The sequence below is a fragment of the Schistocerca piceifrons genome, chromosome X, assembly GCF_021461385.2.
Source record: "Schistocerca piceifrons isolate TAMUIC-IGC-003096 chromosome X, iqSchPice1.1, whole genome shotgun sequence".
Classification (NCBI taxonomy): Eukaryota; Metazoa; Arthropoda; class Insecta; order Orthoptera; family Acrididae; genus Schistocerca; species Schistocerca piceifrons.
The window spans coordinates 293,148,077-293,292,255 of NC_060149.1; the positions used below are offsets into that span (position 1 = coordinate 293,148,077).

Here is a 144,179-nt window from a genome sequence, read left to right on the forward strand (position 1 = left end):
CGCCACCACCCCTCTGCCAGTACCAGCTTCCCCAAATGTTTAATATCGCCAGTATACTCTGTGTTTGTGAAAAACACATTCACCACATTATTGGCAGATATTTCATTTGATATTCCTGCACGTATGTGACTCCAGCATCATGGAACCTCAGTTCGCTTTGCTCTTCTTACTCGTGAACATCGCGTCAGACATTACTTGACAGGTGGATAGGATTGAGGAAGTCGTATTTCATAACTGGCTCGTTCACTTGATCTGACATCAAAAAATGGTTCAAATGGCTCTGAGCACTATGGGACTTAACTACTGTGGTCATCAGTCCCCTAGAACTTAGAACTACTTAAACCTAACTAACCTAAGGACATCACAAACATCCATGCCCGAGGCAGGATTCGAACCTGCGACCGTAGCGGTCTTGCGGTTCCAGACTGCAGCGCCTTTAACCGCACGGCCACTTCGGCCGGCGATCTGACATCATCTGGTTTCTTCTTGTGAAGTCATGTGACAAGTCTTGTGTGTGATGCACCTGTAGATGCTACAGAGCAGCTGCTAGCAAGAATTGTTGTTACTTGCGACATTGTTCGACCTTCATCGAGGTTGTTTGACCGGATACGACAGAACTATACGCGACGTCATACCGCCAAAGTCATTGGGAACACCACTTTGAGCAATTATTGTGAATGTAACACGTTGTGTAGATAAACAAACTTATCATACAGTGATGTGTACATGGACTTTTATCGCCGTCAGAATATCGACGATAAATTTGAATTTTGACATTTTCGTTTATAATTTTTTACTTAATCGTTTCTAGCCCTGGTTTCCGATCTCAGAATGATCCTTTCCCATCATCCATGGAAGTTTGTTTCATCATATCTGAAAAACTCATATTTTTTCGTTTCTGATTTTTAAATAATTTCGAAAAAAAAACACGATTTCAATGTAAGTATTAGGCCGGTGCGTAAGTTCGTGGAGTTTTTGTTTTGTATGTTGGTATTCCGGTTGTCACTGGTTCGTCTGTCGGTTGTTTGTAGTTCCCTATTGCTATCTGAGTTTACATATTGTCATTTGGAGATAGTGAATAAAGCTGTGGACTAAAGAAAATAGGGTGCCAAGTATAGAAATCGGATCATTTCCGATATATTCTTACGTTAGATTTCAGTACAGGGGTTGAAGTCACGGAGGCAGCCAGAAACATTCGTCCCGTTTATGAGGATAATGCCATTGGACAGAGCGCGGCAAGAAAAAGGTTTTCTCGTTTTAAGGAGGGTCGTTTTGATATTAGTGACTCTCCAAGTTCGAGAAGACCTTCACGTAACTGTAGTCGACAACTGGCGATGTGATGAAATGCGATCATTCCACCTACGTGCGACATTTGCGCGCAGTGAGGGGGGGGGAGGGGGGTGGCCGAGCGGTTCTAGGCGCTTCAGTCTGCTGGAACCGCGCGACCGCTACGGTCGCAGGTTCGAATCCTGCCTCGAGCATGGCTATGTGTGTGATGTCCTTAGGTTAGTTACGTTTACGTAATTCTAAGTGTAGGGGACTGATGACCTCAGGTGGCCGGCCGCGGTGGCCGAGCGGTTCTAGGAGCTTCAGTCTGGAACCGCGAGACTGCTACGGTCGCGGGTTCGAATCCTGCCTCGGGCACGGATGTGTGTGATGTCCTTAGGTTAGTTATGTTTAAGTAGTTCTAAGTTCTAGGGGACTGAGGGCCTCGTGCTCAGAGCCATTTGAACCAATTGGGGGGGGGGGGGGGGTGGCGGCTTCAAGACTCGGGTGTATGTGTACCGCAAGATGTAAGCCAAAAGGACAAAAATCAGCGCGTGGCGTATGTGCATCTCTGCTTGCTCGTCATCTACTGGCTCTTGAACAACACCGAGCATTCCCGTCCTGTATCGTTGCAGGTGACGACGAGAAATGGTGTCTTTATGCTAACATAAGGAAAAGAAAGGTATGGTTGAGCACAAACAAAGCAGCAATTCCCCTTACAAGGACTTGCGTGCGTCCACAAAAGAAGTCATGCATCTGGTGGAACAGCTACGGTGTGATGTACTACGAATTGCTTCCCCAGGGTGAAACTACCACTGCTCAATTTACTGTTAACACCTGAGACGTCTTGCAGACGCAATCCAAGAACGACGACCAGGAAGACTGAGTGAAGTGATGCTGTTCCACGATAACACCCGCATGCATTCTGCTAGACTGACAAAAACCACTATACGGGAATTGGGTTTGGAAGTAATTCCGCACACGCCTTACACATTTGATCTTGTGCGCTCAGATTTTCACCTCTTCCGCTCTCTCTCAAACAGCCTTCAAAGAACTTCCTTTCCGGATGAAAATGCACTCCAAACATGGCTTGACGAGTTCTTCACCACAAAACGAAGTGATTTCTACAGTCATGGAATCGAAAAGTTATCCCAGCGTTTGCATACTATTTTAAATAGTGAATCAGAATATATTATTGATGACTAAAGTCTCTGTTATGTGTATCTGTCGTGTTTACTACACTTTTGGGAAAACGCTACGAACTTAGGCACCAACCCAATACTAAGTCACACCTTTATTCATCTACATCTACATACATACTCCGCAATCCACCATACGGTGCGTGGCGGAAGGTACCTCGTACCACAACTAGCATCTTCTCTCCCCTGTTTCACTCCCAAACAGAACGAGGGAAAAATGACTGCCTATATGCCTCTGTACGAGCCCTAATCTCTCTTATCTTATCTTTGTGGTCTTTCCGCGAAATATAAGTTGGCGGCAGTAAAATTGTACTGCAGTCAGCCTCAAATGCTGGTTTTCTAAATTTCCTCAGTAGCGATTCACGAAAAGAACGCCTCCTTTCCTCCAGAGACTCCCACCCGAGTTCCTGAAGCATTTCCGTAACACTCGCGTGATGATTAAACCTACCAGTAACAAATCTAGCAGCCCGCCTCTGAATTGCTTCTATGTCCTCCCTCAATCCGACCTGACAGGGATCCCAAACGCTCGAGCAGTACTCAAGAATAGGTCGTATTAGTGTTTTATAAGCGGTCTCCTTTACAGATGAACCACATCTTCCCAAATTTCTACCAATGAACCGAAGACGACTATCCACCTTCCCCAGAACTGCCATTACATGCTTGTCCCACTTCATATCGCTCTGCAATGTTACGCCCAAATATTTAATTCGTCGTGACTGTGTCAAGCGCTACACTACTAATGGAGTATTTAAACATTACGGGATTCTTTTTCCTATTCATCTGCATTAATTTACATTTATCTATATTTAGAGTTAGCTGCCATTCTTTACACCAATCACAAATCCTGTCCAAGTCATCTTGTATTATTATTCCTGGATATTCCTGGGTATTTACCTTGTGAATAACAATGAGCTTCAGTTTCCTTATTAGCTTTTATTAAAATTTTTTCTTCATATGGGGAACACAAATACAGAAACAAAAAACAGACAAGTGCGAGTAGGACTCGCACATTGAAGCTTCCGTACAAAGCTAATTATGTATATAAATAGTTCATATATAAGTTCTCATGAGTGAGGTTGCGGGTATCAAAATATGTGACGTAAATGGCCGTATTGCATCTACATCTACATCTACATAGATACTCTGCAAATCACATTCAAGTGCCTGGCAGAGGGTTCATCGAACCACCTTCACAATTCTCTATTATTCCAATCTCGTATAGTGCGCGGAAAGAATCTTCCGTACGAGCTGTGATTTCCCTTATTTTGTCATGGTGATCGTTCCTTTCCAAGTAGGTCGGTGTGAACAAAATATTTTCGCATTCGGGTGAGAAAGTTGGTGATTGGAATTTCGTGAGAAGATTCCGCCGCAACGAAAAACGCCTTTGTTTTAATTATGTCCACCCCAAATCTTGTATCACCTCAGTGACACTCTCTCCCCTATTTCTCGATAATACAAAACGTGCTGCCGTTCTTTGAACTTTTTCGATGCAGCAGTATTTCGATGCAGCTGTATTCCAAAAGAGGACGGACAAGCGTAGCGTAGGCAGTCTCCTTAGTAGGTCTGTTACATTTTCTAAGTGTCCGCCCAATAAAACGCAGTCTTTGGTTAGCCTTCCCCACAACATTTTCTATGTGATCCTTCCAATTTAAGTTGTTTGTAATTGTAATACCTAGGTATTTAGTTGAATTTACGGCTTTTAGATTAGACTGATTTATCGTGTAACCGAAGTTTAACGAGCTCCTTTTAGCACTCATGTGGATGACCTCACACTTTTTGTTATGTAGGGTCAACTGCAACTTTACGCACCATTTAGATATATTTTCGAAATCGTGTTGCAGTTTGTTTTGATTTTCTGATGACTTTATTAGTCAATTACTTTTGAATACATAACGGGAAAGGCAGTGATCAATGTCTTACAAATATTTACTATTAAAAACAGTCTTGATCACGATTTATTTATCAAGGTGACCGGTTTAGACCACTTCTGTAGTCATCTTCAGACCATTGAGTAGGAACCTCTTTCTGTTGGAGAATCACTACTCTGATTCTTCAACAGAAAGGGGTTTCTACTCAATGGTCTGAAGATGACTACAGTAGTGGTCGAAACCGGTCACCTTGATAAATAAATCGTGATCAAGACTATTTTAATAGTAAAAAAAACTTTATTAGTCGATAAACGACAGCGTCATCTGCGAACAATCTAAGACAGCTGCTCAGATTGTCTCCAAAATCGTTTATATTGATAAGGAACAGCAAAGGTCCTATAACACTACCTTGGGGAACGCCAGAAATCACTTCTGTTTTACTCGATGACTTTCCGTCACTTACTATGAACTGTGACCTCTCTGACAGGAAATCACAAATCCAGTCACATAACTGAGACGATATTCCATAAGCACGCAATTTCACTACGAACCGCTTGTGTGGTACATTGTCAAAAGTCTTCCAGAAATCCAGAAATACGGAATGGGTCTGAAATCCCTTGTCATTAGCACTCAACACTTCATGTGAATAAAGAGCTAGTTGTGTTTCACAGGAACGATGTTTTATAAACCCATGTTACTGTGTGTCAATAGACCGTTTCCTTCGAGGTAATTCATAATGTTCGAACACAATATATGTTCTAAAATCCTGCTGCATATCGACGTTAACGATATGGGCCTGTAATTTAGTGGATTACTCCTACTACCTTCCTTGAATATAGGTGTGACCAGTGCAACTTTCCAGTCTTTGAGTACGGATCTTTCGTCGAGCGAACAGTTATATATGATTGTTAAGTATGGAGCTAATGCATCAGCATACTCCGAAAGGAACCTAACTGGTACACAGTCTGGACCAGAAGACTTGCTTTTATTGAGTGATTTGAATTGCTTCACTACTCCGAGGATATTTACTTCTAAGTTACTCATGTTGGCAGCTGTTCTCGATTCGAATTCTGGAATATTTACTTCGTCTTCTTTTGTGAAGGCATTTCGGAAGGCCGTGTTTAGAAACTCTGCTTTGGCAGCACTGTCTTCGATAGTATCTCCATTGCTATCGAGCAGAGAAGATATTGATTGTTCCTTGCCGCTAACGTACTTCACATACGACCAGAATCTCTTTAGATTTTCTGCCACGTTTCGAGACAAAGTTTCGTTATGGAAACTGTTATAGGCATCTCGCATTGAAGTCCGCGCTAAATTTCGAGCTTCTGTAAAAGATCGCCAATCTTGGTGATTTTGCGTCTGTTTAAATTTGGCATGTTTGTTTCGTTGTTTCTGCAACAGTGTTCTAACCCGTTTTGTGTACCAAGGAGGATCAGCTCCGTCGTTTGTTAATTTATTTGGTATAAGTCTCTCAATTGCTGCCGATACTATTTCTTTGAATTTAAGCCACATCTGTTCTACACTTATATTATTAATTTGGAATGAGCGGAGATTGTCTCTTAGGAAGGCGTCAAGTGAATTTTGACTTAGAAGCTTAAGTTTTTTATACCGCCAGGGGATCGCAGACCTTAGTATCCGACATACATTTCAACGTCATACCTCTACCCGTTCGTGAGGAAAGGGGGTCTTAACAGACGGACAGGCGGACGGACAAAAATGTGATTCTATAAAGGTTCCGTTTTTACCGGTCTCCCTAGAAATGGACAGAAAAACTGTCACTGATAGCTTCTATAGCTTGCAAGTGTCATGGCCGCTTCTGTACATAAACAGTTACAGTTAAGGACCATTAACTGCAATGAATATTAAAATAATTAAAAAATGTATTAATTTTGTGGTTTGTAGCTGTTTCTCAAACACCTTCACGTAATAACAACCACTATCGCACTCAATAATCGATTGATTGAGGTCAGTCAAGTTGAGCTTCTTTGAATAACACTAGGAAATCCAGTTTTAAAAATACCACATGCATCTGAAAAGTGTTATATGTTTACCTCTGTTCAGAGAATATTTCGTTAGATACTTCCAGCAACTACCACAAGACTTCAGCTTGCTTCAGCTACAACTGAGCTTCATTCAATTTGGGAGCCTTTCCATAGTTGCGTTTAGTAAAGTACTCTATTAGGTTTTCTACACCTCATTCAAACGAGGTCAAATCATCATGTAAGTCGTATAGGAACTGAGGAGCCGGACCTGTGAGTTTACGTCTTTCTGGCGACACATTTTTCCCGGAAGAGACGCATTGTGTTGGTCTGCTTCGGTCTGTTTGTTATTCGACGCAGTAAAAGCAAAAACTGAAGTGTTAGCTATTTTTTCTGGCGATGGTGACACAATAGGTGAATGAAGAGACAGGCAGTACGGCAGGGGGCAGGAGAAGGGCGGCGGTAACCGCTTTCTTGCACTTTCACTGGACCCCGAGTCACGTCTTCACGGCCGCCGCTTCCGCTCCCAGCCGCGAACAAAAGAATCGCACACAATTAACGCAGAAGTCGGCGGCCGCGCACTCCATATTCTGCATTTGTAGAATACACGTACGTTCTCATGTTTTCTCTCATACTCGTAGACAACGCCTGGAAAGTCCAAACTCAAAGAGATGCGCTGCATACGGGGACTTCCGGGAGGCGAATGATTGACTGGGAAATCAAGGGTCAGTTTTAGTGTTTAGACGTCTGTAAACACATCCCATACACTCAGTATTGCGCGTATTTGATGGTTACTTCGCCAGCGTAATCATAAATATCACAAGGGAAAGATTAGTTGATATTTCTGAATTTTTTCTTTCTTTTTTGGTCCAGATTATACCTGAAGAATGCATGACACTGGCTTTATGGAATACGATGAATAAACATTTTGAGAACGAACGACTAAGAACACCAGCGATCTAAAGTTACCTACAGCTTACAATAGTGCTCAGAGAGCTCATGCCTTGATATTTTCACGGAATGAAACACAGTGAAATAATTTTGTTGATTATTGATAAGCCTTCTAGAGTCGATAAGGTGTGCTGAGGACAGCTCACTGAATTCAAGGTAATTTCCTACATTAAAACTCAATTCAGTTAGGAGCATTTCTGGTGCACACTTACTAAGTCACAAGAAATGTTCCAGGTTATGGTGATACGCTGTCTGACTCGCTGTAACCATGTCGATATGTTCAGGTGATGCCTAAGAATGAACGCTGTCGTATCGATATTTATAAATGGTCCGTTTCTACACGTCACAACGGGAGGAAGGTGTAGTCCTCATTTTCAGTATAACTGTTGTTCACTTGTTCGTAAGTTTATATCCATTATTGTAATCAGACTCTCATCGAAATGTATAAAAGTTAGTCCTAAAATCAGATTATCAACGACTCATGGTGATTTTTCGTGTTGCTACCGATATCAGCGATCAGTTTGTAATCACTGTGACACAGTCATACCCCATGAACAATACGTTTACCAAAACATGTTTATGTACACTACTGGCCATTAAAATTGCTACACCACGAAGATGACGTGCTATAGACGCGAAATTTAACCGACGGGAAGAAGATGCTGTGATATGCAAATGATTAGCTTTTCAGAGCATTCACACAAGGTTGACGCCGGTGGCGACACCTACAACGTGATGACATGAGGAAAGTTTCCAACCGATTTCTCATACACATACTGCAGTTGATCAGCGTTGCCTTGTGAAACGTTGTTGTGATGCCTCGTGTAAGGAGGAGAAATGTGCACCATGACGTTTCCGACTTTGATAAAAGGTCTGATTATAGCCTTTCGCAATTGTGGTTTATCGTATCGCGACATTGCTGCTCGCGTTGGTCGAGATCCAATGACTGTTAGCAGAATATGGAATCAGTGGGTTCAGGAGCGTAATACGGAACGCCGTGCTGGATCCCAACGGCCTCGTATCACTAGCAGTCGAGATGACAGGCAGCTTATCCGCATGGCTGTAACGTCTCAATCCCTGAGTCAACAGATGGGGACGTTGCAAGACAACAACCATCTGCACGAACAGTTCGACGACGTTTGCAGCAGCATGGACTGTCAGCTCGGACATCATGGCTGCGATTACCCTTGACGCTGCATCACTGACAGGAGCGCCTGCGATGGTGTACTCAACAACAAACCTGGGTGCACGAGTGGCAAAACGTCGCTTTTTCAGATGAATGCAGGTTCTGTTTACAGCATCATGATGGTCGCATCCGTGTTTGGCGACATCGCGGTGAACGCACATTGGAAGCGTGTATTCGTCATCGCCATATTGGTGTATCACCCGACGTGATGGTATGGGGTGCCATTGGTTACACGTCTCGGTCACCTATTGTTCCCATTGACGGCACTTTGAACAGTGGACGTTACATTTCAGATGTGTTACGACCCGTGGCTCTACCCTTCATTCGATCCCTGCGAAACCCTACATTTCAGCAGGATAATGCACGACCGCATGTTGCAGGTCCTGTACGGGTGTTTCCGGATACAGAAAATGTTCGACTGCTGCCCTGGCCAGCACATTCTCCAGATCTCTCACCAATTGAAAACATCTGGTCAATGGTGGCCGAGCAACTGGCTCGTCGCAATACGCCAGTCACTACTCTTGATGAACTGTGGTATCGTGTTGAAGCTGCATGGGCAGCTGTACCTGTACACGCCATCAAAACTCTGTTTGACTCAATGCTCAGGCGTATCAAGGCCGTTATTACGGCCAGAGGTGGTGACGAACATCTGCATCCACGATGGTCTGGAACCACACTAGAGATTCAATTTCACAATGAAGCATGGACTAGGATTTATTCCTTCTTTTTATGATAAAGCAGCACTGCACAAGTGATGCCGTTTTTAGGCCACGTACTATTAATATTCACCGGTTTGCTTTAGTACATCATGACCCGTTCTTTCACATTCTAATACCTGATTTTACTATGTAACGCCATTCAGCCTCATATTAAAAAATTGAGCTCGCATAATGAAAGACGGTAGTTCAAATCCTTATCCAGTCACCCAGATTTAGGTTTTGCGTTGTTTGCCTGTATTCTTAAGGTAAGTGTGTAGATGATTCCTCTGAAATGGACACGGCCGATTTACAGGGTGGTTATAGTTAAACTTTCGCTACTTGAGAGGGCCCCCACGAAAAATGACTGATCATAGGACAGCTAAACTATGTGGAAACATTTACAAGGACATGCGGAAGAGAAATAGCGAATAAATCATGGAAATGAACACATTTTAATTTTCATACGAGAGGCTAATATTTTGTAATTGTTTACCATGTTTATTTTCAAGGCTACAAACGTTGCTCAATGTGACGACCATCTGCATCCACGATGATCTGGAACCACACTAGAGATTCCATTTCACAATTGTCCGCATCGCTTTTCAAACGGTAAAATGTGTTAATCCCTGCTCGTCTTGTCCAGATCCATGTTGATGTTTGTAACTGTTACGCACACTCATTCTTGTGTTTCAACCCTACGTCCCGAACCACTACCGGTGCCTAACAGCAAGTCGTGCCACTAACACTACTAACAACGCAAATCCTGCAGCGCAATTCTGAACATCATTCTTTAATGTTGGACACCAATATGGTAAATAGTTTGCTGTCTACACTGACTCAAGTAGCGAAAGTGTAATTATAACCACCCTTTACTTCCTCATCTGAGTTTGTGCTCTGTCTCTAGAGTATCGTCGTCGACGGGACGTTTCTTCCTTCTTTGTTCCAACTTCAAGATGAATGATATGGCTATAATTAGGTAACAACAGCAAATGGAATCTTCTTTCCTCGAGTTTACTCTTTGAGTTATACTTAGGGTCTATGGAGTAATAAGAATATTTGTGTTGGGAAAGACGTCAGCTTTGGATAAGGAACAGTAACAGTTCGTTTGGTGCTTAACTAGCAAGCTAAGTGCAAAGAGGAAACGTTAAAGCTCATCTGAACAATGATTCTCTTTGTTCCACAGGAAACATCTTTGCTTCTTAATGTCACGTGTAGATAAAAATGTCTATAGTTGGATGATGTAGGGTAAGAATACATCCGACAATTACATAATATTTTAAATAAAGAATTACGAGGACGACATAAAACTAATATGTAGGCAAAAAGTAGAAGAATATAGAAAAATATACTATTTTGCCTTCAGATAGGTTACCTGCACTCGAATTCTCTCTATTTATTTTGCTCTTTGTGATTCCTGTTCTAAAGGGAGGATTCTAGTGGCGTAGCTAAATGTAAATTCTCAAAATGTAATAATACAGAAGACAGATACTTGCGCCGTTCGTTTCAGTTCCTTAACATTTATTTTTCAAAAAGCTCGGAAACATTCTTCTATTTTGTCATAAATACAGTAGAGTTACATTGAAGCGAATGTTTTCGATGAATTTGGGAGAGCATTCAGAATTTGAGATCTATTACTTTATTTAACGTTTCTAGGACCTCGTGCTCATTAGAGTCTAACCATGTATTATGTATATAGGACTGTGCTGAAGGAACTGTCCCGGCAATTGTTTGGGATGATTTGGGCAATGATTTATCTTGGTGACCAAAAGGAGACGTAAACTCCATCGTCTACACTAATGATGTCGGTGTCACTATTCGCATACGATACACTGAAGAGAAACACCAAACTAATAACTATATGCCGGCCGATGTGGCCGAGCGGTTCTAGGCGCTTCAGTTCGGAACCGCGCTGTTGCTACGGTCGCAGGTTCAAATCCTGCCTCGGGAATGGATGTGTGTGGTTTCCTTAGGTTAGTTAGGTTTAAGTAGTTCTACGTTCTAGGGGACTGATGACCTCAGATGTTAACTCCCATAGTGCTTAGAGCCATCTGAACCATCTGAATAACTATACCTGCATTTTGGGAAATCAATGTTAAGTGCGAGTCAGAGCACTTTTATTGTATCCTATGTTATCGTTGGTGGACTCATACTTGACTCTGCTCAAGCTGTTGTTAGCCACTCTTTTCATCTTCACAGTCAAACTTTATGCAGGAAGTATAAGAAATTCCAAAGATACTATAATGAAAATCGATTTTTCGAATTTTCTAGTCATGTTTTAGCAGCATGCTCGACTTTCTTCATGTGTCTTTCAGTACTGATTTTCAGGCTCTTCAACTATGTTCATTGACGTCACGCTTCTGTGTATACACTAGACGTTCCCTGTTCGGCAAACTCGTTAGCAATGTCCATTTTCCCAGAATTTTCGTGTAAGGTTATTGTAAGCAGCTTTTTTTCATACGCCATCTGCAGTGTCTCTATGTCCTACAAATGAATCGAAACGTTTCTCATTGCTGTACTCTCAACAGACTCTAAGTATTTGTTTCATTTTATATACTTAAGGCTGTTACTTCCACATGTGTGTTTTACATATCTGACTATAGTTGTGACTCATTAATCTTGTGCCGAAGTTCACTAGACTAGTATGTTTTGTGAAGTGAACCACTTCATATTTTTCTACATTAAGAGCAACTTACCAATCTTAGCCACAAGTAAGAAATGATCAGACATTATTATACTTTTTATCAGACACATTACTGCTTCATACGCGAAATTCTGACTTTACAACTGACATTATTAGCGCATTTATTGAAATACTCCATTACCTGAGAAAAAAGTGAAGCACCTAGAAGATACAGTTGGTTGTATATGTAACTTTGTTCATGTACACACCATCATCCACTGTGTAAGTGATGACAGTTCCATTTCCCTGTGACAGGTAGAACGGCTACCAGAGAGCATTAATGTTGTTTGTGTTTAACGTTGTATCAGGCTTGTATTGTGTATTGAATCGGGGACCTAGAAAAGACGGAGAGGCTTCGTCCCGCCGTAGCCCTTAGTGGTTCACAACCCCACAACAGGCTACAGCAGTCCACTCACCCCACCCCACCACCACCCCACGCGAAACCCAGGGTTATTGTGCGGTTCGGCTCCCAGTGGACCCCCACCCCCCACCCCCTCCCCAGGAACGTCTCATACCATACGAGTGTAACCCCAAATGGTTGCGTGATAGAGTAATTATGGTGCATCTGTACATGGAGACAGTGTTTGCGCAGCAATCGCCTACATAGTGTAACTGAGGCGGAATAAGAGGAACCAGCCCGCATTCGCCGATGGAAAACCGCCTTAAAAACCATCCACAGGCTGGCTGGCACACCGGACAACACTAATACGCCGGGCGGATTCGTGCCAGGGACCAGCATGCCTTCCTGTTCGGGAAGCAGCGCGTTAGACCGCGCGGCTAGCTCGGCGGGCTTTGTATCAGCCTTGGTAGGATATATTAGTCAACCATAATATTATTGCATCTGGGAGTGAGGGCGCTTCAGTCGGCTTATCGTGAGTCAATGCTTAATCAGGATTGATAGTATATGGGCAAATGACCTGAAAGCATTGACAGTGCGATGTATTTTGCTTAGTCATCACTATACTAGTTGTGTAATGTCACCGCGCGTTTCTCATAGCACTAAGTGCAATAATATCGTGATTGCGTAGTATAAGGGGCGTCAAGAGCGTCAAATATTGAGTCTTCATTGATACAGGGATGTCGTGCACTCGTGCGAGACTGTGTTATCAGCACCTGACAATTTGTGAGCACCACATTGTGGGTCGCCATTGGGCTAGCTGGACGAATCGTGCAATATCTGGATTTGTAGGGCGTTTGGATGTGACAGTGGTCCGACGCTGGAATTCGTGGGAACGTTAGGGCGGGTACACTCGTCGTCAAGGTTCCAGTCGACCACGTCTGTCGACCACAAGGAGGGATCGCCATATTGTGCACTAAGCACCCTGTAACCCCTCCACATCTGTACCTGGCATCCGAGAGTCACTAATGAACTCCCTGCAAGGTTCTGTGTCATCCCACACTATTGGTCGGAGACTAGCAGCAGCTGGACTAGGAAATTAACCTCCTATGCGTAGGTTGTGGTTAACACCACAACACAAACAGTTGCGACTGAAGTGATGCCGTGACCGGGAAGCATGGACTGCTTATGTATGAGGTCACATTGTGTTCAGTGATGGATCACAGTTCTGAACTAGCTGGATGACCTTCATCAGGCGAATATGGTGACGACCTCGTGAGAAGTCACATTCTTCCAGTGTTTTGGAGAGACAGACGTGTCACGTCGTGGCGAGCCACGGCTAATGGTGATCGATGTAGCTCACGGGGATCCTGCGTCTTCATGCGCTGACTCTCGTGCGACAGTATCATGGTGCCATTTTTCAGCAGGACAAGGATCGTCCATATATGGCAAATGTCTCTATGAACTATCTGTGTGATGTTGAGGTGTTCATGTACCCAGCAAGACCTCCTGATCTGTCCCTGATAGGACATTTTTGGGACCAGCTCAGACGACAGCTGCGTCCCTTGCTAGTATCCAGGATATCAAAGATCATTTGCAACAATTGTGAGCCAGCTCGCCCCAAGAGAGGATGCAACTGCTTCATGGCGCTCTTCCCAACCGCATCAGTGCAAGCATCCAGGCTAAAGGGAGTGCAACGTCATACTGGTAAGTGGTACCATACTGACAAATTCTTTTTAAATTTGACTAAATTGTAATCAGTGGAGTAACATCACATATCTTCTCAACCCCTTCTGCGTGCTACACTTTTTTGTCAGCCAGTGTATAACACAGGCAGCAACTATCCTGTAGTACTTCAGTGGGGGCGCATTCAAAATTATGTCTGGATCTTAGGATGACACTCAAACCAGGATAGAAAACTTGCTAGATATCACATATAAAGGCGTCAGTAATCGGAAGCTCTTCGAAAATCCAGAAAATATCGTTGTTCTTCACGAGTGTTTTGATATTACGTGTGAACAGGTGGAGCATCAGTTATTTCATTTACGGTTACTCTGGAACCAAAGTGGCTGTCATGGACGATGCGGTGTTTTCTTCAAGTAGATATTTCTTTTTAGAGTTCCAAACATCGTCTAGAATCATGGGTAAAGGTATTACTACTTCATCAAACACAAAGAGTAAGTGCTGCGAAGATTAAAAATATATTTTAGCATTTTAGCTTTAATAAATAAACCATACAGCACTGCTAAGTATTTTACAGGAAGCAATTCTGCAGTCAATCGCTGTCACGATTGTAAAGGGAGTAGGGGGAATTCAATGGGTATATCATTACAAAACATAATGAGAAGGTTAAGGAAGAAGAGAGAGCGCGGCGGAAGTGGTGAGCCAATACTGGGGCGGCGGCGGCGGCAGGCGTCACTGCGCGTAGTCCAGCTCCGGCTCGCCGGCCAATATCCAGTCCAGGCGGCGCGGGGGCGCCATGCGAGCACTCGGCCGCTCGCTCTCCACCAGCTGCAACACAAAGAAATGGCCGCTGCTCTTACACATCCTGGACTAGGGTCAATCAGCGAGCTTTGGCGAAAACTCAGAATGTAACGCACCCTAAACAACTGAATCGATATCTGAGGAGCAACAACCAAAGCATATCTCAATAAGCTACTGTTTCGTAAAAAAAAAAAAAAAAGTCATCTTACAAATATTGTGTCTTGACAGTTGTTTTATGATAAATACATGGTGAGGTAGCTAAGACAGGCCACTCCATATGAGTACACTATTGGCCATTAAAACTGCTACACCACGAAGATGGCGTGCTACAGACGCGAAATTTAACCGACAGGAAGAAGATGTTGTGATATGCAAATGATTAGCATTTCAGAGTATTCACACAAGGTTGGCGCCGGTGGCGACACCTACAACGTGATGACATGAGGAAAGTTTCCAACAGATTTCTTATACACAAACAGCAGTTGACCGGTGTTGCCTGGTGAAAATTTTGGTGTTGCCTCGTGTAAGGAGGAGAAATGCATACCATCACATTTCCGACTTTGATAAAGGTCGGATTGTAGCCTATCGCGATTGCAGTTTATCGTATCGCGACATTGCTGCTCGCGTTGGTCGAGATCCAATGACTGTTAGCAGAATATGGAATCGGTGGGTTCAGGAGGGTAATACGGAACGCCGTGCTGGATCCCAAAGGCCTCGTATCACTAGCAGTCGAGATAACAGGCAGCTTATCCGCATGGCTGTAACGGATCGTGCAGCCACGTCTCGATCCCTGAGACAACAGATGGGGACGTTTGCAAGACAACAACCATCTGCACGAACAGTTCGGCGACGTTTGCAGCAGCATGGACTATCAGCTCGGATACCATGGCTGCGGTTACCCTTGATGCTGCATCACAAACAGGAGCGCCTGCGATGGTGTACTCAACGACGAACCTGGGTGCACGAATGTCAAAACGTCATTTTTTCGGATGAACCCAGGTTCTGTTTATAGCATCATGATGGTCGCATCCGTGTTTGGCGACATCGCGGTGAACACACATTGGAAGCGTGTATTCGTCATCGCCATACTGGCGTATCACCTGGCGTGATGGTATGGGGTGCCATTGATTACAAGCCTCGGTTACCTCTTGTTCGCATTGACAGCACTTTGAACAGTGGACGCTCCATTTCAGATGTGTTACAACCCGTGGCTGTACCCTTCATTGCTGGCCGAAGTGGCCGTGCGGTTCTAGGCGCTGCAGTCTGGAACCGCGAGACCGCTACGGTCGCAGGTTCGAATCCTGCCTCGGGCATGGATGTGTATGATGTCCTTAGGTTAGTTAGGCTTAACTAGTTCTAGGTTCTAGGGGACTAATGACCTCAGAAGTTGAGTCCCATAGTGCTCAGAGCCATTTGAACCATTTTCTACCCTTCATTCGATCCCTGCGAAACCCTACATTTCAGCAGGATAATGCACGATCGCATGTTGCAGGTCCTGTACGGGCCTTTCTGGATACAGGAAATGTTCGACTGCTACCCTGGCCAGCACATTCTCCAGATCTCTCACCAATTGATAACGTCTGGTCAATGGTGGCCGAGCAACTGGCTCGTCACAATACGCCAGTCACTACTCTTGATGAACTGTGGTATCGTGTTGAAGCTGCATGGGCAGCTGTACCTGTACACGCCATCCAAGCTCTGTTTGACTCAATGCCGAGGCGTATCAAGGCCGTTATTACGGCCAGAGAAGGTTGTTCTGGGTACTGATTACTCAGGATCTATGCACCCAAATCGTGTGAAAGTGTAATCACATGTCAGTTCTAGTATAATATATTTGTCCAATGAATACCCATTTATCATCTGCATTTCTTCTTGGTGTAGCAATTTTAATGGCCAGTAGTGTATATCCAGAATGAGTAAATGCATCGAGATGCTGCTTTCGCAAGTCATGGTGGACAACATGACGAATTTCCCAATGTTCGCAAATAATTTTTATCGTTTACAGCAGCTGAATTATGGCACCGGCTTCTTTTTCTAATTGAACCATACAGGGTGTTCAGTTCCCCCTAGCGGTTTTATGCAACCCGCAACGTCTTCAAAAACTACACACGAGATTTTCATATTCTCTTGCCTGCTACACGCAAACTATTATTCCAACAGGAAAAATGAACAGGACCTTTCTGCAGGATCTTTAATGTCGTTAAATTTTATACTGAAATACGTTTTCACTGAAAGCCATGGTTTTCGAGTAATCAAGAAAAACGCGTTTGAAGGTCTCATCTCTAAGTTTTTCTCGAATAATTCGAAAAATACGGCCTCTAGTGGAACTTATCGCAGTATAAAATTTGAGTACATTAAATTTGCTATAAACAGTTCCTGTTCATTTTTATAGTGGGAACAATGGTTTCCACAGAGCGAGTGAGAGAATATGCAAATCTTGCATGTGGTATTTAAAGGCGTTGCGGGTTGAATAAAATCCATCAGTACGAGCAGTTGAATCACCCTTCAGTGGAATTTGAAAGAAACTTCTAGGAGAAATTCTACGACATAATATATATCAGACTTGATCAAACAGTATCAAGATAACAGTGCCGAAAGCCATTGTCCCGCCATCATGAGAAGAGGTTCCACTAACATACTAAATGTAAGCAAACACCTAACTCAGGTATGGTTCTCGTGTCTACCAGTGCGCTAGAAGCCCACCAGTCTGTGTTCTGCTGTTGTAGCAATCAGGTAACTTTAGACATTCACAATGTATGTGATAGTCGTAAAAGTGGATATAGTTTAACGCAAATGTCGCCAAACTATTAGAGCAGCTGTAATTCTGAAGATATGTCGCTGCCACAGTTGTTGGAAGACAACCCACTTGACATAAAACAATCAGTGCGGTATCACACGGATGTCCCTCCCATTCCACACATGTAATGGCAGACCCTCCCAAGAGAACATTTAGAGAGCATCGGAACGGTCGTTCAGAAAATCCAAAATGGTCTGGACACTCAGAAAATTTAGCACTTCTATACTTTTATCTATGGCGAAAAATAAAACAAGAGGTCCATTAGAAAGCACCTACGAAATCCGAAGGAATGAAATGCCTTGTAACACCGGCTTGTGCTGCCGTTAACTCCAGGTGAAATTCAACGTGCGGTATTGTTTCTCCAGAATCACCTTATCGCGCGTAGCAATGCTCAAGATCAACATTTTGAGCACTTAAATGACTACCGTGATAATACACACGAACCGTACCTTAGTTGTCGGTCGAAGTGGCCGAGCGGTTCTAGGTGCTTCAGTCTGGAACCGCGCGACCGCTACGTCGCAGGTTCGAATCCTGCCTCGGGCATGGATATGTGTGATGTCCTTAGGTTAGTTAGGTTTAAGTAGTTCTACGTTCTGGGGGACTGAGGAGGTCAGACGTTATGTCCCATAGTGCTCAGGGCCATTTGGACCTTAGTTACATGTTTGTTTACATTTAGTATAATAGGGCAGACATCTGTAGAACCTCTTCTCCTGATGGTGGACAGTCGTTTGCGGCGTTATCATCTTAATACTATTTGATCAATTCCGATATATGCTATGTTGCTGAAATTCTCTAAGTAGCTTGTTTCAACTGCCACAGAAAAAAGTATATGGTTTCATTAGAAAATAAAGTCAGTGTCGTAATTTGGCGACTATAGATGTTAAAAACTACTTGCGAAAGTTTCGCCATATTGTCCGCTATAACTTGGTGAAAACCACACCTCGAAATATTTACTGATTCTGGATATATTTGGGGGGGTGTCCTGTCTGACTTGGATCACTCTGTATATGTAACACCTGTTATTAAAAAAAAATTTGCTGGAAGGTGTACTCTGACAGAAATCACTTGCGCAGTTAAAAAAAAATATACAGCAGCTTCACGTGTCACAATATGTCATTTCTAAAGAAAAGTCATTATTAGTATCATCGTTGTTATTAACACTACATGCGCGTTTATATAGTGGTTGGACAAAAATATAGAAACACCGCGAGAAATGCATGTTTGCACATAAACGAAGACACTAGCCAAGCCTGCAGGGGGGGCTGTTGTATTTCACCACGAACGACACCTACGCAGTGCCCTCAATATGCTACAACCGTCAGTCGTGTTCAGAACAGTGTTCTGTGTAGTTGTAAGTGCATTATGTCGGAACTAAGTGAATTCGAATGTGGACAAATTGTTGGTGCTCGTATGGTGCGTGCTTCCGTAACCAAAGGATCCAAAGTGTTTGGTGTTTCAAGAGGCAACGCATCGAACACCTATACTGCATACAGGAAAACGGAGAAACATCATCTGCTAAGTCAAAACGTGGACGAAAGTGAGTATTGAGTGAGTGTGACAGACGGGCACTGAAGAGAGTTGTGATGAAAAATAAAGGGGACGACAGCTGCAAAAGCCACTGCAGAACTGACTGTCGCACTCGCGAGCCCTGTCCAGCACTAATACAGCACGAAGGGAGTTTCATAGGGTGGGAATTTCAGGGCGAGCTGGAATTCTAAAACCACACATCCGCGATATAAATGCCAGTAAAAGGAAAACGTGGTGCCGAAGCAATAAAACCTGGTCTATGGAACAGTAGAAAAAAGTAATTTGGTTGGATGAGTTTTATGTCACACTATTTCCAAGTTCTGTCCGAGTTTACGTCTGGTTACTTGAAATTGCCACTATTTTGGAACACGTATTATGTTCGAGTATAATGACTTTTCTGGAGACTAGAAATCTACTCTGTAGAAATCAGCATGGGTTTCGAAAAAGACGATCTTGTAAAACCCAGCTCGCGCTATTCGTCCACGAGACTCAGAGGGCCATAGACACGGGTTCCCATGTAGATGCCGTGTTTCTTGACTTCCGCAAGGCGTTCGATACAGTTCCCCACAGTCGTTTAATGAACAAAGTAAGAGCATATGGACTATCAGACCAATTGTGTGAATGGATTGAAGAGTTCCTAGATAACAGAACGCCGCATGACATTCTCAATGGAGAGAATTCTTCCAAAGTAAGAGTGATTTCTGGTGTGCCGCAGGGGAGTGTCGTAGGACCATTGTTGCTATTCACAATATAAACATAAATGACCTTGTGGATAACATCAGAAGTTCACTGAGGCTTTTTGCGGATGATGCTGTGGTATATCGAGAGGTTGTAACAATGGAAAATTGTACTGAAATGGAGGAGAATCTGCAACGAATTGACGCATGGTGCAGGGAATGGCAATTGAATCTCAATGTAGACAAGTGTAATGTGCTGCGAATACATAGAAAGAAAGATCCTTTATCATTTAGCTACAATATAGCAGGTCAGCAATTGGAAGCAGTTAATTCCATAAATTATCTGGGAGTAGGCATTATTAGTTATTTAAAATGGAATGATCATATAAAGTTGATCGTCGGTAAAGCAGATGCTAGACAGATTCATTGGAAGAATCCTAAGGAAATGCAATCCGAAAACAAAGGAAGTAGGTTACAGTACACTTGTTCGCCCATTGCTTGAATATTGCTCACCAGTGTGGGATCCGTACCAGATAGGTTTGATGAAAGAGATAGAGAAGATCCAACGGAGAGCAGCGCGCTTCGTTACAGGATCATTTAGTAATCGCGAAAGCGTTACGGAGATGATAGATAAACTCCAGTGGAAGACTCTGCAGGAGAGACGCTCAGTAGCTCGGTACGGGCTTTTGTTAAAGTTTCGAGAACATACCTTCACCGAGGTGTCAAGCAGTATATTGCTCCCCCCTACGTATATCTCGCGAAGGGAGATCATTAGGATAAAATCATAGAGATTAGAGCCCACACAGAGGCATACCGACAATCTTTCTTTCCACGAACAATACGAGACTGGAATAGAAGGGAGAACTAATAGAGGTACTCAAAATACCCTCCGCCACACACCGTCAGGTGGCTTGCGGAGTATGGATGTAGATGTAGATCTTAGAGGAAGAATGACATGAAATTCCGTTGAAAACCATATAAGACCTGTATCATAGATTCCCATACAACTGGAAGTTGTTTTGAATGCCAGCGGTCTTCCTACACCGTATTAGGCATGGTAATGTGTTTTGTTTTTTGTATTTCCATATTTCTGCTCATCCCCTGTATCGGCCATACCTATTATTATTAACTACATACCATGTAAATTTTTTGATTATCGGGTTGTATTCTACATATTACACATTTCATAACTTGTATTAATTACGTTTGAATTTATTAGTTTTATACCGAAAGAGAAATGCTGTGAAAGTTGGATAAATGTTTATCAATATTCTTGCCACATCAGATTCGATTATAAAGTCAATCTTCCAAGGAGTTCCTCCGTCAAGAGTTAAATGTTCCACTAATAGACCATACGGTACTGATCTTTATGTTAGTGCACATATTTTCATCATCCATTCCGAAAGAGAGCGGTTTTAAACACGCTGACAAACTGCCTGTTCGCTTTTGCCTCTATTTCTTCGACCGACGGTTGTTTGATGACTTTGTGATTTTTCGAGAGCACAAGTGGCTGGCATTGTCAAAGTTTCACCCTCCACTGCTGAACACCAGAAAAATCATCAACAAACGTCGGCCGAAGAACCCAAGACAGAAGCAACAGATAATTTATCTGTAAGTGGCCACGAAAGCCTCAACGATTTTAAACACGCTGTTATTACATAGTTTCTTGAATGCTTCAGTAGAAGGAATGCTCCTATTTGTTACCACTTCACGAAGGATCTTGATAGGAACACATAGCTATGAGTTTCTTTCTTCAGACCTTTGTAGAATGTTCTTTCAATGAAAACTGAAAAACGAATGATTTTCAGACGTATATTTGTCTAGACTTTTCTCGTTTTTTCGCTTTAAACTTCGAAAGTTCCCAAAAGTGTATTTCAGATACTATATTTTCTTCTAGCAAATAATGGAATACAGAATGGCAAGCCATTGACATCCTCAGACAACTACGAACGATGGGACCACTACGTTAAGGAAAATGGCCTCTTATGACAATCGGCCTTCCAAGCTCAGATGATGTAATCAAATATATAGGGTGATTCTGCCAAATGGCGATCAGCTGCAGAAACCCATCCCTGAGAGGATAAGGACTGTGGGCAGACGGGAAACTCTAGTGGATGGCACATATCCACAACTTCCCGTAAAATCTGAATGCGACCACTTTTACAATTGGAATGTCGTTCACAGTAAGTATTAGTTATACGATGAAAATGGTTTATTTCGCATACTTTTATACTTTGATGTCATTTGATATATACGATATAACAACGAGGACTAAATGAGGTGTCCATTCCAGAATCTCATTAAAAACTATGCAACGAGCTGCAGATTCTTATACTCGCATCGCAGTATATCTGCTTGCTTATGAAACTTATGCCCTGTACCTTGGTGGGCTCGTTATCCAAGTTTGACGCTTTAGATTTTTTTCTGCGGGGAAATCTGAAAGACGCTGTGTACAACGACATACCAACTGCACCCGACGATATGCAACGACACACTACTGCAGCCTGCTCGGATATCTCTGCTGAAACGCTAGCGCGTGTGCAGCAGTCGTTCCATACCAGACTGGAAGCGTTTATTGCCGCTGACGGTGGTCATTTTGAACACAACCTGTGATGGTCAGGTGTCTCGTTACTGGTCAGAATCCACATAACTTGTGTTGTTCTTTAGCGTGTGATATCACAGATACTGAATAAGTGTCGGTGTGAGGGCTTTTCAAAATAAGATATCTCGCAAACGACTGACACCAAAAGACTACAATAAACACCATTGACATTCTAATTTACCCTACTTTTAGTTTGTTAATGTCAGTAAGCATTCTTCTGTTTAAAAACGTGTATGTTTGCACAAAAATACACTTTAGAAGTATTATTACAATCTTGCGATTGACTAACAATACGAGCTCGTGACTACCACTCTATTCTGTGAAAACCGCACATAAGTAGCAGTTTCTATTTCCGCAGTATTTGCGGTGTAAGTTTTAGGTGATCCACCTTGTATAACAGTTCAACGTTTTAATGTTTCCATTTCTTAAAAGTAAGGTTTAGATGTGGTTCATGACCTCGTCTCGTTGGTGCCGTGGTCTAATTGAACAAACAATAAAATAAATAAATGAAAATAACTTACTGCGAGTTTTGTAATTCGTAATTACGGTAGGAGTAGACTTTCCTTTCAAACCTACAAAAAGGAGCGGCTGTTACTTTCCTGATATCTGGGTTTATCGCAGACACATGTCACTAATAACAATGCTGTATAGTTCCTTAATTATATATGTGTCTCATTCTTTCTCGGACGTAGACAATTGACCTCTTGAAGCAATACGTTCAGGTTTTTATTCCTAAGACTTAAAAAAGAAGCACGAATCTTTTAGAAATCTGTCGTTTTAGGAGCCAGACAATTTTTAATCCTGCTCAACGAATTGTCCTTCACAGAAACACAGAAACAAATTTCAGAGACTTGAGCCACATAGTGTTTCTGACACTCCGACCTTTCGCTGTAAATACAGCTGCTATTGTAGCTTGCAATCACGTGGCAGAAAGGCATCCTCTCGACTACGTAATTCCCACATACGGCTGAATAGTGATTCGTATATAACTTTAGTAGGCAACCACATGTTATCAGTGAACTATGCTTTGGCGAATGTCGGCCAGCTGAAAGCGGCTCACGGTTGTAATCGCTATGTGAAAATGACTTTGCATATGCTCTTCTGTAGACAGTAAGTGTTATCACAGTTACGTTGTCATTCAACAGGTACAGGGGGCACGCTATTTCTTAACAGCAGCACAGCCTTCACTCCCCCCACTCTTCAGCAAATAATTGGCACGTGTCTGCAATACTGAGTTTAGTTTTCAGCGTCTCTGTGAGTGAACGAAATGACTCGTGTCGAATATCACACACCTTTGTAGTCAAGGTCGCTAATGCACTGTACTTCAGTAACCGTCAACTCTGAGGTAGGAAGTAGACTTCTATTTGGTCATAACGGGTTTAAGATTTCATCCCTTAGTTCTTGATCTCTAAACTCTGTGCCAAATTTCTGGATTGGTTCAAATGGCTCTGAGCACTATGGGACTTAACATCAGAGGTCATCAGTCTCCTAGAACTTAGAACTACTTAAAGCTAACTAACCTAAAGGCATCCCACACATCCATGCCCGAGGCAGGATTCGAACCTGCGACCGTAGCGGTCGCGCAGTTCCAGACTGAAGCGTCTAGAACCGCTCGGCCACACCGGCCGTCCAATTTCTGGATTAAATCGTAAATAGCTCTGCAGTGTCTTATATAGAGAGTATGTGAGTGTGTGGTGTCTGTTCTTCCGGTCATGTCCAAAATAACAGACAACACGCATTCATATAACTGATTCGCCTAGATGAGCAATAGATCTGCCTTCTTCACTGCGGATGCGCAAGTACGGCCAACCTCCTACGGGAATCTCAGAGTCGTAAGCATGGACGAAGTGGACAGGGGCTGCGGATAGGTTGCGCTCGGTGGGAGTGTAGGTTGGCCGTGAAGCGTGGCGAGATAGTCCGCGGAGTGGGCACCGTACATAACGCACCTGCTTGATAAGCAAGAGATCCTGGGTTCGACTCCCAGTCCACTACATGTTTTCGCTGTTGCCGCTGATTCCACCTAATGTCCTGGTGCAGCTGACACCAGTAATTCCTTTCCTTTCTTTTAATCCCCCTTCTACCCTCAATTTACATTATATAGAGAGGGTCTATGTCATTGTCGATGGCGAACCCTCCATCGGACGGAGACTCTTGGTGCTTTCAAGCGAATGAGAACGAAGGAATGATAAGTGTAGTTTAACGTCCCATCGACAGCGTGGTCGTTAGAGACGGAACATAAGCTCTGATCACGAAAGGAAGGTGTAAGAAATCGACCATGACCTTTTCGAAGGAAACATCCATGCATTTGCATGGAGCGATTTGGTGGAACCACGGAAAACCTAAATGTGTAGGACTGGACGGGGATTTGAGCCGACTTCATTCCGAATGCGAGCCCAGTGTGCTCTCCACCCCATTCGGTTTGGAACAAATGGGCTACGAGCTAGCGACGAGTAGCACCCTTACTCCGCATCATTAAAATAACAAGACAAAGAATACAATATATTTCGCAAGCGAGGGGCACTGAAAGAGCACCTACATGTTATCGGACGTTCCCTGTGCAAAATCCAGACCAACACTAACTATAAGGGCCAGTCAAATGAAAAACGAACACCCGCCATAACTGGATCCTGGAATGGTTCCGTTTAAGGGTAATTACCATATGCATTTTTCCCTCTGGGAGACGATACGATCAATTACTGTCTCATAGAAGGCGGTCGGCCGATGAGGCTCCACAATCGCACTCACTCTTGCACTTCCTCATCCGACTGACACCGACATCTACGCATATCTTTCTTCAGGTTATCAAAGATATAAAAATTACACAATGAAAGATCAGGGCTATAGGTTGGATGTTGCAGTGTTTCCAACCAATCATGTAAGTGCAGTGGTATCGTCCTCTGCACACAGGATATGTCTAAACCATCGCAGACGGCTTTCTGGCATTTTCTTCTGGCTCGGTGCGACCGCGAAACGTTTCCCTGCAAATTTCTGAGCTGATATAATTAATTAAACTTCAGAGATGCAGTACACTGCTGTCCAAAATTAAAACAACAAACCACTGTTTCCCCGTCCTGTGTCTAATTCACGATATAATCATATAAAGTGTCGACAAATGTCCATACTATCGTGTTCTGTACGGAAGATGGCATTCTGCCCAACGGAGAACCACGCCAACGATGACGTCGGGGCGTCTGTCAAACGGGGTAGTGTTTGCCTGGTAGTCTCACATCCACAATCGCTGTGCACACAGTCACAGATGGTGCAGTATGGCACATTTAAGACTCCTACCAGGCTGTCTGCGGTGGAGGGCCATGGGAAGAATGGAAGCAAGACAGTCGGAAACTAATGTGGTCCTGTGGCTTGTTTTTCGGATGTGGCGACAGTTTATAGAGATCGGAACTGTATCCCGAAGACCAGTGCGGGCCGACCACGTGTAACATGAGAAAGAGAACCGTTATTGGGCTGTAAGGGAACGACGTTACCGTCTTAGTACTGCACGACAACTGGCATCTGGCCTCGCAGCATCCAATGTACGTGTTGTAGCGAGGCAAACGGTATACAGAAGGCTTCGGCAGAGTGGACTTTACTGTCGGAGACCTGCTGTATGTGTAGTTCTGACGCGTCTTCACAGTAGGGAACGTCTAGATTGGAGCCGTCAAAATGACACCTGGATGGTAGAACAGTGGGTCAGTGTTTTTTTCACAGATGAGTCCCGATTTGGTGTGGAGACTGATTCTCTAGGTATTCACATCTGGAGGGAACATGGAACACAATGTCGGGACCGAAACAGTGTGGAAAGAGACTGATATCGAGGATGATCCCTAATGGTGTGCGCAGGGATTATATTGACCACTCTAACACCTCTTCATGAAACTGTACGGTTAAATCGGCAAGGTTTAAGTGATCTCTGGTGTCGTAACGAGGTCCTGGTATCTCATGTGCGGTTTTTTGCAAGGTGCTGATGGACGATAGCCGGCCGCTGTGACCGAGCGGTTCTGGGCGCTTCAGTCCGGAACTGCGTGCCTGCTGCGGTCGCAGGTTCAAATCCTGCCTCGGGCATGGATGTGTGTGATGTCCTTAGGTTAGTTAGGTTTTAATAGTACTAAGTCTAGGGGACTGATGGCCTCAGATGTTAAGTCCCATAGTGCTTACAACCATTTGAACCACTGTTTTTTTTATGGACGATAATGCTCGACCTCATAGTTGATGTTTTCTTGGAAACGGAAGATGTTGCACGCATGGCATGTCCTGCTCGCTTTCCAGATTTGAATCCCATGGAGCACGCCGGATCCACTAGGGAGACGGGTTGCATGACGTCAACAGCGACCAACCACTCTCCAAGACTTGCAAGCAGCACTGCAGGCAAAATTGGCGTTATTGCCTCACAATGAGATTGCATCATTCACAGCATGCCCCGTTGTTTGTCAGGCCCGTATTGCTGCCAGAAATGGTCACACCCCATACTGAACGCATTAACCAGTTGTCATAATATGTGTGTGAATCCGTTAAGTTGGAAAAAAACGAAGAACGTTTTTGTCTACCGCTATGCATACTACAGTTGTTTCGTTCTGTGTTGTTTATATTGTTTCTACTTTACTATCATCTATTTATACTGTTTTGTGGTAAAATAAACGCAATCTTGCAAAATTTCCGTTTGTTGCCTTAATTTTGGACACCAGTGTAATACTGAGGTTTTAAATGTTAATTGTATTACTGCTGCGAACAGCTTTTCCTTAATGTAATTCTTGATGTTTTTTATGTACAGGGTGTTTAAATACAAATTTATCCGGTTTCACAAAACTATATCGTTACATGAATAAAGATAGAGACTTAGAATGGGTTTTAACTTACGAGTCGAAACTAAAAGTTTACCTTGGGGCCAGTTGTAAACTGATAGTTTAGGCGGCTGCCGGTAGGGGTCTTCGGCTGCAGCTTGCTCGCTCGCTCATTTACTGCCCAATGTGCGAGAACATGTTGAAAACTTCATGTTTCAACAGGACATAGAAGCTATGCACTGGCACCTGCACGTAACACGGAGCTGCCATAACTATGGATCGGCCGACCGGGGCATGCGGATCTCGCTTTGCACCATTGTCTTCCAAGCTTACATGACCCCACAATATGTGATTTTTATTGTTTCCCCTTCCAACAACTTTGTGTAAACCCTGACACCGCTTAGTTGCACCAGTGAATGCAGTGACTCCAGAAATGCTCGCATAAGAATGGGACGGGTTTGATTGTCGTCAGGACGTTTGTCGCGCGTCTGGTGACGAAAGTCTGGACATTTGGGAAAGGTTAACTTTGATACTGAACGCAATTGTAAAACGTTTCCAGCGATTTATCTACAGATATTTCCTTCTGAAACTGAATGGTTATTTTAAAAATAAGAACTTCGTAGTCGGATGCTTAATTTAAAATTGATCCCAAATTTCGATGGTCATTCATGCAGAAGAAATAGTTTTGTTCAATCAGGTGAAACAGTCCGTACTCTTGTAAATCTATAATTTATAATTGCAGTTTTCCTTTTTTCTGTCATTATATAAGTGCAATCTGTGTGGATACTGCAAGCAGCGCTTTTTACACGAATTAAATAAATAAAACTGCGCAAGAACTTATTAAAGTCATCCACACGACTTTGATTCACCACTTCACATGCTATGCTGAGGGGAAAAACGGTTGCTACTTGATTAATTATGAAAAGCGTACATAATATCATGCAAGTGAGACATCAAGTTCGAACAAGAACTTATTATTAGCCATGGTATAGATTATTGGTCTTAATTTTAACCGTTGCTTAAAAATGTAAGTCTAAGTCATCTGTTCGACGTAACTCCTACGATAAGCAAATAATAAGGAGGAAACTTCCTGATATAACTGAAATGTAACAACGGCACGCCGTTTAGCCGCCAGAAAGCTTGGAACTTACAGTTTCCACATATCCTCTCCACAAAATGCTACTCACAGTCTGAAGGTAGTCCGAACAATGGGATCTACGTTTATATAGTTAGTGAGGTAACCAGTACCATATGGTATGTACTAATATATTCATCCTTCTGTACTATATCAGTTTAAGGACGACACATATGCAATCTTTTACCATGATAATCTATTTGCTGCCTATTCCCTGTCCTATGCGCTTTCAGAAAGAAAGGAAGGATAAGGTTTAAAGTGTTGACTGCGAGAAGATCACTAAAGACGGAGCACGACCTCGGATTGTATTAATATTTGGAAAGATGTCAGCCGTGTTCTTTTCTAAGGAACGATCGCGGCATTCGTTTTATTCAGTTTAAGGAAAGTATAGAAAACATAAACCTGAATGCCTGGAAGTTTGAACTCTGTCCCCTGCGAATGCGGTAGAGCATGCTAATCACTACACCAGCACACACGGAATGTGCAGTTTTATACACTCCTGGAAATTGAAATAAGAACACCGTGAATTCATTGTCCCAGGAAGGGGAAACTTTATTGACACATTCCTGGGGTCAGATACATCACATGATCACACTGACAGAACCACAGGCACATAGACACAGGCAACAGAGCATGCAGAATGTCGGCACTAGTACAGTGTATATCCACCTTTCGCAGCAATGCAAGCTGCTATTCTCCCATGGAGACGATCGTAGAGATGCTGGATGTAGTCCTGTGGAACGGCTTGCCATGCCATTTCCACCTGGCGCCTCAGTTGGACCAGCATTCGTGCTGGACGTGCAGACCGTGTGAGACGACGCTTCATCCAGTCCCAAACATGCTCAATGGGGGACAGATCCGGAGATCTTGCTGGCCAGGGTAGTTGACTTACACCTTCTAGAGCGCGTTGGGTGGCACAGGATACATGCGGACGTGCATTGTCCTGTTGGAACAGCAAGTTCCCTGCCGGTCTAGGAATGGTAGAACGATGGGTTTGATGACGGTTTGGATGTACCGTGCACTATTCAGTGTCCCCTCGACGATCACCAGTGGTGTACGGCCAGTGTAGGAGATCGCTCCCCACACCATGATGCCGGGTGTTGGCCCTGTGTGCCTCGGTCGTATGCAGTCCTGATTGTGGCGCTCACCTGCACGGTGCCAAACACGCATACGACCATCATTGGCACCAAGGCAGAAGCGACTCTCATCGCTGAAGACGACACGTCTCCATTCGTCCCTCCATTCACGCCTGTCGCGACACCACTGGAGGCGGGCTGCACGATGTTGGGGCGTGAGCGGAAGACGGCCTAACGGTGTGCGGGACCGTAGCCCAGCTTCATGGAGACGGTTGCGAATGGTCCTCGCCGATACCCCAGGAGCAACAGTGTCCCTAATTTGCTGGGAAGTGGCGGTGCGGTCCCCTACGGCACTGCGTAGGATCCTACGGTCTTGGCGTGCATCCGTGCGTTGCTGCGGTCCGGTCCCAGGTCGACGGGCACATGCACCTTCCGCCGACCACTGGCGACAACATCGATGTACTGTGGAGACCTCACGCCCCACGTGTTGAGCAATTCGGCGGTACGTCCACCCGGCCTCCCGCATGCCCACTATACGCCCTCGCTCAAAGTCCGTCAACTGCACATACGGTTCACGTCCACGCTGTCGCGGCATGCTACCAGTGTTAAAGACTGCGATGGAGCTCCATATGCCACGGCAAACTGGCTGACACTGACGGCGGCGGTGCACAAATGCTGCGCAGCTAGCGCCATTCGACGGCCAACACCACGGTTCCTGGTGTGTCCGCTGTGCCGTGCGTGTGATCATTGCTTGTACAGCCCTCTCGCAGTGTCCGGAGCAAGTATGGTGGGTCTGACACACCGGTGTCAATGTGTTCTTTTTTCCATTTCCAGGAGTGTATTTCAGAGTTTTCTCATTAGGTATGTAAGAAAATGTAGAAGTTTTATGTGTAACGAAAATATTTAAAAAATGAGAGGTGTATCTTAAAAACCGAAGAGGTAGAATCAATTTGTAAACTGCAAAACAAACCCACTGAGCCGGCCGTTGTGGCCGAGCTGTTCTAGGCGCTTCAGTCCGGAACCGCGTTGCTGCTACGGTCGCAGGTTCGAATTCTGCCTCTGGCATGGATGTGTGTGATGTTCTTAGGTTAGTTAGGTTTAAATGGTGCTAAGTCTAGGAGACTGATGACCTCAGATGTTCAGTTCCATAGTGTTCAGAGCCATTTGAACTATTTTGAAACGCACTGAAAGAGAAAGTGGTTCAACGTCATGTAAGCCGACGGTAAGACATCTCGACCAGGACGGTGCGTGGGAAGGAGGAGGGGAGGGGGACGAGGGCGATGGGCCTTCGCAGTGTGAATGTGAATATGAGAGCAGCTCTTCCACTTGATGTCGTTGTTGCTCACATCATAACGAGAATTTATCTCAGGAAGTATGTACTATGCAGCTTTCACTGTCTCAGTAGTAATTTGTAATTCATATTTCCCAGGAGATGTCTACCAAAGCGTGAGTTGCTGCTCCGTGAGTTTCCCTTTGTTCACAGGGTGACATCAAGTTCATTGTGACACTAAAGCGTTCACATACATCTGTAGGTGAAATGTGTGGTGTCGAAAATGCAGACAGAATAAGCGGAATGCTACCGCAGGACAAAAAATATTATTTTTGTTTAGTTCTTACTCATTACTGATAGAGAAATGTAATTTAATGATACTTTGCAGTGACTGGGGCTGTTTCTTTGATCAGTCTCTAACATTGCCCATTTATCCACCACGTATTACCTCAGTTATTCTTTCTTTTTTTTTTTTCTTCTGCCTACGACTCACTTGTAACCGAGTGATATGAAACATTGGTTAACACACTGGACTGGCATTGGAAAGGATCGGGGATTTAATCCCAGTCTGGTCGTCCTGAGTTAGATTTTCTGCAGTCCAGACCTGTTCTTGCCCGATGAGTGCTTGTGGCCCTTCGGTAATGTCTTCGTCGCCCGCGGGACGTTAAAAACTGATCTTTGAACTTTCCTTCCTTCCGTAGGTAATACAGGTACTTATCTCATTGCTCTTCTCCGAATTTTCTCTATTTTTTTCCAATAAATACAATTCATAGACAACTTCAAAATGAGGGACAGCATTCAGAAGTGTTAAGCGATGTGTTTCTTAGCCACTTCCTTCATGGATGAGTTACATTTCCTCAGTATTCTCACAACGAAGCTCAGTCTAGTATGTCGCTTCTCCTCGGAAAGAAATATGTGGTCATTCCCTCTGAATTCCTTCCTGATTGGTAACCCATAATGTTTGACTGGTGTGTATGTTTTAATTAATTTACCGGTGACGATGTAGTTACACAAGAGCTTCAATGGATTGGAAATAACAGCCAACTAGTTGCAAGATACAAGATTATTAAACCTTGACCATGGTTTCCACAGTTTCAAAAACTGTCTTCTTCAAAGGGTATTGCAGTTAGAATCACATTAACTATATCCAATGTGGGAGTCGTTGACTCTATCTAGTACATGTGCGTGTCATGCGCTTAATCACACAAGGTGGGGCCTTTTCATCCGTTTACGAGAATTGCATTCCGTTTGATGACAATGCCAATTAGATTACTTTTGGTTACATATAGCGACAAACTATAACCCTTAGACCATATGTTCATCATCTACAAATATTCCTTCATTTTTTATATATTATTATTATTTATTAAAGTGCCGTCGGCCTTGCAGCAGTGGTAACACCTGTTCCCGTCAGATTACCGAAGTTAAGCGTTGTCAGGTTTAGCTAGCAGCCGGCCGAAGTGGCCGAGGGGTTCTAGGCGCTACAGTCTGGAACCGCGCGACTGCTACGCTCGCAGGTTCGAATCCTGCCTTGGGCATGGATGTGCGTGATGTCCTTAGGTTAGTTAGGTTTAAGTAGTTCTAAGTTCTAGGGGACTGATGACCACAGCAGTTAAGTCCCATAGTGCTCAGAGCCTTTTTTTTTTTTTTTTTTTTTGGCTAGCACTTGGATGGGTGATCGTCCGGGCTGCCGAGCGCTACTGGCAAGCGGGATGCACTTTGTTCTTGTCAAGCCAATTGAGGAGCTATTTGATTGACAAGTAGCGGTTCCGATCAGAAAAACTGACAACAGCTGGGAGAGCAGTGTGCTGACCACATGTACCTCCATATCCTCACCCAGTGACGTCTATAATCTGAGGATGACACGGCGTTCGGTCGGTATCGTTGGCCCTTCCAAGACCTGTTCGGATGAAGTTCAGCTGATGTGTTAATACAATCCTCCTGCATACTTGGTCATCTCTGAAATGCCTAAGACCCTTACTGATATTGTTTAAGTGGACGTTCATATATTTTGAAGACCAAATTAAGTACACAACAAATTCATGAGAATTATTTACAATATGTCAAATAAAGTGTGCACTGTAGGATACAATGGTAACAATGAACTTACAATAAAATTGTTGAGCTATTTGCTCTTACATGGCATAGACCAGAGAGTTGGGCAACAGGGAACACCAAAGCTTACTTGCATTGGAAATACACTCCTGGAGGCAGCGCTGCAGTATATCTAGCATGGATCATATGCGAAATGACCCTGTACGTAGGTATGTGGATGTTGAGATGACAATGAAATAGGTAATTAAAGCGAAACGTCTATTTCGGCAGGGACACCTACAAATGACGAACAGAAGTAGACGACTGAAAACCATATATGAGTGAGTACTTCCTGACAGGGGGAGTCGATGGCGTCCACCTAGAAGTATGAAGGCTTTTGTGATGTGAAGGCTGAAACAGCAATACGAGAATAAGAATGTAAGATAAGAGGATATACAAATTGTAAACGCTAACTGATACCTAGACATCTGGGCAGCAGAACTACGCTCTCAGTGTCTAAGAAATTTGCTGCTTTATAACTTTATCTTAAAATTTCGGATTCACTCAGTGAGCATAATATCATAAGACAAACCGTCTAATTTTATAGCGTCGACGCCTTTTTGCATTAACTCCTTTCTCGCGACCATTTTATTAACACAGAGAGATGCAGCTTTCTTCTTTTTCCGCTGTGCGCCAAGCACGTACACAACTTTCAGTAGGAATCTCTCCAGTTTTGCGGCGCACTTGGCATGCAAATTGCGATTAGTCACAAAAATGTTCAAACAGATCTTAAGACCTTTCTCTCGGGAGTAAGTGTCTAAAGCGTGCCGGCTGATTTTGCGTACGGTCTAATTCTATACTGATAAGAAATGGGAAGGCAGTACTTTCGCAGGAGAAATTTCTTGCGCTGACTGCAGAGAAAAATGCTCAGGCAAGAAACGAGAGCGGGAGGTTAATAGGTTTTCCACATTAACTTCAAGGACACTGTGCCGGAAAGGAAAGGTGCGCTTAAGGAAAACGAAAATAAACCATCCCGTCTAATCAAAGGACAAGCGCATCGAGGTTATGGAATTGCTGTATGTTACGATGAAACTGACTGATTTTTCAGAAAATCTCATTTACAGGTTGTACTTCAAATGCACCTCTAACAAATAAAATTACACATACAAATATCTCTGCAAGATTTTACTTATAGACTACAGGTTATACTAAAATATGAAAGTCTTGCATATTAAGAGCATACGCTAGCTTGAGCGTATTACTAAATGGCACAGCGACTGTTTTCATTTGTAGATCAAACTCAAGCACACGCAAGAAGAAGACTGTGGTTTGTCTGGGGTGTTTTCCTTACTATCGAGGAGAAGTCGTGAGCATAGCAATGATATTCGTATCGGAGCGTTGAGTATGATGTGAACATGTATCAAGCCTTCTGAGTGTGAAGATCGATGTTGGAGATACAAGACACAGACTTAAGATAATCTCGGGGGAACGTTTTGTAGCACGAAGTTTTTTACATGTATCACGGGCACAGGTGTACCACCAAAGAATTTACGTAGGTAGGAGGACTAGAGCGAGGCCACCTTGCCTTGTGAGGACTTATGGTTACAAAGGCCGATAGTAGCAGCCAGTAAAACAGCATGCTTACTACATTGACCTCCAATATCTAACCTTTGAATGAAGTAGTGGTTCTTTCAAAGCATGACTCGCATAAGAAAGGAAAACTCTACCCCAAAATGTTGCAAACATGCTTTTAGTGCATCAAAATTCATTAATATTATTTTAGTGTTCTGCACTTGCACCGCCTGAACGTTACCTTTAGGCGCTAATTTGAAGAATATAGTTAATATCGAAGCACGTTAATATACTGTGGACTACTAACTTCAGAGATCCGCTGAGTTCCTACGACTGAATTTCATAAATGTGATGACACACTCCCGTATGATAAAGAAAGACTCAGTATTATATTGTAATGTTCAGTCAATACACAGGCTTTCTTTATTTTGACACTGAAACTACAGATGACTGCACACGTAAAGAAATTGTATAAAATTCAGAGAATACTTTAGACAGGCGATAAATTATCATATAAGTTAGAGTTAAATCAGATGACATCAAGCTCCATCTCGTCACGAAACTCTTGGCTCTAATATATTAAAAGAGTCATGCCCTTTACTAACAAAATTTTAGAGTTCTTAGAAGAAAAGTGGTAATCATCCGGCAATGTTATTTTTAAACGACAAAGATGAAGTGTGATATAGTCTCTAATGGGACGCTGATTCCAGAAGGATAGGAAAGAATCGACCGTGTCCTTGAAGAAACCTTCCTAGCATGCGTCAGAAACGGTTTTTAAGTAAACTACGAAAACTCGAATCAGCATGACCACTCTTGCTTAACACTTCGTAAACATTGGGTCACATTGCTCAGTTCCAGTTTTGGTTACGCATCCATGTATCAGCTAATATAACGGATAATGACGCTCTCGCCACAGCAGCGACAATGTAACTTCGTACCTGTTGGAGACAGTCTAGAGGTTTGCTGGAGACAATAGGGTATTGATTTTACGAGGCTGGTATGATGTTGCTAATACGTCTTCACCGTTAATGAAGCTGCAGTAATGAGCGACGCACATAGCTCAGGTTTCGGTTTTGCAAGAGGCAGAGATGTCTACAGCTAGCGAGAAAACCAGTGATAACCACTTCTCCTTCTTTTACATTCGTCCCGTTTCTACAGAGGCCCCAAATTCTCAACTGTTGCCTTTTTTAAATAAAATGTCCGCACCTTTTGAACTGCAAGCTTGCCAGCCTGTCTTTATCTCTAAATCAGAGATTAACTCTAACATAATCTATAGACAGGGACTACCACGTCTTGAATTTGTGTCTGCTACGTGGTTCTCTGTTGTCATACACCTAGATGGTTATAGATTTGGCACAGAAGTGGACTGGCATTTGTTTAATGTGCTAGAGAAAATCTCCAAGCTACGTTTGTTCCACATTAACTTAGATAACGCGAAAAGAGATACTTCCAAAAAACATGTAATTACCAAGCAAACATCCAACTGGCAAGATATAGGTGAAGTAAAACAGAATATTCTCTACCTTACAACGAAGGAAATTATTTGGAGACCAATTAATAATGCATGGAAAGCAAGCGGATCCAAGGTGAAGAATACATAAACGATTCGTCGCAAGACACCATCAATGAACAGTAGTCGGGGACAGAAACTAGACCACAGTGAAGGGGAGTGACGAACAGTGACAAGGATTGTGACAAAGAACGGTAGAAATAATGCGAGACATGTGATTTCAGAACTCAGTGAGCATCTCGAACAATGTGTTATTATAGTGGCAATCCTACGAAAGATATCTGAAGGAAGACAGGTGGTTGGCAGAAGCAAAGACAAGAACGTGATAATATGAAGAAAATAGCACCAAGAACATACAACATGGATTATGGTGACATGGTCTGATGAGGTCATTCTTCACGTAGGGCTTCATATCTGTTCTCGGCTTACGGAAATAAATTGAACACTACATCCACGAATTACGCAACATTCTCTAGTCGTGTTCGTTAGTTCCACACAGTTGCCCTCAAACCTGAGGGATATTTCTTTGCCATACTAATCAAACATAAGTGATTCAATTACTTTTAATGTCTGTGCGTTATCTGTATAGACGGGTCACACAAAAAAGATATACGCTCATTAAAATTGTCTAGTACCCTATTCGGCATTCACAATAGTCTTAACCTCTCTGGAGAGCGATTCGTATAACTATTAAGTTGGTGCCAGTGGAATTTCATGCCATTCCTCACAAGAAGTTGTTCGAAGTCTGCGTGAGATGCTGGATGGGGAAAGCAGACTCTTAACTGATCTGCCAACACAGACAACAACGGTTAAATAATATAATAGAAAGATGTTATTTGAAGCCTGTTTAATACGTTGAATGCCACGAGGTCGACGGCGTCCACAGCAGAGCCTCATGCCTGACGTCTGGCGGTGAAACATCATCAAAAAGCGAGCGCCAGTCAGCATGTTAATGCCACGTGTCTCCACCAGTAAGTTCAAGTTTTATTCCACTGTTATGTTTGGCAGGCAATATTTTCATATGAAGCTTATATCCTATCATGGCAGCAAACACAGTAGCTCTAGATATCCCAAGTAGAATTTGATGTTCATATCAGGAGTGCAGCAATTAAGGCGACACAAACAATATGCCCTTTCGCGAAGATTATAAGTTGTGATGCGACGGTACATCAATAAAATATTACCAAGATCACAGATGTTCTGGCAGCTTAGAAAACTTTTAGTGATGTGGTGTTTAGGGATGTTTTAGTGATGTTGGCTTGTAGAAAATAAAGTAACGCTAAATCCCAGTAAGACAATGTTTACAGTTTCTGAAACACAATTCAACAAAACCTGGCGTTCTAATTACATAGAATGGGCATATGAGTAGTGAGAACGAACAGTTCCAATTTCTAGGTGTTCAGATAGATAGCAAACTGTCGTGGAAAGCCCATGTTCAAGAATTTCGTCAAAGTCTTAATGCTGCCGTTTTTGCTATTAGAACAGCATCTGAAGTAAGTGATAATTCGACACGGAAAGCAGTCTGCTTATTCTCATTCTCTCAAGATGTATGATATTTTATTTTGGGGTAAGTCTTCCTATTCTCAAATGGTATTTTTGGCTCAGGAACGGGCGGTTCAGGCAATAAGTGGTGTAATTTCGAGAATCTCTTGTCAAGCCCTATTCATTAATATGGATATTCTAGCATTGGCCAATCAGTATATATATTCTTTAATATCACTTTTGGTGAACAATATGAGCTTATTTCCAAGAATTATCAGCTTGCACTCAGTTAATACTACGCAGAAATCCAATCTGCATATGGATCGCACTTCCCTGGCTTTTGTGCAGAAAAGCGTGCAGTATTCTGCTGCATTCATTTTCAATAAGCTACACAAGAATTCAAAAATCTTAGCAGTAATCCACGCGCTTTCAAATCCAAACTGAAGAGTTCCCTCATGGCTCACTCCCTCTATTCTGTCGAGGAGTTCCTTGAAAAATTAAGCTAATTCCTATGTTACGTTGTTGATTATGGTTATATAAACTTATAGCTTGTCGCCTTTTTAGGAATCATCAACATTTTATTTTATCTATTATTACTTTTCTGTTGTAATTTCATGTACTGCCACGTTCCATGACCATGAAGATTTGCTCCTATGGACGTAGACGTGCATAATAAAAAATAAAAATACGAAGGGAAAATCAAGTACAAACTACAACGTCAATGCGTTACCCGTTAGTAAGTAAATAGGCTACGAAAATTACTTGTTTGCTACATTTTTTTGTTCTGATTTGTTAGGTAAAAGTATGAAGATGGTCTTAAGTTGTTAGAAAATTCAGACTGCAACTTACATCGTTGATGAGGTCGCGTAGCCGATCGAGACGGTCTTCCAGGGAGGCGGAGCTCCTCCTAGTGGGCAGGTATCTGGCCTGCGCCACGCTCATCACCAGCATCACGACGACAATCAGCACCAAAGCCTTGCGCTGCGAAAACATCTGCAAACAACAAATACCGTCTAAGCTGTGGTACGCAACCTGAATGAGATTTTTCTATGAATGCTATAACAGACATTAACTACCGTCAAAGAAAGTACAAGAATTGCACAACACTGAGCATCTGAGTCAGAGACAGCTCGCTAGTATCCCATGAGGTTTCAGTCTTGCAGTCGGATGACGTCAGCATCTTGCCTCGATATTTCGGCTGATAACTATTCAGCCATCTTCAGGTGAGTTTTACTCTTTAACTCATTGTAAATCTTACATGAGGACTGCTGAATGGTTGTCAGCCGAAATACGGTAACAAGATTACGACGTTATCCGGCTGAAAGCCCGAAACGTCGTGGAATACTCATTATAACGGGAAAATGTTAAGAATCACAGCTTCCTAGTAGTGCGTAGTCTTCATTCATTCTAACATGGTGGCTGCTCGTAACGGAATCGATTCACAAGAGGATGAAAGTGCTGTACTGATACACGAGTGCTGAGCAGCCGTCAGCTACTCAAGGAAACTGGTAAAAGCAGGGTGCGAGGTGCGCGTACACCTCACAACAGTATATCAGTTGTGGTCATAATGATTGCGTTTACATGACCTACGAGTTTTAATCGAAATACTCTGATACAAACCGGGAGCTTGTGACGGTATATTGTTCCTTTTGCGCTTGAGGGTACAAGCGAACAAACAGATGCACTTTACGTCTCAGAAGATGACGATAACGGTAGTCTGCGACGAAAGTTGCAGGATGTATCATGAGTCCCAAATACGAGTAAGCTTCCTCCATGTGGTGATAACACGACACTGCTCACCCGCTGCCACTAGAGATGTACAGGGTGGTCAGAATTAGTATGGAAAGCCTGTATGATGTTGCAGTGGAGGTTGTGCTGAGAAATAATTGTTAAGCAGAAAATTCGATACAGTGCGCTGTTATTTAGCATTGAAGTTAGCCAATCAGGTCGTCGCGCGCAAATTCAAGCACCTTGCCAGAGACAGTGTCACCAAACTTGTTCTTCGTATGGTTTCCTCAAGCCGAACAAACGTTGCTCTGGCTCACGTAGCGTACATTTATCACTTTCAAAAAGGCACATTTGCACAGGTAATGAGCATCTGACAAGTGGTAACTCACAGACCCACAGATGTCTTTGCATTACCGCATTTTAGTGCATGAAAATGATTGAATTTGTCGCGCACAACGACCTGATTGGCTAACTTCAATGCTAAAAACTTCGGAAACAGTACAACGAATCAATTTTTTCTTAACAATTATTTATCATCACAGCCTCCCATGCAATATTCTTACAAGCTTTTCAGACTGTTTCTCACCTCCCTGTATAGCCGCATGTGCGTTTCTGTCCACCCTGGCATCGTCGTGTACAAGTACGGTTACTATGACTCGTGACTCTAGGTGACCTCTACCCATGCATTTAGGATGGAATTGCTGTTAATTATCACAGTAGCTGTACTTCTTCCAGCACGCATGACGGGAACAGGCTACTACCCGTTCACGCATATTTGGACGCAATACCGCTTGAACACAGCAATCTCTTTTTCCAGCAACACAAAATCTCAGCTCGTTTCAGTGTTGCTATGTGAACACACAAAATTGTCGGTTTTGGTGAACATTGGGTAGGTCGTGCAGGACTTTTGGTTTAGAGAGTGTGTTTGCCTGTATCGGGCACGAATAATGAGTCTCATAGCAAAGTATTTATCGTTCATTCGAATGTATCATAATGGTGATGAGCTAGCAATTTAACGACGTAGAACCATAATCATCAACACCACTTAAGATGCCTTTAATAATCTATAACTTGAGTATGATTTATATTATGTACTCCCAGGACATTACTGAAGTCTCATATGTGACACGTGAAAAATAATGTGGCCATGAAGAAAAAATATCTGATGTAACTGACCTGTCAGTCTTCAAGGTATGTAAGCGAGGTCCTCAAACAACAAGTTTCTTAATAGCGTTGAGGTAGTCAACCAACAGGTAACAGAATTAATTCAGTTTAAATACGATAGTATGGTGATCATTTATGGATGAGTACAGATAAGAGGAAAAATTATGTTTAATAATAATGATAATTTTCAACTATGTAAACTACAAGTTTCAAAATAAATTTGTTCGAAAAAGAAAATGAGAAGCTGTCCAGAAGAAATTTTTGTCAATTTTCTTTCAAACTTAGCTTTTAAATGTGATACATGTTTTATACATGGTCCAGTCACATTAATACGACCAGCGCTTGTGTTCGACGTCAACGTGAAATAACCACGCACAAACAGTAGGTCGCAGTAATAGCAATGGAGGGCATATAAAGCGTGTCTGGGGACGCGGAATACACTGCAGTGGTTGTCGTAATGCAGAAACGGAACGATTTATCCGACGTCCAAAATGGCATGATCATTGACCGTCGAAACAACGGTGGAAGCATTTCCAAAACGACTAAGTTCGTAAGCCACTAGCGTGCCGCCTTGGTTAAAATATATCATGCAAGGCAAAATCGCGCTCCCCAACCAGCGTCGAGTGAACTGCGGTGCTCCACTGCCCACAGATGACAGGGGCAAACGATAGCTGTGGAGATGTGCACGGGCGAATACACCCACAACTGTTGAGAAATTGACCGTCCAGTCGAACCAAGGGGGTACCGACAATGTCTCCTCAACGACCGTTCAGTGCGTATAGGCCTCCTTCAGCAGGCGCCTGGTTTATGCACCCATGGTGACTGCTGTTCATCGCTGACAAAGGCTAGAATTTCTAGAATCTGTGGGACTACCTCGATCGAGTTGTTCGTGCCATGAACTCTCACCCGGGAAACCTAGTGCAGCTGGCCACTGCACTGGGATTGGCGTGGCTTCACTTCCCCGTCGGTACCTTGCAGAACCTCACTGGATCTCTTCCTGTACATCTCGCAGCGGTCTGCGCAGCAAAATGCATTCGACAGGTGGTCACATTAATGTGACCGTATGGCGTATATTGGGTTTGTGATCAAATAGTGTGATAGTAGAATGATTCCCCCTTTTATGAGCTAATGGCCGTTCCAGTGGAGATCAATGGGCATCAATTTTCCGCGATTATTGTAATTATGGAATTCCTTCTCAGCAGTAATGGATTATTGCCAAGCAATTTCATTAATAGATGTAGATATTGTAATGCGGTGGTTAAAAAGCTTAACTTCTTAAATGTTCGCCTAAATACGGTAGTCGGTGAGCATCTCCAGTTATTCCTATCACAATGAAAAATATTTTAGTCTTAAAGAAAAGTAATAAAAGCAGAAATCATCACTAAAATATTGACCTATCTTTGATTTTATACTCAACTTTCTGCTGAAAAGTAATTGCAATATTTAGCTTGCTTTTCGTAATACCTCTATCTGGTGCCAACTACAGGAAGCCAGCTGCCGTTGATTGTTGGTGAATATACCCTTACCACCCATCATCCAGCACTCTTCCTCTGCGGTGTGGCTGAAGGTCGATTGACAATTAAGGTTCTAAACTATGATTTTTTCACACGTATACAGCTGGGCCGGAAACGGTGCCTGTATGTAGCCATTGACGCTTACACGTTGAAGTTGCGATGAAAGAAAGATCGTGGATTTTTTGTGTTTACAAACAGTGTAGGTGAGGTGGAACCTGAAACCATATAACATTTCCATGGCGACTTTTGAGAAAAAAAGGGGGAGACGCAAGCTGTATGCGGCTAAACATTATCTCACATTGGCTACTAAGTTTATATCATGAGCAGCCCAGGAGAGCTGGAAGTATTGTAGTTACTTTAGCGTTTCTTCTCGGTCTGAAGATAGAGCTGGTTAGCGCATTGGACGATTCAAGCACCTGTACTTTCTAAATTCACCATCACTGCATCATACACAGCCAATATTGTGCAGCTGAACGTATCGTGTTAGCATATATTACAGATATCTGTTATACTTTCAAAGAAGGAAGGAGGGAAGGATGATTAGAGGTTAACGTCCCGTCAACTACGCGGTCACCGGAGATAGAACACAAGCTTAGACTACAAAATGATCGAGAAGGAAATCAGTCGTGTCCTTTTGAAAAGAACCATCTCGGCATTTTACTGCAAGTACACTGTTGTCCAAAGCAACAAACCGCTATTTTCCCGTCCTGTATTTAAGTCACAATATAATCTACAAACTGTCAACACATGTCCGTACGATCGTGCTCTGCAAGGAAGATGGCATTTCGGTCAACGGACAACCACCACAACAATGACATCAGAGCACCTGTCAAAAGGGGTAGCGTTTGCCACGTATTCCCACATCCACATTCGCTGTGTACATAGTCACAGACGGTGCAGTATGGCACAGGGAAGACGCCTACCAGACTCTCTGCGCTGGAGAGTCACAGGAAGAATTGAAGCAGGAAAGTCACAAACTGGTGTAGCCTGTTTCGAGGAGGATCCCTAATGGTGTGGGTAGGGATTATGTTGACCACTCGGACACTTCTTCATGTAATTGCACGGGTGAATTGGCAAGGTTCAGCACTGTCAGGTATCGTTATGAGATCTTGGGGCCTCCTGTGTGGTTGTTGCGAGGTGCTGTGGGCTCAATCTTCGTACTGATGAACCATAATACTAGACCTCATACAGCAGAGGTGGTTGCTGTTTTCTTGGAAACGGAAGATATTGCAGGCATGGCGTGGCTTGCTCGCTCTCCCGATTTGAATCCCATGGAGCATGTCTGAGATGCATTATGGAGATGGGTCGCATCACGTCAGCATCCACCAACCACTCTCCAAGACTTGCGATCAGTTATGCAGGAAGAATGGGCGTTTTTGCATCAACATGAGATTGATGCCATGATTTACAGCATGCTCCGTCGTTGTCAGGCGTGTACTGCTGTCAGAGGTGGTCACACCCCATATTGAGCACATTAACCAGTTGTCGGAATGTGTGCGCAAATACGTTAACTTGGAAAAAACTAAGAACATTTTTATCTAACGTTATGCACGTTGCAGTTGTTTACGTTCTGTATCCTTTATCATGTTTCTACTTTACTATCACCTGTTTGCACTGTTTCGTGGCAAAATAAACGCAACCTTGCAAAATTCCAGTTTGTTGCTTTGATTTTGGACTCACAGTATTTAGGTAAATCACGGAAAACCTAAATCTGGATGGCCAGACGGGGATTTGAAGAGTCGTCCTCCCGAACGTGCGTCTATTGTGGAGTTACTGATTCAAAATGGTTCAAATGGCTCTGAGCACTATGGGACTTAACATCTACGGTCATCAGTCCCCTAGAACTTAGAACTACTTAAACCTAACTAACCTAAGGACATCACACAACACACAGTCATCACGAGGCAGAGAAAATCCCTGACCCCGCCGGGAATCGAACCCGGGAACCCGGGCGCGGGAAGCGAGAACGCTACCGCACGACCACGAGCTGCGGACTACTGATTCAAGTTATGCCACACCTGTCTGAGACGTAATCTGATAATGACTCATATGTGTTATGATGTTGGAAGACTATAACATTTTTTGAATACATCTGTCATCTTTTGTTGCCGAAATTATCCTTTTCTCTGCTAACAGTTACATACCTTCTTGCTCCCGGAAATATGTTACCCACATAATTCTTCCTGTGACTTTTTGACTATTTCCGTTCCATTCTTAAATGCTAGAGATTTACGTAATTTAGCCGGCCAATGTGGCCGAACGGTTCTAGGCGCTACAGTCTGCAACCGCGCGACCGCTACGGTCGCAGGTTCGAATCCTGCCTCGGGCATGGACGTGTTTGATGTCCTTAGGTTAGTTAGGTTTAAGTAGTAATAAGTTCTAGGGGACTGATAACCCCAGATGTTAAGTCGCATAGTGCTCAGAGCCATTTGAACCATTTTGTCTTATAGAGCGCACTTTTACCCATTCTTGTTCGATGACGACTACATTATTTGTTAAATCAATGTTCCTCTGCCTAAGTACTGATATAGTCCTGGCAGTTTCATTTTTCAAGTTGACTTATTCTCAATTTTCTATCATATATGTTCTTCGCTATTACATATTATTGTTATATACTTTAAAACACTACAAACATTTTAGCATATATTGCTTCAAACTTTATAATAAAATTATGCTGATCAAAATTTAATTATTTACTCAGAAAACAGAGAAAAAAAAACTCTCAGGATTGTTTTTAGTTTAGGTGGATACTCGTTAAATAAGCTATAGACGTCTAAAAACCTGTGGTATAAAACAGTTTTTGGTTTGATATTCAGCGTAATCTCTGCAATCACTTTGGGAAGTTTTAGCAATCAGAGAAACTGTAAATGAAGCTAAATAGACCGGGACACGGATTGCAGTCCTCTCTAACAGGATTAAATTAGATTCCTTTATAGTTATGAACAGTATTCGAGAGGAACAGATTGCAGTCACCATCCTACCAACCTGCTTTACATTTTTGTAGTTTTCCATGGGACTGCGGGTCTAGTTTCCTCAACAAGTCCAGGGAAGAGTCCTTCATATCCCTGAGCCAGTGCTTCATTTCTAATGAACTCAAAGTATAACAGTAACCCTCATTTCTTTTCCCGAAAGGAGACTACTACTTATTACCACGAAGCTCCTTTCGTGATGAAAATCCGCTTTGTGCGAAAAAGAAATCATTTCTGCACCATAGATACCGTGAAGAAATAAAAGCGAATAGATAGTAATGAAAGAAATAGTTACTCTTCCTCAGATGAAATTTTCTGTAGGAAAGGTGATTAGAAAGCTTGGGAGACAGTAATCACGAGCACATTCGCTTCGCGAGTTTCTGGTAGCTGGAGTCTGGAGAAGGCAGTGAGAGCGTCCGCAAGAAAATACGCCTGCCTCGAGCAGAGAATTTAGGTCTGCACTTAGCAACCTCCGGAAGATCCATTTCCTCTGCAAGCCGAGATTTTCCATAAAGTACTCCCGTTAAGTACGCAGCGCGCCTGGCACGTGTTTGTGAATGGACTACTGCTGTTATCCGCTTCACTTAAGGGTTTTGACGAGTGTAATTAAGAGATGTAAGTGAATTAGGCAGCGCGCATGAGGAAGAGCAAATAACGTATAATGACGGATCTGTAGCACTGCTAGAAATTTAAACTGTCCTCGAGCGAAGTGGCACGAAGCTGAAAAAGGGAACCACTAATGACAGTGAATTCACTAGCTTCAGCCTCGTAGTTTGCTTTACTACTGCATCCGGCATCTCTCTAGGCTGACTAGATGTTTTAAGATAAGCTTGTTGCCATGAGTCCATGAAAACCTCTTTGATGATTATGACCAACAACAATGGAATGTATGTTGTCATAATCCCAAATGTGCTTATTGCAACTGCTCATAACCGACAGAATTGAAGTGAGTCTTATGTTTGAATAAGATATGCACGTAGAAGGCAGCATCATTAACATTCTGATGATGATTTTCATATTTCGTGTAGGGCTCAGCATCACACACGTAAACAACGAGGAATAATAAATGCTTGGAAGTAGAACAACAACTGACTACATTTTGAGTACAGTGCATCACGTACTATTACCGATGTGCGTCACACATGACACAAACTCATTACTTACGGATTAAGAAGGTATGTTCCTTAATAAAAAATGGGCCCTGAGTACGATCAATCGGGATTCAAAATTTGTTGATGAAGTTACGAAAGACGTTGCAGATCGTGCAAATGACCCAGCGATAACTAAATAAATAACATTTTTCAGATGCATACGCCTGGGTCAAGACGTAGATCTTTCTGTATTGTAGGGAACAGCCTGTAGCTGGCAGTCATTCACTACGTTTCATGACGAGGGTGGGAAGGAAATAGTGCGTGTGAGACCGGAACAACTGGTGCTTCATTACTACCGGAATGATAACGGTACCCTTATCACAAACGATAGATCTGAATAGATCTCCAGGACACTAATTCTAAATGCAAGAATCTATGTTTGAATGTAATTATCAAATTACTTGAAAAAAGGAAAGAAATTATTGGTAGTAGAATCAAAACAATTCTGACAGCATTGTTTCCATTAGAAAACATTTCCTGGAAATATCACAATTGTTCAAAGAGTTCAAGGTATTTGAAGGGTTATATCCAAACAACCCACTTGAACAACTATCGCATAATGTTAAGTCTGGAGAAACAGAGAGTTAACAAGTTATATTCTTAAATTGCTCCGAAGACTATATAATAAAATCTGGGAAAAACTTCCTTCAGGCGCTCACGTGCGCCTGAAGGATTATTCACTTCGATGAGTATTGTAAAGCTACGCACAAGCAGAAAAACTACCACAAAATGCTAGAAGAAAGTAATATTCTTCTATCTTTACGACCATAGACAACGGCCTTGCCGCAGTGGCTACACCGGTTCCCGTCAGATCACCGAAGTTAAGCGCTGTCGGGCGTGGCCGGCACTTGGGTGGGTGACCATCCAGCCGCCATGCGCTGTTGCCATTTTTCGGGGTGCACTCAGCATCGTGATGCCAACTTCGGAGCTACTCGACCGAATACTAGCGACTCCGGTCAAAGAAAACCATCATGACGACTGGGAGAGCGGTGTGCTGACCCCACGCCCCTCCTATCCGCATCCTCAACTGAGGCTGACACGGCGATCGGATGGTCCCGATGGGCCACTTGTGGCCTGAAGACGGAGTGATTTTTTTACGACCATAGAGAAAAATGAAATATATATTTAACAATGAAAACACAAAACTACTGATATTATAAAATATTGATTTCTTTTGTGAAACTATAATCGGCATACAAGGCCATCATGAGGCAAATGTTAAGAAGCTTTTGAACTACTCTGTGAAAGGTATTACGCACGTACTAGGAGTTGGGATTGTCACAGAGCAAAAATCATCTTTGACAGTCAAATCATGACATAGTGAAAAACGCTGAAGTGTGAAGGGATGTGGGTGAAAAGATTGCTTGCGCTGGTGAGCCAAATTGGGTAACGGGTCCAAATTCTGTAAGAACTAAATAGAAACTTGCCGTTGATTCATATTATTAGAACATAAGACGTCGCCTTGTGAAATATAATGTCTGCGAATCATATTGTGTTATCTATATCTTGACAGAACTTAGAATTTAGTTCTATACGAACAGTAAATCGTACAAAGCCTTTTACTACAACCTCTTAGACAGTGCAACACCCTTAAAACTGTGAGTTACAAGAAGTAGTCTGAAAGAAACAAAAAGAATAAATCACGAAAATGCTTGAAATAGAAATACCGATTCATCAGTATTATGTGAACGCACTGACTACACGTTCTCATCTTTCAAAAACTTGCAGTATTACATCTCTCCCTTTAAGTGTGATTTTAAGTAGTAGCCTTTACGATGTTGCCAGTTCACATTCGACCGAGCGAGGTGGCGCAGTGGTTAGCACACTGGACTCGCATCTGGGAGAACGACGGTTCAATTCCGCGTCCGGCCATCCTGACTTAAGTTTTCCGTGATTTTCCTAAATCGCTCCAGGCAATTGCCGGGATGGTTCCTTTGCAAGGGCCCAACTTCCTTCCCCGTCCGTCCCTAATCCGATGAGACCGATGACCTCGCTGTTTGGTCTCTTCCCCCAAACAGCCCCAACCCCCAGTTCACATTTAGCTCTGATACACATTTATTAAATATTTTGCAACATACACACACTCCTTCAAATGCCTCAGAAAATCGTGTGATTTACTCTCAGTTTGTAACTCCCCAAGCAACGAAGCTCGAGTTTAATGTTTCTTCAAACACGAGGTCATCAGAAACGGATTGCCAGCTCAGTCGGGGAGGAGGAAAATGGCTCTGAGCACTATGGGACTTAACTTCTGAGGTCATCAGTCCCCTAGAACTTAGAACTACTTAAACCTAACTAACCTAAGGACATCACACACATCCATGCCCGAGGCAGGATTCGGGGAGGAGGAATCGGCTTTGTACGTATGTATGGAACCTTGAAAATCAAATACTTGGACCAGGTCCTGCCAAATACGAATGCAGTGTCTTGACCACTAAGCGATTTTGCCAAGCCTAATGCGAGGCAGCGGCTAAACATTATCATAAATATCCGGACATTAATATAGAGTGTGTCCATCCTCTGCCTTAGTGGCGGCTTGAACTCTGCAGGGGACACTTCCAATGTTGTGTCCAAATGTGGAGAAATGGCAGCCCAACCCTCCACCAGAGGCGAAACCAGAGACGATAGTGATGTTGAGCGCTGGATTTTTGAGCGAAGTCAACGTTCTAACTCATCTCAAAGGTGTTCCACTGGTTTCATCTCGGGACTCTTGGCAGATCAGTCCATTTGAAGAAGGTTTTTGTCCAAGAACCATAGCCTCAGAGTTGCTGCTTTGTGACAGGATGCATTGTCATATCGATACAAACCATCATCGTCTCCAAAGTGTTCCTCTACTGTAAACAGTACATAATACTGTAAAAGTGTTTATACCCTTCCGAATTTAGCGTTTTCTTGAGCGCAATAAGGGGACCACATCCTAAACATGAAAAACACCCTCACACCTTACTACCACCTTCTTTATACTCCACTATTAGGACTACATCTGAAGACGGGTAACGTTGTCGAGAAATTCGCCAAACCGAGACGCTTCCATCGGATTGTCAGAGGGTGTAACGCGAGTCATAACTCCAAACCACTCATTTTTCAATGATCCACTGTCCAGTGGCGTTGCTCTCTATACCACCCAAAGAGTTACTTGGCTCTGATTACAGAAACGCGCTGCTTATGAAGAGGAGGAGGAGGAGCTTAGTGTTTAACGTCCCGTCGACAACGAGGTCATTAGAGACGGAGCGCAAGCTCGGGTGAGGGAAGGATGGGGAAGGAAATCGGCCGTGCCCTTTCAAAGGAACCATCCCGGCATTTGCCTGAAGCGATTTAGGGAAATCACGGTAAACCTAAATCAGGATTGCCGGAGACGGAATTGAACCGTCGTCCTCCCGAATGCGAGTCCAGTGTGCTAACCACTGCGCCACCACGCTTATGAAGAGGATCTCAATCATTGCACCCCATTCTTTTTAACTCCCTACGCACAGTCTTTGCGCTAGCTGCACTGCTGGTAACACTTTGGAACTCGCGAGTGATTCCTTCCGCTGATTCCATGCGATTTTTTATAAACACAATCCTCGACGATACCTATCCGTCAGTACATGAGGTCTGGCTGATTTTTGGTTAGCTGTGGTTGTTCCTTTATGTTTCCATTTCACAGCACATCACCAACATTAGGCTTAGGCAGTTTTTGAAGATTTGAAATGTCCCTGATGAATTTGTTAGGCAGCTGAAATTCAGTGACGAGTCCACGTTCGGAATCACTGATCTCTCTTGACCTACCAATTCTGCTGTTACTGCTTCTCTAGTGACAAAAAAAGAGAAAAAACCTCCCTGCCTCCTTTATGTTGGCTGGACCGTCTCTCGTGACATCTGGTGGGCAATTCGGCATATAGAGTCCTGACAATCTTGATGAGGTTCAAAAAATGGTTCAAATGGTTCTGAGCACTATGGGACTTAACAGCTGTGGTCATCAGTCTCCTAGAACTTAGAACTACTTAAACCTAACTAACCTAAGGACATCACACACATCCATGCCCGAGGCAGGATTCGAAACTGCGACCGTAGCAGTCGCACGGTTCCGGACTGCGCGCCTAGAACCGCGAGACCACCGCGGCCGGCCTCTTGATGAGGTAGTTTACACTCAGCAAATGTAGAGTCAGGCCCTCGGAACCTCCAGTTGATCTCACTTTCAGCTAATCTGTGTTTCTGCCTGAGTGACCAATGTAAAACTTACCACATTCAAGACATGTAAATTCTACGCAATTTACTGTTGCCTACTCCGCAGCTCGTGGTCATGCGGTAGCGTTCTCGCTTCCCGCGGATGGGGTCCTGGGTTCGATTCCCGGCGGGGTCAGTGATTTTCTGTGCCTCGTGATAACTGGGTGTTGTGTGTCTTTCATCATCATTAACTCGCAAGTCGCCGAAGTGGCGTCAGCCATAAAGGACTTGTAATTTCGGCGGCCGAACATCTCGCATGGGGTCTCCCGGCCAACAAGGCCGTACGATCATTTCATTTATACTGTTGCCTAATAGTTCAGCTTGTTAATTTCTGTAACGACGATAGTCACTTACTGCCTGATGATGGGCTCGAAAAACGAAAACCGGTTCATAAAATAAGTAACGGCATTATACAACCACAACATTTTGCGATTTCATTGTTAATCATGAAATTTTCTACCAAGCACAGAGACAAGATTTCATAAACTTCATAAAATACACAGTTTTGGAGATGAAGAGTCAAAAGTTTACTTACATAGATCAAATATGTGCTCCAAATACTCTGTCTGAATGGTAAACAAGTAACCCAAGCTGTCATCGAATTAGAGCACCTTTAGTCTCTGCACAGCGGTTCGGTTAAATCGTGCCTTTGGCTCAGTGCCAGGCGGAAATTTTTGCAGTTGCTACACGAGTGCTGAGAACGTAGGAAGTGAATTACGAAAATTGGTCGGCAAAGTACGAACAACGCTCTGCCATTTAATTTCATATTAAGCTTGACTGATTTATGAAAAGTTGCAAAAGGTTTATTGAAAATATTCCCTAGACAGGACAAAATTGTTCAGATGGCACAAATCCTTAAATGCAAACAGCAGAAGGTGTGGTAGACGAATTTCGAATGGGAAGAACTTAACCACATGAAAGAATGATAATCTGGACAGAATGACGTGCCTTGTGATGTTAGAGTGTCGATTGACGGTAAGAATGATCAGTAGTGGTCACGCGTTTAACGTTAATTAAATTTCAGGACTGGGTTTGGACGTGAGAAAAATGAGTGGGAAGATGGTTTCCAAAGAAACTCTCCACTGAGCAAAAGAACAACCGCACGAATGTGCGCCTTGATCTTTAGCAGGAATCAGAACTGTTCATTCGCGTTATTAAGATGATGAATCAATGGCTTTCGAATAAAGTTCCGATACGATTGTCGGAGAGGTACACTTCAAACTCCTCCCTACCCAACCAAGAAAGTGACAATAACCAAATCTAAAATCAAATCGACTTTTTTTTACAGTCGATAGACCGTCCACAAAGAATCTGTGCTTTCAGTGCGAAATATTAATAAAAAAATTTGAAAAACTCAGGATAAGGGTGTCATTTGAGCGACTCGACGACGTCGTACGTACTTTCTCTGTTGACCAATCGTGAACATGGGACAGCGGCCGGTCAGATATTTAGCTAAGATAAATCACCAGACAGCCATATGTTTTCAGAAGTTATTATTTTATTTAGAAGACAAATTTCGGTATCTCATTAATGTCATCTGTACACACCTTGTATAGAGAATCAAATACATCGATGCATGCGTAACCGGAGCCATCACTACCTGGATTCTGGGAATTTTTTGTGGAGAGCGTACTTAGAAGACTTGTCAATAACTCCGCACTTGAATGCTACACCAAGACAAGGTGATCTGTGACACGGGAACTTTAGGTAATAAGTAGCATTTCTGAAGCTCCTCAGCCCCCTTATTCGTTACGTCTCCGTACATGTGTTCTCTCCTTGCCTCTCTAGCTGAAAAACAGGTTGAAATGGCGACAAATAGGTACTTCTGGAAGTATTCGAAAGAGCGTAGTCAACGAGATGAAACGTATTCCAGCAGAAGACTTGCGCAACTGATACGGAACCTAGAAACAACGCCTCCATCCCTATGTAACAGTGAAAGAAACGATTTTAGGATGACACTCTTCATGTGTAAAAATCTTCTAATAAACTTCGTACTATGGCACATATGGTAATGACTTTAAATTACTCACTTTCGACAAGATATTGAGACATCCGTCGGTAGTCAGGATGTAAAAGCAATACAGGATATTGTTAACCGTTTCGTGGAAACTGAAGGATATGTCGGTATCGTATCGCTTATACTGAAAAAATATTAACTATAGATTTCCCTGGTTGGCTGATAATGTTATAAAAGGTAAACTGGGAAACCGAATGTTGGTCTGAACAGAGCAAATCTTTTCTAAACGGCGTCCTGATGATGGAGGTATGCCATTCCCTTCATCGATCTCTTAACTCACTTACCCAGCCAGTACAGAGGAACCTACAGTTTAAGGTGGATACGAAATGTGAAATTATTGCCAGAGCCGAAAGAAGCGATGTAAAAACTTAGGACCTACAGATTTGCAATCTGGCCCCACTGAGCCATCTGGCCTCACCATAATGCTGTACTAACAGCAAGTTTCACCCTGAAGTTTAGAACTCAGTCGACTATGAAGTGCCGGAGTGGCCGTGCGGTTCTAGGCGCTACAGTCTGGAGCCGAGCGACCGCAACGGTCGCAGGTTCGAATCCTGCCTCGGGCATGGATGTGTGTGATGTCCTTAGGTTAGTTAGGTTTAATTAGTTCTAAGTTCTAGGCGACTGATGACCTCAGAAGTTAAGTCGCATAGTGGTCAGAGCCATTTGAACCATTTTTGACTATGAAGTCATTGTCATAATTTTCTGATCGATGAACTTTAAGCTTGTTAAATTAATTGGTTGAAATGACATTCACGTAATCCTCGAGAGATGGTTAGACTGAAAAAATGGTAAGGTTATGGAGAATTCTTTTTAATTAACAATCTGAGAGTGGACTTCGTCGTATTTTTTTTTTTTTGCTATGTGATAAAGCGCATAATGGAAATTATCTTGGTAATCTAAAATAGAGACTGTGAATTTGAGCGACTAGCATACGGCAAAAGACACGAACATGTGTGGTTTTTAAGTTACGTCTTATTTCACCCTGATCTGGAAGGATAAAAAAATATGAGTAGGTTTGAAAAAAGAAAAACAATCTGGCTGCTATTGCTCACATTTGTTCTTTCCTGCGGCGGCAGGGATACATGACGCAATAAGCTGACGAGACTCTGAGGAGGGGAAGCTGTCAGCAGACCGTTATACGCAAGATGGATGCGGGTCTCAGGGACGGGTCCTGCTGAATTACAGATTTGAGTTCTTTCGATCGATAAGCTGTACTGTCACCGTGGAGCTACTGCCAGCGAAGAAGCCTCACACCACACTTGCGGATCTGAGGTGCCTCTCTCCTTCCAACAGCAATATCATTTCAAGTACAACGGACCTCGTAAACAGTACAGAACTGCTGCCAGGGCTGATAATCTTGCTCGTTCGTCTCGAACCCTCCAGGACACGCTGCTGCGCACTCACTATAAAGGAATTCCGCTATTTTCCTTATTTCTGATTCAAAAGGTTTACAGGCGCGCAAATAGGTCGAAAAAATCTTATGCGTGGTTTCAAAGTAGCTTTGTTGCCTCGTAAAGCAGAAGAGGCTAGTTTGAATACCGCTTCCAGAAATCGTATGGGTTGAAAATGTTTGTAACGATGAAACCAATGACAGATTTGCGTACTTGAGTATATGATGACAACTGTAAATTTGTAGAGGATAAGGAAACGCATGTGAACACACAGGATGGTTATAAGTAAGGTGCAGCTACTTAACGGCGGTCCAGTGTGGGCTGCAATTATTGTACGGCAGCGAAACTTAGTAGATATGCTAATGCGTTAATGCGGAACCGATTTAATCTGGAAAAAAATTGCTTCCAATTTTGGGCACCAGGTGAAAATCTGGCGCTGTACAGCATCTCGTCGGCGTCTCCGGTGCTCATATTCAACAAACTGTGTAAGCGGCGGTTAATGAGAAAATCTTTTCTCATTTGCTTGACCCTCTCTATCCACGTCCTGTTGCTAATCAAATACACATGGAAACGTTTCTATATGTATTTCATGCATTCACAGCGCCAGCTTTGTACTTGGTGGCCAAAATCTTAACTATGTTTTTCTAGCGTAAATCGGTTCCGCATTAATGCATTTGAAAATCTATCAAGTATCGCTGCCACTCTATAATTACAGCTTACACTAGATCTCTGTGAGTAGCTGCACGTTAATTATAGCCACCTGATACGTAAACGCAGTTTGGCGTGAAAATTTCGAAAATTTGTGGTAAGTTCCTATGGAACCAAACTGCTAAGGTCATCGGTCCCTAGGCTTACACACTAATTAATCTAACTTAAACTAACTTAAGCTAAGGACGACACATACACTCATGCCCGAGGGAGGACTCGAACCTCCGACGGGGGTAGCCGCGCGAACCAGGACAAGATACCCCATAGCGCACGGCTACCCCGCGGTTTGGCGTGGAAGAGAGGAAGTATTGTGTGTTAAATGCCGCCGACAAAAGTAGACCCTGACATGATTATAGACGATGCAATAATGCCGATGCTAAATACAAGTACAGTGTGCCATCTCTCCCGGTGCTGACACCAGGGACGAAGTATCAGCTCCTGTTGTCGTTCTAAATAGTCTTGACTAAACCATCTTTTAAATTATTATAGTAATCGCAACTTGAAACGCCTTAGAACAGCACAAAGTTGCATATTAGTAATACAGGTACTGAAAGACACCTTCATTTTGGTACGACAGTAACTCTGTCACACCAGACATCATTACTGATATTCAAAGTATTTCTGTTTTAGCTGGAGTTGAATGTCCCACGAGACCAGAGTCTTTTAGAAGGAAGCATCCCAACATTCGACTGAAACGATTATTCAAAGCACGAATAACCAAGGTCTGGCAGGGAATTACGCCTTGTCCTTCCAGAATGTGTCTCGATTGTCTGAATGCATGCCGATCACAAGAAATAGTTTATATGTTTAAAAAGCAAATACGAAACGTCTCAAGTTGATCTTTAGTGACTACTCACCTTTAGGTGGGAAAAAGCATGAAGAAAGTAAGCACGCGACGAGCGAATTTCGGGTGAGTCATTTTAAATCGTGGTTTCTGGTAAGTCAGTATCTAAATGGTAAATATGTGCAATAAAGACGGCTTTAAAAAGGTGGGAAGCGAGCTTCCTTTACGAGGCCGCTGAGCCATATATGAGATGTGTGGATACGTACCCGTCTTTTTTCTTCGTACTTTAAATTAATTCCTTCTTCCGCGGAATAACAAATGAAAACAGACGGGTACGATAAAGTTTGTAAATTATCTAACATTCAACCAAGAAAATGCGAGTTTCCTTTTTGTGGTGTTCTGTTGCTATTATTAGCAAGTCTGTTTTAAAAAATGGCGATTCAGCATCTGTTTGTCAGAACTGTGGCCTGTGGGATGTAATGCGTCCCTATCTGCGAATAACAACAACATTAGAACTGTACACTTTATTCTACAAGAGACAACCACTGTAAATTACAATTACCACGGAACAATTAATTATCACTATACAAGGTACAAAGCGTTTCCTTAAACAAGCTCTGACAAATACTTCATTGGTTCCTATAATAAAATCCAGGGATTTCCTGACTGCGTTGTAAAGGAGATGGTGTACACTACAACATTATTTTTAATTGCAATTACTATTTTTTAGTGCACAGATTATTCACAAAATACAAAATAAAAATATACAGCCCTCTGTTTTAGTTGGGTAGTGCTGGAATGAAATCCAGTTTTACCAAACAATAGAAGACCACTTAACGAACACGAACAGAATCTTACATGTGTATTGTCCAAGCCCCACTGGTAATAATGTTGATAACGGTGATAATTATAATAGTAATAATAATACATAAAAACTGATCTAGATGTTAGAGAGCAATAAAAAATGATAAAGGAGAGGAAGGAGAAATAAGCGGGATTCGGAAGCTACATTTCAAGCAGCTGGGACACAGGTAAGACGTTAACAGGTTTCTGTCACTAGTTGTGTGTGTGAAATCTTATGGGACTTAACTGCTAAAGTCATCAGTCCCTAAGCGTACACACTACTTAACCTAAATTATCCTAAGGACAAACACACACAACCACGCCCGAGGGGGGACTCGAACCTCCGCCGAGACCAGCCGCACAGTCCATGACTGTAGCGCCTAAGACCGCTCGGCTAATACCGCGCGGCTCTGTCACTAGTTCCCTGACAACTTCTGCAAAAATCATAGATAAATACAACATAGCAATAGTTTTTTAAAATGTGCCTCTTTGATCATACAATAAAGTGAAACCAGTGGACTTTTCAGAAAGCAAGTTGCAGAAAAGAGACTACCGTTCTTTCTTCATTCGTTGCTTGTTCTCAATGAATCTTGGACGTTTACACATTTTAAAAAGAACAACAAAGAAAGTACTTCGATTCTCATTAGAGGTTCATTGTAATACATATCAGGAATGAATAAGAGAGATGAAAAACAATCCTAAGTAATGATAACTAAATTTAACACAACGGAATTTGTGTCTCGTGCGTCATCTTTGAGAATTCTAACCTGCTGCCTCCACCTATATCAACACATTCACCTTTTCCCACATCAGAGAATAACATATTATCTGAGTAAGTTTTATCTCCTTCACTTAACGGACCATCATCAACTGTAACTTACCCTGCGCTCTCCATCCAAGGACTGATGACCATAGATATTAAGTCCCATAGTGCACAGAGCCATTTTTCTCCATCCAAAACGAAAGTTGCAACCCACCTCCTTACTGTCCAACTGTCGTCCTACCTACCTCTTAACATCTACGTCGCATCTATCAGTTCCTAGCCATATACACATGCATCCACCTTCGTTTCATATAACTTCCTCTTTAATCAAATCCACGTCAACCTGCCGGGATTCCATTTGCCATGATTCATCATTATTGTTTTATATTCTAAAATTTGTTTGTCTTTTAATTATATTTAATCAGTGTCGGAGAGCGAGAGTCTGGCAGCTGACACCGCATCCCAAAAAGCAAGAATATAAATCACAAATAAATAATAAAAAATACAAACCATTCTTTCTCCTGGTAATGTTCCAGTGCAGCTGATTTTCTATTCCATTCCTCCGAGACGCATCGATGAGGCGGCAAATACTGAACTGTTACGAGTGTAACGTGGTGCTACGTTTTTGTTGGTGCTTAATGAAGTAAAAGGATGGGAGACAGTGAGTATGTGCTTTGCATGAACAGCATAAAAACATGGAAAAAATTTACGATGGTTCTAGTAATACTTCTAGCAGTTAAAGAATAGAATAGTCCTATTATGGCGCAAAGGAATGGTCGACTCGAAAAAGCAATAAAGTCTGTCTTTGAACTTTTTACTCCAGTTCGAAAAAGGAACCGTAGTTAGATGGAGACTGTTTCCGCATCAGTTGGTTACAGCTTGCAAGGCTGGTGTGTATGGGCCGTGACAAAGTTATAGTCAGTGTGATAGCGCGCTGCACTAATGTGCAACTAGCCGACCCAGTTCCCTAATGCGGCAATAGAAACGAGCATAAATTCCATCGCATCCAGTGAAATAGTGTTCTGCCAGTATGAAACACAGCTGATGCGATCATCAGGGGATAAGGGCTTCCACGTTTTAAGAGGAATACATCGAGACGAAGAAAATACGTACTTAACTGTCTGCGTGTGCTGAATGACTCGAACGAATGGCTAATTCACCTCAGTTTATGAGTGTATAACTTTATGCGTCTGGAAAACTGCACTGCAACCGCGTTATGCAGAATACTTTCTTTCTATGCACAGTTATTTGTTCCTCCTTCTGTAGCTTTGTAAGCAGATTTACAGTGACATCCCTAGTTGCTTACATGGATGTCGGCACACTACGTTCTGGAGCAATCAACTATCACTGTGCAGCATCTATCTCTACCGCCAATCAGAAGGTTTTTTTTTTTTTTTTTTTGTGGTAAGGTCTTATGGGACTAAACTGCTGAGGCCATCGGTCCCCAAGCTTACACACTACTTAATCTAAATTAAACTAACTTACGTTAAGGACAACACACACACCCATGCCCGAGGGAGGACTCGAACCTCCGAGGGGGGAAGCCGCGCGGACCGTGGCAAGGCGCCTCAGACCGTGCGGCTACCCCGCGCGACTGATCAAAAGTATCCTGAAACTTACACGATGCGGAATTGACCATTAGATGTCACGAGAGGCGAAACCACCACCATAAAAGGAGGCAGGGAGTACAGTGTTGTCAGGGGAGACGTAGCAACAGCGTAATGGGTCGGTCAGGAGAGGTCAGCAACTCCGAACGTGGACTAGTCATCGAATGCTACCTGAGTAACAAATCCATTAGAGACATATCAAATCTTCAAAAGCTATCCAAGTCGAATGTAGGTGATGACTAGAGATCGGGTCATATGCTTTGCATGCTGCATGTGCGTTTGCATATTTGGCTCCTTTACGCAGGATATTGCGTATTTTAACTAAAAACCAGTGACAATGCATATTTTCGCTTTATGTTTACAAAATTTTAAAAATTTTGACGGGCGGTCTCTAGCTCGATCTAATTTTGATGTCTCACAGATTGACCGCGACCTAGAACTGCGTGCAGTTGCTAATCTAACGAAACCATTATAGAAGAGGACAGGAACAGGCAGACATAGTGAATGGTGAATGCTCCTGTGCCCGCGCCCCTGGTTAATCCCCTCCGCTGTCATACAGTACACGTCGGCAAAAAATTAAACTACGCAAGCTTTGTTTTAGTTTAGCCTTCTATTTACTTGTACACAGTTGAAAGTGTTTACGACGTGTTGTGTGTAAAGGGTTGTGCGCCATGCTTCCCGAAAAATGAAACGTCGTTTCGTGAATAGCTGACCATCCTGGATTATTTACCTATGACGTCATTGTTTTATACTGTCGAGTTTGCGTGAAACACATTCCGTGAAAAAAAAGTTTCAAATAGACCAGCATGTCAAGACAAGTCTTCATATCGCAGGAATGCAGAAGAAAGGACCACGGCAACAACTTCTGACAACAGCAAGTTGCAATAGCAGGTGTTCGTCCAAAGATAACCAAAAAAGTCGGTTTAAGATGGATCTATGTGAATCATTCATTGCAAGCAATATTCCTCTTCACAAACCTACAAATCCTATCCCCAAAGGCTCCCTATGCAAATATTGTTAAATCAAAATATACCAGATGAATCAGCATTGCGTAAAAATTACATTCCGGCAATTTACGTAAATGTTCTGGAAGAAATACGCGATGAACTGAAGGACAGCATTATCTGGATTTCAGTTGACGAAACTACACACATGTGGCTGTTACATTGCAAATTTAATTGTTGATGCTTTAATAGAAGAGCCTCCTTCTTCCTATTAGCGGTCTGCAAAGAACTTGAAAAAGTAAATCATTCTACGATCGCCAGATTTGTGAATGAGGGTATTAGAAAAATATTTACAGAATCTTCTGCAGATGGAAGGGTGTTTGTGTTCATTTCAGATGCTGCTCCCTATATGATCTAAGCAGGAAAAGCCCTCCCAGTATTTTATCTCAATTTGATTCGTGTGACGTGCTTTGCTCATGGAGTACATCGCCTTGCTGGAGAAGTACGTTCCACGTTTGTGAATGTAAATAAATTGATTTCATCCACAAAGAAAGTATATCTAAAGTCTCCTGCTCGCATCAAGACCTACAAAGAAAAACTACCAAATGTGACTCTACCTCCCGAAGCATTGGTAACCTGTTGGGGTACGTGGGTCGAAGATGTTTTGTTTTACAATGAACATTTCGAGGCCACTAGAGGGGTAGTAAATGACTTCAGTAGTGCAGAGGCTTTGGCACTTTGCCAGTGCAAGGAAGCTTTTAATGATTCCGGTGTTAAAAAAGACATTTCTGTGATTAGCACTCATTTTTCCCATTTACTTGCAAGTATTAAAAAGCTTGAAACTTGAGGTTTGGCGTTGAATGAATCTATTCAGTTAATAAATAAAGCTATTCTAGTTAACTCCTCATTGCCGGAGGTATTCCCTAGAAAACTTAAAGAAAAGTTTGAAAACATTGTAAACAATAACCCAGGTTTTGAACACTTGTGCCAAATTGATAGTTTTATTAATGGGGTGGGTGAACTTTTACCGGAAACAATAAGTGCCAACGTAGCACCCAAAATCAAATACTGCCCAGTTACCTGAGTTAATGTAGAACGGTCCTTTTCTGCTTATAAATGTTTTGAGTGGTAGAAGACGGAATCTTACTACTGAACATTTGGATTAGTACTTCATGGTTTATTTTTACAATAGTAGAAAGATGTAGAATAAATAATAAATGATGCTTTGGTCCAATAGTATTAATTAAAAGTTAATGTTGTTAAAAATTCATGATTGTATGTTGTTTTTTTAAATAAAATATTACATAGTTGTTGAGCTTACCCCTCTGCGTGCGATATATCTCGAAGTTGGTCCTGTACGTATCAATTGTTTCGTTGCGACTCACAGCGCGTCCGCTTGTTACTGACAACAATAGCAAAGAAGGAACAATCCTTGAGACACGGTATGCGTCCCCATTTTGCAAATTTTTAGAAAATAATTCCAGAAAGGCCCCCTTCCTAAACGATACCAGAAAGTATTCAGAAAATGATATCAGTGTTCTACATGTACCGATTTTTCGCGTGGCCGGCGCTCTTTCACGTAACTGATATGCACAGGTTCGACTTTGAGATATAATGCACGCAGTAACTACCGTGTTTTTTTTATTATTTGATCTTGCATATTTCGATATTTTTCATGCATTTTAAGCATTTTTCGTGCATATTTGCATGCATATTTTAAGATTTTTATGATGCTTATAATCCGGTCTCTAGTGATGACATAGTATGACAGGCTCTTTTTAAGACCAATGTTCTCACACGACAATACATGGCTGCCACTTACGCAGCATTCCTTGTAGCCACGTTGGACAGTTCACGCTAAACATTAACAAATCTAGAAACTTCATTCACTATGCCATCATGGCCACGTCCATGAACGATAGCCCTTTTCTGCCATTCTGTCACCACCTTACGCTGCTAACTCCATTCGATAGACCGGCACATAAACATCGGTTCACTGCCATGACATCCGTGAGTGTCAGAGGGTCTCACGGTCGTTTGGTTTCAGATTCTTCGGATAAGCTATATCTCCTCAAAAAAAATGGCTCGAAGCACTATGGGACTTAACATCTGAGGTCATCAGTCCTCTAGACGTAGAACTACTTAAACCTAACTTACCTAAGGACATCACACACATCCATACCCGAGGCAGGATTCGAACCTGCGACCATAGCAGGCGCGTGGTTCCGGACTGAAGCGTCTAGAACCGCTCGGCCACAGCGGCCGGCTGGATCTCTTCACTTAACATAATGTCATATGTATCCCACAGTCTCGAGCAATATTCTACCACAGCTCGTAGATGATTTTTAGAGACAATCACTTTCGTAGGTAGTCTTAAGTTTTTCAGTATCTTAGCAACGAAGAGAAGCAAATTACTAGCTTCAGCTACAATTGAACCAATGGGAAAGTCCCTTTTCATACTTATATGACATGAGTGACTCTATTTGTGATGTATTACTCTTTCATAAAAGACACAAGATATACGAAGACGGCTTGCAGCAAGTTACAATACGTGACGTTTTACTAGCCAGACACATAAACACTGTTTAGGGTGGCCAGAAACAGCCAGATAAGCTTGTTAGGTTGTTTCAGGGTAGAATGCGTTGAGAAACAATTATTAAGAAAAAAATTCGATGCACTGCGCAGTTGCCGAGTTAATTAGCATCGAATTTACTTAATCAGACGTTGCGCGCTCAAGTGCGAGTGGTTGGCCAGATACAGTTAGTGTCAGTTGTTCTCATAGCGTAGATGACAGCGCTCGAAACTGCTCAGCCTTTGGTTCGGGTTCGATCCTTACTATCGGTCCATGTCCAATTTTTTTATCTCTCTCTTGTTCGATGTTACGAAACCAAACGAAGAACAAAAAATGGTTCAAATGGCTCTGAGCGCTACGGAACTTAACATCTGAGGTCATTAGTCCGCTAGAACTTAAATCTACTTAAACCTAACTAACCTAAGCGCATCACACACATCCATACCCGAGACAGGATTCGAACCTGCGACCGTAGCGGTCACGCGGTTCCAGACTGAAGCGCCTAGAACTGCTCGGCCACACCGGACGGCAAACGAAGAACACGCTCGGCGACAGTGTCTCTGGCTAGCCGCTTGAATTTGCACGCGCTCCAATCTGATTGGCTAACTTCAACGCTAGCTAACTTGGAAAAGGCGCAACATATCGAATTTTTTTCCTAATAACTATTTATCAGCACAACTTACCCTGCAACACCCTGACAAGCTTTTTAGACAGCGCAGTTAATCTCGATAGATATGTAACATCTAATAGCGAGGATGTACCTACGCTGCGCAGTGCAGAATTCGCCGTCAAGTTTAGGATATCTATTTACTATTTTTGAGGAAAGTTTCACTGGGAACTACGCTATATGCTACATTATGGTACTCATTATTCCACGAACTATTGACTGCCGTTAAAAGAAGACACAATTCCTTTAAAATACATAGATGCTTCTATATCTGTGTAGAAGAAAACAGTTACGAGAATTAAACACAATAATATACCAGCCCCTTTTAGTGCTATCATTTGTAATTTTTTTCTGATCTCGAACCACTTTTAAATTATTAAGAGTGTCCACTTCACACGGGACATCCTGCATAACTGTGTCATCTGTTAAAAGTCTGAGTACCAACTAAGACTATCCACTAAGTCAATAGGATCAAAAAAAGACCAATAGTCCGATCAGACTTTCCTGAGGCACACTCGAAATTGATTCTGTATCTTAAAGAGTCTGTGTCCAGCACACGGAAAAATAAATTGCGTTTCTTGTTATGGTAATACTTTCCTCGTGCGTAGATCACATAATTTGTTAAAATGCTGAGAATATTGTTCATGTTACTCGCCAGATTATTTGCATGAAAGTTTGAGGTGGTAGTTGAATCGTACATTCTTCTGTCACATTTTAATTTCTGTTGATGACTTCTATTATCCAATTTATTTGTTTTTTACGATTACGTGTGGAGTTACCAGCGACATTCCTTATCACATGAAGTGTTAACTGGCCGAGGTGCAATACAAAGAATAATTCCCGCAGTGGAACCTAAAACGAGAAGATCGGACAGACTTCCAAGAACTGGAGCCATGTTCTAGCGTTGAGTGAGTTCAGTGTGTGCCGGTTTACGCAGGCGTGAGGCAGCAAGAAACGGGAGTGTGGTGTATCGTTGAGTTGTGGGCATCTGGCGGCACGCCAGACGAAGGGGCAGAGAGAAGGATGTCGGCTGTCCGCCCATAACGACGAGGGCTGCGAGGCGGATTCCTTTCTTCACCTTACCCAAAAAAATGACGCTAGAAAAAACTGAAATGATGTTTCTCAGTCTATTCTAGGGACACATAAGGACGACTATCAACTGCATATTTAGAATAGAAATATAGTGGATGGAAAAAACTTACTTGACGGGAGAAAGAAATGAGGTTGCCTTCCACCGTGTGAAAGGGCGTGTCAAAACGATTGCAGAGAATCAGTAAATCGCAAAATGGGAGAGACTAACGGAAATGTGGGTTATTTCAATGCGCCACACAAGAGCATATCTCATCATAAAATTTGTTATTGTATATTGCGATCAACTTGTACGTCTGCCGCGCGTTAGGAGGTTAATGGCAAGGATTCTGAATTTAACATCGAATACTATAGATAAAACTGTTAAGGTATACTTCGCCTGCTCGCTCTGGATTCAACTTCGACTCGCAATTGGGATTTGAGTGCATGTAATACATCATTCCGAAGCCAGTGTTGAGGCCAATTATAATTAATACGGCACTAAATCTACACAGTCCTTCGGAGACACTAACCGATTTCTGTTATTCGTTTTTGATAGTTTCAGAACACGTGTCAGATGAAACAAACCGCCTAATTGTTAAAAATTCAGTCTTTAATAAAATTTCAGTCTTTAATAAGAATGTTCTGCGGAATTGGTAACTATTGAGCTTGAGGTATAATATAAGGTGTATTATTCGATAAATGTGTGTGGGTGCAGTTTTTGCAGATGGATTCCCGTTACAATGTACAGTTTACGTAAGAGGCGTTACTGAAGTATTCAGTCTGACCCGCAGTATTGTAAAGTTGCTAAGTGACAGATGTTCGCGAAATTCTTAACGAAATATCAGAGTGCTCGGAGAGAAAAACTCACATATTTTCACTTAACGAAATAAAAAATGTAACCTCTAAAGTTTTCATAACAGGAACATGCAGTTCACCTCACTCAAGGTCAAATGTAAATAATATATTAGACGAATTTAACCTGACAATGGACACACAGCATCCGAAATGCAACATGTAATTTAATAAAACACCAAAAAAATTGTGACTGAAAGTGTTTTTATACATATCTCCTGCGTATTGAATACTGCCACGTTTACAGCTGCTAAATATCGATAAAATGAAATTTTGAAAGTTATTGAGTGTTTTGGTATAAGGATTCAGAGTCTCCAGTACTTCATTCCAGACAAATACTGCAGTACAATTTATCCGGTTTGTTGCCTCCGTTATCTTCTTTTCTGTGATTTTATCTTCACAACAGTGGAAAACTGTGTAATACGCAATGCACAAAACGTGCAACACAGATCAAAGGGTAATGCAGCAGCCCTCAGAAGAAACGGCGATATGACTGATGTCGCTGAGGAAACAGCTCAGCAAAACGGCCTCTATGATACTCTTTTATTGCACTCAGCGAACCCATACAAGAGGGGCATATCGGCCATCTCTTCATTAATAAACCTAAAAAATGCAAATGGTTCTGAGCACTATGGGACTCAACTTCTGAGGTCATTAGTCCCCTAGAACTTAGAACTAGTTAAACCTAACTAACCTAAGTACATCACAAACATCCATGCCCGAGGCAGGATTCGAACCTGCGACCGTAGCGGTCTTGCGGTTCCAGACTGCAGCGCCTTTAACCGCACGGCCACTTCGGCCGGCTAATAAACCTATCCACACCGCTGTGTATCTCTGCTAACGCACCACTAATACTGCCGGAAAAACAAATCTGAGACAGAACCGTCCAGTACTGGATGCAAGTTTGAGGATGAAGAGTGTGGTCGCATTACAGTAGTCAACAGCTGCTTCCGTTAGTAAATGGAACAATTTGTTTCCAATATAACACACACCGCTCACCGTTAACATTTCCACTGTTGTGCAGACGTTTTCAGTGCAACAGAGGTACAAAGACTCTCCTTTGCAGACGAGATCGCTAACGGACACTTGTGCGGTGGCCCTCGAGTTGGGGGTGTGCCATGGGTGGTGGAAAATTTTCACTGACCGTATTTGGCCGGCAAGGGGAGGAGAGGTGATAGCATAAAGTTCCTAATCACCAGTCGTTGCACCAGTGCTCTGGATTCAATTCAAAACATCTCCGCAACATCTTATGAAGTGAGGGGATGTGACACTGTTGACGGTGATCCGACCGTCAAATGAGGACGCTGAGCTTGGCGGCCGCCTCGGTGCTATTTGAGAGAAGTGGGCTGTGTGCCGGTACTGCGTTTCACCCTCTCCCTTCCCTGCATCCATAACATGACAGATCGGAAACTCCAGTAGACAAACACTGACCACAGTCATCCACAAGACACAGATACACACCTGATATTTTTTAACCTACATGGCTATGCAGGATCTCTGCATATGCTACCCAACGCTCACACCATACTAATAGTATGGGACTATTTTGACTTTTGACAGGTACAAAGATAAATGATAATAAGGCCTATCTGACCTTAGATCATGTAAGAATTTAACAGACCTACCACAGGAAAAGAAAATCGATGCATATCCCAGATGGTGGAAACGGAACGTCTGCTATTTGTGCACTTTGAAGGATGCACGCTTCCCACAAAACCACTTCGTACAGGATGAGACCGTCCACTACAATGACTCCAATCCAACATCGTTCACTCTGTCAGTGCGGTGCTGAAAGTCGTAGTTAGAGCCACTGGCAGCGTAAAAAAAAAAGGATGGTACTAACAGATGAATCCTAGTTCCGTATAACAAGTTCTTCACGACACCTTCTTGTACGAGAAGACGAAGAACATGTTACCATATTCAGAATATACCGGAATGAGACTTTTAAGATGATATGAGTGGGCTTCTGTCTTGGTGCATGAAAACTATACCATCGAAACAGGTTTAATCGAGGGAATGCCGTTGTTACCGATATCGTGGAGAGAGATGTTCGATATTTCCGTAGTGCTGTAGGCCGTGATTTCTTTTTCAGGGATGACAACGCCATCTGTGGCAGGCGTGGTACTTTCTCAAAAGACTTACTGCACGTAGGGCACCACCACGTATGGAACTTCAGGGCCTACAAATCGCTTTGAGGGAGATGGGGATAACACGTTTCCTGCAATTTCCAGTCTATAACCAAATATTAGCGATGCCGACGGCAATTATGCCTCTATTTCCCGGCCCCGTTCAGAAAAGCAAATAGTTGATGGCTTACTACGAAGCAAGATTAGTCCCAGCGTAAAGTAACTCCCATGTTTTACTGGATAAGTGCGGATGACTTGCTACAAGCCGGCCGAAGTGGCGGTCGGATTTCAGCCGTGTTACCGTGCGGACGGGCTTGGCGCGCCGGGCAGTGCTCCGCAGCGCGCGGTCGCGTCGTTGTCTTGCCGTATAGTACCTGTACCGACCCGACATGGCGTTCTCATATCGAAAAGCTACAATCAAACTAACGTTCAACGCATCGTACACGAGACCGAAGGCCCATGAAATTGAACGGTTTCTACGAGACATCATGCACATCGAACCACAAGAACTGATAGGAATTCATCTGTCTATTGTAACCAGCACAGTGTACCTCAAACTGATTGACGAAGCGGCCTGCGACAGATTACTCCAACGATCTGCAAACGGCTTTCGCTTCTGTCACGCAGACGGTAACGTGAGCGTGGTAGGAGTTGACCATGCTGGTCTGGGGGTGCGTACCGTGCGCATCTTTGAACTACCGTTCGAAGTTCCTGCCAACCCAGTCGTTGATGCGCTGCGGCCATACGGCACAGAGCCACACAGAGGAGAAATGGAACACATTCGAAACGTACCCTGTCCTTAACGGGGTACGACAAGTGCGCATAGAACTTAAGAAGCACGTTCCATCGTATGTTTTCGTTGGTGGCTGCCGCGCAATTGTTATATATGATGGACAACCGAGGACCTGCTCGGGCTGCGGCCAGGAGGGCCATGTTAGAACTGAGTGTCTGCAGCGCCGCCTCGTTCAGGTGCCCCGCAATGAACTTCCCCAACGATCCACTATGACCTCTCTCCCGCTAACATATGTGGAGGCGGCACGACATGATGTGATGGATGATCAAAACCTGCTACCTTCTCAAGCCGCTGCCAGCTCCGTTGGAGAGTCAGCGCCGTCGACGACGCCGCAGCCCAACGGTGCAGAGGTTCCTACAGCCTCCGCCCACCGCAGCGTTGTGGGCACCCAGCCACCGTCACTGTCGGGATCAGACACAGGGGTTCCTAGCGACCGAGACTGTGTCGAGCCCCGCCCTCCAGTGGATGTCGAATCTCGGACCCGAAAGCAAAAATCACCCAAGCGACACAAGAAGAGGCGATTGTCAGCTGACGAACAGGACAGGAATGTGAAGCCGGCGGAAGACATCGACTTCGTTGACTCGCCCACAATTGCAACGGACTCCAGTGGCATCATTCACCAGAAGGTGCCTGAAGACAAGGAACACTCTCCTAAATCTGGTGGCCCAGAAAACGAGGCGCACTGCGTCGACTCCCAAAATGTGGGCTCCTGTGAAAGCGTCCAGCCCCCAATGACATCACAATCGTCTCTTGGTGATTGGGCAGACGATATGGGGGCAGATGATGCACAGCAAACATCGATATCTCCACCAGAGCCCATGGCTGACATTGAGCCCGGAGGGCTCTGCCAGTCAGGGACTCCTACGGCACAGTAATGCACAGCATGCAGATGGATGGCTGTGTGGTGTGTGGTGTGTGAGATCACTGTGGGATTGCACCGGCACACTGCCTCCACCACTTGATATGTCTCAGTCATACCGTGTGGGAACAGTCAACGTAAATGGTGTCCACTCCACTGTCAAGACCCGCATGTTACACGACATGATCCGAGCGGCAGACTTGGACATTGCCCTTCTCCAGGAGGTCCGTCCCGAGCTGTGTTTAGACCTATATGGCTACACCACGTACAGCCTATCCGTAGGTGATGGAATTTTACTATACAGCGTTACGTGAGCTGGCGACGCAACCGCCGTCTCCCGAACGTCAGATGTCCGTACAACGCATCAAAGCTCGTCTACTTCGCATCAGGACAGAGCAGCTAGACGGTGTCCGCATCCGTGCGCGAGTGCAAGACTGTATCCCCAACGCAACAGCGTCAGTGTATCACATTGTGCGCGAGAGGCGCCACCGCAAACGTCAGCTCATTACGGCGGTAAACACGGAGGACGGCGTGCGCGCAGTGACACAAACGGACATCGCGCACACGTTCGCCAGACACTATGGGACCTTGTCCATGGAAGATCCGCGAAATGTACGTGATTATGACGAGCTGTTGCACGATTTTCCCGCCCCTCGGGACGTGGCACCCGATGATAGTCTGCTGTTGCCCATTACACCCGACGAGCTGACATCGGCCTTGGCACGTGGAGCTCCGAACAAGTCGCCTGGACCGGACGGTTTACCCCTGGAATTCTACCGCACTTTTTACCACCTTATCGGTGACGAGTGGCTCCAAATGTTTCAAGACCTGATCCGCCCTGATTTCACTGTCTCCACAGAATTCACAGAAGGCATCTTGATCCCAGTTCCGAAACCGAATGGTGGTTGTAGGTGGCAGGATTTTCGCCCACTCACACTCCTCAACAACGACTACAAGATCTTCGCCCGTATCCTCCGCGCGCGTCTCCACACCGCTATCGGGAAAGCCATCCACACCGATCAGACATGTTTAGGTGGTGTCAGCAACATTCATACGGCGTTAGGAGCATACCGCGACGTAATTGCTTTGACGGCGGCCTGCAAAATACGAGGCGCCCTTGTCGCCGTAGATTTTGACCACGCATTCGACCGCGTCGATCACGGCTTCTTACGCGCAGTTTTGCAACACATGGGCCTCTCTCCGGAGTCTGCACAGGTGATCCTTCGAGTGGTCCACGGAGCGCGCTCCCGCATGATGGTCAATGGTTATCAGTCTGGTCACATTGTTGTTGGACGGTCAGTGCGACAAGGGTGCCCCCTGTCGGGCATATTATTTGCTGCAGCGCTTGAACCAGCTTTACATGGTCTACGGCAGCGATTAACTGGTATCTCCTTGCGGGACGTCACCTTTTGTTGTGGTGCATTCGCCGATGACGTGGTGTTCCTGGCCAGATCAGAGGCTGAAATGCATATGGCGCTGTAGTGGCTACGCCAGTACGGGGCGGCCGCTGGGAGCGTCATCAACGTGAAGAAGACAAAATACATGGATGTCGGAGGGGGGATTTCCCACACAACAGCGGTGCCCTTTGACAAGGTGCCCGTACTCAAGTGTTTAGGAGTGCAATTCTACAGCAATGTCCGCCGCACGGCGGTGGCTACGTACCGCCGGCTCCTACACCAGACACGTGCTCTGCTGCAGGACAATAAACTGCGTCGCTTGGAAATGCTCCTCAGAACACGTTATGTCAACACCTATCTTGTCTCAAAACTGAACTATTTTACGCATATCCTTCCCTTGACAGCTACGATGGCCGACAGATTTCAAGCAGCATATGTACATTTCGTAGGCACCGGTCTGGTTTTTAAAGTCCGATACGCCACCCTGACACTGCCGCAGCGGGCGGGCGGTATCGGTATAATTCACGTATATAACCGTGCGCGATCGCTTTATCTCAACACTATGCGTCGCACGTGGACCTCTGCCCACGCCACTCTGACGGGCACCCTGATAGCGGATGTGGCACCACACTCTCTGCACCCCCCGGTTTCTGTAGGACACATTTCACCGGCACTCACCCACATCAGAGACTTCTTTATTGACTTCAGCTACTTACGGTCAGAACTTCCGACGACACGGAAGCCCAGCACAAAAGACTATTATCGCCTCTATCAGCAGCGGCAACCTGTAAACACGGTCACCCACAGACATCCTGAAGTTGCCTGGAACACGGTGTGGCGAGCGGTACACACGCCTTTTCTACCTACGACGGTGCGTTCATTGTGGTACGTGGTTGTGAATGGGAAGTTCGCTACTCGTCAGAGGTTACATTCCATACATCTGGCGGACGGCCCCTTGTGTCCGACATGCTCAGTCGCTGACTCGGATGCACACCGTCTGACGTGTGCCGCGACCAGCGAGTGCTGGCTACTGACGCAGCGCATGCTGGCATTTCTCTTGCGGCGATTGCCGGAGTCTATCTCCCCTGATGACGTATTGCGCCCCGACGTCGTATACTTTCCATCAACCAGAACGAACGCCGTTAACTGGCTAAAAGGCATGGCCGTTTACTACATATTTTGCGATGCTCCCAAAGGCACACTCGACTTTTGGTCCCTATTGATGACGACACATGCAGCTTTCAGCCGCCACCCGAAGTACAGAACTCGTTTCGCAAATTATTTAGGTTCATTATTTGCGGATCCTCCTGCTCACTGGGGCGTTCCGGGTATGAGACGCTGAAAATGAAGAAGAATCCTGGAGTATATTGATCCTCTACGGACGGAATAGGGGGGAACCCCTCCCAACAGACGAGAAGACGACTCGGACGCTCGGCTACGGCAGTTGTAGGATCTTTCTTTGTAATGAAACAAAAATAAATCTATAACACAACAAAAAATGTTATAAAAATTAAAGAAATAACTAAATAAAAAGAACAACAGCGACAAACCCACTCCATCCTCTTCCTGATCCTTCGATCCTCGAACTCGAACACGTTGCTTGGGCGTGGCGGCGGGATGGCCAGGCTTCGGGTGTCGACCCCTGCCCTACCCGTCGTCCTGCTCCTGCAGCGGTTCATTAGTAAAAAAAAAAAAAAAAAAAAAGTGGCCGTGCGGTTAAAGGCGCTGCAGTCTGGAACCGCAAGACCGCTACGGTCGCAGGTTCGAATCCTGCCTCGGGCATGGATGTTTGTGATGTCCTTAGGTTAGTTAGGTTTAACTAGTTCTAAGTTCTAGGGGACTAATGACCTCAGCAGTTGAGTCCCATAGTGCTCAGAGCCATTTGAACCATTTGAACTTGCTGCAACAACTTTATATCAAAGATAATGGTATATGCATCATCTTTTCCTAGCTTACCCTCAACTTGATCTCGCTTGGTAATACTCCCACTGCTGGTAAACATGCAGAAAGTTCTTCTCATGGACACGTAGATAGTTTTACGAGAAAAAAGATCTAGAATGGTTGAGTTCTGAAAAACAAAAATATTCTTTTACATTTCAATACAGGCACACATTGTGCTCCCAAAGTGCCAGAAATTACAAGGTTCACCTCAGTGAATCTGCCATCACTCTTGTCCCTCCAGCATCTTCTCTACGATTCAATATGCAACTGCGTTGTAGCCTTTCAAGGTGGCATACAGTCATAATGGAACACTGAATGCGAAAGAAAACTTTCCCAAGCGGTAACAAAAACTTTCATAAAAGAATTACAGAAATTTCAATTATTTAAGAAGTATTATCATTAATTAGCGCATAGGAAAAAATTCATTGCCTTACCAAAATATGTTAGAGTTACAAACGGTCATGAGATATCGCGACATATATGGGGTCGATTCTGCTACGTTAAATTTCTGAGTCACGAAATTCTTCTCCCCCCACGTCCACGTCTGCTGAGAACCTTACATTAATGAATTAACTGCAGCAGACGTCACTTCTCTGGATGTCTTATTGCAATATAGGAAGAGGCAATACAAGCCGTATCATATAAACAAAGCTCACATACTACCTGTATGCTAATATGTAATTTTGACGTCACAGTACTCGCATTAACCAAATCTCCAGCTCTATATATACTGACGGAAAACATATCACAACACCAGGAAGGAGTAGAGCGACATGAACGAAAGTAAGTAGACGTGTTTCAACATCTGAAAGATGTCTATTCAAATTTCAAGCCAACCGCATAAGAGTGGCGCTAGTATGAGGATGCAAATCGGGTTTGCATTAATTACACGCTGTAGTGGTCGTGAGCGTTAATTCCCTTTGAGACTGGACGTGGTGAGTTGATGTTACACTACTGGCCATTAAAATTGCTACACCACGAAGATGACGTGCTTCAGACACCAAATTTAACCGACAGGAAGAAGATGCTGTGATATGCAAATGATTAGCTTTTCAGAGCATTCACACAAGGTTGGCGCCGGTGGCGACACCTACAACGTGCTGACACGAGGAAAGTTTCCAACTGACTTCTCATAGACAAACAGCAGTTGACCGGCGTTGCCTGGTGAAAGGTTGTGATGCCTCGTGTAAGGAGGAGCAATGCGTATCATCACGTTTCCGACTTCGATAAAGGTCGGATTGTAGCATATCGCGATTGCGGTTTATCGTATCGCGTTGTGAACGAGCGGTTCTAGGCGCTTCAGTCCGGAACCACGCTGCTGCTACGGTCCCAGGTTCCGATCCTGCCTTGGACATGAATGTGTGTGATGTCCTTAGGTTAGTTAGGTTTAAGTAGTTCTAAGTCTAGGGGACTGATGACCTTAGATGTTAAGTCCCATAGTTCTTGGAGCCGTTTGAATCTGAAGAGACAGAATCAGTCGAGGTGTTGTCGTAGACCTAGGATGATGCCTGATAGTCTTAGAAAACATATATCTGTATGTGGAAGACGATTTTAAGATGTTGGCTTATGATGACGAGTCCTAAGCTCTTTATTGCACTACCCTGCTCATACCATTTTTTGAACAAGTAACTTTGAATTTTATCGTACTTGTGAAGTGGGAATGGCGAACTGTTCCAGCATTTAGTACGGATGCATTTCTCTCTCCTTTCCAGTTGTTACAACAATGGAGCAAGTGGCTAACCGCCGGCCAGAGTGGCCGAGCGGTTCTAGGCGCTTCAGTCTGGAACCGCGCGACCACTACGGTCGCAGGTTCGAATCCTGCCTCGGGCATGGATGTGTGTGATGTCCTTAGGTTAGTTAGGTTTAAGAAGTTCTAAGTTCTAGCGGACTGATGACCTCAGATGTTAAGCCCCATAGTGCTCAGAGCCATTTGAACCATTTTTTGAAGTGGCTAACCATCATTCACTGCTACAATACGTTTTCTGAGAGTGTAGACAAGAGGTTGGTCACCCTTCCCAGTCACGTACGAAGCCCTGCACCAGTGCAATGGCTGGAGAATATTTCTCGAATCTCGGCGATGTTTGGCCGAGGCGCTTAGGGCTGCGCCTCGCAGGGCAGCGTGCCAGTTGGCTACAGTCACAAAAATCAAACCTCATGCGATTCCTATCTCTCTTCTCTTTACGCTTGCTCACAATCTTGCAGATGAGATTTCAGTTTGAATTACAAACAACATCGGTTCAATTTAGTGCCAATTCGGCATTGTAATCCGAAAATATGGTTCAAAGTTATGGTAGATCGTGTGATGCCATTGACGGATGTGGTTTTATGTGTTATACATGCCATATTACTGAATTACCTCTTGCGGCGCCGGTAGGCAGAACACATTCTCTTTTAACAAGACCGTATAATAAACTGGTTTACATGAATTACACAAATAACAATTACATGTGGTCGAGTGGGGTGGCGCAGTGGTAAGACACAGACTCGTATTTGGGGAGATAGCGGTTCGAATCTCTACCAAGCCATCCACATTTTGGTTTGCAGTATGTGTCCATTTGGTATAACACAAGTACTGATGCGATAACATCAAACGGAAATAATGCGTGGTGGTTTTGTTAAGAATGCTGTCTTTGAGACCCACATAACGGGAGTTAAATTCTTCTTGCAAACCCAGTCTCACTGCGAGAAGCGTCTGTGGAGCAAGACTTAGAACGGCCAACGCACACTGAGGGTTGCTCAAAGTTCTCTGTGGGGGTTCAGGCCGATCTAAACTGGCCGCTTCGTACACTGAATAGTTCGCTGTTGCAGATACTCATGCACGTGACAATCCCGGTATGGTCAAATGTTGTCTCCTTTGTAGTAGATCAATATCGAACACAGCTTATGTCAAGGAGTTCGCAGTCACCGAATTAGTTTCGAAGTGTTTCATACAGATTCCTTTACATTTCAAGTCAATTATCAATATCAATTTATGTGTTGCCTGAGAGGGGGAAATAGCCTAAAATGAGTTACCACTCCTATTTGGATGTACTGTGAATGCATGCGATTTTCTTAGATATATTTTATTTATGCCATTGAATGCATAGAAGTACACGACATGAGCACGCAACACAAAAGCAATTAAGGGACAGAAATTCCTTCTGAAGCCAGTATCGCTAAATACTGTTTATTTCACGATGACTGGGTTCGACAGAAGCTTGCTCTCATCATTTGAGGTACAAAAGTAAGAAAGTGCAAATAACATTTCATAATGGTCTAAAAGAACAATTTTCATTGCCATTGTGTAATATGTACCAAGTAAAATACATACCTTACTCAACATTTGAAAAATTGTTCTACATTGTTAAAAAAATTCTCCTTTTAAAGTTATTTATCATTTGTTACTATTGTAGATCAGATGATGACAACAAGCTTCTGTTGAAACCAGTAATCGTGAAACAAATAATATTTAATGATCTTGGTTTCAGAAGAAATTTATTTCTATTAATAAAAAAAAGGTTCAAATGGCTATGAGAACTATGAGACTTAACATCTGAGGTCATCAGTTCCCTACAACTTAGAACTACTTAAACCTACCTAAGGACATCACACACATCCATGCCCGAGGCAGGATTCGAACCTGCGACCGTAGCGGTCGCGCGGTTCAGACTGAAGCGCCTAGAACCGCTCGGCCACACCGGCCGGTTTCGAGAATACAAACCATTACAATAACGACAATTGCATCCTTTAAATCATGATACACAATTAAGAGTTCCTCCTAACATGCTCTTTCAGTGAGGACGTCAGTTCTTAGCAATAATGGTCTCAGTGATCTTACTTCTTCGAATTTCTGTTTGAAATCTATTAATTTTGAGTCTTTCAGTTCGAGAGACCATTGTTTACAGTGACTTACTTCCTATTACTAATTTTAAACTTGTTAGAGTTACCGTCTGCTAGAGCGGGAGAATGATCTTTAAATGAAACTTACTGTAGCTATTTGCTGAATTTATCAATAAACTATACTTCTAAGATCGCAAGTGTTTCGTATTTTTATTTGAGGGGATTGGAAGGAAGAATAGAATTCAACATCACATCTACCAAGCGGTCATTAGAGACCGAGCACAGACTGAGACTGGGGAGGAATAATGGGAAAGGAAAATTGTCCGTGCTCTATCAAACGATCTGTCTCGACGTTCGGAAAAAAGTGATTTAGGGAGAGCACGGTAAACCTAAATCTGAATGATCAGACGGGGATCTGACCACCGTCTTCCCGATTACGAGTCCAATACCTTAACTGCGCAACCTCGCTCAATTATTTTTGTTTGCATTGGGTGATCAAACACATCTAAATTGATGAGTTAATGCTAAGTTCTATTAAATCAATGATGAGCACACTACTTTTAACAAATGTTAAAATCGAAAGAACGTCCAACTCATTTTCAACTTTTTTTATCAATGCTAATTGTAGTAATTTCAGTAGATGACATAGGGTACCATTTTACCAAAGTTCATGATATGTCGTTCTACCCAAGGATTCATCGTTTAAACTTTACATCTGATCGTATTATTTCGAACGCTTATAAAGTGAATATTACTGGAGTTCTGACCAAATCAGTGTCTTCCATTGTACAGATATTTTAAAAACAATAATGTCGAGAAATCAATAAGACAAATAATGAATTTAAGCATTAACTACGCTTTACTACAACAAGTTTTATTGAAGTATACTACGTGGTAACTACATCATCTGTATATATTATGTGATTGTAATTAATACTGTCCACACGGTCATTAACATACACAGCGTGAAATGAAGCGACCTTTGTCCCCATACGATAGATGTTACGGTAGCGCCTGCGGCTTACTTCCCGTACATGATAATGTTATCCTTTCTCCATATCAAGAAGTCTCAAAAACAGTCGCAAGCTTTGACAGAAGTGTAGCATACGTGTGTAATTTCTTTACCAGGTATGCTTCTAGACCGAAAACTTTTACACAAATCTAGAGACACCGAATCCACAAGGTAATGACTATGAACTGATATAAGGATATCGCATTGTGGATGGCACTAATGATGTATTCCAAACGAATCAAGTTCAAGTCTCCAAAGTCATCTGGATTTGCGTAGGACTACATTATTATCCGAGTAATGAATGCAAAAGAGAATAACAAAGGTCTCGGAAATACCACAACAGTAGTTCGAAAAGACTTAATTATGTCGTCTCATTACTTGGTCGCGTCTTGTGAGCTACTGCTCGTAGTATACGTCCGCTCCGAAGATTTGCGCGCGTCCTAGTGTTCATTGATGGGAAAGCCATTACCAAAGCGGGGTAAGCAAAGCTTTTGTGCGGCGTGTAGCTCATCTCGGCGCCAGACATCTCGTCTGTCGCCGAGCGCTAAGGCAGTCGCGGAGGGAGTGGATTTACGCCCTGCCGGGGCCGCGTCGCGCCACAGCCATTCCGTGCGAATGTCTGCTGTTACGCAGTTTTAAGAGCAGCATCAGATATTTTATACTCCTAGTTTTGTTCTCTGCCTGTAACAACTCGCAGTCGCTCGAAGCAGCCTGCAAAATGTGCGTTCGAAGTCCAAAAAATTTAGTCGAGCAAGAGCGGAACGGGTAGTCGATGTCAGAGGTCGGAGGTGGATGAGGGAGGATCCTCCACCTTCCAAGTAGCGACCGAAAGGTGATCGCCAACACCATTCAATGTTTAAGGGTGTGACGTTTACTAGAGACGGAATAGGTTGATCACTTCACGAATCTCACGTAATTACTCATGATTCATATAAAGAAGCCGCCTCGAATACCACTTCACGTAATTAAAAAAAGAAAAAAAAACGGTGAGGACTGACGAACAAATTACCTAAGAGATATTACACGGTAATTTATTTTTACGTTGGCGGGAGAGACTTATGGAACAAAATCAAAAGAAGCGACGTCTCCTGGGCATTGAAAACTTCGGATGAAATGAAAAGGAGATGGACCGGAAAGTATCCATCGTCAGAAACACTTCACACTTCGTTATAGATTTACACCTTCAAAATAATAAAAAATAATCGAGATCTATACACAATTAGCGTGACAAATTGCCTATTGGTTTCTTTCTCGAGTTCTTCGGCCGATGTTTGACGATTTTTCTAACGTTTCGCCAGGACCAGTGGCAGAGATTTTCAAAGCTGATAGCGACTAGCGGTGGAGGATGATCCCTTGGCAATGCCACTCATGGTGGCGCAACATCAGAAAAAGCGTCAAACGAACGTCGGCTGAAGAACCCGAGACAGAAGCGGACAGGCAATATGTGAAAAGGTGACTACGAATGCCTTAACAATTTTTAACTATTAACATCTTTGTGACTCGAGAAAGAATATATATTTGTAGTTTGAAAATTTGAGTTTGGTGTAAATGATCTCTGTGATCTAATTCCTGGCCACCAGACTCAAGAGTACACGTCAATATGGATGTGCGACACTACTTCTTCATTAGTGAGCAGGTTATTTACTTAATATGTTATTTTCTATGATTCATGAACATGTAACCTTCTGAGTAACTGTACATTATGTTGGATAGAATCTCGTCAACAATAGCGCTGTGTTAAACTGTTTATCGATAGTTGTCTGGCGGCTGATTATTTTTTAGAAAAATCTGAATATTTCGGTAAAACAAACAAGCAGAATAATGCCAATATGTAAACAAAATTTCCAGAATTGCAAAGTCTAGAGGATAATACATCTCTCATTTATATATTATAGTCTTAATGGGATTATTTCAAATCAAATGGTTCAAATGGCTCTGAGCACTATGGGACTTAACATCTTAGATCATCAGTCCCCTAGAACTTAGAACTACTTAAATCTGACTAACCTAAGGACATCACACATATCCATGCCCGAGGCACGATTCGAACCTGCGACCGTAGCGATCGCGCTGTTCCAGACTGAAGCGCCTAGAACCGCTCGGCCAAACCGGCCGGCGGGATTATTTCCAAACACGTTTTATCGTTAACATGTCTGTTAATTGTTTGGGTCCCACACTAAAATGTTGGGAAGGAGATAATCAGGCCGGCCGTGGTGGTCTAGCGGTTCTAGGCGCTCAGTCCGGAACCGCACGACTGCTACGGTTGCAGGTTCGAATCCTGCCTCGGGCATGGATGTGTGTGATGTCCTTAGGTTAGTTAGGTTTAAGTAGTTCTAAGTTCTAGGGGACTGACGACCACAGATGTTTAGTCCCATAGTGCTCAGAGCCATTTGAACCATTTTTTTGGAGATAATCAGCTGTTAGATATTCAGAAGCAAAGTGACATTTTTCTTCTGAAAGAGTCATCCTGCGTGGGTAAAACACACCATGATCCAAAAAATTTCGGGAGTGCAGTAGCATAAACTCTACTTTTCTTCTTCTAATGTTGCCGCCTAATATCTTTTGGCCCTCTTCAGAATGAACCGCCAGAGTTAAGCTACATTAATCGTTCCGTCTTTTAAACCATAGATCTCTTTGGTGGGTCGTTGATCGGAGGCATAGAAGGAAGGAATGATTAGGGTTTAACGTCCCGTCGACATCAAGATCATTAGAGACGTAGCAGAAGCTCGGATCGTTCCAAGGATGTGAAAGAAAATCGGCCGTGTCTTTTCAAAGGAAGCACGTCTGCCAGAACCGATTTAGGAAATCACGGAAAACCTAAATCTGGATGGACGGACGCAGATTTGAACCATCGTCCTCCAGAATGCGAGTCTAATTTGCTGGAGAAAAGTATGCATAAATTGAATCTAAGACTACGTGGTCGGTTCATGTATCATTAATGTATCAATATTACAGAATGACAATTACTGAACTATATGAAAAAAAGTAAATTAGTTACAAACTAAAGCGTACACAGACTTTATTTAGAATGTAAATGTCACTATAGCTATTCGGATTTAGGTTATGACATGTTCAATATACTTGCCACCATTGGCGAAGATGTGGCGCAGGCGAATAGCGAAATTCTGCATGATCCGCTGAAGTGTCGGAACATCGATGCTGTAGATGACTCCTTGAATGGCTGTTTTCAGTTGAGAAATGGTTTTGTGGTTATTGCTGTACACCTTGTCTTTAACACAGAACCACAAGAAGGAGTCGCGTGTGTTCAGATCCAGAGAATATGGCGGCCAATGGGGGCCCATGCCAGTGGCCTCTGGGTACCCCAGAGTCAGAATGACGTCCCCAAAGTGCTCCTGCAGGACGTCAAACACTCTCCTGCTTCGATGGGATCGAGCTCCATCTTGCATGAACCAAATCTTGTCGAAATGAGGATCACTTTGGATAATGGGGATGAAATCATCTTCTAAAACCTTCACGTACCATTCGGCAGTCACCGTACCATCAAGGAATATCGCACCGATTATTCCGTGACCGGACATTGCAAACCACACAGTCAACCGTTGAGGGTGAAGAGACTTCTCAATAGCGAAATGCGGATTCTCAGTCAAAAAAACGAGCCAATTTTGCTTGTTGACGAACCAATCCTAATGCAAGTGTGCTTCGTCGGTAAACCAAATCGATTAAACCATACAAATTCCCATCGTGCCCCAGGGTCAACCGCGCAATTTGAACGTCCTAAGGCAAACATTTCAGTTGTTATGACGATTTTATTTCATATAGTTCAACAATTGTCGCCCTGTAGCTGCCCTGCAACGATGTCTTTACGAGTTTATTAAAGAAAGCGCCAGATTCCATGATATGTCTAGGCTGAAACCGGTATCTCTGTTAATTACATTCATCAACAACAGTATTTCAACTGCTTCTTTCATCATCGAATCCCAAAAATGAAGAAATAGCGTTGTTGCATCACTCCCTAAATTTAATGGATCAGTTACTGTGCAACAAAAACATGGCTTTGCCATAAGTTGCTGGAGAGATAAGATGAAACTGTAAAAAATAGTTTGCGTGAATTTATGACCAGAGTAAACTTATAGCGACGCTTATCGCCGTTTTTTCGTATTTTTGAAACTTGTACAGGAGGTAAAATTGCGATGACACCCTAGAATTCGTCTAAAGAGCAACGATAATCTTAATAACCGCAGCCGCTGCTGCCTGTGTCTCAGTGCCCTCACTGTGGCCATCTGCAGTTATCTAACAGTCTGATTGTCATCTCTCTTGGACATCTCTGTGCTACTTACGACAATTTTGTAAGGCCTGCGTGTTACAGGCAATATTAATATTACCATTTTTTGCCTTGATGTTGTAATCTGTATGTGTCCTAAGATCCGATGATGGCGGCTTTAGTTTCGCCGAAACCGGTAATCATGAAATAAAAAGAATTTCTGCGATCTTGGCTACCAGTTTATTGTTTTACAAGCATCTAGATCGCTCCCCCATGAGCACAATGTGCTCTCTACAAAAAAGTATCACAATCTTGTACAAGGCGTTCAGCGAAGGAGTCCCTCGTTTCAAAATTAAATATCTCGAAAATTAAGATTGATAGACGAGTGCAACAAGCGCTATGTTTATCGTGAAAACTGTAAGAATTTTATACAGAAGTTTCGAAATAGCCGAAAAAGTAGCTTACAGATGCCACTGTAATCTCTATTTGTAGTGCTTATAAATAGTGCGCTGCAGACCAGAGTGATCATTTCCATGGTTGAAACGTGAATGGAAGTTGGCGCACCGAAGAAAGAAGTTGAAATCATGCATTGAACAACGCGAATGATTTGATGTTGGCTGCATTTGGTTCACATATGAAGCACACTTCCACCATCCAGGTGGAGTCCTGAATAACCAGAACTGGCGAATATGAGGTTCTGAATATCCATATTTGTGTGAAGCGAAATCACAGTATTCTCCCAAAGTTATTATCTCATCTGCAGTGTGCAGCAGAGGTATTATTGGCCCTTTTTTCATACGAGAAACGATCGTTGGAGGATCGACCAATCAGAGTGGTTCATGCAATATGGAGCCAGATCATCCTTAGTTTGTGCCACCACTGTATTGCGAGTAGTGGACATTTCGAAATGACTGTGATGTGACTTCAAAGGCAGCTTGCAGAGAACGAGTTTAATTGTGCACGTGATATTGAAGGTGCTTCATAGCGTACAGCGCCATATGTTTGCAGCATTTCGCACTATATGGAAACTGCTGTATAAAATTCTTACATCTTTCGCAATAAACATACTTTTTGTTGTACTCGTGTGTCGATTTTAGCTTTTGAGATATTTAATTTTGAAATCAGGGTCTCCTTTGCTGGACAAACTGTATAATCTTCTCTAACTATACACATTCTCCAGTCGTATGTAAGGACGATCATAAAAATGTCAGATATTGCGTAGTGACATAGCGATCCATCTGATGTTGCAGTTGCTCAGGGGTTGCTGCTGGAACAGAAAAAAGTTCAAATGGCTCTGAGCACTATGGGACTAAACTTCTGAGGTCATCAGTCCCCTAGAACTTAGAACTACTTAAACCTAACTAACCTAAGGACATTACACACATCCATGCCCGAGGCAGGATTCGAACCTGCGACCGTAGCTGTCGCGCGGTTCCAGACTGTAGCGCCTAGAACCGCTCGGCCACTCTGGCCGGCTGCTGGAACAGAAGCCACTATATCGTGACCCACATATGCTTAATGCGGAACAGCTTCATTGATAGGGAAGTTGACGGATATCTTGGTTTGTGCATTGGGAAATGCGAGTAATATGCATACGTTAATTTGTCTTCGTGGAAGAACACGTTTCCCTGATGATCGAGAACGGTTACAGAATTAGCGGAATGATGTTTCGGCTATATCTTGCGTTGGGTGCAACATTGTTCAAAAATGTTCAAATGTGTGTGAAATCTTATGGGACTTAACTGCTAAGGTCATCAGCCCCTAAACTTACACACTACTTAACCTAAATTATCCTAAGGACAAACACACACACCCATGCCCGAGGGAGGACTCGAACCTCCGCCGGGACCTGCAACGCTGGTCTTAATATGTTGTACTGTATGTTTCGATGAGAACCCACATCTGAGAACAAATTATTCTTGTTTGTTTATTTTGTTGAGTATAAATAAAACTCCTAATCGAGGTACATTGCAGAGTAATGAAAATAATGCATCGGAGTTTCAAAATTGAGACCTGTCATATAAATACGAGTTGTATCATTTGTTGGAATGTAACGAAGGTATATTACAATTGGTTAAATTGATGATAAAGCCCTTACTGTATTTATTCACCATACTTTGAACAAAAGAAATGCCATCTTACTATCACAAATCAAAATTTCAGCATACGACACGTCCATTGTATTAATGCTACTCTCAGTGTCCCTTTCCCTGAATATTAGTTATGCGTGACTTTTAGAGTCTTGGTAAGCAGAATTTCACTTGGTCTCCTTGATCACCTCATAACCAGGAGGCAACTGGTGCATTGATAATGTCGCAAGGTGTGTAGCTTAACAGGTTACGTTGGGTGGTGTCAGTATCTGCATTAGATGCGGTGACACGTTTGGTAACTGCATACAGGCCAGGCTGGATCAGAAATTTGTATGCAGTATCTCTCACTGACAGTCATTTTTTACATTCACAACCAAAGTCTTCGCCGGCCTCCAGCACAATTCTTCCATCATATTTGTCGAACCAGACTATTTCCCTGCAGATATAGAAGCTGAAGTATCTCATGTTAGGAACAGAAGAGAAGTCTCCCACAGCGAGAGAACAAGCAAACTCTTCCTTTCTTTTCTGACATGGCTTTTAGTAAAATATCGCCCTGGACATCTTCTTGCTTTTGATTGGCTAGGTAGTGTTTTGAGCTCTGCCATTCGTGTTCGTTGGTATCAACATTCATTACTCATTCGTAATGTCCTCATTTCTCACAATACTTGCCAAAAAAAGCTGCCTCTAAAATCAGTTTAGAGCAACGCTTACTTTCGTCGATATCTCTACCTAGCATCTTTACTCTAGAAAAACTCCAAGTCCCATGAACACAACTATGGCCTACTTAGTGCGAACATTCGATAACCTGCTGTCTACCAACAAGTGGCCAATCCCAGCCTTATATACGCTGTAGCTCTCAACCGCTAATGACGCTTATTGCCTAGTATATAAGTCTTTTTCTGGTCTTGACGCTTATTGCCTGGTATATAGGTTTTTTCCTATCCTTGAACAGCTCTACCAGTGCAGATATACCACAACGTTCTCCATTTGTCATATACTCAACCGTGGCTTTTCGTCTGATGTGGTCATCCAGGCGTGAATCTGTAAATTACTGGCGTCTGGAACCATGACTGCCATATGCACATACCTTAGACCACAGGGAAATACTGAGCTACAGCTCACATTTCATGTCATAAATCGTACGAAATGCGCTTGTCAACAGTGACCAGGCATTGTATAATGCTTAATAAACCAGAAAGATACTCGAAACAACAGGCCACTATTTCAGAAGGTTATATATAGCTGTTATGGGTTCAGCATTTTCTTGTTCGGAACATGGTTCACTCGTTGTCCACGGCATAGCACTTCAAAATTAAGGCTTTTTCTATACTCAGCCTGTGCCCTTACATAAATATGGTGTTTCTAAAGAAGGGTGTTTTGAGGTATTACTTTTTCCATTATTCACTAGTGTGTACACACAATTTCGGACCGAGTGAGGTGGCGCAGTGGTTTGCACACCGGACTCGCATTCTGGAGGACGGAGATTCAAATCCGTGTCCGGCCATCCTGACTTATGTTTTCCGTAATTTCCCTCAATCACTTCAGGCAAATGTCGGGATGATTCCTTTGAAAGGGCACGGCCGACTTCCTTCCCCATCCATTCCTAATCCGATGGGACCGAAGACCTCGCTGTTTGGTCCCCTTCCTGGTTGGAGGAATTGGCGAATCGCTCAACATTTGAACAGGAGTGTTGCCACTATTCGGCGAGAATGGGTGTAACACGGGCGAACACAGCGTCAAGAAGGATGCAGTAGACCTAGAGACACGAGAGAACGTGGGAAGCGAGCATTCGTCAGAAAGGCACTCAGAGCCCCGCATTCATCATTATTATCGGTTCGACGTGCAACTGCAGTTTCGTTCACCACAAGAACCGTTAATAGGTGGCTCACAGAAAGGGGTCTCAGCTCACAGCCGCGATTGCGCCAACAGCCATTGACCTCTGTACACCGACACGTCCGTCTGCATTGCGTTCGGGCCCATTCGACCTGGAATCTCAGTCGCTGACGGAGAATTGTCTTCAGTGATGAGTTTCGCTTCGAACTGAGCACCGATGATCAGCAAAGACATGTCTGGAGACGCCCTGGACTATGGTGGGTACCAAATAATGTTCTGGGAAGCCATTTCATTTTACGGCAGGATACTTTTGGTTGTCATCCGCGGCGCTCATGCAAAACAGCGGCACGTCGACGATACTCTACGCCGTATTTTCTGGCTATTCACGACAAACCATCCTGGACTTACGTTTCAGCAAGATAATGTCCTTCCGCACAAGGTGAGAGTTTCTGCTGTTTGTCTTCGTGCATGCCAAGCCCTTCCTCCGCCAGACCTCTCCCCAATTGAGAACGTTTGGAGCATTATGGGCAGGGCTCGGAATTTCGACGATCTAAGGCGCCAGTTGATGAGAATGTGACGCTATGTCCATCAGGAGAACACCCAACAACACTGTCAACCAATGCCGAGCCGAATAATTGCTTGCATAAGTACCAAAGGTAGACCAACTTGCTCGGTTACTGATGCTCATCTCTTGAATAAATCATCCAGTTTTTTTGAAATTGTAATCGTTTGTCTGTACATGTACATCATATCTATACTTTTCCGTCCCATTCGGATATTCCTTCGTGGTGCGTCGTGTTGTATTTTTTTTCTTGGAGTGTATTTCATAGCTAGTACAAAGGTATTTGGAACATATACTTTTCGATTAAGTCCACATCTATTTGGACTCAAATTTCACCCATGGCACTCTCTAGGACAATATTTCATACTGAAGTGCGTGGCAGTTCGTAACCATGTTTTCGCAATTATTTCGCAAACGGCTCGTTTGCCGACCCATGTGTACTGTAGCGTGTTTTCTCTCACTATTTTACACTTTCTTTTTGCTGTTGATTATGATATAGCCTGCATAATGTTGACAATGAAGATAGCTGTTAGAGCAGCTGAGCACTTACTTGTTTCATTTAGGTCGCCTGTGATTTCCCAAAATAACTTACAGTGAATGCCAGGAGGTTTCCTTTGGAAATACCATACCGTTTTCCCTCCCCATTCTTCCACGGCCTGAGCTCGTGCTCATTTTATAACTACGTCCACGAGGGACGAGGTAATATAACAGCCTGCGTTGTTGGTTGACATAATAGATTAGCACCATATGATATAGCTTGGAAGAAATTGTATACAACTTGTGATTTGCACTATTGCATATTTAGGGCAACATAAGCACCAACCGCTGCAGCAGAAAGTTTTTGGAACTAGAGGTACAGTCCTTTCTGCTGCTTTTCTACTGCCATATTCCAACAGAACAATGCCAGGTCACATATGTCGAAGAATGTGGAATCCTTATTCCAAGATCGATGACTATTACCACTTCCATAGCCTTTACATCAGCCGGACATGTTGCTCATCGAATATGCCGTTTTCGCTGACAAAATCTATTTGATAGAATCGAAAAACATCTCGGAACCCTTTTCTTTGCAGCTCGGCCTCCCGAGGTCAGTGTCTAACTCTGTACACCGACTTGAAAATTAAATTGGTATGTTACAACAAGGCTACATTCTAAAACGCATTTTGACCTGCTGTGTTCACCTATTCATTATCATAGGCCAGCACTGTAACGCGCCAAAATACTTTTCATTCACGCCTGCTGGCTTGTATTGTTTCCCAATACGCTTCAAGCCACTACCGCATGGTGAAGCTTAGGAACGCCATTGTTTAACTCGGTTTCCATCCCCATCAGTTCCATTTCTCTTCACGAGAAGTGACTTGATAGCGGATAGCGTGTTTCCGATGAGGTTTGGCTCATGACTAAAGTGGCAAGGCAACAAGCGAAGTTATTTACGCATCGGAACATCGGTTATCATACAGTGAATGACGCCCTTACAGACATAACTAACCGTGTGCTACTTCGTCTGCTCTACCAACACATGTGGCATAAAATCTAACATGAAACGCCCCTACAAAAAACTCCTTGAAGAGACATTTAAATGTTGATCCTAGACGGAACTTAAATATTTTCGTCTGTCCACTTTAGACAAAAGGTGTCCGCTTTACGACAACTGTCCTGCAGATAATCTACTGATACTGTATGCCATGCCCCACAGTACCCTGCAGCGAGATATATTTATGAGATTGTCAAATTCCGTGTTCGAATATCCTCTGATACCTTATATTTGTAATACGCAAACGTAAGGTACAATTTCATAGTTTATTGATAAGCAATAAAAATACGTTGTAGGTGTATCATATCATGTGACCTATTTGACTGCAACACAGAATATTTTCCTCTAATGGAAAAAATTCGTAAGGGTATAATGCACAATTTTACCATGTTGATAACAGATAGTTATTCGAACTGGATCGGATTCATGTCATATTTTAATTCGAAAAATATTACTACTATGAAACAGCGCTATGGAAATAGCAACGAAGAGTTCCCGCATCATAAATAAATAGTCTTCCCGTAATGGTGGAAGTGAGGAGCTTCACCCACATCATAGCTATTGGCAGAATGGCTTCTAGGTGTCTGTCAGATGTTGCATATCTGCTGCCGGAAGTGTCCCTCCGTGATTTATGACACAACTGTCGTTGCATTTACTTACTTACTCACTGGTCATACCGGACTCGAGATTCCATTACCGCAGCAACGTATTTTCGCCATCTGTCCCTGTCTTGGGCTATTTCCTTCCATTCACCTTCAATACCTAGGCTCCTCAAATCAGCCTTCACATTGTCCTCCCATTTACGCCTCGGTCTCCCCACAGGACGTTTTCCTTCTAGGTGCACTACCAGTACTCTGCGCGCTGCCCTGCCCTCATCCATTCTAGCTAAGTGACCCGCCCATCGCAGCCTATGTGATTTAATAATACTGATTATGTCAGGGCTTGAATAGAGTTCGTGAACCTCTTCATTATGCAGTTTTCGCCACTCTCCGCTAATATTATCCCTTTTTGCTCCGAAAATTTTCCTCAAAATTTTGTTTTCAAATACTCGAAACGGCTTTTCATTTTGCACAGTGAGAGACCAAGTCTCACACCCATCCAGCATAACTGGTAGAATAATAGTTTTGTATATTCTAATCTTTAAATTCCTAGACAATATCCGTGATGAAAGTCATCTATTCAGTGAGAAGTAGCACGCATTTCCCGCCCGTAATCTCTTCTTCAGTTCGGATTCACTCTCATATCGCGAAGTGATGTCCACGCCTAGATGCTTAAATGTGTTCACTTTTTCAAACTGCATGTCTCCAACTCTTAACATTTCCTGATCTGCTGCTGTTGGCATTCTAGTAGTAACCAGGTATTTAGTTTTGTCTTCACTTATGCTTAGACCTACATCTTCACTAGCCTTGATTAACGCATTCGCATTTGCTGTTACAGATTCTTTCCTATCGCTATTGATATTTAGATCATCTGCATACCCTAATATTTCCATTTAACTCCACACCCTCTGAATTATCTGCTGCCATTCGTACAATATATTCTAGGACTAAATTAAAAAGTAGCGGAGACAGGGCATCTCCCTGCTTAAGTCCGTTCTTTATTACAAATTCTTCTGACTCCAATTTCTCCACGCGTACTCTACCTTTTGTGTTTTTCAAACTCGCTTCTATAAGTCTAACATACTTCTTTGGTATTCCAAGTTTCAAAAGAATTCTGTACAATTTTGACTGCAATACTGAATCATATGCTTTTGTAAAATCTATGAAAAGATTATGAACTGGTTTATTGTATTCCCATTTCTTTTCCAAAATTTGACGCAGGGTGAATGTTTGGTCTATAGTGGTGTAAGCCTGCTTAGCAGAATATTTGAGAAAATTCGCATTTACTGTAGGAACAAATTTCGAAGGATCGTTATTGAGGAGTACGCTTAATGTTGTGTAGTGCAGACACGCGTAAGGGCACCAAAAACTTTTAATTGTGAAACTAAAAGAATGCATTTTTTTTTAAAAAAAAGCAATCTAATAGTAAACTAACTCAGAATCTACAATCATGTCCGGACGCTGTGCTTTCAGCTGTATACGAGTAGACTACCATCATCAGAAGTTCCCACAACGTTTCTAATTGTCCGGCTTTTGTGCAGCTGCCTATAACGACTGCGTCTTCCACCGGCCGCGGTGGCCGAGCGGTTCTAGGCTCTTCAGTCCGGAACCGCGCGACTGCTACGGTTGCAGGTTCGAATCCTGCCTCGGGCATGGATGTGTGTGATGTCCTTAAGGTTAGTTAGGTTCAAGTAGTTCTACGTTCCAGGGGACTGATGACCTAAGATGTTAAATCCCATAGTGCTCAGAGCCATTTGAACCATTTGACTGCGTATTCCATTTGGAGAAAAGTTATTTGCCTTCCTGGAATATGTCTAGAATGTGAAGAGGAAATTTTTCACTTAATATTCCAGTAATATTACCTCTTTTGCCACTTGTCAAAGTAAACTGTGTGTTACGTAGTATTTCATTCGTGCCTGTAGTGTACATGATTTGAGCTATAACTGCAAATTCCCGGAAAAGTTTCCGTCCTCTGAAGTGTTACATAGTTCGCCTGGGCGGCGTGCACCTACGCACACTAAGCGGGGCAGCTGTTCTTCACTGTTCTCTAATAGACTCAAGAGAAGTAAACCGTGTGAGCAGTGTAGCACTTTGCTAGTGGGACCCAGCTTGGTAAACAGCTTAAGTCGCCTTAAAAATGTTGCTAATTCCACAGTGTTGTGGCCTTTCCCATGGGAAATCGGAGAACTACTGTAGAGTATGCTAGACACTGAAACGTGCATGTATGGTTATAAGACCAGCATTTCGCGTAGCCTCTCTGGTATGGTAACACTGGGCATTGCCTAGACGAAGATTAACCCCAGATTACTAAACTATCTTCAAAATTTACGATTGCAATTGGTACCAATGCGCGGTTCCCGCCAGTTTGGTACTGTCAGTATAGCGTGTAAAACAGGAAAATTTGTACTTATTTTGTATGTGACATACCATTGGAGACCTTATAATTGTAATTATCTAGTGCACAAACTATAAATTATGTCGTACTGTAAATAAAATGTGAAGTAGTAAAATTTACGATGGTTTAGTAACAATGTAACATTTTCCCCTTTAGTGTTCTATAGCTAAAATTCATATCCATATCCACTGTTGGATCAGAACTTATGACCTTTCTGCTCGGACCGACAGACCTTAGGAAGCATATACTCAATTAATTCCGTCAGCCTTCTTGCACCTTGTAAACCGGGGATACTCGTCCAGGTCACATCTCCTATGATTCGTGTAATCCCTTTAGAAGATATTTCTTGTAAGATCTTCTAATTTGCAGGCTTTAAAACTATAAGTTACTCTAATGTGATTATAGTTAACCAACAAAATTACGTTTTCTGTGAAACAAACTAGAAGAGTTATACCGGCTGACCAAAATCATGTATGTTAAAAAGTACGCTGCGTAATTTCAACTTAAGATTAAAGAGTACTCAGTCAGTGAAATCGACTATATTTTATCCCTTCCATTTTATCGAACTAACATTATTTCTAAATTTAAAGCCGTGACCTAAGTCAGAGAGCAGAGGCTAAGCACATCCACCTTCTTGCCACTGGAGAAGGAGCCATGTAAGCATTGGCCGTAGCGAGGTAATCAAAACAGCAGCTATACTACCAGGACCACAAAATTTCTAATGCGTTGTGCAAAAAATTGAATCTAACAAGGCCAGTTCACATGGTTACAATTGCCGCAATGTTCCCAGTTTATGAAACTCAAAATAATCAGCAGTATAAGGCGAAGCTTATTTTCCCAAAAATATAAAACAAACAACCATGAGTGAAGTATCGTGATTGTTATTTCAATGCACGATGCGTTTCAAGCCCTGATAGGAAGCAGTTTGTTTTTTGTTTTACAAAAGTAATACAGTCTCAGAAGCAACACTGGCAGCAATGGATAATTTTCTTTTTTTAAAGAAAGAAATCTGTTTTGCATCATAGTGTAAGTTCTTATACTAGTTTCGTGCAGGGAGCGGCTTCTGTAATTTACAGTTAAGTTCTTAAAGCAATTAAATATGCAAGCATTGGCTTCTGACGTGAATTTACTTCTTAGTCTCTTTTTGCGTCTCGATATGCAAGTCATTCCAGATCTCCAGTCTCAGCTGCTTCGTTCCATAGTTCTTCTTGGAGATTTTGTAAACAGTACAGTAGAGGGAAGCCACCCCACAAAAAGCGAAGATGATGCGAGCATACCCCAACCGCTTTGGACGGCTGTAATATTGCATCTACGTTCCTCTCCTTGGATTAAATCCCTCTGACGTTGAGATCTGTTTTTAATACGATTATGGAAGCCAGTCAGCTTGTTATTTGCAGACACTGAAAGCAAAAATCCTGTGCTGAAAAAGCCCAGTTTTCAGGTATCCACAGCGAACATTAGCAGAAGAAACTTCGTCGAAAGCTAGGAGCTGCTACCAGATTCTCCTGTAACGGACAGGGTGCGCGATTTTGTTTGAATCCACCTGTCGCAGGTCGATATCAGGCCTGTGATTTATGAGTAGAACGCTAGGAAACCTTAAAAACGCCACATAGATGAGGAGCATTTCTGTGAACTTTAGATCTAACTGTCTGATATCAAATGGTGCCGCTATCTTTCTTGTTTAGTAAAGTAATTGATACTGACGATTCTGCAAATTATGAGACCAAAATGCGTAAAAGTTGGACACCGAAATGGCAAGGTGCAGAACTAGTGTTGCATGTGATCCAGCGCTTTAGGGTTGCGTGGTCCATAGTCTCTGAAAGGTCTCTACCGCAATTAATTTATCAGTGTAGTTTAGTACGGATATTGCTCTTTTATATTACAGGAACAATAAACGTGATCGCGCTGTACTGATTCTGTATCTTTGAGATTTGTATAGTTTGGTGCTCCCTTGGAGACAGACATATTTAAAAAAAAAAAAAAAAAAAATCGAAACTCTGCACTCAAACGTTAGGCAGCAGACAAGGGTAGCTCCTCTCCGCCCTATGAGTGATTTTAAAAAAACCAAACGAAAATCCTTCCGCGCCGTACAGAAACAAATAAAACTTCAGTATCTGCATTGGGAGAGACCAAACGTATACTGTATACTGATTAGTAGCAATCAATTTCAAAACCGTTTGACGTAAATTTCCAAATTATTTCGCTCTTCTCCGTGAAAGTAATATGGGTTACTGTCATACAGTAACATAGTAACTCGTTTCTAAATCCAAGCCTATCATTGACCAATACAACGAATCAACTGGAACGGCTTTAGTGTACAGTGATCTTTTTTAATTTTGAAAATAACCACTCGTTAGGAACGTCGTGTACCGCAATGAAGACACGCCTATCGAAACGGAAAAAGTGAAATATTCCGAGCTAGCTATTAGTCAACCGTGTCATTATTAGTTAACAAATAGTAGTCTTACGAAGACGCGAAACAGTCTTACAGAAATATAGGATTACTGGCTTTCCTTTGCCCTACGTGTCTGTCCTTCACGAAAGCGACGAGTGCAAAAGGCACGAACCTGTGATATTTTGTAACTATTAGCTCGGTGAGTGCTGCCTCTAATGAAGGCTGGTGAAGCGACTACAGGCAGCAGCGTTGGCAAGTAAGCGCGCGGTTCCCGGACCTACCTCTGCTCGGTGTGGTCGGCGGACTGGGCTGCGATGGGCGGCGCGCTGGGGACGCCGGGTTATATAGGCAGCGCGTGGGCGACGCGCCGCCCCCGGGCCGCGCAGGCGCCGCCGCCGCCTCCGCCTCTGGCTGTGGCTCCACCGCCGGCGCCGGCGCCGCCCCCGACGCCGACGCCGACGCCGCTCGCCTCGCCTGGCCAGCAGTCACCTCTTCCTGGCCGCGACCGCAGTGCGGCGCCAGCCGGCGCAAAAAACAAAACCCCCGGCACAGGCGTCAACTGTTGCTGCGCTACAAGCTCTGCCGACTTAGCCCGCATCGCACTTCGGCTCAATCGTCCTCATTAACATTCCTCGTCCGTGCCTCGGCAATAATCGCGACACCAGACGCGTAAATAAAATACACACTTTTAATGAATGCGCATAATATCTCGCCACTAAATTAATCTCTTTTAATGGAACAACATTTGGATATTGTAGTTACTTCTCGGAAGCCCAAAGAGGTTCTTGTCTTTAAATTTTATGCTGCTCGCTCGTCGCACTGTACATTCCATTTCATCCCTCAAAGCACTTACTGTGTACTTATTAAATAAACTGCGTTCGTACATAATAAATACGAATCTTGATGCGTAATTAAATAATCGCGAAAATAAACGTACATTTAGGAGAGACGTGCTACGACACTAGAGTTTAAAATTGCAGCATCATAGAGGAGGCGTGCAGCAATCATCAAACTGGCACGAAGTGTACTAGATTTCTGGATGTGTAAATGATAAGCACTTTTAGAATAAATGCACGGTGTGGTTACGTAATCTACATTCGGTATATCAGGAAAGATTATGCAGCAGCTTCCTAATAGGGAATTCGCATTTGACTATTCGTCTTTTGTAAGAAACTCGTATTATACATAATATGAAAAGAAGGAACGTCTACCAGCACGTGGCGTAATACGACAACGGCAGGAGCGTGGTTTGACAAAATTATGTTTGTAAAATGTAAATTTCACGGCCGGAAATGTCACAAGTAATAAAATATTCCAAGCTACTATGCAGTGGTCATTACGGATTTTCCATTAAAACCCAACGTTTCGTCTCCATCTGTGGAGGACACGTTCAAGGGGGATCGTAACACTACGGTTGAAAGTTCTGCGATATTCCCGCTCGTGTCTGTCGGGATCCTATGACTGTCGTGGGGATATGGAACTGACGTGTTAACTAGGGCGATAATCAACGCTATGCAAGACCTTAACAACCTCATGCGTAGAGACGTGTTGTTCGCTCAACTTTATAGGATCGTGAAACCCATGTCTTGCACTTTGAGCCAACGGCTTTGCCTCGTTGCATACATCGGTTCTCGTCGGATCGAGGTAAGCCGCTTTGGCAAATTTCCTTCGTATCTACAAGGTGAGGAGGGATGCTGGCGTGAAACCCCTGATCACTGAAATGCAGGAGGATCTGCAACGAATTGACGCATGGTGCAGGGAATGGCAGTTGAATCTCAATGTAGACAAGTGTAATGTGCTGCGAATACATAGAAAGAAAGATCCTTTATCATTTAGCTGCTATATAGCAGGTCAGAAACTGGAAGCAGTTAATTCCATAAATTATCTAGGAGTAGGCATTAGGAGTGATTTAAAATGGAATGATCATATAAAGTTGATCGTCGGTAAAGCAGATGCCAGACTGAGATTCATTGGAAGAATCCTAAGGAAATGCAATCCGAAAACAAAGGAAGTAGGTTACAGTAGACATGTTTGCCCACTACTTGAATATTGCTCACCAGTGTGGGATCCGTACCAGATATGGTTGATAGAAGAGATAGAGAAGATCCAACGGAGAGCAGCGCGCTGCGTTACAGGATCATTTAGCAATCGCGAAAGCGTTACGGAGATGATTGATAAACTCCAGTGGAAGACTCTACAGGAGAGACGCTCAGTAACTCGGTACGGGCTTTTGTTGAAGTTTCTGGAACATACCTTCACCGAGGAGTCAAGCAGTATATTGCTCCCTCCTACGTATATCTCGAGAAGAGACCATGAGGATAAAATCAGAGAGATTAGAGCCCACACAGAGGCATACCGACAATCTTTCTTTCCACGAACAACACGAGGCTGGAATCTAAGGGAGAACCGATAGAGGTACTTAAAGTACCCTCCGCCACACACCGTCAGTTGGCTTGCGGAGTATGGATGTAGATGTAGATGTAGATCATCAGTCTTTGCGCCATTAAATTCCATCCTCTTCGCAGTATCACATGAAGTGGGGGAATGTGAACTATTGATTGTGGTATGTCCATATGATAGGGATGTTAAGCTCGGCGGCAACGCTTGGTGTTATTTGAGAAGAGTAGACTTCGAGTCAGCATCAGGTTTCACCCTCTCCGTTCTATTATCATCATCCAACCCATACATGACACCACACCACATATGAGGGACAGCCAAATGAAAACCGAACACACGCCATAACGAAACCATGGAATGGTTCCATTCAAAAGTGATCAGCAGACGCGTTAAGACATTTATCCGACTGGAGGATAAGACGATCAATTCTTGTTTCATAAAACGCTCCCACTCTTGCACTTCCTCGTCCGACTGAAACCGACGTCAACGCCTGTCCTTCTTCAGGTCGCCAAAGATATGAAAATCACATGTGAAATATCCTGGCTGTACAGAGGATGTTGCAGTGTTTCCCAACCAAATCGCTCAAGCGTAGCCTGATTGGCAGTGAGGGCCGGCGTCATCGTGCAACAGAATGATTCCGTCACACAGCATTCCTGAGTGTTTTGACTTTATGGCGCGTCTGTGAAGTGTCTTCATAGCGGTGCGCATTGATCCTGGTTCCACGCTCGAGGAACGCGAAGAGTAGAAGGCCTCTGCAGTCGAAGGTCATCATGAGCTTACCGGAGCTTGTGTGACCGGCTTTGGGTTTCTTTGGCTGGATAGATGTGGGATGTTTCCATTGTTGGGTTTGCCGGTTGTCGTCAGACTGTCGGATGAGATCACCCTGTTGCACGATAACGTCAGCCCCCACACTACCAATCGGACGAAGACAACACTTCAGCGATTTGGCTTGGAAACACTGCAACATTTTCCGTAGAGCCCGGATTTTTCACCGTGTGATTTTCAGATATTTGGCGACCTGAAGAAAGACGTGCGTGGACGTCGTTTTCCGTCGGACGAGGAAGTGCAAGAATGGTTGCGGTTATGGATTCGTCAGCGGCCGATCGCATTCTACGAAACAGGCACTGCTCGTCTCGTCTCCTCGTGGGATAAGTGTCTTAACGCGTGTGGTGATTACATTTGAATGGAAGCAGTCCGTGTTCTCATTGTGGCGGGTGTTCGGTTTCCATTTGACTGCCCCTTATACACGCATTAAAGCCATCTACACCTTCCAGATACGCTTAAACACACAACTCTCACACTTTGCGAAAGAAAAGGGCCATTGCGCGCAAAGGATAGAAAAATCTTCCCAAATCGACAGCTTAACCTACCCCTCGGGGTCTCCCAGCCAGCCGGGATGTGGTGGTACCACTTTGTCTTTTGAGACTAATCCCGGATCTGCGTGCAAATGGCTCTGAGCACTATGGGACTTAACTTCTGAGGTCATCAGTCCCCCAGAACTTAGAACTACTTAAACCTGACTAACCTAAGGACATCACACACATCCATTCCCAAGGCGGGATTCGAACCTGCGAGCGTAGCAGTCGCGCGGTTCCAGACTGTAGCGCCTAGAACCGCTCGGCCACTCCGGCCGACATCTGTGTGCAGCATTACGATGGATATATCCGCGTGTGGGGGCACCGAGAAAAATAAACGTTACCAGATTGCATTCGCTGACGTCACACGTGTGCTCGTTACATGGCATGATGGCATGGTGTGTCAATCGGTACATAGCACTAACACCGGCAATTTGGACAGCAGATGCTACATTTCTGTTGTGTTTCACCTGCTAACTGTAGTCAACTTTGTCTCTGCGACGTTACCTTTCAACAAGATGACGTGAGACGGCATGCTCTCAGTGATAGCCTGATCTACCTCGATACACAGAGTGTTCGACCTTTGCACTGATCAGTACATTCTCCAGATCACTCATCCATAGAAAACACGTGGTCATTGGTGTACAATACCTCTAGCCAGCTTCTGCCACTGATGAACCCTGGCATGAAGTTAAAGCACCATGGAATAACATGCCCGAATCTGCCATCCAGTTTCAGTTCCAATCGATGCCTAGCCGGGTTAGAACCTCTCCGTCTACAAAGTTTCGCATCCAGTACACCCCAAATCACTTACAAATTTGATCACATATTATTTCTACTGTGCTGTATATGCAAAATAAATGAAATATGCTGCATACTATTACAATTTTAAGGGCTAAAAGTGTTATTTATCCTTACTACTTTCTTAACACTATTCGCAAGGAGCGATCGACTACACTGTAGCTGTAATATACGCAAGTAAAGTGAGAGGTGGGGATACGTGCTCCTCGGTGGCTCGTTACAGAATAATAAAGAAATACCTTCACAAAAAGGAAAAACTTTGTGAAAAACAATCAATAAAAGGTACCACAAAAAACATTCAGTCATGCAACAACCTTCATACGAAACAGGTTCAGCTTTATCCCTATGTGTTTGAGTGTGTTCTTTCAACACTCGATGCAGTTCGTAACAACTGCTCAGTGCAGGTACTGCTGAGAACGCTGATCACCATGACCACGTCAGACCGTAAAGCGACGCGCGATCGACTTTCTTACACGCCGAAGAATCCCACGATTTTGGCGTGCGATTTCCGTGACTGCGACAATCCTGTCAAATAAGTCCATGTGAGTATCGACCTGGGTCACATAAAGCGCAGTCTTCACATGCTCTCAGGAGAAGGCATACCTTGGTGTTATGCCTAGTGGCCGAGTGAACAATAGAACAGGACCACCGCGACCAGTTCATTGCTGTCGAGAATGTACATCGATATCGTTTCATACATCGAGTGCAAAGTGCGCCAACGCCCCGTCATGTTAGAACCACATACCGTCGACATTTGCATTGGTGTGGAGATGTTTCCGGTGCAGTTTAGATAAACTAGAGCAAGAAATCAAACGAAATACAAATACTCTGCAACGAACCACCGGAGACCACAGGTGCCTTGTATCAAAATACTCAGAAAATACCCATTTACAAAGTCCGAAATTTTTTGCGTGGAGTTCGGATTCACTCTGTTTACCAGGAGTCACATGATTCATAGACGGATGGTGTATATGACTTTCCTTCCAATTTTAAGGGATATTTTTTTTAAATTTTATTTTCTAGATTTACAAATGACCCATCACATTGTTACTAAGACAGGTCATATTTTTATAACATGCAATTGTACATATACAGAGTGTGACACTTATCTGATTTCTTCTTATTTTTAATAAGGTTAATAATACTACATATTGAATCTTGTGGACTTAAAAGTAATTAAGAAAAGGAAATAATTAAATTAAACAATTTACACACACACGTTTCTTAATCACTTTTTAAGTCTATACATATAAGATAATTTACTTCCAACCAAGACATGATGATAAACACCGAAGGGAAAAGTACTCCAGGAGGTAAAAATCCTTCATCACTGGAACCAGAAATGCAACTAGGTCGTCGCATTCTGGAGAGCCTAGAACATCATGTAAGGAAGACTCGGAGCTTCCTAGTACTTCCCGCATACGGCCTAAGAAGAAACATCTGCTAGGCACAGTGAACATCAACACCCTACTATAAAGACGGGGAAACCTAAACAATTGAGGAATGTATTAAACAGATGCAACATACTCATACTAACACTTCAGGAAACCAGATACGGTGACGATAACGCATTTGAATCAGAGGGTTAAAGGATCTATAAAGGAAAACCGGCCACAAAGAATAAATTGAAAGTCACTATGCTTGGAACAGAGACGCTAGAAAATGAAACGTCAAAAATTCCAAAGCACCACGTGAAACTACTCGTAGGAGACTTTAAGGCACAGATCAGCAGAGAAGAGAAATACAAGGCAACAGTAGGAAATTTTCCTGCACACAAACGCACCAATAAGAATGAAGAATGACTCATCAACTTCTACAGACAAATTAACTTAAAACTAATGTAACCTTTTTCTGGGAACTACCAAGGAGAAAGAAGACCTGATCTTCTGCTAATTCACATTTTGGTTCCAATCAACTTGATCATGTGGCAATAACCAAACAAAACCATAAAGAAATCACAAGCGTAAGGGTCAGAAGAGGTCTAGTCATAAATTCGAAACACTTTTCAACAGAAATCAAAAACAAACACCAAATTAAAAGAGTCCATAGAATTGACACAAAATTCCTGTCAGAGAACAGGAACGAATTCATTAAAAAGCTTCACGCAAAGTAAGAAGATGATAAACTGGGATGAAATCAGAGAAGAAATGATAGAAACGGTGACAAAACTAGAAAAACCACGAAGAAGAAGGAAACATAGGCGGTGGAATAAGATACGTGACGAAGCGACAGAGCATATACGAAGTGCCGGCTCGTGTGACAGAACGGTTCTAGGCGCTTCAGTGTGGAACCGCGCTGCTGCTACGGTCGCAGGTTCGAATCCTGCCTCGGGCATGGATGTGTGTGATGTCCTTAGGTTAGTTAGGTTCGAGTAGTTCTGAGTCTAGGGGCCTGATGACCTCAGATGTTAAGTCCTATAATGCTTAGAGCAATTCGAACCATTTGAATAGACTAACTGCTTGGAAAAAATGGAACCCCTGCAAATAGAAAAGAAACTGGAACACATCCACTGAGATCAGAAAACAGACATAAAAAATTATTCGAACAGAGAAACGGAAATATCACAAAAAACGCCGCGCGGAGTGGCCGCGCGGTTAGAGGCGCCATGTCACTGACTTCGCGGCCCCTCCCGCCGGAGGTTCGAGTCCTCCCTCGGGCATGGGTGTGTGTGTTGTTCTTAGCATAAGTTAGATTAAGTTAGTTTAAGTGGTGTGTAAATCTCAGAAACGATGGCCTCTGCAGCTTGGTCCCTTAAGAACTCACACACACATCACAAAAAACGATTAGAGGAAATAGATACAAATTTCAAACAGAACAACACTAGGGACTTATAAAAAGTTTTCAAAGAAGAAATAACAGGTTACAAGCCGATGGGCCTTCACTTCAAAGATTCAGCAGGCAAACCGGCTCTACCAACAACAAAAACAGCTGTGAGTTAGTAGCAAAATACTTCTAAAATCTTCTAAACTGCGAGGAACCAACACAGCGACTAATTTTCAGGCAGCCTCGAAATGAAAACCCACCTTCCGAATCACCATCACTGCATGAAATTGAACAGTACATTGGCCAGCTTAAAAACAACAGAGCGCCAGGTGAAGACGGCATATTAGTTGAGGTGTGGAAACTGGGAAGGAAGCTAGCAGCTGTAACGATTTAAGAGGTTATTAATGGTTTCTGACTAAAGAGCCTAAAATCGCAAGGCCACACCGACCGGCAAGATGTAAGTGAGTTTGAACGTGGTGTTATAGTCGGCGCACGAGCGATGGGACACAGCATCACCGAGATAGCGATGAAGTGGGAATTTTCCCGTACGACCACTTCAGGAGTGTATTGTGAATATCAGGAATCCGGTAAAACATCAAATCTCCGACATAGCTGCGGTCGGACAAAGATCCTGCAAGAACAAAAAAAAAAATGGTTCAAATGGCTCTGAGCACTATGCGACTCAACTGCTGAGGTCATCAGTCGCCTAGAACTTAGAACTAATTAAACCTAACTAACCTAAGGACATCACACACATCCATGCCCGAGGCAGGATTCGAACCTGCGACCGTAGCGGTCACGCGGTTCCAGACTGAAGCGCCTTTAACCTCACGGCCACACCGGCCGGCTGCAAGAACAGGGCCAACGACTAGTGAAGAGAGTCATTCAACGAGACAAAAGTGCAACCCTTCCGCAAATTGCTGCAGATTTCAGTGCTGGGCTATCAACAAGTGTCAGCATGCGTATCATTCAACGATATCATTGATATCGGCTTTCGGAGCCGACGGCCCACTCGTGTACCCTTGATGACTGCACGACACAAAGCTTTACGCCTGGCCTGGGTCCGTTAACACCGAAATTGGACTGTTGATGACTGGAAACATGTTGCCTGGTCGGCAGAGTCTCGTTTCAGATATTATCGAGCGGATGGACGTGTACGGGTATGGAGACAACCTCATGAATCCATGGACCTTGCGTAACAGCAGTCGAATGTTGAAGCTGGTGGAGGCTCTGTAATGGTGTGGGGCGTCTGCAGTTGGTGTGATATGGGACCCCTGATAGTCTAGCTATGACTCTGACAGATGACACGTACGTAAGCATCCTGTCTAATCACCTGCATCCGTTCATGTCCATTGTGCATTCCGATGGACTTGGGCGATTCCAGCAGGACAATGCGACACCTCACACGCCCAGAATTGCTACAGAGTTACTACAGGAACACTCTCCTCAGTTTAAACACTTCTGATGGCCACCAAACTCGCCAGACATTAACATATTAACATTATTGAGCATATATGGGATGCCTTGCAACGTGCTGTTCAGAAGAGATCTCCACCCCCTCGTACTCTTAGGGATTTATGGACAGCCCTGCAGGATACATGGTGTCAGTTTCCTCCAGCACTACTTCAGACATTAGTCGAGTCCATGCCACGTCGTGTTGCGGAACTTCTACGTGCTCGCGGGGACCCTATACGATATTAGGCAGGTGTATCAGTTTCTTTGGCTCTTCAGTGTGACACCACAAGTAAGGAAAGATCGAAGAAAATGGAATCAGCATACAAGCTCACCTAAAACTGATATAATAAAATATTAGTATTATTCCAGGCAAAAATTAAACGCTACGCAATAGTAATTAAACCGGAAGCCCTTTACGGATCCAAATGGCTAACATTGAATAACAGAGGTGAATAAGAAGAGCTGGAGAAGAAATAAAGTAAAATACTCAGAAAATCTTTAGGAACAGAAGACTGGACGAAGAGGAGAAATGAAGATCTATATAGAAACAATTACAGATACAATAAGAAAGAGGAGATTAAAGTTATACGATCATATGTACATAATGATTAACAATAGGCACACGAAGAAAATTTTTAACTTCATTTCCAAATTAAAAAACACCACGGGATGGCTGGAAGAGACAAGAAAGAACTTCAGAAACTTAACGTCCTCAGAAAACACCGTACACAACAGATCAATACTGCAAAATTTCTTGTCCAACAACGGAATTCACCAGAGGCAGGCCATCAGCTAACGCATGAAGAAGTTCTGGGAACATAAAAAGAAAAAGATTGTACCTTTGTCTTAGGTTCTAAGCTTTCTATAATTGGCCAAATTCAGTAACAAAAAAAAGTTAGGAATTTAGGAAGGTGGAAAAACGGTAATGACGTGTTATAACTTGTTGACATATTATAAATTCAGAAAAAATTTATAAAATAACAAGATTTTTGCATTTAAGAAGGAAGAATAAAAGATAATAGGAAATTACGTACGTTTGTATTAGAGATCCCACCACGCAGCTATCTCGTGTGTGAGGAATCGGCAAATCATCCAGCCTACCACATTCGAGGTAGCATACAAAATATACACTCCTGGAAATGGAAAAAAGAACACATTGACACCGGTGTGTCAGACCCACCATACTTGCTCCGGACACTGCGAGAGGGCTGTACAAGCAATGATCACACGCACGGCACAGCGGACACACCAGGAACCGCGGTGTTGGCCGTCGAATGGCGCTAGCTGCGCAGGATTTGTGCACCGCCGCCGTCAGTGTCAGCCAGTTTGCCGTGGCATACGGAGCTCCATCGCAGTCTTTAACACTGGTAGCATGCCGCGACAGCGTGGACGTGAACCGTATGTGCAGTTGACGGACTTTGAGCGAGGGCGTATAGTGGGCATGCGGGAGGCCGGGTGGACGTACCGCCGAATTGCTCAACACGTGGGGCGTGAGGTCTCCACAGTACATCGATGTTGTCGCCAGTGGTCGGCGGAAGGTGCACGTGCCCGTCGACCTGGGACCGGACCGCAGCGACGCACGGATGCACGCCAAGACCGTAGGATCCTACGCAGTGCCGTAGGGGACCGCACCGCCACTTCCCAGCAAATTAGGGACACTGTTGCTCCTGGGGTATCGGCGAGGACCATTCGCAACCGTCTCCATGAAGCTGGGCTACGGTCCCGCACACCGTTAGGCCGTCTTCCGCTCACGCCCCAACATCGTGCAGCCCGCCTCCAGTGGTGTCGCGACAGGCGTGAATGGAGGGACGAATGGAGACGTGACGTCTTCAGCGATGAGAGTCGCTTCTGCCTTGGTGCCAGTGATGGTCGTATGCGTGTTTGGCGCCGTGCAGGTGAGCGCCACAATCAGGACTGCATACGACCGAGGCACACAGGGCCAACACCCGGCATCATGGTGTGGGGAGCGATCTCCTACACTGGCCGTACACAACTGGTGATCGTCGAGGGGACACTGAATAGTGCACGGTACATCCAAACCGTCATCGAACCCATCGTTCTACCATTCCTAGACCGGCAAGGGAACTTGCTGTTCCAACAGGACAATGCACGTCCGCATGTATCCCGTGCCACCCAACGTGCTCTAGAAGGTGTAAGTCAACTACCCTGGCCAGCAAGATCTCCGGATCTGTCCCCCATTGAGCATGTTTGGGACTGGATGAAGCGTCGTCTCACGCGGTCTGCACGTCCAGCACGAACGCTGGTCCAACTGAGGCGCCAGGTGGAAATGGCATGGCAAGCCGTTCCACAGGACTACATCCAGCATCTCTACGATCGTCTCCATGGGAGAATAGCAGCCTGCATTGCTGCGAAAGGTGAATATACACTGTACTAGTGCCGACATTGTGCATGCTCTGTTGCCTGTGTCTATGTGCCTGTGGTTCTGTCAGTGTGATCATGTGATGTATCTGACCCCAGGAATGTGTCAATAAAGTTTCCCCTTCCTGGGACAATGAATTCACGGTGTTCTTATTTCAATTTCCAGGAGTGTATGTTTAATATTCATTTGATAGATTTATAGACACAGACGTTTATTTATATTACTGTTGTATTATATTCCTTGCAGGTCATATGTGTTTTACACGGGGCGTAATCGGTACATTATTTGTGTATCTTCGACTTCGTCATTTCTATGCGAGCACAACTCAGTACAAAACAAAAATTCCCCCTGACGACTACGATCTGGAAGTGGACGGGCGCGTTTTTCTCCTGTGGAGATCTGTGGAAGCTGTAGATGAGAAAACGTTAGCACATTTCTCTTTACCTATGGGCGGCAAGGAAGTCTTTCTCCTTACTTTTGCAGAATTTTCTGATTAAAAAAAAAATTTGCTTCTCGTCTAGCGCCCACTTAGATTCGTGGCTATTTTTAGGACGTTCTGTCATTAAGTGCGTAGTAATTTATCTGTACACACTTACCTGACTACACAAAGTTGAGATCTAGCACGATGCTTACCACTCAAATCATGATAAACACACAAAAGACGGCAGCCAAACGCAAGTGCTATAAGTGACAGTCAGATGAAAACAAGTCTTATGAGGAAAAGTAAGTAAACTGTTAATTATTTCAAAATGATAAGCTGTTAATTCATTTATCCCACTGTGAAGCAGAATGGTCAGTGCCTTCATGGACACATTTTTGCGGTTGTCTACAGGTTTATGATTGGTCCCAGGAGTGCATCTCTTTGCTCGAAGAAAATTGACGGCCACGAATGTCTTTCTTCAGGGCTCCAAAAATATGAAAGTTGCATGGGGAGAGATTGAGATTGCATGGAGGATGTTTAAGTGCTTCCCATAGGAACTTCCGCAGCGTAGTGCAAACAGCAGTACGTGGACACTTCGCAAAACTGAAGCTCGCCACCAAGTCCAAGCTCTCATGAATGTTGACGGACGGCATCATTCTGTTGCAGGATAATGTCCGCCCACATTTTGCCAACGTTGTTTCGACCACGCTGAAGAAGTTTCGCTGGGAAGCCCTTATACATCCTCCATACAGTCCCTATCTCTCACCATGCGATTTCCATACTTTTGGAGCCTTGAAGAACGACATTCTTTGGTGCACGCCTGGGTACAATCATGGTTACGCAGGAAACTGAAAGCATTTTTCCATGAAGGCATTGACCGTCTTGTCTCACAGTGGGTTAAATTTATTAACGTTTATTCCGATCATTAACACATTTTTCCATCTTTCTAATTTTCATTTGATTGCCTCTGATAGAAAAAAAACTCTCCAATGTCTGCAAAAAACGTTACGGAGTTGTATGCAACAGAACAACCAGTTGTATTCAGTTCGAAGAAAGATAAACGGTAAAGAACTTCTAAGTATGCCAGCAAACTGTATTTTCGTAAAACTAATTTATTGTTAATTAAATGTGAGATGATAATGATATTTAAATTTGTGGCTCGTATTAATATGTGGACGAAAAGTATAGAATACGTCAAGGTTATGGTCCAACGTGAAGTGCTTCGAGTTACACTTGAAAGAAATTAATGATGGTTGCAATAATAACACTTTTACATTCAACTGGGAGGACGCTGAGCTAATCAATAAACTTTTTCTCATCTGCTTTATCTATAGTTGTGTACGAAATTATTTATATTTTGGAAAATCGTTCGGAGCCCTCTTAAGTTCAATTCGATTTCGAAACCGAAGAAAACACTTCACGGCATTCGCTTCAGAACTGCTACAAATTCGTCGGACAATAAACCGCGCCGCTCGAACTGTCAGCACAACTGGCACTGCGAAGGTATCCTACGACTTCCACATCGGTGGAAACGGGTTATACACAATGCTGGTGACTACTTTGAAGATCAGTAAAACTTTGAAACACGTATCTATTTTGTACGCGCTTTAAATAAATAGTTGCCACTATTAAAGTTCCAACCCTCGTATATTGTGTTCCAACGCCATGAATTAAATCGACGAAAACAATTTAAGAAATATCCAACATAGATTCAGAAAATATCATTTTTGTAAAACATAATTAGCTCTTTATTCTCACGAAGTAATGAGTGCTAACGTTAGGGGATGTCAAATTGATTCCATACTTTTAGATTTACAGAAGGCTTTTGACACCGTTCCTCACAAGCGACTTCTAATCATATTGCGTGCCTACGGAGAATCGCCTCATTTATGTGACTGCATTCGTGATTTCCTATCAGAAAGTAGTTAATAGATTCGTAGTAACTGACGGAATGTCATCGAGTAAAACACAAGTAATGTCTCGAGTTCTCCAAGAAACTATTATAGGCCGCCTGCTGTTCCTGATCTACATAAACGATTTAGAGAACATATGAGCAGCCCTCTTTCATTGTTTGCAGATGATGCTGTCATTTACCATCTCGTACAGTCATCAGACGATCAAGCCCATCTGCAAAATGATTTAGACATGGTATCTGATCATACGAAAAGTGACAGTTGACTGTAAATAATGAAAAGGGTGAAGTCATCCACATGAGTACTGAAAGGAATCCGCTAAATCTCGGTTACACGATAAATCACACAAATCTAAAGGCTGTGATTTCAACTAAGTATTAGGGATTACTGTTAAGAATAAATTAAACTGGAACATATATGATAACGCTGTGGGGAAAGCAAACGAAAGACTACAGTTTTTTGGCAGAATGTTTAGAAAATGCAGACTGTCTACTAAAGAGACAACCCACACAACGCTCGTTCATCCTCTTTTGGAGTACTGTTGTGCGGTGTGGGATCCGCATCTGATAGGACTGACGGATGACATCGAAAAAGTTCAAAAAACGGACATCTCGTTTTACACTATCGTGAAATGGAGAGAATGTGCCACGGACATCATACGCAGACTGGAGTTGCAATCTTTAAAACAATGGCGTTTTCCTTTGCGGCAGGATCTTCTCATGAAAATTAGGTTCAAATGGCTCTGAACACTATGGGACTTAACGTCTGAGGTCATCAGTCTCCTAGAACTTTAAACTACTTAAACCTAACTAACCTAAAGACATCACACACATCCATGCACGAGGCAGGATTCGAACCTGCGACCGTAGCAGTCGCACGGTTCCGGACTGAAGCGCCTAGAACCGCTCGGCCACCGCGGCCGGCGAAAATTAGGTCATCAACTTTCTCTTCCGAATGTAAAAATTTTTATTCTCGCCCACTCAGTGAGGAGAAATGAGCATCATAATAAAATAAGAAAAATCAGAGCTCGCTCGGAAAGATTTAAGTGTTCGCTTTTCCCGCGCGCTGTTAGAGTACTACAATCACTTGATGTATTCCCGAAATTACCTCTACTTGTGTCGATTTTATTCCCTTAAGACCGACATGTTAAGTTCTATCTGCTAGTAAGCCCCGAATTCATTCACAAATCTAGTCCGGTCCTCGGTAAGCTCGTATTTTGTTCGGTAAACGGGACGGAACTGTATAGAATGCCTTCCAGAAGTCAGGTAACACATCATCAGACTGAGCACCATTTTCTTCCGCGCGCTAAATTTCAGTTCGACAGGTCGACCTGAGCCTCGCAAGATCTCTATTTGCGGGATTCGTGTAGAACTTTATAGACCTTATGGAAGAAATTCTCTTTTTTAAAAAAATGTAATAAAGCATGAAGCTAAATCATGTTGCATAATTTTACACCTCTTTTTTCCAGTCGCTTGGTATCATTTTGTTGCTCCTGCGACCTATGGTAAACTGTTGTTGAAGATGAGCAGGTTCTCTCATATAACCTATCCGAATCTCATAGATAACTCATCTGGTCCAGATTCCTTTCCACTATTTCGTGGTTTTAGTTCATTTTCTATTCCGCGATCGCTTATCCCTATATCTGCATATTTTAGCTTTGAAAAGAGGAGCGGTATACCGATTATTCACAGTGAAATAATTCTAGAAAACCGAATTATGTATTTTGGCCTACTCTGTCTCATTTTCCGTTTTGGTGGCAGCACAGTCACTGAGCGAATGAAAAGTTGATTTTGATATGCTTACTGACTTTACGTAAGATGATTTAGGATTTTTAGTCAAATCGGTTGCTAAAAGTTTACTTTTGAATTCATTGAACAATTCTGGCATTGCTGTCTTTATGCACATTTTGATTGGTTCAGTTTTTGATGGTCAAAAAAGTTTGCACTTCATTAAATCTTTGATGAAGTTCGCTTTGCTTTCGTAGTAACTTTCTAACAGCGTCATTGAACCATCATGTTTTTTTTTCCATCCCTTACAACTTTACTAGCCACATGCTGGTTTATGGGGTATCGTATAATGTTTTCAAGTATTATACTTTTCTGTTCGATATCTTCATTCCCGGAGCTGAATATTTGGTACTGGCTACTCAGATGCTCTGGAGTTTGGAACCTGTCACTCTTGCTAGGGAAAAATGTCTGTCATAGTTATCTTCTGAATTTTTTCTCACGTCACCAGCTGTAATCATCAGCCAGCTCCATTTACATCTACCATAGCTGCGTTGCATTAGCTTACTCAGCACCTACGTCATAAGTAGCAACTTTGTACAGCATTCTCAGTAAAACATTCGCTCATTGGATGTCCAATTCCAGTTACCTATGAATTTCCTCAAATACCTTGTCCAGGAAATAAAATTTGCCCTAATTACACTCATCCTCATCCTCTATCTGAAATGACATTACATTACTTAGCTTGAAGACCTTATCATTTGGAATGAATAAGTATCTCATTAACATAAACATCATCTTATTCATATTACACAAATTTACTGTAATTATAAGGCTTCAGTACACAATTTCCAACAATCCTGCTGCATAAGCTCCCCTCATTAACCAATGGTCATCATGCATTCTTAGACCCTCATGGTCCCCCACGTTTCAAACAAGTATAACCTTCAGGCCGCCCACCGACCTTCACTTCTGTAATCAAGATGGTCCATGAGATTACGTCTCAGGAGGTTGAGCGGGAACCTAACTACAATGCTGAATACTAAATGCGAAGAGACTGTCGTATCTACAACAACACTGATCCCACATCCCTAGTCCTTCAATTTGCAGTATTCGCGGCAACTATTGATTATCTCATTACCCATGACTCCTTCATTTATCGTTACAGACAGAAGGTGGTACCCTCCCAGTCCGAAGCCTATGTATATCGTTGCCGTAAATATCTTACACAAAATGATTATCTAAGACACAAATGTGAAAACCAGCCCAAACTATGTCGCAGCTTTCAGTCCTCAACGCAATCTCATGCGTGTAACTTCTCCGACCCAACTTACTCCCTCAAGTTAAAAGCAAAACTCCGTCACACGAAACCTGAAACGAATTTCCCATCTGTCCCTTCAGCGCACTATCCCATCGAAACAATTATACTGGTAATGTTCTCATCACTGAATACATCATTCATTTTACTTCACCGAGAAGGATGGCACGGTAGTAAGGCACTGTACTCGTATTCGTGACGACGATGGTTCAAATCCTCGTGCGGCCATCCACATTTAGGATTTTCGTGAGTTCTCTAAATCTCTTAAGGCGAATGCCAGGACGGTTGTTTCTTTCGAAGGGAATTGCTAATTTCTTTTCCCATCCTTTCTCAATACGAGCTTGTGCTCCGTCTCAAATGATGTAGTCGTCTACGGGACATTAAACCCTAATCTTCCTGCCTTCCTTCCATTTTTTCTCGTACGTTCATCAGAATATCCATTCTTTTGAGCGATGTCATTCCGCAAAAAGTTACAGTGACCTCCCATTCTGTATTTCTCCTAAATGCCTCTGCCACATTTTTCCAGAACCAGTTCTATTTCTCTATCTTCAGTCTAGATATCAATCTTACTGTGCCAATAACAGACACAATCATAATCAGACGCTATTCCTTTCTCAAATACTAGAACAAAACCTTAAAAATTCTCTTCTCCAACACTCAACATCAGCTCCCCGCCTATATCTCACCTCCATCTCCTCCGTATGATTACATGATCCCATTCCATCCATTCGTCTACCCATACAGCCGACTTACTGAAATTCCAAAATCACAATCCGATATAACACCACTCTCCCAATATCACAGCCACGTGGGCGGTCAGACGCGCGGACTGGGGTGCCTTGCCACGGTTCGCGCGGGTCCCCCCTCGAGTCCTCCCTCAGGCATGGATGTGTGTGTTGTCCTTAGCGTAAGTTAGTTTAAGTTAGATTAAGCAGTGTGTAAGCCTAGGGACCGATGACCTCAGCAGTTTGGTCCCATAGGAACTTACCACAAATTTCCAAAATTTTTCCAGTATCACCACTTCAAGATGATCCGTTTACTAAATATCATTATCAATCTTCCATATCTTAATGACCGTCTTAACTACGCCTACAGCACTGAGTGATAGGAATGACAATAAAGAAAGCATAAAAACAGCTTCTGATGACAGTGTTCGCTGTTTGTTGACGTCACAGTTGTTAATGATAACCTTGTCGTCTGCATTTATAACAACTGCTGTTCATTTTATATAACACTGCAAACTGCCGACTGCAACAAGACCCTGAAGCGATTAATGTCTTAGGCTACAGTGGACACAAGAATGTAATTCGTGCCGTATGGACTGGCAAAGAGATTGTGTTATCAGAAGAGCTGTCTTTTGTAATTAGAGCGACACGCATATATTTTTAGATGACTGTGTAGGCTCTGTAAAGAAACATTAATGAATGGGAAGCGCTGTGTGTTGCTGTGTGTCTTTGATATAGTACGCAATATCAACTGCTACGAATTCCGAATAAACACACCAGCAGTTGCTAAGTCTTATTGTGGAATGCAAAGCCATAGTCTTTCTTCAGCACACTACTTAAATTCAGCATGACATGGCTCGATCAGTTCTGCATACAACATCGACCTTTTTTCACTGCACAGCTGATAATGTCCTTTCTTGGCTCTCGTGTTGGACTAACATTTTTTTTAATTAAAAAATTCCATACAGAAGACAGACAATATCTTACAAACGCATCATATTGATACTCGGAAGTAAAGAAGATCTTATTTCAAGTCCGGTACTGTAATGGCTTGAGGGTATACAGCTATGAGACAAAAAACATTATTACCATTGCGCTCCGCCAGATTTAATGACACATGATATCGTTGCGGGCACATGTCGCGGTAAGAAAAGCATTTAAGCCGAACAGTGACAAGTGGGCAATCTTCCCACGGACGAAGGTGGCTGAAAATGGGAAAAGCTACTGATGTCAGCGTCTTAACCAAGAGTAGATTGTTTTCCCGATGTCTGGGAACACTTATCTCTGAACCGGGGAAGCTGATCGGTTGTCCTCGTGCTACTTTCCTGAGCATTTGTGGGAAGTGTTTACAGAATGGCAGAATCAGTAGTAGGCGACAAGGTGTTGGACGACTACGCCTAATCACAGTAATGGAGGTCGTGGGCTTGCCCACTCTGTAAAACAGAATACGTGGCGATCTCTGGGGCATCTGACGACAGCTGGATCAGGCACAAGTGTTCCGGAGCACACCGCTAAGCAACATTGTTGAATATGGTGCTCCGCAGCAGATAACACTCAAGTATTCCCATGTTCACCCAACGATATCATCAATTATGATTGCAGTGGACACATGATCGTCGAGACTGGATCGTGGACCGTTGGAAACATGCGCCTGATTGGATGAATCACATTTGTTGTTACACCAGGTTGGTGGCCGTGTCCGAATACCTCGTAACCCAGGCGAACGGCTCCTCGAAACGCGCCGCGGACACAGGCCGGTGGGGACATTGTTAAGCTGCGGGGGGCATTCAGCAGGGCTTCCATGGATGGGACCTATAGCAGTAATCCAAAGCACCATGACGGCTGCGGCCTTCATGAACATTATTGAGGACGAACTGCTTCCATTCATTGTGGATGTCTTCCCCAGTTGCGGCGCCATCTTCCATTAGGATAACTCTCTGTGAAACTATATGGTTCCAGAGACCGTATTAAGTCTCAAACATCTATGATGTATGTATGCAGACTGAAGCGACGAATGAAAATTTGTACCAAGACCAGGATTCGAACCTGGGTCGCCTGCTCACTAGGCAGAGTCTGAAGATCCCATAGAGACTGATAAGGAATAATTAGCCCTAGGAACGAAGAGCACAGAGCGACGGAAAAGCCAGGTCGCTGTTAGTCGATCTCAGCGTAAGAACTGACTGGTCCGACCTATCGTTACTAGCAAGAAAACAACAGAGTCAGTGATTCTGCACATACGATTCTGTGCGCTGCATCGGCGGAGTAAAATTGCTTATAACTGAAGCAGGGACCAGCAGACTCACTTTTTAGATTTTCCATCCATGAATCTTAAGTTTAAAATCGGTCGCCAGTCCCAATAGGACATTTATTTATTACATTCCTTAACCAATTAGTTATAGTTATCGTCAGTAACGCAACTTCTCTGCTTTAGTAAACACCAGCATTGTGCAATAAACAGTAGCTCCCTATCGTTATATTGGTACCAGACATATCTTTTCATTAGAAAATATAGTTAAACTTTTTTGTACTACTGTACCTACGGAGTCATTTCATAACATACGCGTTAAAATTTCGTGAAATTGTAACGAACCGAAGCATTTCTTTAACTATGGCACTAATACGAATACTACTGCAGTCAACGGCTTTCGTAGTTTAATCCTAACTATACATGGAATCACGAAGCGGATTTTCACTTTAGATACCACATTAAAATTACCTGAGCTAAAACATTACAGTACCAGTAACACATTAGACGAGATAAAGCAATTATTACCTACAAACCGCATTCTTGCTAAACGTAACATTCTTAGTATTAGGAAAGGAAGGAATAAATGGTAAATCCAGTGCTCAGTAATAAGACAGATTTAGCAAACTGAGAGATACACATGTATTGTCCTTTTGAAACACAACAAGCGAAAACAAATACAAGTCCAACATGAAAGATGAACGAAGTAACCTTATTACAGTCTAAATATGCGATGCAGCTTCCAGTAAGCAGATTGCAATCCGTCCAAAGTAAACCATGCCACCGGCCAACACAATCATTAAGTGACTTCTACCTCTTAACGTTCCCACCGTATTCAATTTGACCTTTCGTCACCAGATCGTAAAACGAAGTTCAGCGTAGCCTCCTGTCCTCCGTACTCTTCCATCCGCGGCAGTTTAACATTCATAGTCGGGGTTTCATTGCTTCGTGTTACTGCAAGCGTTTGAAGCTGACCTACTTGGACGATAATGAAACGGTAATTGCCTATGCTCACCCTAACCGCAAAGGCCTGGTGCAGCAAAAGCAATAGTATTTCCCTTAACCCATGGTAGAAGACCATGTTCTCAGTAATTGGTATTTTTTGTTAGGTTGATCACCTTGTTGAGAATTGTAGTAACTACCTATTTGAGATGTAATTTGACAAAAACTTCTATAATAATTCCTTTTACGAACAGATACAATAAATTCAAATGTAATTAAAACAAATAGTAACAAACGTAATGCAAAGTATAGAATGATATAAACAAAAGTTTATTTAGAATATTAAGGAATAATAATAGACAATGACAGATAAATACGTGTGTGTAGTTTTGCTACTTTGCAGTATCGTAATAAAATACACGTTTCTGTTGCTGTTGGCGGCACGTAACGTGCTTTTTTACATGAAACAATGTGGATACATTTTCGTCTCATTCAAGCCTTTCCAGCATATATTTTGGAATAATAATTACTTATTGTAATGAGCAAAGCGATCACCATATCCACAAAGAGAGACAGATACACTATGTGATCAAAAGCATCCGGACATCTGCCCGAAAATGACTTAGAAGTTCGTGTCGCCCTCTATTAGTAATACTGCAATTCAATATGGTGTTGACCCACCATTAGCCTTGATGATAGCTTACACTTTCGCAGGCATACGTTCAATCACGTGCTGGAAGGTTTCATGGGGAATGACAGCCTACTCCTCACGGAGCGCTGCAATGAAGCGAGATATCGATGTCGTTCGGTGAGTCCTCGCACGAAGTCGGCTTTCCAAAACATCCCAAAAGTGTTCTATGGGATTCAGGTCGGTCTCCGTGCAGGCCAGTCCATTACAGGGATGTTATTCTCTTGTAACCACTCCGCCACAAGCCGTGCATTATGAACAGGTGCTCGAGCGTGTTGAAAGATGCAGTCGCCATCCCCGAGCTGCTTCCGTTGGAGAACAGTGGGAAGCAAGGAGGTGATTAATACATCAATGTAGGCCTGTGCTGTGATAGTGCCACGCAAAACAACAAGAGGTGCAAGCCCCCTCCGAGAAAAACACGATCACACTATAACACTACAGGTTCCGAATTTTACTGTTGGCACTACACACGCTGGCAGAAGACATTCACCGAGCATTCGCCATACCCACCGCCATACCCACAACGTGCTATCGGATTGCCGCAATGTGTACCGTGATTCGTTACTCCACACAACATTTTTCCACTGTTCAATCGTCCAATGTTTACTCTCCTTATACAAAGCGAGGCGTCGTTTGGTATTCACCGGCGTGATGTGTGGCTTATGAGCAGCAGCTCGACCATGAAATCCAAATTTTCTCACCACCCGCCTAACTGTCATAGTATTTGCAGTGAATCCTGATGCAGTTTGAAATTCCTGTGTGTTGGTCTGGATAGTTGTCTGCCTATTCCCATTACGACCCTCTTCAACTGTCAGCGTTCTCTGTCACCCAACGGACGAGGTCGGCCTGTACCCTTTTGTGCTGTACGTGTCCCTTCACGTTTCCATTTCACTATCACATCGGAAATAGTAGACCTAGGGATGTTTAGGAGTGTGGAAATCTCGCGTACAGAGGTATGACACAGGGACACCCAATCACCTGACCACGTTCGAAGACCGTGAGCTCCGAGGAGCCCCGCATTCTGCTCTCTCACGGTGTCTAATGCTTACTAACGTCGCTGATATGGAGTACCTGGCAGTAGGTGGCAGCACACTGCACCTAATATGAAAAACGTATGTTTTTGGGGGTGTCCGGATACTTTTGATCACATAGTGTATGCCCTGTTAAATTTTTGTGCACTGTTACGGAAACACCCTACATAAATATTGGGAGCTCAGATGGCAAGCTGGTTCTGTACCAGAACGGAAGGCTGAAAAGTGGAAGGGATGTATACAGTAGCTATACAAAGGAAACAAAGATGAAGCTAGATTTATGGAAAGAGAAGAGGACATAAATGAAAATGACTGAAGAAATATGATACTGCGAGAAAAATTTGACAGAGCACTGAAAGACCTACCTCTGAACAGTGTACCTGGAATGGTCGGCATTCTCTCAGAATTACTGAGGACGTTGGCGAATACATCGTGATAAAACTAATCCAGCTGGTAAGTAAGATATAAAAAGAGAGGCGAATTACCTTCAAAGTTCAAGGAGGCTATAGTAGTACCACATCCGAAGAAGGCAATTGCTAGCATATGCGATTGCAATCTTTCTCCGCGTATTCTACTGATGAAGTCTTCTCGGGTTATCAGCCGAGTGGTGGCGTCATCTTACCGCAACGTTTCAATGAGTTTCGTACCCATCATCTTCTGGTGAAGCCTGGCGAAGTCACCAGAAGATGATGGGTACGAAACTCATTCAAACGTTGCGATAAGACGACGCCACCACTCGGCTGATAACCCGAGAAGAATTCATCAATTGCTAACATGTGTGAATATTAACAAACTATAAGATTAATAAGATGTGGCTTGAAATTCTGAAAGAAGCAGCGATAAAATATAGAAAGCGTAAGCGTATCCAAAACTTGTATCGTATCCGGACTGCAGTTATAATGATGAGTGACGTGAAGGGTGAAACAATAGTTGAGATGGACGTGACACAAGGGTTCACTCCGTTCCCTATGTTATTCACTCTACTCATGGAGGAAGCAGAAAAGAAACTCAAGGAGAAATTTGGAAATAGAAATAAAGTAAAAGGAAAATATAAAAATTTGGAAATAGAAATAAAGTAAAGGGAAAATATAAAAGCTTCGATAGTTCTTCCGCTCTGACTGTCTGTTACTGACGGCAAGAGGTTATCAGTAAAACAAAGATAATAGAGTGTATTTGAATTAAATCAGGTGATGCTGAGGAAATTAGATTAGTAAAATTGGGAATTTGTGGTAAGGTCCTATGGGACCAAACTGCTGAGGTCATCGGTCCCTAAGCTTACACATTACTTAATCTAACTTACGCTAAGGACGAGACACACACACCCATGCCCGAGGGAGGATTCGAACCTCCGACGGGGACAGCCGCGTGGACCGTGACAGGACGCCCTAGATGGTTCAAATGGCTCTGAGCACTATGCGACTTAACTTGTGAGGTCATCAGTCGCCTAGAACTTAGAAGTAATTAAACCTAACTAACCTAAGGACATCACACACATCCATGCCCGAGACAGGATTCGAACCTGCGACCGTAGCGGTCGCTCGGCTCCAGACTGTAGCGCCTAGAACCGTACGGCCACTCCGGCCGGCCGGACGCCCTAGACCGCGCGGTTACCCCACGCTGCTAGATTAGTAAATCAGACAGTGAAAGTAGTAGGTGGGTTTTGCTATTTGAACAGTAAAATAGCTGACGATGGCCGAAGCGGAAAGGACATAAAATGCGGACTGGCAATGGCAGAAACAGTGTTTCTGGAAAAACGAAATTTGTCAACACTGAATATCAAGTTAAGTGTTAGGAAATCTTTTCTGAAGATATATATCTGAGGTTTAACTTTATAATGAAATATGAACATTAAATGATTAAGACAAGAAGAAAATCGAAGTTTTTGAAACGTAGTGCCACAGAAGATTGCTCAAGAATAGATGGGTACATCGGATTAATAACGAGCAGGCACTGATTCGAATTGACGAGTAAAGAAATTCGTGACTTTGAAGAAAGAATCGGTTGATAAAACACATCCTGAGGCATCAAAGTAACGTCCTATTTAGGGATGGAATGGAGGGAAGTATGAATTGCGCAGGATGACTAACATAGAAGGCTGCATCAAACCAGTCTTCGGGTTGATGACCACAACAACAAAAATTTTATTTCATGTGCACATGTCTCTCTCTCTCTCTCACACACACACACGCACACACACACACACACACACACACACACACAGCGGTACGCACGCAATTTTAGCTTTTATTTGAAGTTAATTCTATTATCTGTTAAGTTCTTCATATGACGGGGTAAGTATAACTCACTCATAAATAACAGAAATTGAGGTTTACGCTTAAATTCTGCTTGGAATCCTGCTCTCTCCGTGGTCCAGCAACAGAGTTAGTGCTAGCAGAACTCTTAATTTTTAATATTCACTAACAATAACTTCTGACACTTGTTATCTTTGGTTGTGTAGTGGCGTAAGTGTTAACAGTGTGTGTTATCTTTGGGCATATGCTCTGCATGCCGAGGACTTAGAATGCCTCGCATAGCGCTCTCTCGTTGCTTTTGTGCCTTGAAAATGACAGGGTGTAAAGCTGTCGAAATATCAGTGTCATCCGCCTGTACAACAGTATATTGCGTATACTGATTCGTGAATTGAAAAACAGAATGTTATACGGACAGACCTTTCCGAAATCGACATTGAGACTGCTTAAGTATCAAAAGTTTGCGATGGGAGTGTTGTTATCCTCATGCACATACTTTTTTCCAGTGTATTCGAGAATGAGGTAAGCAAGGAAAATGGTTTGTAAGTATTACCATAAGTCAATAGTCTTTTTGTATAGGTCCATAATCAATACAAATTTATTGTAAGAAGGCATTTTCCTGCATGATGCTATTTTTATTTAAAAGGAAGCTTTTATTTCAATATTAGCGATTAACTAATGTCGCCCCCTTGGACGCTAAAGCTACTTCATGGTAAGAGAAAATGTTCAAATGTTCAAAAGAGTGTAAGTTTATAAGGGACCAAACTGCTGAGGTCATCGGTCCTTAGACTTACACACTACTCAAACTATCTTATGCTAAAAACAACACACACACCCATACCCGAGGGAGGACTCGAACCTCCGACGGGAGGGGCCGCGCAGTCAGTGGTTCAAATGGATCTGAGTAGTATGGGACTTAACATCTGAGGTCATCAGTCCCCTAGAACATAGAACTACTTAAACCTAACTAACCTAAGGACATCACACACATCCATACCCGAGGCAGGAATAGAACCTGCGACCGTAGCGGTCGCACGGTTCCAGACTGAAGCGCCTAGAACCGCTCGGCCACATCGGCCGGCCGCAGTCAGTGACATGACGACTCTAACCGTGCGGCCACTCCACGCGGCCATGGTAAGAGCTATAACAAAAATTACAGGCAGCTTCAAGTAAAGTAAGAAATACTAAAAAAAATATGAATGTACACGGATCAGTTGATTACACAACTCCAAACAGTATCTTATACTTACAGCACGTCATGAGTCGTACAGCAGTGTGGAAAAAACGCGTAGTGACACCACTAAAAATAATACAGCACAAGTGCAGTTGGAAAGGACAAAAAATGAATGCATATTAACATTTAATATCATTTGCACAAAAATCAACAGAAAATACACTGAAGCGCCAAAGAAACTGTTATAGGCATGCGTATTAAAATAACAGAGATATGTAAACAGGCAAACTACGGCACTGCGATCGGCAACGCCTATATAAGACAAGTGTCTGGCGCAGTTGTTGTATTGGTTACTGCTGCTACAATGGCAGGTTGTCAAAATTTAAGTGAGTTTTAACGTGGTGTTATAGTCGGTGCACGAGCGATGGGATACAGCCTCTCCCAGGCAGCGATGAAGTGGGGATTTTCCCGTACGACCATTTCACGAGTGTGCCGTGAATATCGGGAATCCAGCAAAACATCAAATCTCCGACATCGCTACGCCCGGAACAGGATCCTGCAAGAATGGGACCAACGACGACTGAAGAGAATCATTCAACGTGACAGACGTGCACCCCTCCCGCAAATTGCTGTAGATTTCAATGTTGGGTGATTAACAAGTGTCAGCGTGTGAATCATTCAACGAAACATCATCGATATGGGCTTTTGGAGCCAAAGACCCACTCAAGTATCCTTGATGGCTGCACGACACAAAGCTTTACGTCTCGCCTGGGCCCATAAACTCCGACATTGGGCGGTTGATTGGAAACATGTTGCCTGGTTGGACGCGTATCGTTTCAAATTGTATCGAGCGGATGGACGTGTATGAGTATGGAGACAACTTCATGAAGCCATGCATCCTGCATGTTAGTAGGGGACTGTTCAAGCTGATGGAGGCTCTCAAATGATGTGGGGCGTGTGCGGTTGGAGTGATATGGGCCCCTGATACGTCTAGATACGACTGTGACAGGTGACACGTATTTAGGCATCCTGTCTGATCACCTGCAACCATCCATGTCCATTGTGCATTAACGACGGACTTGGGCAATTTCAGCAGGACAATGCGACACACCACACGTCCAGAATTGCTGCAGAGTGGCTCCAGGAACACTCCTCTGAGTTTAAATGCTTTCGCTGGCCACCATACTCTCCAGACATGAAAATTATTGAGCATATCTGGGATGCCTCGCAACGTGCTGTTCAGAAGAGAACTCCACCCTCTCGCACTCTTACGGATGTATGGTCAGCTCTGCAGGATTTATGGAGTCATTTCTCTCGAACATTACTTCAAACATTATTCGAGTCCGTGCCACGTTGTGTTGCGGCACTACTGCGTTCTCGCAGGGGCCCTACATGATATTAGGCAGGTGTAACAGTTTTTTTTTTGCTCTTCAGTGTATGAGCGTAATACGATTTTACCATGGTGAGGCGTAATAACTTACTATTATAGGTGTAAAGTTCTGTATGTAGAATGATGAAATTGCAACTCGTATGATGGTTTGTTACTTTTCCAGCACTCGTAACATCTCGAAATACACTCATGCTCATAAATTAAGGATAATGCTCATACATGGTGAAACAATGCTCTGGTGGGCGATTTGCGGGTTTGAATCACCTCGGGGTATGACCATGCGGTACGTACGGTGGCGCTGGCAGCAGTCCACATACGCAGTGGTGTGTTGGTACATATCAGGGTACGGTGCAGCGAGTAAGTGTGCAGACGTTGTCAGACGTGATAGTGACGACTGTCTGTTGAAAATGGCTCAAAGAACACAAATTGATGGCGTTATGAGGGATAGAATACTAGGGTGACTGGAGGCTGGTCAAACACAGCAGGTCGTAGCACGAGCCCACCGTGAGCGACAAAGTGTGATCTCAAGATTATGGCAACGATTCCAGCAGACAGGAAACGTGTCCAGGCATTACAGTACGGGACGTCCACAGTGTACAACACCACAAGAAGACCGATATCTCACCATCAGTTCCCACAGACGGCCACGGAGTACTGTAGCTAGCCTTGCTCGGGACCTTACCGCAGCCACTGGAACAGTTGGCTCCAGACACACAGTCTACAGACGACTGAACAGACATGGTTTATTCGCCCAGAGACTTGCAAGGTGCATTCCACTGACCACTGGTCCCAGGAGAGCCCGTAAAGCCTGGTGTCAAGAACACAGTACATGGTCATTGGGACAGTGGTCCCAGGTTATGTTCACGGACGAGTCCAGGTATAGTCTGACCAGTGATTCTTGCCGGATTTTCATCTGGCGTGAACCAGGAACTAGATTCCAACTCCTTAATGTCCTTGAAAGGGACCTGTATGGTGGTCGTGGTTTGATGGTGTGAGGTGGGATTATGATTGATGCACGTACACCCCTGCATGTCTTTGACAGAGGAACTGTAACAAGTCAGGTGTACTGGGACGTCATTTTGCACCAGTATGTCCGCCTTTTGAGGGGTGCAGTGGGTCTCACCTTTCTCGTGATGAATAATAACGCACGGCCCCATCGAGCTGCCATCGTGGAGGAGTACCTTGAAACAGAAGAAATCAGGCGAATGGAGTGGCCTTCCGGTTCTCCAGACCTAAACCCCATCGAGCACGTCTGGGATGCTCTCGGTCGACGTATCGCTGCACGTCTTCAAACCCCTAGGACACTTCAAGAGCTCTGACAGGCATTGGTGCAAGAATGGAAGGCTATACCCCAGCAGCTGCTCGATCATCTGATCTAGAGTATGCCAACCCGTTGTGCGGCCTGTGTACGTGTGCGTGGTGATCATATCCCATATTGATGTCGGGGTACATGCGCAGGAAACAGTGGCGTTATGTATTACATCCGTTTCGGGACGGTTTTCTCAACTTATCATCAATACCGTGGACTTACAGATCTGTGTCGTGTGTGTTCCCTATGTGCCTATGCTATCAGCGCCAGTTTTGTGTAGTGCCACGTTGTGTGGCACCACATTCTTCAATTATCCTTAATTTATGAGCATGAGTGTAGATCGGCACATCTTTTCAACCGAAAATACTCTGACAAGTTCAACATCTTGAATTCAAATAGAAAGTATGTCACCGAAATTGGGAACAGAACCGTATAACAAAGTAAAAGAAAGGAAATACAAATGCTGATATAAACATACCAGTTCTAAAGGCGAAACACAATTACATGAAGGATTGTGTATGGAGAAGTTAACAGCTAGTACAATTGCAATAAAAGTTATCGTGAACTAAAATACCAGAGCATTTCCCAGGCGCGAAGCTGTCGAAAATGCAGATATTGAAGGAATCTGGGGTACCCTCTAGTATGTTTCTCCCAAATCTTCCAGCGTCTTGACGGACGAAGTGAATGCAGCACTGCCATCGTCCTAATTACGACCTATTTTGACTACAATGTGTCTTAACAGCTTGAACATTGAGACTAAAATGCAAATATTATATAATATATCGGAAATTAAAAATTACCCATACATCTAAAAATGCTCTAAAGTACAATATTAAGTTCTTTCAGCTATCTAGAAACGGTGTATTATTTAATCTATTTGTTTGTTTCATATCTTCTACCAGAATTCATTGAAGTGTTTACAGATTTGAGTTTTTTCAGTAACACTTTCCTTAGTAAGCTTTGTAACTGGTGCAACGCATCATCAGTACCTTCAGCGACATGACTTTTGCTGCGCAGATGAGCCTAAATGAAGATACGTTACTCTCACTAAGAACAATTCAATCTATTCATTGGACAGACAAGTAGATCATTTAGATTAAGGTTCAGCGATCCACTTATCGACCCCTAAACGAACCATTTAGCAGATTATTATTTTGCACTCCCTCATCACACAGACTGAACATCTCCACATTTCCTCTACATCCTTCAAACTCTACTCCAGATCCACTGTTTCCCTTCTAATTTACAACCCTGGTGTTTTGCCGCTACTGACGCATCTCACCAATCTTACACCTACACACCTCTATATGCTCTCCCTACGCAATTTTAAGTGACTGCCTGTTCCAGATAACTAAATCCGTCCCAGAATTAACACTTTTTACGAGATCTAACCCTCTCATGAGCCCTCCCTCATCCCATCCCACACTCTTTTACTCCAACATCGTCATAACGATAGCCTACCCTCCTCCCAGTTACACCTACTCCAAATATCACGTTTCCCGAATCCCCCCCTCCCTCCCCCCCCCCCTCCTCTGCCCCACTCTGTACCAATACCTCCTGATCCACTGATAGCCCAAACCTCACTGCTCTTGAGCCACTCAGTCTCCACCAAATTTTCCCCTCCTGGAGCACATGGTTCAAAATGGCTCTGAGCACTATGGGACTTAACATCTATGGTCATCAGTCCCCTAGAACTTAGAACTACTTAAACCTAACTAACCTAAGGACATCACACAACACCCAGTCATCACGAGGCAGAGAAAATCCCTGACCCCTGAAGCACATGGTTCCCATATTAACACAGTGGAGTGCTTCACAGTTTTATCAGAATTTCTTCTACTAGGCGTAATATGTAAACATAATTTTAATAATTAAAAACGTATGAAAATTTTATCTTCTTCCTTAATAGTCAATCTGTATAACTAATTAATAAAGCTCTTTAGTTCTTTTAAAATAGAAAAATGGTACTGTCAGAGGCAGGAGAATTAAATTAAGTTAATATTATCTAAAGCTGGAGAATATATACAGAGGTTACAGAAGTCACGGGATAGCGGTATGCACATATACAAATGGTGGTACTATCGCGTACAAAAGGTAGAAAAGGGCAGAACATTGGTGAAGCAGCAATTTTTACGGGAATTATCAGACTTTGCACGCGGAATGGTAGTTGGAGCTAGGTAATGGGATATACCATTTCGGAAATCGATAGGGAATTCAATATTCTGATATTCAGAGTGTCAAGAGTGTGCCGAGAATACCAAATTTGAGGCATTACCTCTCACCACGGACAATGCAGTGGCCGGCAGTTTTCACTTAACGACCGAGAGCAGCAGCGTTTACGCACAGTTGTCAGTGCTAACAGACAAGCAGCACTATGTGAAATACTCGCAGAAATCAGTGTGGGACGTACGACAAACTTATCCGTCAGGACAGTGTGACGAAATATGGCGTTAATGGGCTATGGCAGCAGACGACCGATGAGAATGACTTTGGTAAAAGCACATCGCCTGTAGCGCCTCTCCTGAGCTCGTGACCATATCGGTCGGACCCTAGACCACTGGAAAACAATAACCTGGTCAGATGAATCCCGATTTCTGTGGGCAAGAGCTGCTGGTATGGCTCGAGCGTGGCACAGACCGCACGAAGCCATGTATTGTTCAAATGGCTCAAACGGCTCTGAGCACTATGGGACTTAACATCTATGGTCATCAGTCCCCTAGAACTTAGAACTACTTAAACCTAACTAACCTAAGGACATCATACACATCCATGCCCTAGGCAGGATTCGAACCTGCGACCGTAGCGACCGCGCGGTTCCAGACTGAAACGCCTAGAACTGCTCGGCCACAACGGTCGGCGAAGCCATGGACCCAAGTTGTCAGCAAGGCACTGTGCAAGCTGGAAGTGGCTCCGTAATGGTGTGGGCTGTGTTTACATGGAATGGACTTGTTCGTCTGGTGTACTGAACAGATCATTGGTTGGAAATAGTTACGTTCAGCTACTTGGAGATCTTTTCAGCCATTCATGGACTTCATGTTTCCAAAGAACTATGGAACTTTTAGGGATGACATTGCGCATTGTCGCCGAATCACAGTTTTTCGCAACTGGTGTGAAGAGCGTGTTGGACAGTTTGGGCGAATGATTTGGCCACTCAGATCGCCCGACATGAATCCCTACAAACAATTATGGCACGTAATCCAGACGTCAATTCTTGCACAAAATCTTGCACCGGCAACACTTTCGCAGTTATGGACGGATATAGTGGCCGCATATGGCTCAATATTTCTGCAGGGGACTTCCAACGATTTTTTGAGTCCATGCTACGTCGTGTAGCAGCACTCCGCCGAGCAAAAAGAGTAACGACACGATATTAGGGAGCATACCATGACTTTTATCACTTCAGTATACTTCACAATGTGTTGTTCCTATGAGGAACGGTGACAATTTTTTGAATTTCCTGCTTCTCAGAAACTTAATATGATATGATGAATAGTACAAGTTTTTGAAGTCCCATTCTTCAAATAACGTTTTATTCGAAAAGGGATTACGCAACACTAAATTACCAGTCTAAAATCTTTCTCAAGCGAGTTCCTAATGAAACTAAATAATTTTTTTAAAGAGAAGAGTGGCATAATCTCTTCCCTCACACGCACACACTTACACACACACACGCACACATACATACACACAAACACAAACACACATACAGACAGACGGACGTACGCACGCACGTTAGAGCCAGAGATACACTATTGGCCATTCAAATTGCTACACCAAGAAGAAATGCAGATGATAAACGGGTATTCATTGAACAAATATATTATACCAGAACTGACATGTGATTACATTTTCACGCAATTTGGGTGCATAGATCCTCAGAAATCAGTACCCAGAACGATCACCTCTGGCCATGATAACGGCCTTGATACGCCTGGCCATTGAGTCAAACAGAGCTTGGATGGCGTGTACAGGTACAGCTGCCCATGCAGCTTCAACACGATACCACAGTTCATCAAGAGTAGTGACTGGCGTATTGTGACGAGCCACTTGCTCGGCCACCATTGACCAGACGTTTTCAATTGGTGAGAGATCTGGAGAATGTGCTGGCCAGGGCAGCAGTCGAACATTTTCAGTATCCATAAAGGACCGTAAAGGACCTGCAACGTGCTTTCGTGCCTTATCCTGCTGAAATGTAGGGTTTCGCAGGTCTCGAATGAAGGATAGAAAAAAATCAAATGGCTCTGAGCACTATGGGACTCAACTGCTGAGGTCATTAGTCTCCTAGAACTTAGAACTACTTAAACCTAACTAACCTAAGGACATCACAAACATCCATGCCCGAGGCAGGATTCGAACCTGCGACCGTAGCGGTCTTGCGGTTCCAGACTGCAGCGCCTTTAACCGCACGGCCACTTCGGCCGGCGAATGAAGGATAGAGCCACGGGTCGTAACACATCTGAAATGTAACGTCCACTGTTCAAAGTGCCGTCAATGCGAACAAGAGGTGATCGAGACGTGTAACCAATGGCACCCCATACCATCACTCCGGGTGATAAGCCAGTATGGCGATGACGAATACAAACGTCCCCATCTGTTGACTCAGGGATCGAGACGTGGCTGCACGATCCGTTACAGCTATACGGATAAGATGCCCGTCATCTCGACAGCTAGTGATACGAGGCCATTGGGATCCAACACGGACATTACCCTCTTGAACCGACCGATTCCATATTCTGCTAACAGTCATTGGATCTCGACCAACGCGAGCAGCAATGTCGCGATACGATAAACCGCAATCGCGATAGGCTACAATCCGACCTTTATCAAAGTCGGAAACGTGATAGTATGCATTTCTCCTCCTTACACGAGGCATCACAACAACGTTTCACCAGGCAACGCCGGTCAACTGCTGTTTCCGTATGAGAAATCGGTTGCAAACTTTCCTCATGTCAGCACGTTGTAGGTGTCGCCACCGGCGCCAACCTTGTGTGAATGCTCTGAAAAGCTAATCATTTACATATCACAGCATCTTCTTCCTGTCGGTTAAATTTCGTGTCCATACCACGTCATCCTCGTGGTGTAGCAATTTCGATGGCCAGTAGTGTATAAATGTCATACAGTGTCGGGGAGTTATACACCAACGACCACAGACAGAAAGTGAGTCGTAAGAAAATGATTAATCTAATACATTGGCTACTTCCTTTTATCTATAGTTTGTTTGCAAGAGGTAAAATGACACTGCCTTCTCGAAAATCGTAAAGTAGAAGAGGAAAAGCGGGGTGCGTGGGCTGACTTCCCAGAAAGCAGTGTCGGGGGCGAGGCGGCGACAGGCGGACCACGTGCAGGTCCCGCGGGCGCCAGCGTAGGTGTGGTGCGCCGCCAGTCGATACGCTGGCGCAGATCGGACCGACAGCGCAGGCCGCGCAGCGCAGAGCGCGCAGCGATGGCACGATGCGGGCTCATTAGGCGCTTCCTCGCGGCAGGCCATTAATCCTGGCAATGGCAGTTTAATTATATACCCACTGTCAGCTCCACTTGGGACCTGGCCTTTGTTAAGAGCGTGCCCTTTGATGTGTGTGAGCTAAGCGAAAACGCACGTCCCCCTAGAATTTCGAAAACGTAAGAGCCGATATTGGACGGCATTGATGGCAATAGCTCGTACGTGAATATCCCTGAATCATTTCTCGTTGATGACTGTCATTTCTCTTCAGGCTACTGGTTTCCAAAAGACTCGAAAGCTGGGTGTTGTCGCTTCCAACCCAATTTTTATCACAGAACAAATTCCACTGATATCAGAATTGTAAGTTTGCCACAGAGAACCACCGCGGATCACTATTTAACCTTTTTCTTTTCAAATTCATCGTTTCGTGTGGATATAGAGACGGCATTACTTGTCCAGTCTCAGCTGGCACTACGTCGCCAATGACATCGCCGGAGCGGTTCTAGGCGCTTCAGCCCGGAACCTCGCTGCTGCTACGGTCGCAGGTTCGAATCCTGCCTCGGGCATGGATGTGCCTGCTGTCCTTAGGTTAGTTCGGTTTAAGTAGTTCTAAGTCTCGGGGACTGATGACCTCAGATGTTAAGTCCCATAGTGCTCAGAGCCATTTGGACCATTTTTTTGACATCGCCGTTGACGGTAAACGTGTTGTCATCAGTGACAAGGTTTGCTTCAAACTACTTTTTGAATCATTTAGCCTAATGCAGCAACTTCTCCTCATTGACTGTCTCTTACAACACACATTTTTATTTATTTTTTTCGGTTTCACTATTTTCTCGCATCTTATGTTACTAGTTATTTTGTTAGTGGATAATATGTTAAGGGTAACTGTGCTTGTTTCATAAATAAGTTATTGTTTAACAGATACCAACCTGTAAACATGTGAGATATTACCATCGCTTGGTTGATTATTCCTATTACCGGTTACGTTCAGATATCATCAGACACCAGGTGTACACTATATTAATGAGAGTTACCACCGATCGTCTGTTGTATGTTTCTTCGTCGCACTGTGTATTATAATAAAAAATCATTTTAAATGACAGTGATTCGAAATGCAAGTGAAGCCAGCGTCTGTTGGCAGGATTGAATGTATAACTCAGGTACTTACAATGAGAAGTCTCATTTTGTTTAAGATTCCACGATGCTGCGTCACTTCTTATCGTACTATTTGTTATTAACGGCACAATCACAGAATTTACAAGATGAAAAACTCTTTCACACAAAAACCGATGGACGCAAACAGCCTCTGATCAATGTAGTACATCGCCACGAACGTGCATTAGTAGTGATGCTTACTTAACAGTCTATGAGACGAACTTGTTTGCTGACAGTGTTCGATAACAACTACACGAGCGACCAAAATTTGTAAACATGTGTTCTTTATTACAATATGTAGTTCTGATGCCTCATTTGAACAGGCGAAAAATGTTTTGGTAATTAAATTAAAATTTTTGTTGTAAGAGATAGCTTACTATCTAACAGTCTTTTCACACTATAGAGTTTTTATCACACAAATAAGTTTCACCTGCTCAAATATACAGAATAAAGAAACATCCCCGCATTCGGGATTCACAGGGTGATTCCTTGACTAGCAGTAATATTAAAATGTCTGTGTCAAAATTTCGTCCGGCGCGTATTTTCGGTCCAATACGGAGGTCAAAATAATGCCAATTTGTCAACACTGGAATCATACATGCTGGGTGGTGTTATACATTAGACTACTCGACATGGAGAGTCCAATTCCGCGTATAGGAGCAATTTTTTTATTTCCTAATCTTAGACTGCGCAGTAGGATATCTGGCTTGTTAACCGCTAGACAGTAATTACAGGAGGTCTGATACAAAACAAGTGTAAATACATAACACAAAAATAAGAGTATAACCGTTTTTATTACAAACTTTTGAAGACTGTTCTTGTGTCATTCACTGCACCCATGCTTTCTGGTTCATTGTCTGTATTGCTTCCCTCTTCTGCAGTTCTGGCTTTTTCTCCAAGTAGAAAAAGACTGACTACACCTATCCCGTTTTTGGTCCATCCTTTGTCCTATTACCGTCCACTATTTAATTCACACTTCCCCTTATCTATGCAAATCACATAGCCACATCGTGCAAGTCTATTGTCGCACACTGCTTCATCTATTATATCCGAACCCAGCTTCCTTTATGTCTTCCTGCCATTGGTTCCATCGATTCGCACCAACGTACCGACTACCACGCTTGCCACTTTCGCGCCCGTTACACTTCGTTACGGCATTACGTCCCCAATAAGGCTAGCAACCTCCTTTACATGTAAATATTAAACTTCGTTACAATTTTTGTTATCATTTTCCTGTAACATCTAATTACACATTTCAGTGTTCAGTATAATTAGCGCAGACATTTTAGCGTGCGTCTCCACACATTATTATTATTATTATTATTATTAGTTACATCTATTACCGCAAGACAAATAGCTTTATTGAAATCATCAGCCTCTCACCAGTTGAATAATGCAGAAAGAAAGCTTTTTTCTACAAATCTTGAATCATACACATAGCCATCGAGATGCTGGATTTGTCAATCATTTATTACTGATAACAAAACAAGTGTAAATACATAACACTAACACAAAAATAAGAGTATAACCGTTTTTATTACAAACTTTTGAAGACTGTTCTTGTGTCATTAACTGCACCCATGCTTTCTGACAGAAGCACTCCGAAAACGCCACCAACAACAACATGTAAGATAAATGATGCAATTTATGGTCCATGGCTACTTCGATGAAAGAAGTTTCTTCTGCATACTCTGTTGCTTGGACAGAGAGTAGCTGCGAAGAAAGTGACGCACAGTTGACGCTCTCCACTTTACAGTCATGCTCATACCGTACTTTCTTCCTGTATTTCTCGTAAAATAGCGTGGAAAGTCGTATGACATATACAACGCTGAATATGTCGATATCATTTTGGCTCTTGGTGCATGCGATAACAGAACTGAATATTTCATTGTCTGCGCTTCACCTTCGAGAGACAGATTCTCTCCTTCAACCATCTTTGAATGGATTTATTCCACGGACTAGCCGCACTGTAGCTAACGAAAAAGCTATACACTAAGAATCCCAAAGACAAGCGCGTAATGTTGCTAGGCAGCTTCAAAACTTACAGCGCATGATAATGGACGTGTTATGTGGTGGAGGTTAGAACCTGCATCATTATTCGTTAACGCAATACCAGAGTAATGAAGAGCGTCTTCTGTGGATGCAGCTTTGTGAATTGTTCCAGCAAAAAAAGGTAGCCAACGAAAACTTCACAAATATTGTAAAATGGTCTCATGATGCCGTATTCACACGAGAGGGCGTCCTGAATGTACACAATTCCAGCCATAAGTGTGAAGTTAACCCGCACGTCCCCCATGACGTGGCTGTCAGGTCCGTTTTACCATCAAAGTATGGGCGGGAATATTGTGAGACAGTACTGTGGGTCCTTACTTGTCGCCAGCCCAAAGGTATCACGTATTTCTCACAAACAATTAAAGCACTAGAAGATATCCCACTTCATGTCCCGTAGAGGTTACGATTCCAATATGACAATGCACGTGAACACTTTGGAAGCTCTGCCTCGTGATGACTGGGTGTTGTGTGCTGTCCTTAGGATAGTTAGGTTTAAGTAGTTCTAAGTTCTAGGGGACTGATGACCATAGATGTTAAGTCCCATAGTGCTCAGAGCCATTTGAACCATTTTGAACCACTTTGGAAGAAATACGAGACGGTATTTGAGCAGAGCCTTTATCGCGCAATGGATATGTCGTGGGGGTTGATTCTTATGGTCTTTGAGTTTGCATGACTCAAGTGCGGCGGGACAATAGTGTGACCACAGCCACGACCAACGGCTGGCTGTGGCCGCAGCTACTACGACCAGGGCTGCGGCTGGGCGGCTTGGATGGCATTCGCTTGGCCGCAGCTCAGTCGTACGGAGGGTTCGGAGATAGCTACGGCTGTGTAACTCTGGATGCATGACGAGAAACGAAAGGAGAAGAGATATTGACTGCATCCTATATTCCAAGCCCGCTCTGAAAACGGAATCGTTGTTACTTTTTTGTGAAGCAAAACGTATTCGGTTAGCATCGTTCTTGAACTAGACATTTCAATGAGTGCTCGTTGACGATAATGGCAAATAAGTGGAGGATCTTTCATACGCCCCTACATGTAGACATTGATTTCACTGCAGATGGCCGCTGTGGCCGAGCGGTTCTAGGCGATTCAGTCTGGAACCGAGCGGCCGCTATGGTCGCAGGTTCGAATCCTGCCTCGGACATGGATGTGTCTGATGTCCTTAGGTTAGTAAGGTTTAAGTAGTTCTAAGTTCTAGGGGACTGATGACCTCAGATGTTAAGTTCCATAGTGCTCAGAGCCATTTGAACCATCACTGTAGATATTGTTAAGGCATATTATATTTTACAAAACTACGTACGAAACAGAGATGGTGTACAATTTATGGGTACACTATATGATCAAAAGTATCCGGACACCTGGTAAAAATGACTTACAAGTTCGTGGCGCCCTCCGTCGGTAATGCTGCAATTCAATATGGTGTTAGCCCACCCTTAGCCTTAATCACAGCTTCCACTCTCAGGCATACGTTCAATAAGGTGTTGGAAGGTTTCTTGGGGAATGGCAGCCCATTTTTCACGGAGTGCTGCACTGAAGAGAGGTATCGATGTCGGTCGGTGAGGCCTGGCACGAAGTCGGCGTTCCAAAACATCCCAAAGGTGTTCTATAGAATTCGGGTCAAGACTCTGTGCAGGCCAGTCCTTTACAGAGATGTTATTGTCGTGTAACAACTCAGCCACAGGCCGTGCATTATGAACAGGTGCTCGATCGTGATGAAAGATGCAATCGCCATCCCCGAATCGCTCTTCAACAATGGGAAGCAAGAAGGTACCTAAAATATCAGTGTAGCCCTGTGCTGTGATAGTGCCACGCTAAACAACAAGGGGTGCAAGCCCCATCCATGAAAAACACGCCCACACCATACCACCGCCGCCGAACCTTATTGTTAGCATTACACATGCTGGCAGATGACGTTCACCGGGCATTCGCCATACCCACACCCTGCCATCGGACCGCCGCATTGTGGGCCGTGATTCGTCACTCCACACAACATTTTTCCACTTTTCAGTCGTCCAATGTTTATGCTCCTTACACCAAGTGGGGCGACGTTTGGCTTTTACCAGCAACCATGAAATTCAAGTTTTCACACCTTCCACCTAACTGTCATATTGCTTGCAGTGGATCCTGATGCGGTTTACAATTCCTGTGTGATGGTCTGGATGGATGTCTGCCTATTACACATTACGACCCTCTTCAACTGTCGGTGGTCGCTGTCAGCCAACGGACGAGGTCGGCCTGTACGCTTTTGTGTTGTACGTGTCCCTTCACGTTTCCATTTCACTATCACAGCGGAAACAGTGGACCTAGGAATGTCTTGGAGTGTATAAATCCCGCGTATAGACGTATGACACAAGTGACACCCAATCACCTGAACACGTTCGAAGTCCGTGAGTTCCGCGGAGCGCTCCATTCTGCTCTCTCACGATGTGTAATGACTACTGAGGTAGCTGATATGGAGTACCTGTCAGTAGGTGGCAGCTCAAAGCACCTAATATCAAAAACGTATGTTTTTGGGGGTGTCCGGATACTTTAGATTACATAGTGTGCGTAAATTTTACAGCAAGTCTGGCCGTGGCCGCTCTAGTGCGCCACCACACAGGCCTGAAAAGACAGGTAAGAGCGGCTCGCCACATTATAATGTGATGTGACAAAAAAGTCGTGGTATACCTTCTAATATCGTGTCGAATATCCTTTTGCTGGCGCAGTACAGCAACTCGAGGTAGCATGGACTCAACAAGTCGTTGGAAGTCCCCTGTACAAATGCTGCCTCTGTAGCCTTCCATAATTGCGAAGATGTTGCCCGTACAGGATCCTGTGCACAAACTGACCTCCCGATTATTTCCTATAAATGTTCGGTGGGATACATGTCGGGGCGATCTGTATGGCCAAATAATTCGTTCGAATTGTCCAGAATGTTCTTCCCACCAGTTGCGAACAATTGTGGCTCCGTGACATGGCGCATTGTCGTCCATAAAAATTCCATCGTCTATGAAAGTCTGCAAAGTTCTCCAAGTAGCCGAGCGTAACCATTTCCAGTCAATGATCGGTTCAGTTGCACCAGAGAATCAAGTCCTATCCATGCAAACTCAGCCCACATGATTATGGAGCCACCATCAACTTGAACAATGCCCTGTTGACAACCTTGGGCAATGGTTCAAAAATGGCTCTGAGCACTATGGGACTTAACATCTGAGGTCATCAGTCCCCTAGAACTTAGAACTACTTAAACCTAACTAACCTAAGGACATCTCACACAACCATGCCCGAGGCAGGATTCGAACCTGCGACTGTCGCGGTCGTGCGCTTCCAGACTGAAGCGCCTAGAACCGCTCGACCACAACGGCCGGCTTGGGAAATGGCTCCGTGGTGTCTATGTTACACTCGAACCGTACCATCAGCTCTTACCAACTAAAATTGGGACTCATATGACCAGGCTGTGGTTTTTCCAGTAGTGTAGGATCCAACCGATACGGTCACAAGCCCAGGAGAGAAATTTGTAGGGAATATCGAGCTGTTAGCAATGCCACTCTCGTCGGTCGTCTGCCGCCGTAGGCCATTAACGCCAAATTTCGCCGCACCTAACGGATACGTTCGTCGTACGTTCCACGTTGTTTTCGGGGGATATTTCACGTAGTGTTGCTTGTTTGTTAATCCTGACAACTCTGCGCAAACATTGTTGCTTTCGATCGTTATGTGAAGGCTGTCGGCCACTGCGTTATCCGTGGTGAGAGATAATGTCTGAAATTTGGTATTCTCGCCACACTCTTGACATTGTGGATATCAGAATATTGAATTCCCTACCGATTTGCGATATGGAATATCCCATGCGCCTAGTTCAACTATCATTCTACGTTCAAAGTTAATTAGTTCCCAACGTACGCTATAATCATGTCGGAAACCCTTTCAAATGAATCATCCAAGTGCAATGCCATCTGTATATGTGCATATCGCTCACCCATAACTTTTGTCACCTCAATGTATTTCTGAATTTTTGTTTCACCAAAAGATAGTTAATTTCATATCCTTCTGGCCCTTTTCGACGTAAAATTCTTCTCAAGAGGATTTCGGAGAATGAATCGCATCACGTAATTCGTACAGAATAATTTAAATATTTTTCCCCCTTCATTTCGCTTCCCGAGATGTAATTCTTCAGTAACTTTGTGTTCCCTGCCTTCGGTAATGACTGTATTTCAGTCTCCCATTATATTTAATTTCTCATACCTTTACACGTATTTTGCGATTTCAGTGAGATTATCAGGACCCTCTTCAATTTCATCTGCACCCGTAGTTGGCAAGTCTACCTGTATGGTTGCAATATCTGTTGTATATCCTTTAAATCTCACCATCAATATTCCTCCTACTTGCAGCAGATAACCTTTTACTCTACATCTACATCACGCAAGCCACCTTATTGTGTTTGGCAGAGGGTGCTTTGCATACCACTTTTATTTCCCCCTTTTCCTAGCTTAGTCACGAAATCTCGCAGGGAAACAGTTGTTGATAAGTCTCCATGTGAGCTCGAATCTCTCTGATTTTTAATTTCACAGAATTATCGTAAGATGTATGCAGGAAGAAGCAACATATTGGCTGACTCTTCTAGGATCGAACGCTCTCAGAGCTTTAGCAGTAATCCACACGTTGACGTAAAACGCCTCTCTTGCAGCGTCTACCACTGGAACTGTCTGTGCATATCCGTGACCCCTTCGCACTTGCTAAATGAAGCTGTAACGAAATGCGCTGCTCTTCTTTGGATCTTATTTATTTCCTCTCTCCATCTTAACTGGTACGGATGTCAGACTGACGAACAACATTCAAGTATTGGTCGACTGAGGATTTTGTAAAGCACCTCCTTTGTGGGTGGACTATACTTCCTGAGAATTCTTCAAATGAATCTGCCTGTCATCTGCCTTAGCGGTTTATCTGCTGATTTTCAAATTCATCATTATTCCCTTTTCTGTTCAACCATTATCTGATCCAGTACGAAAGTACATTGTATCTCATGTTACCCAACAGCAGATTTTTATTTCGAAGCTATGCACAGGCTTATACGTAGGGCCAAGTGAGGTGGCATATTGGTGACCATGCTGGACTCACATTCGGGAGGCCTACAGTTCAAACCCCGTCCGACCATCAATATTTAGGTTTTACGTGATGTCCCTAAATTTTTTAGGCACCTTCCGGGATGGTTTCTATAAAAAGGGCAGAGTTGACTCCCCTCCCCTATCTTTCGTGATCCGAGGTTGTACTACGTCTCTAATTACCACGTTGTCGCCAAAACGTTAAACTCTAATCATCAATTTTTTCTTTCAAGTAGGAATAGACTATCTTTATTTAAGATTGTTTTTAAATTTTATTTCATAGTAAAGTTTTTTTTAGTTTCATTAAGCTCATAATATCTTTTCCTGCGCACCTTAAATCTAAAGCACCTTAAATCTAAAGCTACACACGTTGAGCAATGTAAGTTTTCCAAGCACTGGATCCTCCAGAATCATTCCCCACTGCGTGTAAGTAAATTCTCGTTAGCGATACATTTACATCTCCATCATATCAACTCATATCCAGGTGCTTGGCAGAGAGTTAAGAAAACCACTCTTAGACTGTTTCTCGACCGTTCCACTCTCGAATAGCACGTGGGAAAATGAACATCTAAATATTTCCGGGTGAGCTCTGATGACTAATATTTTATTAAGAATGCCCAGGGAGTCAACAAACTACCTTAAAAAACTGTTTGTCTCTCCATTTGCTTATTTTTTAGCTAAATCACAAGCAGTTAGGACACACACACACACACACACACACACACACACACACACACACACACACACACACACACGCACAAAGAATAAAGTTTACATGATTCTCAGGCTGAAGGTGCACATATCTTCCGCCCCAGAGGGCGACTAGTAAGAATTTAGGTAAAGATAATAGCCTAGTTATGGACGAAAGATTGTTCATTACTGGCAGGCCCTGCAATTAGTAAAGAAAAAGAAGTCACCGAAAGCAGTGTAAAAGAGAACTCAATATGTTGGTTTCCTTATGATTCAGTTGAGTTCTGTTTCGTTTATTTTCAGCTTTGATTCATAACGGCGAGCTCTTACAGTTAGCTTTTTTTTCAGTACAGAATATGGCAACATGATGATCATTTTCCTTGTCTTTACATTAATCTTACATTAACTTTATCTTACTTACGCTTAAGCCTATGTAAAATCTCTCTCTCTCTCTCTCGCTCTCGCTCTCGCTCTCTCTCTCTCTCTCTCTCTCGCTCTCTCTCCCTCCCTCACCCCACAAACACATATATACAGAGTGAGTCACTAACTATTGCCACCTAGAATAACTCCGAAAGTATGATAGAAGCTGAAAAGTTTGAGGGACAAATGTTGCATAGAACTACGGGGCCATAGTATGACGTTGGTTTTTTGTTGCTAGGTGGGGTCACTTCAGAGATATGATGGTCAACTTTTTTTTAATGGAATGCTATAGTTTGGTAGATATTATCTGATAGCGGCTATCGAGACGAATCCATTGATGTGTAATAGTAAGATCTTTGAAGGCAACGAAGGTCACAAAGGTGGCATGAACGTCCATTTTGTAACGCCCCAACGACCACCTTAAAGTCAATTAAAAAAAAAATATGTAGTAGGTAAAGTTATCTTGGCAGTTACGTCATCTTTGCCGATGAGCTAACACGAAAGAGATCTGTCAACAACTACTTTGTACACCACTCAGCATATTTGTTAGTGAAAGAGAAAGAAGAAACATCGTAATTCAGCAATGGGCAAATATCCATGTGACAAATATGAAATTAATATCTCAAAAGTTAAGTCCAAAGTAATGTCATCAGAGATAACTTTTATGTGGAAGAGAGTTGTAAGCGCAACGAAGAAATTCAATGCGCCTACAATGCTCTTCCACAGAAGAAGTCGCTTGCTAGAACTCATCCAGTGCAGATGTACGAGAGCAGTTCTGATCTGAATTATTGAGATTGCGAATCGTGACGAGATTGTTTTCGAGTTTAGAAGTGTTTGTTGTGTGACGGGATTCACGGCTTAAGAAACTGATTTTATGAACTGAGAGAGGAACAGATAGACTCATTTAACCGTGCACTACGGGTTAATTGAGATCTAATAACGGAATTAGTGAACATTGAACTTGACTTTAAATTAGTTGGACCTTAAGGAGAAGTGAACATTCTATGAAAGAATACACGCAATTAGTCTTGAGTAGGACCCAAGTACACGACATCATGAAGATAAAACAATTACGCTAAAGTGTTGAGTTGTGGTAATTGCCAAGAAACTATAACTCAATCGGACTGACTTAACTAAACTATTCCGTGTGCGTGTGGTGCGGGAGTTATAAGTATTTAGTGACAAAATAACAATAAACTGTTCGTTACCAGTTAAATACCCGGTGTGGACTACATCATTAAATAGTTTGATAAATGACTAAATCAACGACTACTCATGAAAGCCTACTTCACTGAAGTGCAAATATTCACGTCATTAGTTGAGGGGTGAACTTTAAAATATTTTCGTATTACGGTACAATCTTACAAAGACTGAATCAAAGAGTATCTCTGGATCTCGCTGCATACCAGCACAACAATTCCATAGCAACGAGACAACAGCGTAAGAAAAAACTGTTAACTAAAATATTTCCTCGCAATTAGTGGTGTGTGCTATGGGACGAGAGAAGAATTAATAACTACTGCAAATCCGGGCAATTAACAATACAATATTAATAACAAAAAGCATCAATTATACGAGTTCGCATAAGTGGAAACGCTGCGGACTTGTAATACAGATACAACGACTACGCGAGGAACGCCTTCCGGAAGTTTTTCAGTTTTTTTTTCTCTCGTTAATCTACGGGGACTGACGTTATATCGCATCCTGTCTCTACTCTGCCGCGAGAGCTGTGGCAGCAGCAGCTCTACGGCGTCGACTACATCAGCACGCGGTTGGAGTCCGGGGGCACGCGCCACAATTTACAGAAGGTGTTCGAGGTGATGATAATTGGTATTAATACAGTGGTGCAATCTTCTTATCATGGATTGAGTGGTATTCCTTATTACATCGGCACTTATCGAAGCACATGCTCTGAGAATTCTCTCTCGTATATCGTGCGAATAGTAAATATTCGCCGAATACGGGGTATCCATCTAAGGTACCATTGACATGTAAACACCATTCGACGGTTTCGCAATACAACACTAATAGGAACGGTAAGACTAGTATCGTTGAATCAAGCAAATGTGAATGATGTATTCCTTCGAAGAACAAGTCGTCGATATGCTTCTCATTTACTAAGAATGCCAACGAAATTCAGTGAGTGCTAGAGACTTATACGCTGAAAGATATCCTCGACGTACTCACCCTACATGTCGTACATTTAAATATGTGTATGATAAACTGAGAACAGCTACATCTTAACACATCGGAAACATATCCGGCAAAGGAAAGTTACCAACGAGGAAACGGAAATTGGTACTCTTGCCACTGTGGTTCGCGATCCTTGTGTTAGTTCGCGTCAAATCGCAAGGGAATCTGGCATGAGCCAGAGTAGTGTTGTTCGTGCTCTGCATCGCCATAAATATCATCCTCAGCTTATCAGTCTCCACCAAGAATTAACTGGTACGGATTGTATGCGTCGCATTTAATTCTGCCGATGGGATCAACTTCAGATTCAGAGGGATGACACATTTATTAATTTGATTTTATTTTCCGACGAGGCTACATTCACGAACCATAGAAATGTTAATGTGCATAACATGCATTACTGGGCAATTTAAATTCCATGTTGGCAGTTGCAAGTTGCACACCAAAAACTGTGGTCGGTGAATGTATGGTGTGGGATTCTGGAGACAGAATTATAGGCCCCTATTTCATTGAAGGAAATGTTAATGGTAGGAAGTACACCCACATTCCTGCAAGAAAAATTAGACCTGTTATTGAAAGAAATACCATTAGCAACAAGGAACAGGATGTGGTATCAACATGATGGGTGCCCGGCACATTTTTCGCTGCTGGCTAGAAATGAGTTGCAGAGACAATTCCCAAATCGTTGGATTGGACGCGGAGGAAGTGTGTCGTGGCCGGCTCGTTCGCCAGACTTGACGCCTCTGGATTTTTTCTTGTGGGGATTCACAAAAGAAGTTGTTTATAAAGACGTACTAACTATTGCACTGATACCAATGGTCATCACTTCGAACACCCTCTGTAAACGGACGTCCATACCTCCTTTGTGACCTTAGTTGACTATCAAAGACCTTACTGTTACACATCATTGGATTCATCTCGATAACCACTGTCAGAAAATAACTACCAAACTATAGCATTCCATTAAAAAAAAAACAAAGTTGACCATCATATCTCTGAAGTGACCCCACCTAAAAAAAATCTCCGTCCTTATAGGCCTTCTAACAAATCAGCGACGTACAGTATTCTTCAGAGAAAAACACTAATAAAAAAGTTAGCATGTGGACGTAACGTGCTGTTCATGTATCTTCTGTAACTACGTGACATCGCTGTTCTTTTTGTATCCATAATTAATTCGGTTCTCTCCGATACACACGATTGAACTACTAAGGAGTTACTCAAGCGTCTACTTTACGTTACAAATTACTCCGGATGTACTTAACATTTTACAATGTAACAAACGGCATTGATTAAATATTTGTCTCTATTTGCAGTTGTGCTAAAAATAATAACAAGATTCCATTAAAAAAAATATGTGTTGAAAAATGGTTCAAATGGCTCTGAGCACTATGGGACTTAACATCTGTGGTCATCAGTCCCCTAGAACTTAGAACTACTTAAACCTAGCTAACCTAAGGACGTCACACACATCCATGCCCGAGGCAGGATTCGAACCTGCGACCGTAGCGGTCGCGCGGTTCCAGACTGAAGCGCATAGAACCGCTCGGCCACACCGGCCGGCAGTATGTGTTGAAAACCATACTTTCGTGCATTTCTCGATGGTTTGTATTAACCAGTTCCACCAACCCCTCTCCTCACTTTCGGTCTGTGGAATTGGTTATTCAGTGTTTGTTGTGGTTTGGTAGGTGTTTCCAGTGGTAATGTTAGGTGACTCACCCTGAATATATATGAGACCTCACTGTAAAATTCCTTGTACTTTTATCACTTTATTATTTTCTTTTCAGGCACGAAGGAAAAACATAACCACAGAATTTTATGGCTACGTTTTTCAAATTTGTCGCGATGTGTAGCTCAGTAGGTAAGTACCACTTATTTCAGAGATCTTGTATAGTAAAACCAATATTTTAGGGCCTTATATATACTAAAACAGAACACGCAGAGGAAAAGAAATTTTTCTGCGATGAAGATGGTAATAAACGATGTTCGTTACTCGCTGACGACCGTCGTGGAGAGTCCATGGAAACAGAAGCGAGAAGAGCAGTGATTATAGCCTGCTTTGCACTGCTTGTTAGCGGCTGAAAAACTGCTCACTCGGGGATCTCTGGCAATTCCTTCACCTGCCCAGAACAGTGTCTGCGGCTCGTTTCAATTGTCTGCTGTCCGAAGAAGTCATCTACTTTTATTGTCTTGCTTTTGGCAGCAGACCATAGCTGTTACGTATCCCGCCCTTAATGTCAAGGAAACCGATATAGTCTGCTAAATGGCGTGGCCCACACAGCTCCCTAGCCTTATAATCCATTTGTTTCAATTCCCCTGTGAAATCGGGAACCATTCCTTTATTCTACTAGAGTGACACAAACAAACATTACATACCAAAAACGCGCTAACTGCACAAATCCTGAGAATGTTTCTGTCGAGAGAGTTACGTTTCAGAGTATCGTAGAATGAAACACATAAGCCCATTCTGACCCCTCTAGCCACTTTAGATGGCATGGGACATCATTTAAGAGTAATGTGAAAGGGTGATTGTGAGGTAGGTTGATATTCTCAGAGCAGAGATATGTAATTGCTCTAGCGAGGTATGAACTCGAAAATGCCAGAACACTTATGATTCCTAATCGAAGTTACAATCATTCGTCTGCGTAATCTGTAGGTAAAATATATGACACTGCATATTACTCTTTTAGTGATAACAGCATCTTTCTTTTCTCTTCACTGACATAATTTTCAGCTTCCTATTGGGAATACACAATTTATTGCTTACTATGTGGTGTCTTATATTTTGTTAATTGTGTTTCTTTGTCAGTGTACTTCCGCCACAAAACTTCCTCAGTTCAGTGACAGGCTTCAAATTCTACAAATATATTAACTAGGGCGCGTGAGGAAAAGTCTTTTTCGAGATAAAAGTGCATGATATCTTACAGCTTTGCAACGTTTATGGCAAACTCTTTTTGCAGTTACATTTACTTTCGTTAAAACAAAATATGGTATTAATTTTATGTTGGTAACTGTATAATTCATTTGAATTTTCAAGGAAATTTAAACTGTGGTTTTACATTACATACTTCAACGCCACTGACACCGTTTCCGCCAAGAAAAACTAACGTTTCACTGACTGCACCGTCATTATGTTGGAATTTTCAGATAAGGACTACGGCAGTCACTAACTTCTCTTTCTTTTTTGTGCTAGGCAGGAGTTCTGGAAAGATTTTGTAGAATAACTTTATTATAGCTTTTGTTTAGTTTGGGTTCTTCACAAATCCGTTAATGGATGACAAGAGAAGATGATCTGCCTTCACTTACGTCCCACGTGCACTACACAAGACTCACTCAGTATTTGGGTCAACATTTGTAAAACTCTAATTCCTCTCTCTCAGTCCACACCCTATGGGGAGAGAGGGAGGGCTTTAGTTTTAGCGAATCAAAATTTACGAAGTAAATAAGTATTTTTTATTTATCCGTAAGCATTTTCCACGCAAAAATTAGAACATGGATTTTCTTGAACTACGGCGCCAACTACCTAGAATCAAAACAAATGTTAAAGACAAAACGTACGTAGTTTTCTATGTAGAATCTGATTCTGCAATAAAAAATGGGGATTCCCATTTGACATTTTAAAGTTGCCTCCCGCCACGCCCCCAGGTGTTGGGGTGGCGGACTAATTTTAGCTCCAGCAGATGTTCCCCTCGAAAATAATCCACTTTGGATTCTACACATTTTTTCGTGAAGCTTATTTTTCGAGTTATTCTGGTTTGTCAACTTAAAATTTACACCCTGTATATAGACGTACTTTGCGCATCTAGTACAAAGTAGCTGTACGTCTTATAATCTATGCTATAAGTCGGTATCTTCCATGTCAGCAGTGACTCGGTTATTTAAACAAAGACCAATTACGTGTGGATAAACGTAAGGACATAACAAGAAGGTATACTGCATGGGGGCTTAATTATTTAGTTTGAAAATATTTTATGGTAGCTGTTTGTCCGATTACGCTGTTTCGTAAACGGTTGGCCCTGACTAGTATTATTACGCTATCTGACTGCATGGAACAACAACAAAGAATGAAATGGAAATTTCCTGTTAACACAATTAATTAATTAAGTCTCCAGCAACTATAAAACCTACGAAAGCAAAGCACAAGTATAACTGTTCTGTATGTGGAAGTATGACTCAACGCACATCTGGCACGGTTCTTCTTCAACAAGACAAGAATTTTTAAATACCAATTTTACTGACGTGATAAAAGAAAATTAGAAATACTATAATTGCGTAAGGAAAGCAGAATTAAACTCTAATACAAGAACAAAAGCTAGATGCTTTGTTGACTGAACCTGTAATGACGCATTATTCAGGACATTGAAATAATGAAAAAAAGGGAAACGGAGTTTGTTACCTCATTTATATTGATGAAAATCACTCTAATCCTTACAATATATCTCCACACCGACTCTCTACTACCACATCTCAACAAGACTCTTCAGTATCACATCTCAGCAAGCACTGCCTACTAGCACGTCTCAACAAACACTCTCTGCTACGAGTTCTTAACAGGCACTGACTATTACGAGTCCTCGACAGGCACTGACTACTACGAGCTCTCCCCAAGCACTGACTACTACGAGTCCTCGACAGGCACTGACTACCACGAGCTCTCAACAGGCACTGTGTAGGCGGCTTAATAATACTCTTTGGCGCAATCTCTGGCGCAGTGGCTCAGTGTAGCCACCTTTCATATGCCCCTCCTCCACAGGCCAGAATTTGATGGTATTTTTGCCAGCATTGGTGGTGAAAATACCAGCAAATTCGTCCACAAAAATACAGATAAAAATAAAAGATAATATTAATACCCAAATATCACATAATTAGTTAAAATTTTGGCTTTGCACTGACCTTTCAGTAACCTAATATATAAAATACAGTAGGCAATACAAATTCTTTCATACATGTGGCTTTACATAATAGTTTACACAATACACAAAAAATCAGTTTATACAAATGTTCACATAAAATGCTTTCAATGATTAGTTCCAGTAGTAGCACCCAGCTATGGTCAACAGGTGCAAACACCAACAAGTGACATCATTTTAGTAAAAGCAGTTTCATCAGTGGCACCCAGTAAAGTTGAGCAGGTACACACAGCAACAAGTGACATTATTTCAGTAGAAGCAGTTCATCAGTGGCACCCAGTAAAGTTGAGCAGGTACACACAGCAACAAGTCACATTTCTCAGCAGAAGCAGTTCCATTAGTGGCACCCAGCAATGTTGAGCAGGTGCAGACACCAACAAGTGACATTATCTCAGTAGAAACAGTTCCATCTGTTGCACCTAGTAGTGTTGAGCAGGTACACACAGCAACAAGTCACATTATTTCAGTAGAAGCAGTTCATCAGTGACACCCAGTAAAGTTGGGCAGGTGCAGACACCGACAAGTGACATCATTTCCATAGAAGTAGCTCCATCTGTGCACCCAATAATGTTGAGCAGGTGCAGACACCAACAAGTGACATCATTTCAGCAGAAGCAGTTCATCAGTGGCACCCAGCAATGTTGAGCAGGTGCAGACACCGACAAGTGACATCATTTCCATAGAAGTAGCTCCATCTGGGCACCCAGTAATGTTGAGCAGGTGCAGACACCAACAAGTGACATCATTTCAGCAGAAGCAGTTCATCAGTGGCACCCAGCAATGTTGAGCAGGTGCAGACACCAACAAGTGACATCATTTCAGTAGAAGCAGTTCCATCTGTGGCACCCAGTAAAGTTGAGCAGGTACACACAGCAACAAGTCATATTTCCCAGCAGAAGCAGTTCCATTAGTGGCACCCAGCAATGTTGAATAGGTGCAGACACCAACAAGTGACATTATCTCAGTACAAACAGTTCCATCTGTGGCACCCAGCAATGTTGAGGAGGTGCAGACACCAACAAGTGACATCATTTCAGTAGAAACAGTCCATCAGTGGCACCCAGCAATGTTGAGCAGGTGCAGACACCAACAAGTGACATCATTTCAGTAGAATCAGTCCATTAGTGGCACCTAGCAATGATGAGCAGGTCCAGAGAGCAGTCTATAATATTCACTATCACTAATCACACTGTTCATCAGCAGAAATTAAACATGTCCTAGTGGGACCAATCATGTAGAAAAAGTACAAGTAACAGTCCATAATATTTACTATCACTGATCACACAGTTCATCAGCAGAAATTAAACATTTCTAAGTGTCACACATCATGTTGAAAAGTGCAGGTAACAGTCCATAATATTCACCATCACTAATCAGACAGTTCAGGCATGAACAATAGTTTGAATACACATACAAATGCTTTCACACACTAAACATATAAATTCTAATAAACACAAAAATGATATCAGATAATTGTCGTATTAACTATTACAAATACACAAATACCAGTAAACCTATAATATTTATGGGTGTCAGTGCAAGCCACTACAAACAAATAAAATAATATTTAGGAGATAGGTGGGTAGGATTAGTAAAGGAAAACACACAGAACACACTCACTCATCTTTCATCCACATTAAGTACTACTGTGCAATTGAATAGTGTTAACTGTGTAAATGCAATTCTGTCAAAATTTGATGTTCATCATGTGTATCAAGTAGTAGTGGCAGCAATGTATAACAGTCAATAATAGTTAAGTCAACGTCATAGTCATCATGTCAAGACCAATGTATGCCAAGCCAGATCAAAATGTACGGTTGCTGAACAACTGTCAGTGAGCCAAGATATGCAATTACTTCCTCTCTCCAAAAAAAGTATATACCGCTTAGCGATTTAACAAAGTGTGTGTAGACAATCTTCCTTCCACTTTAGTATTCTAGTCTGCTATCTTCCTTGTTCCATATAGACCAACAAAAAAAATTATGCACCTCACTTACTTCACCTCTTATACACCAAAACTCCAATAATCATTAGCATCACATAATCTCAATACTTCAATAATACCTCTTTCGTCGATACATATAAACCTTATCATTAATAGCATTTACCTTACCTCTTGTCCACCAAAACTCCAATAATCATCAACTTCACATAATCTCAATAATACCTCAATAATACTTCTTCAATACGTCGATACATATAAACCTTATTACCAATATCATTTCACTTCCATAACAACTCTTTCCTCTGGTCAGTCTCCTCGAACAAGTACAGATAAAATCCTAATGCAAACCTCATCATCCCATACAATCCGAAGACACACTGTCAACACACAAC

The 144,179-nt window shown here is 43.1% G+C and overlaps 1 protein-coding gene across 1 annotated transcript; it reads right to left on the reverse strand.

Annotated features, from left to right (window-relative positions):
- Positions 1 to 14,366: 14,366 nt before the first annotated feature.
- On the reverse strand, positions 14,367 to 91,947 carry LOC124723154. Its single transcript, XM_047248345.1, has 3 exons — positions 91,912 to 91,947; positions 37,955 to 38,098; positions 14,367 to 14,675 (listed from the first exon to the last, which is right to left on the reverse strand). Exons 2-3 carry the CDS (start codon positions 38,096 to 38,098, stop codon positions 14,580 to 14,582), a joined length of 240 nt encoding a protein of 79 aa, XP_047104301.1. The 5' UTR covers positions 91,912 to 91,947; the 3' UTR covers positions 14,367 to 14,579.
- Positions 91,948 to 144,179: the final 52,232 nt, after the last annotated feature.

Bases quoted from the DNA above. Each gene is read 5' to 3' on its own strand.
- LOC124723154 (XM_047248345.1), bottom strand. From the start codon at position 38,098: ATGTTTTCGCAGCGCAAGGCTTTGGTGCTGATTGTCGTCGTGATGCTG. The intron at 14,676-37,954 runs GTAAGTTGCAGT...TTTGTGTTGCAG, and splicing joins TACGCGACCTCATCAACGAT to CTGGTGGAGAGCGAGCGGCC.